At 35.3% G+C, this 120,613-nt stretch overlaps 1 protein-coding gene across 1 annotated transcript; it reads left to right on the top strand.

The window, feature by feature from the left end:
* Nucleotides 1-62,140: 62,140 nt before the first annotated feature.
* On the top strand, nucleotides 62,141-120,088 carry wg (Wnt family member 1 wingless). Its single transcript, XM_076495594.1, has 4 exons — nucleotides 62,141-62,542; nucleotides 85,961-86,235; nucleotides 116,578-116,843; nucleotides 118,668-120,088. The coding sequence occupies exons 1-4, from the start codon at nucleotides 62,424-62,426 to the stop codon at nucleotides 119,160-119,162; spliced, it is 1,155 nt and encodes a 384-aa protein (XP_076351709.1). The 5' UTR covers nucleotides 62,141-62,423; the 3' UTR covers nucleotides 119,163-120,088.
* Nucleotides 120,089-120,613: the final 525 nt, after the last annotated feature.

Genomic DNA, 120,613 nt, shown 5'->3' with positions numbered 1-120,613 from the left:
ATTTGCACTAGTAAGAGAGAAGCAGCACATCTATACAGGCAGGTTATCGATCTTATTTGCACTAGTAAGAGAGAAGCAGCACATCTATACAGGCAGGTTATCGATCTTATTTGCACTAGTAAGAGAGAAGCAGCACATCTATACAGGCAGGTTATCGATCTTATTTGCACTAGTAAGAGAGAAGCAGCACATCTATACAGGCAGGTTATCGATCTTATTTGCACTAGTAAGAGAGAAGCAGCACATCTATACAGGCAGGTTATCGATCTTATTTGCACTAGTAAGAGAGAAGCAGCACATCTATACAGGCAGGTTATCGATCTTATTTGCACTAGTAAGAGAGAAGCAGCACATCTATACAGGCAGGTTATCGATCTTATTTGCACTAGTAAGAGAGAAGCAGCACATCTATACAGGCAGGTTATCGATCTTATTTGCACTAGTAAGAGAGAAGCAGCACATCTATACAGGCAGGTTATCGATCTTATTTGCACTAGTAAGAGAGAAGCAGCACATCTATACAGGCAGGTTATCGATCTTATTTGCACTAGTAAGAGAGAAGCAGCACATCTATACAGGCAGGTTATCGATCTTATTTGCACTAGTAAGAGAGAAGCAGCACATCTATACAGGCAGGTTATCGATCTTATTTGCACTGCACATCTATACAGGCAGGTTATCGATCTTATTTGCACTAGTAAGAGAGAAGCAGCACATCTATACAGGCAGGTTATCGATCTTATTTGCACTAGTAAGAGAGAAGCAGCACATCTATACAGGCAGGTTATCGATCTTATTTGCACTAGTAAGAGAGAAGCAGCACATCTATACAGGCAGGTTATCGATCTTATTTGCACTATGTAGAAAGAAGCAGCACATCTATACAGGCAGGTTATCGATCTTATTTGCACTAGTAAGAGAGAAGCAGCACATCTATACAGGCAGATTATCGATCTTATTTGCACTAGTAGAGAGAAGCAGCACATCTATACAGGCAGGTTATCGATCTTATTTGCACTAGTAAGAGAGAAGCAGCACATCTATACAGGCAGGTTATCGATCTTATTTGCACTAGCACATCTATACAGGCAGGTTAGAAGCAGCACATCTATACAGGCAGGTTATCGATCTTATTTGCACTAGTAAGAGAAGAGAAGCAGCACATCTATACAGGCAGGTTATCGATCTTATTTGCACTAGTAAGAGAGAAGCAGCACATCTATACAGGCAGGTTATCGATCTTATTTGCACTAGTAAGAGAGAAGCAGCACATCTATACAGGCAGGTTATCGATCTTATTTGCACTAGTAAGAGAGAAGCAGCACATCTATACAGGCAGGTTATCGATCTTATTTGCACTAGTAAGAGAGAAGCAGCACATCTATACAGGCAGGTTATCGATCTTATTTGCACTAGTAGGTTAGAGAGAAGCAGCACATCTATACAGGCAGGTTATCGATCTTATTTGCACTAGTAAGAGAGAAGCAGCACATCTATACAGGCAGGTTATCGATCTTATTTGCACTAGTAAGAGAGAAGCAGCACATCTATACAGGCAGGTTATCGATCTTATTTGCACTAGTCGATCTTATTTGCACTAGAGAAGCAGCACATCTATACAGGCAGGTTATCGATCTTATTTGCACTAGTAAGAGAGAAGCAGCACATCTATACAGGCAGGTTATCGATCTTATTTGCACTAGTAAGAGAGAAGCAGCACATCTATACAGGCAGGTTATCGATCTTATTTGCACTAGTAAGAGAGAAGCAGCAGATCTATACAGGCAGGTTATCGATCTTATTTGCACTAGTTAGAGAGAAGCAGCACATCTATACAGGCAGGTTATCTATCTTATTTGCACTAGTACAGGCAGGTTAAGAGAGAAGCAGCACATCTATACAGGCAGGTTATCGATCTTATTTGCACTAGTAAGAGAGAAGCAGCACATCTATACAGGCAGGTTATCGATCTTATTTGCACTAGTAAGAGAGAAGCAGCACATCTATACAGGCAGGTTATCGATCTTATTTGCACTAGTAAGAGAGAAGCAGCACATCTATACAGGCAGGTTATCGATCTTATTTGCACTAGTAAGAGAGAAGCAGCACATCTATACAGGCAGGTTATCGATCTTATTTGCACTAGTAAGAGAGAAGCAGCACATCTATACAGGCAGGTTATCGATCTTATTTGCACTAGTAAGAGAGAAGCAGCACATCTATACAGGCAGGTTATCGATCTTATTTGCACTAGTAAGAGAGAAGCAGCACATCTATACAGGCAGGTTATCGATCTTATTTGCACTAGTAAGAGAGAAGCAGCACATCTATACAGGCAGGTTATCGATCTTATTTGCACTAGTAAGAGAGAAGCAGCACATCTATACAGGCAGGTTATCGATCTTATTTGCATTAGTAAGAGAGAAGCAGCACATCTATACAGGCAGGTTATCGATCTTATTTGCACTAGTAAGAGAGAAGCAGCACATCTATACAGGCAGGTTATCGATCTTATTTGCACTAGTAAGAGAGAAGCAGCACATCTATACAGGCAGGTTATCGATCTTATTTGCACTAGTAAAGAGAAGCAGCACATCTATACAGGCAGGTTATCGATCTTATTTGCACTAGTAAGAGAGAAGCAGCACATCTATACAGGCAGGTTATCGATCTTATTTGCACTAGTAAGAGAGAAGCAGCACATCTATACAGGCAGGTTATCGATCTTATTTGCACTAGTAAGAGAGAAGCAGCACATCTATACAGGCAGGTTATCGATCTTATTTGCACTAGTAAGAGAGAAGCAGCACATCTATACAGGCAGGTTATCGATCTTATTTGCACTAGTAAGAGAGAAGCAGCACATCTATACAGGCAGGTTATCGATCTTATTTGCACTAGTAAGAGAGAAGCAGCACATCTATACAGGCAGGTTATCGATCTTATTTGCACTAGTAAGAGAGAAGCAGCACATCTATACAGGCAGGTTATCGATCTTATTTGCACTAGTAAGAGAGAAGCAGCACATCTATACAGGCAGGTTATCGATCTTATTTGCACTAGTAAGAGAGAAGCAGCACATCTATACAGGCAGGTTATCGATCTTATTTGCACTAGTAAGAGAGAAGCAGCACATCTATACAGGCAGGTTATCGATCAGTAAGAGAGAAGCAGCACATCTATACAGGCAGATTATCGATCTTATTTGCACTAGTAAGAGAGAAGCAGCACATCTATACAGGCAGCACATTATCGATCTTATTTTTGCACATCTATACAGGCAGGTTATCGATCTTAGTAGAGAGAAGCAGCACATCTATACAGGCAGGTTATCGATCTTATTTGCACTAGTAAGAGAGAAGCAGCACATCTATACAGGCAGGTTATCGATCTTATTTGCACTAGTAAGAGAGAAGCAGCACATCTATACAGGCAGGTTATCGATCTTATTTGCACTAGTAGAGAGAAGCAGCACATCTATACAGGCAGGTTATCGATCTTATTTGCACTAGTAAGAGAGAAGTATACAGGCAGTTATCGAAGCAGCACATCTATACAGGCAGGTTATCGATCTTATTTGCACTACGAAGAGAGAAGCAGCACATCTATACAGGCAGATTATCGATCTTATTTGCACTAGTAAGAGAGAAGCAGCACATCTATACAGGCAGGTTATCGATCTTATTTGCACTAGTAAGAGAGAAGCAGCACATCTATACAGGCAGGTTATCGATCTTATTTGCACTAGTAAGAGAGAAGCAGCACATCTATACAGGCAGGTTATCGATCTTATTTGCACTAGTAGAGAGAAGCAGCACATCTATACAGGCAGGTTATCGATCTTATTTGCACTAGTAAGAGAGAAGCAGCACATCTATACAGGCAGGTTATCGATCTTATTTGCACTAGTAAGAGAGAAGCAGCACATCTATACAGGCAGGTTATCGATCTTATTTGCACTAGTAAGAGAGAAGCAGCACATCTATACAGGCAGGTTATCGATCTTATTTGCACTAGTAAGAGAGAAGCAGCACATCTATACAGGCAGGTTATCGATCTTATTTGCACTAGTAAGAGAGAAGCAGCACATCTATACAGGCAGGTTATCGATCTTATTTGCACTAGTAAGAGAAGAGCACATCTATACAGCAGTTATCATCTATTTACAGAGAAGCAGCACATTATCGATATTATTTGCACTAGTAAAAGAGAAGCAGCACATCTATACAGGCAGGTTATCGATCTTATTTGCACTAGTAAGAGAGAAGCAGCACATCTATACAGGCAGGTTATCGATCTTATTTGCACTAGTAAGAGAGAAGCAGCACATCTATACAGGCAGATTATCGATCTTATTTGCACTAGTAGAGAGAAGCAGCACATCTATACAGGCAGGTTATCGATCTTATTTGCACTAGTAAGAGAGAAGCAGCACATCTATACAGGCAGGTTATCGATCTTATTTGCACTAGTAAGAGAGAAGCAGCACATCTATACAGGCAGGTTATCGATCTTATTTGCACTAGTAAGAGAGAAGCAGAGAGAAGCAGCACATCTATACAGGCAGGTTATCGATCTTATTTGCACTAGTAAGAGAGAAGCAGCACATCTATACAGGCAGGTTATCGATCTTATTTGCACTAGTAAGAGAGAAGCAGCACATCTATACAGGCAGGTTATCGATCTTATTTGCACTAGTAAGAGAGAAGCAGCACATCTATACAGGCAGGTTATCGATCTTATTTGCACTAGTAAGAGAGAAGCAGCACATCTATACAGGCAGGTTATCGATCTTATTTGCACTAGTAAGAGAGAAGCAGCACATCTATACAGGCAGGTTATCGATCTTATTTGCACTAGTGAGAGAGAAGCAGCACATCTATACAGGCAGGTTATCGATCTTATTTGCACTAGTAAGAGAGAAGCAGCACATCTATACAGGCAGGTTATCGATCTTATTTGCACTAGTAAGAGAGAAGCAGCACATCTATACAGGCAGGTTATCGATCTTATTTGCACTAGTAAGAGAGAAGCAGCACATCTATACAGGCAGGTTATCGATCTTATTTGCACTAGTAAGAGAGAAGCAGCACATCTATACAGGCAGGTTATCGATCTTATTTGCACTAGTAAGAGAGAAGCAGCACATCTATACAGGCAGGTTATCGATCTTATTTGCACTAGTAAGAGAGAAGCAGCACATCTATACAGGCAGGTTATCGATCTTATTTGCACTAAGAGAGAAGCAGCACATCTATACAGATCTTATTTGCACTAGTAAGAGAGAAGCAGCACATCTATACAGGCAGGTTATCGATCTTATTTGCACTAGTAAGAGAGAAGCAGCACATCTATACAGGCAGGTTATCGATCTTATTTGCACTAGTAAGAGAGAAGCAGCACATCTATACAGGCAGGTTATCGATCTTATTTGCACTAGTAAGAGAGAAGCAGCACATCTATACAGGCAGGTTATCGATCTTATTTGCACTAGTAAGAGAGAAGCAGCACATCTATACAGGCAGGTTATCGATCTTATTTGCACTAGTAAGAGAGAAGCAGCACATCTATACAGGCAGGTTATCGATCTTATTTGCACTAGTAAGAGAGAAGCAGCACATCTATACAGGCAGGTTATCGATCTTATTTGCACTAGTAAGAGAGAAGCAGCACATCTATACAGGCAGGTTATCGATCTTATTTGCACTAGTAAGAGAGAAGCAGCACATCTATACAGGCAGGTTATCGATCTTATTTGCACTAGTAAGAGAGAAGCAGCACATCTATACAGGCAGGTTATCGATCTTATTTGCACTAGTAAGAGAGAAGCAGCACATCTATACAGGCAGGTTATCGATCTTATTTGCACTAGCAGGTTAGAGAGAAGCAGCACATCTATACAGGCAGGTTATCGATCTTATTTGCACTAGTAAGAGAGAAGCAGCACATCTATACAGGCAGGTTATCGATCTTATTTGCACTAGTAAGAGAGAAGCAGCACATCTATACAGGCAGGTTATCGATCTTATTTGCACTAGTAAGAGAGAAGCAGCACATCTATACAGGCAGGTTATCGATCTTATTTGCACTAGTAAGAGAGAAGCAGCACATCTATACAGGCAGGTTATCGATCTTATTTGCACATCTATACAGGCAGGTTATCGATCTTATTTGCACTAGTAAGAGAGAAGCAGCACATCTATACAGGCAGGTTATCGATCTTATTTGCACTAGTCGATCTTAGCACTAGGAAGAAGCAGCACATCTATACAGGCAGGTTATCGATCTTATTTGCACTAGTAAGAGAGAAGCAGCACATCTATACAGGCAGGTTATCGATCTTATTTGCACTAGTAAGAGAGAAGCAGCACATCTATACAGGCAGGTTATCGATCTTATTTGCACTAGTAAGAGAGAAGCAGCACATCTATACAGGCAGGTTATCGATCTTATTTGCACTACAGGCAGTTATCGATCTTATTTGCACTAGTTAGAGACAAGCAGCACATCTATACAGGCAGATTATCGATCTTATTTGCACTAGTAAGAGAGAAGCAGCACATCTATACAGGCAGGTTATCGATCTTATTTGCACTAGTAAGAGAGAAGCAGCACATCTATACAGGCAGGTTATCGATCTTATTTGCACTAGTAAGAGAGAAGCAGCACATCTATACAGGCAGGTTATCGATCTTATTTGCACTAGTAAGAGAGAAGCAGCACATCTATACAGGCAGGTTATCGATCTTATTTGCACTAGTAAGAGAGAAGCAGCACATCTATACAGGCAGGTTATCGATCTTATTTGCACTAGTAAGAGAGAAGCAGCACATCTATACAGGCAGGTTATCGATCTTATTTGCACTAGTAAGAGAGAAGCAGCACATCTATACAGGCAGTTTATCGATCTTATTTGCACTAGATACAGAGAAGCAGCACATCTATACAGGCAGGTTATCGATCTTATTTGCACTAGTAAGAGAGAAGCAGCACATCTATACAGGCAGGTTATCGATCTTATTTGCACTAGTAAGAGAGAAGCAGCACATCTATACAGGCAGGTTATCGATCTTATTTGCACTAGTAAGAGAGAAGCAGCACATCTATACAGGCAGGTTATCGATCTTATTTGCACTAGTAAGAGAGAAGCAGCACATCTATACAGGCAGGTTATCGATCTTATTTGCACTAGTAAGAGAGAAGCAGCACATCTATACAGGCAGGTTATCGATCTTATTTGCACTAGTAAGAGAGAAGCAGCACATCTATACAGGCAGGTTATCGATCTTATTTGCACTAGTAAGAGAGAAGCAGCACATCTATACAGGCAGGTTATCGATCTTATTTGCACTAGTAAGAGAGAAGCAGCACATCTATACAGGCAGGTTATCGATCTTATTTGCACTAGTAAGAGAGAAGCAGCACATCTATACAGGCAGGTTATCGATCTTATTTGCACTAGTAAGAGAGAAGCAGCACATCTATACAGGCAGGTTATCGATCTTATTTGCACTAGTAAGAGAGAAGCAGCACATCTATACAGGCAGGTTATCGATCTTATTTGCACTAGTAAGAGAGAAGCAGCACATCTATACAGGCAGGTTATCGATCTAGTAAGAGAGAAGCAGCACATCTATTTATCGATCTTATTTGCACTAGTAAGAGAGAAGCAGCACATCTATACAGGCAGGTTATCGATCTTATTTGCACTAGTAAGAGAGAAGCAGCACATCTATACAGGCAGGTTATTATCGATCTTATTTGCACTAGTAAGTAAGAGAGAAGCAGCACATCTATACAGGCAGGTTATCGATCTTATTTGACTAGTAAGAGAGAAGCAGCACATCTATACAGGCAGGTTATCGATCTTATTTGCACTAGTAAGAGAGAAGCAGCACATCTATACAGGCAGGTTATCGATCTTATTTGCACTAGTAAGAGAGAAGCAGCACATCTATACAGGCAGGTTATCGATCTTATTTGCACTAGTAAGAGAGAAGCAGCACATCTATACAGGCAGGTTATCGATCTTATTTGCACTAGTAAGAGAGAAGCAGCACATCTATACAGGCAGGTTATCGATCTTATTTGCACTAGTAAGAGAGAAGCAGCACATCTATACAGGCAGGTTATCGATCTTATTTGCACTAGTAAGAGAGAAGCAGCACATCTATACAGGCAGGTTATCGATCTTATTTGCACTAGTAAGAGAGAAGCAGCACATCTATACAGGCAGGTTATCGATCTTATTTGCACTAGTAAGAGAGAAGCAGCACATCTATACAGGCAGGTTATCGATCTTATTTGCACTAGTAAGAGAGAAGCAGCACATCTATACAGGCAGGTTATCGATCTTATTTGCACTAGTAAGAGAGAAGCAGCACATCTATACAGGCAGGTTATCGATCTTATTTGTACTAGTGAGAGAGAAGCAGCACATCTATACAGGCAGGTTATCGATCTTATTTGCACTAGTAGAGAGAAGCAGCACATCTATACAGGCAGCACATCTATACAGGCAGGTTATCGATCTTATTTGCACTAGTAAGAGAGAAGCAGCACATCTATACAGGCAGGTTATCGATCTTATTTGCACTAGTAAGAGAGAAGCAGCACATCTATACAGGCAGGTTATCGATCTTATTTGCACTAGTAAGAGAGAAGCAGCACATCTATACAGGCAGGTTATCGATCTTATTTGCACTAGTAAGAGAGAAGCAGCACATCTATACAGGCAGGTTATCGATCTTATTTGCACTAGTAAGAGAGAAGCAGCACATCTATACAGGCAGGTTATCGATCTTATTTGCACTAGTAAGAGAGAAGCAGCACATCTATACAGGCAGGTTATCGATCTTATTTGCACTAGTAAGAGAGAAGCAGCACATCTATACAGGCAGGTTATCGATCTTATTTGCACTAGTAAGAGAGAAGCAGCACATCTATACAGGCAGGTTATCGATCTTATTTGCACTAGTAAGAGAGAAGCAGCACATCTATACAGGCAGGTTATCGATCTTATTTGCACTAGTAAGAGAGAAGCAGCACATCTATACAGGCAGGTTATCGATCTTATTTGCACTAGTAAGAGAGAAGCAGCACATCTATACAGGCAGGTTATCGATCTTATTTGCACTAGTAAGAGAGAAGCAGCACATCTATACAGGCAGGTTATCGATCTTATTTGCACTAGTAAGAGAGAAGCAGCACATCTATACAGGCAGGTTATCGATCTTATTTGCACTAGTAAGAGAGAAGCAGCACATCTATACAGGCAGGTTATCGATCTTATTTGCACTAGTAAGAGAGAAGCAGCACATCTATACAGGCAGGTTATCGATCTTATTTGCACTAGTAAGAGAGAAGCAGCACATCTATACAGGCAGGTTATCGATCTTATTTGCACTAGTAAGAGAGAAGCAGCACATCTATACAGGCAGGTTATCGATCTTATTTGCACTAGTAAGAGAGAAGCAGCACATCTATACAGGCAGGTTATCGATCTTATTTGCACTAGTAAGAGAGAAGCAGCACATCTATACAGGCAGGTTATCGATCTTATTTGCACTAGTAAGAGAGAAGCAGCACATCTATACAGGCAGGTTATCGATCTTATTTGCACTAGTCGATCTTAGAGAGAAGCAGCACATCTATACAGGCAGGTTATCGATCTTATTTGCAGGCTAGTGCACTAGTAAGAGAGAAGCAGCACATCTATACAGGCAGGTTATCGATCTTATTTGCACTAGTAAGAGAGAAGCAGCACATCTATACAGGCAGGTTATCGATCTTATTTGCACTAGTAAGAGAGAAGCAGCACATCTATACAGGCAGGTTATCGATCTTATTTGCACTTATCTATACAGGCAGGTTATCGATCTTATTTGCACTAGAGAGAAGCAGCACATCTATACAGGCAGGTTATCGATCTTATTTGCACTAGTAAGAGAGAAGCAGCACATCTATACAGGCAGGTTATCGATCTTATTTGCACTAGTAAGAGAGAAGCAGCACATCTATACAGGCAGGTTATCGATCTTATTTGCACTAGTAAGAGAGAAGCAGCACATCTATACAGGCAGGTTATCGATCTTATTTGCACTAGTAAGAGAGAAGCAGCACATCTATACAGGCAGGTTATCGATCTTATTTGCACTAGTAAGAGAGAAGCAGCACATCTATACAGGCAGGTTATCGATCTTATTTGCACTAGTAAGAGAGAAGCAGCACATCTATACAGGCAGGTTATCGATCTTATTTGCACTAGTAAGAGAGAAGCAGCACATCTATACAGGCAGGTTATCGATCTTATTTGCACTAGTAAGAGAGAAGCAGAGAAGCAGCACATCTATACAGGTAGGTTATCGATCTTATTTGCACTAGTAAGAGAGAAGCAGCACATCTATACAGGCAGGTTATCGATCTTATTTGCACTAGTAAGAGAGAAGCAGCACATCTATACAGGCAGGTTATCGATCTTATTTGCACTAGTAAGAGAGAAGCAGCACATCTATACAGGCAGGTTATCGATCTTATTTGCACTAGTAAGAGAGAAGCAGCACATCTATACAGGCAGGTTATCGATCTTATTTGCACTAGTAAGAGAGAAGCAGCACATCTATACAGGCAGGTTATCGATCTTATTTGCACTAGTAAGAGAGAAGCAGCACATCTATACAGGCAGGTTATCGATCTTATTTGCACTAGTAAGAGAGAAGCAGCACATCTATACAGGCAGGTTATCGATCTTATTTGCACTAGTAAGAGAGAAGCAGCACATCTATACAGGCAGGTTATCGATCTTATTTGCACTAGTAAGAGAGAAGCAGCACATCTATACAGGCAGGTTATCGATCTTATTTGCACTAGTAAGAGAGAAGCAGCACATCTATACAGGCAGGTTATCGATCTTATTTGCACTAGTAAGAGAGAAGCAGCACATCTATACAGGCAGGTTATCGATCTTATTTGCACTAGTAAGAGAGAAGCAGCACATCTATACAGGCAGGTTATCGATCTTATTTGCACTAGTAAGAGAGAAGCAGCACATCTATACAGGCAGGTTATCGATCTTATTTGCACTAGTAAGAGAGAAGCAGCACATCTATACAGGCAGGTTATCGATCTTATTTGCACTAGTGAGAGAGAAGCAGCACATCTATACAGGCAGGTTATCGATCTTATTTGCACTAGTGAGAGAGAAGCAGCACATCTATACAGGCAGGTTATCGATCTTATTTGCACTAATAAGAGAGAAGCAGCACATCAATACAGGCAGGTTATCGATCTTATTTGCACTAGTAAGAGAGAAGCAGCACATCTATACAGGCAGGTTATCGATCTTATTTGCACTAGTAAGAGAGAAGCAGCACATCTATACAGGCAGTTTATCTATCTTATTTTTAAGAGAGAAGCAGCATCTATACAGGCAGTTATCGATCTTATTTGCACTAGAGAGAGAAGCACATCTATACAGGCAGTTATCGATCTTATTTATCGATCTTATTTGATCACTAGTAAGAGAGAAGCAGCACATCTATACAGGCAGGTTATCGATCTTATTTGCACTAGTAAGAGAGAAGCAGCACATCTATACAGGCAGGTTATCGATCTTATTTGCACTAGTAAGAGAGAAGCAGCACATCTATACAGGCAGGTTATCGATCTTATTTGCACTAGTAAGAGAGAAGCAGCACATCTATACAGGCAGGTTATCGATCTTATTTGCACTAGTAAGAGAGAAGCAGCACATCTATACAGGCAGATTATCGATCTTATTTGCACTATTAGAGAGAAGCAGCACATCTATACAGGCAGGTTATCGATCTTATTTGCACTAGTAAGAGAGAAGCAGCACATCTATACAGGCAGGTTATCGATCTTATTTGCACTAGTAAGAGAGAAGCAGCACATCTATACAGGCAGGTTATCGATCTTATTTGCACTAGTAAGAGAGAAGCAGCACATCTATACAGGCAGGTTATCGATCTTATTTGCACTAGTAAGAGAGAAGCAGCACATCTATACAGGCAGGTTATCGATCTTATTTTTGCATCTACAGGCAGGTTATCGATCTTAGAGAGAAGCAGCACATCTATACAGGCAGGTTATCGATCTTATTTGCACTAGTAAGAGAGAAGCAGCACATCTATACAGGCAGGTTATCGATCTTATTTGCACTAGTAAGAGAGAAGCAGCACATCTATACAGGCAGGTTATCGATCTTATTTGCACTAGTAAGAGAGAAGCAGCACATCTATACAGGCAGGTTATCGATCTTATTTGCACTAGTAAGAGAGAAGCAGCACATCTATACAGGCAGGTTATCGATCTTATTTGCACTAGTAAGAGAGAAGCAGCACATCTATACAGGCAGGTTATCGATCTTATTTGCACTAGTAAGAGAGAAGCAGCACATCTATACAGGCAGGTTATCGATCTTATTTGCACTAGTAAGAGAGAAGCAGCACATCTATACAGGCAGGTTATCGATCTTATTTGCACTAGTAAGAGAGAAGCAGCACATCTATACAGGCAGGTTATCGATCTTATTTGCACTAGTAAGAGAGAAGCAGCACATCTATACAGGCAGGTTATCGATCTTATTTGCACTAGTAAGAGAGAAGCAGCACATCTATACAGGCAGGTTATCGATCTTATTTATCTATACAGGCAGGTTAGATCTTATTTGCACTATGTAGAGAAAAGCAGCACATCTATACAGGCAGGTTATCGATCTTATTTGCACTAGTAAGAGAGAAGCAGCACATCTATACAGGCAGGTTATCGATCTTATTTGCACTAGTAAGAGAGAAGCAGCACATCTATACAGGCAGGTTATCGATCTTATTTGCACTAGTAGAGAGAAGCAGCACATCTATACAGGCAGGTTATCGATCTTATTTGTACTAGTGAGAGAGAAGCAGCACATCTATACAGGCAGGTTATCGATCTTATTTGCACTAGTAAGAGAGAAGCAGCACATCTATACAGGCAGGTTATCGATCTTATTTGCACTAGTAAGAGAGAAGCAGCACATCTATACAGGCAGGTTATCGATCTTATTTGCACTAGTAAGAGAGAAGCAGCACATCTATACAGGCAGGTTAGATCTTATTTGCACTAGAGAAGCAGCACATCTATACAGGCAGCACATCTATACAGGCAGGTTATCGATCTTATTTGCACTAGTAAGAGAGAAGCAGCACATCTATACAGGCAGGTTATCGATCTTATTTGCACTAGTAAGAGAGAAGCAGCACATCTATACAGGCAGGTTATCGATCTTATTTGCACTTGTAAGAGACGAGCAGCGCATCTATACAGGCAGGTTATCGATCTTATTTGACTAGTAAGAGAGAAGCAGCACATCTATACAGGCAGGTTATCGATCTTATTTGCACTAGTAAGAGAGAAGCAGCACATCTATACAGGCAGCAAATTATCGATCTTATTTGCACTAGTAAGAGAGAAGCAGCACATCTATACAGGCAGGTTATCGATCTTATTTGCACTAGTAAGAGAGAAGCAGCACATCTATACAGGCAGGTTATCGATCTTATTTGCAGTAGTAAGAGAGAAGCAGCACATCTATACAGGCAGATTATCGATCTTATTTGCACTAGTAAGAGAGAAGCAGCACATCTATACAGGCAGGTTATCGATCTTATTTGCACTAGTAAGAGAGAAGCAGCACATCTATACAGGCAGGTTATCGATCTTATTTGCACTAGTAAGAGAGAAGCAGCACATCTATACAGGCAGGTTATCGATCTTATTTGCACTAGTAAGAGAGAAGCAGCACATCTATACAGGCAGACAGTTATCGATCTTATTTGCACTAGTAAGAGAGAAGCAGCACATCTATACAGGCAGGTTATCGATCTTATTTGCACTAGTAAGAGAGAAGCAGCACATCTATACAGGCAGGTTATCGATCTTATTTGCACTAGTAAGAGAGAAGCAGCACATCTATACAGGCAGGTTATCGATCTTATTTGCACTAGTACAGGCAGGTTATCGAGAGAAGCAGCACATCTATACAGGCAGATTATCGATCTTATTTGCACTAGTAAGAGAGAAGCAGCACATCTATACAGGCAGGTTATCGATCTTATTTGCACTAGTAAGAGAGAAGCAGCACATCTATACAGGCAGGTTATCGATCTTATTTGCACTAGTAAGAGAGAAGCAGCACATCTATACAGGCAGGTTATCGATCTTATTTGCACTAGTAAGAGAGAAGCAGCACATCTATACAGGCAGGTTATCGATCTTATTTGCACTAGTAAGAGAGAAGCAGCACATCTATACAGGCAGGTTATCGATCTTATTTGCACTAGTAAGAGAGAAGCAGCACATCTATACAGGCAGGTTATCGATCTTATTTGCACTAGTAAGAGAGAAGCAGCACATCTATACAGGCAGGTTATCGATCTTATTTGCACTAGTAAGAGAGAAGCAGCACATCTATACAGGCAGGTTATCGATCTTATTTTTGCACTAGTAGAGAGAAGCAGCACATCTATACAGGCAGGTTATCGATCTTATTTGCACTAGTAAGAGAGAAGCAGCACATCTATACAGGCAGGTTATCGATCTTATTTGCACTAGTAAGAGAGAAGCAGCACATCTATACAGGCAGGTTATCGATCTTATTTGCACTAGTAAGAGAGAAGCAGCACATCTATACAGGCAGGTTATCGATCTTATTTGCACTAGTAAGAGAGAAGCAGCACATCTATACAGGCAGGTTATCGATCTTATTTGCACTAGTAAGAGAGAAGCAGCACATCTATACAGGCAGGTTATCGATCTTATTTGCACTAGTAAGAGAGAAGCAGCACATCTATACAGGCAGGTTATCGATCTTATTTGCACTAGTAAGAGAGAAGCAGCACATCTATACAGGCAGGTTATCGATCTTATTTGCACTAGTAAGAGAGAAGCAGCACATCTATACAGGCAGGTTATCGATCTTATTTGCACTAGTAAGAGAGAAGCAGCACATCTATACAGGCAGGTTATCGATCTTATTTGCACTAGTAAGAGAGAAGCAGCACATCTATACAGGCAGGTTATCGATCTTATTTGCACTAGTAAGAGAGAAGCAGCACATCTATACAGGCAGGTTATCGATCTTATTTGCACTAGTAAGAGAGAAGCAGCACATCTATACAGGCAGGTTATCGATCTTATTTGCACTAGTAAGAGAGAAGCAGCACATCTATACAGGCAGGTTATCGATCTTATTTGCACTAGTAAGAGAGAAGCAGCACATCTATACAGGCAGGTTATCGATCTTATTTGCACTAGTAAGAGAGAAGCAGCACATCTATACAGGCAGGTTATCGATCTTATTTGCACTAGTAAGAGAGAAGCAGCACATCTATACAGGCAGATTATCGATCTTATTTGCACTATGTAGAGAGAAGCAGCACATCTATACAGGCAGGTTATCGATCTTATTTGCACTAGTAAGAGAGAAGCAGCACATCTATACAGGCAGGTTATCGATCTTATTTGCACTAGTAAGAGAGAAGCAGCACATCTATACAGGCAGGTTATCGATCTTATTTGCACTAGTAAGAGAGAAGCAGCACATCTATAGAGGCGAGTTATCGATCTTATTTGCACTTGTAAGAGAGAAGCAGCACATCTATACAGGCAGGTTATCGATCTTATTTGCACTAGTAAGAGAGAAGCAGCACATCTATACAGGCAGGTTATCGATCTTATTTGCACTAGTAAGAGAGAAGCAGCACATCTATACAGGCAGGTTATCGATCTTATTTGCACTAGTAAGCAGCACATCTATACAGGCAGGTTATCGATCTTATTTGCACTAGTAAGAGAGAAGCAGCACATCTATACAGGCAGGTTATCGATCTTATTTGCACTAGTAAGAGAGAAGCAGCACATCTATACAGGCAGGTTATCGATCTTATTTGCACTAGTAAGAGAGAAGCAGCACATCTATACAAGCAGTTACATCTTATACAGGCAGAAGTTATCGATCTTATTTGCACTAGTAAGAGAGAAGCAGCACATCTATACAGGCAGGTTATCGATCTTATTTGCACTAGTAAGAGAGAAGCAGCACATCTATACAGGCAGGTTATCGATCTTATTTGCACTAGTAAGAGAGAAGCAGCACATCTATACAGGCAGGTTATCGATCTTATTTGCACTAGTAAGAGAGAAAGCAGCACATCTATACAGGCAGGTTATCGATCTTATTTGCACTAGTAAGAGAGAAGCAGCACATCTATACAGGCAGGTTATCGATCTTATTTGCACTAGTAAGAGAGAAGCAGCACATCTATACAGGCAGGTTATCGATCTTATTTGCACTAGTAAGAGAGAAGCAGCACATCTATACAGGCAGGTTATCGATCTTATTTGCACTAGTAAGAGAGAAGCAGCACATCTATACAGGCAGGTTATCGATCTTATTTGCACTAGTAAGAGAGAAGCAGCACATCTATACAGGCAGGTTATCGATCTTATTTGCACTAGTAAGAGAGAAGCAGCACATCTATACAGGCAGGTTATCGATCTTATTTGCACTAGTAAGAGAGAAGCAGCACATCTATACAGGCAGGTTATCGATCTTATTTGCACTAGTAAGAGAGAAGCAGCACATCTATACAGGCAGGTTATCGATCTTATTTGCACTAGTAAGAGAGAAGCAGCACATCTATACAGGCAGGTTATCGATCTTATTTGCACTAGTAAGAGAGAAGCAGCACATCTATACAGGCAGGTTATCGATCTTATTTGCACTATGTAGAGAGAAGCAGCACATCTATACAGGCAGGTTATCGATCTTATTTGCACTAGTAAGAGAGAAGCAGCACATCTATACAGGCAGGTTATCGATCTTATTTGCACTAGTAAGAGAGAAGCAGCACATCTATACAGGCAGGTTATCGATCTTATTTGCACTAGTAAGAGAGAAGCAGCACATCTATACAGGCAGGTTATCGATCTTATTTGCACTAGTAAGAGAGAAGCAGCACATCTATACAGGCAGGTTATCGATCTTATTTGCACTAGTAAGAGAGAAGCAGCACATCTATACAGGCAGGTTATCGATCTTATTTGCACTAGAGAGAAGCAGCACATCTATACAGTACAGCAGTTATCGATCTTATTTGCACTAGTAAGAGAGAAGCACATCTATACAGGCAGGTTATCGATCTTATTTGCACTAGTAGAGAGAAGCAGCACATCTATACAGGCAGGTTATCGATCTTATTTGCACTAGTAAGAGAGAAGCAGCACATCTATACAGGCAGGTTATCGATCTTATTTGCACTAGTAAGAGAGAAGCAGCACATCTATACAGGCAGGTTATCGATCTTATTTGCACTAGTAAGAGAGAAGCAGCACATCTATACAGGCAGGTTATCGATCTTATTTGCACTAGTAAGAGAGAAGCAGCACATCTATACAGGCAGGTTATCGATCTTATTTGCACTAGTAAGAGAGAAGCAGCACATCTATACAGGCAGGTTATCGATCTTATTTGCACTAGTAAGAGAGAAGCAGCACATCTATACAGGCAGGTTATCGATCTTATTTGCACTAGTTAGAGAGAAGCAGCACATCTATACAGGCAGGTTATCGATCTTATTTGCACTAGTCGATCTTATTTGCACTAGAGAAGCAGCACATCTATACAGGCAGGTTATCGATCTTATTTGCACTAGTAAGAGAGAAGCAGCACATCTATACAGGCAGGTTATCGATCTTATTTGCACTAGTAAGAGAGAAGCAGCACATCTATACAGGCAGGTTATCGATCTTATTTGCACTAGTAAGAGAGAAGCAGCACATCTATACAGGCAGGTTATCGATCTTATTTGCACTAGTAAGAGAGAAGCAGCACATCTATACAGGCAGGTTATCGATCTTATTTGCACTAGTAAGAGAGAAGCAGCACATCTATACAGGCAGGTTATCGATCTTATTTGCACTAGTAAGAGAGAAGCAGCACATCTATACAGGCAGGTTATCGATCTTATTTGCACTAGTAAGAGAGAAGCAGCACATCTATACAGGCAGGTTATCGATCTTATTTGCACTAGTAAGAGAGAAGCAGCACATCTATACAGGCAGGTTATCGATCTTATTTGCACTAGTAAGAGAGAAGCAGCACATCTATACAGGCAGGTTATCGATCTTATTTGCACTAGTAAGAGAGAAGCAGCACATCTATACAGGCAGGTTATCGATCTTATTTGCACTAGTAAGAGAGAAGCAGCACATCTATACAGGCAGGTTATCGATCTTATTTGCACTAGTAAGAGAGAAGCAGCACATCTATACAGGCAGATTATCGATCTTATTTGCACTATGTAGAGAGAAGCAGCACATCTATACAGGCAGGTTATCGATCTTATTTGCACTAGTAAGAGAGAAGCAGCACATCTATACAGGCAGGTTATCGATCTTATTTGCACTAGTAAGAGAGAAGCAGCACATCTATACAGGCAGGTTATCGATCTTATTTGCACTAGTAAGAGAGAAGCAGCACATCTATACAGGCAGGTTATCGATCTTATTTGCACTAGTAAGAGAGAAGCAGCACATCTATACAGGCAGGTTATCGATCTTATTTGCACTAGTTAGAGAGAAGCAGCACATCTATACAGGCAGGTTATCGATCTTATTTGCACTAGTAAGAGAGAAGCAGCACATCTATACAGGCAGGTTATCGATCTTATTTGCACTAGTAAGAGAGAAGCAGCACATCTATACAGGCAGGTTATCGATCTTATTTGCACTAGTAAGAGAGAAGCAGCACATCTATACAGGCAGGTTATCGATCTTATTTGCACTAGTAAGAGAGAAGCAGCACATCTATACAGGCAGATTATCGATCTTATTTGCACTATGTAGAGAGAAGCAGCACATCTATACAGGCAGGTTATCGATCTTATTTGCACTAGTAAGAGAGAAGCAGCACATCTATACAGGCAGGTTATCGATCTTATTTGCACTAGTAAGAGAGAAGCAGCACATCTATACAGGCAGGTTATCGATCTTATTTGCACTAGTAAGAGAGAAGCAGCACATCTATACAGGCAGGTTATCGATCTTATTTGCACTAGTAAGAGAGAAGCAGCACATCTATACAGGCAGGTTATCGATCTTATTTGCACTAGTAAGAGAGAAGCAGCACATCTATACAGGCAGGTTATCGATCTTATTTGCACTAGTAAGAGAGAAGCAGCACATCTATACAGGCAGGTTATCGATCTTATTTGCACTAGTAAGAGAGAAGCAGCACATCTATACAGGCAGGTTATCGATCTTATTTGCACTAGTAAGAGAGAAGCAGCACATCTATACAGGCAGGTTATCGATCTTATTTGCACTAGTAAGAGAGAAGCAGCACATCTATACAGGCAGGTTATCGATCTTATTTGCACTAGTAGAGAAGCAGAGAGAAGCAGCACATCTATACAGGCAGGTTATCGATCTTATTTGCACTAGTAAGAGAGAAGCAGCACATCTATACAGGCAGGTTATCGATCTTATTTGCACTAGTAAGAGAGAAGCAGCACATCTATACAGGCAGGTTATCGATCTTATTTGCACTAGTAAGAGAGAAGCAGCACATCTATACAGGCAGGTTATCGATCTTATTATACAGGCAGGTTATCGATCTTATTTGCACTAGTAAAGAGAAGCAGCACATCTATACAGGCAGGTTATCGATCTTATTTGCACTAGTAAGAGAGAAGCAGCACATCTATACAGGCAGGTTATCGATCTTATTTGCACTAGTAAGAGAGAAGCAGCACATCTATACAGGCAGGTTATCGATCTTATTTGCACTAGTATTTGCACTAGAGAGAAGCAGCACATCTATACAGGCAGGTTATCGATCTTATTTGCACTAGTAAGAGAGAAGCAGCACATCTATACAGGCAGGTTATCGATCTTATTTGCACTAGTAAGAGAGAAGCAGCACATCTATACAGGCAGGTTATCGATCTTATTTGCACTAGTAAGAGAGAAGCAGCACATCTATACAGGCAGGTTATCGATCTTATTTGCACTAGTAAGAGAGAAGCAGCACATCTATACAGGCAGGTTATCGATCTTATTTGCACTAGTAAGAGAGAAGCAGCACATCTATACAGGCAGGTTATCGATCTTATTTGCACTAGTAAGAGAGAAGCAGCACATCTATACAGGCAGGTTATCGATCTTATTTGCACTAGTAAGAGAGAAGCAGCACATCTATACAGGCAGGTTATCGATCTTATTTGCACTAGTAAGAGAGAAGCAGCACATCTATACAGGCAGGTTATCGATCTTATTTGCACTAGTAAGAGAGAAGGAGCACATCTATACAGGCAGGTTAAGAGAGAAGCAGCACATCTATACAGGCAGGTTATCGATCTTATTTGCACTAGTAAGAGAGAAGCAGCACATCTATACAGGCAGGTTATCGATCTTATTTGCACTAGTAAGAGAGAAGCAGCACATCTATACAGGCAGGTTATCGATCTTATTTGCACTAGTAAGAGAGAAGCAGCACATCTATACAGGCAGGTTATCGATCTTATTTGCACTAGTAAGAGAGAAGCAGCACATCTATACAGGCAGGTTATCGATCTTATTTGCACTAGTAAGAGAGAAGCAGCACATCTATACAGGCAGGTTATCGATCTTATTTGCACTAGATCTTATTTGCACTAAGAGAGAAGCAGCACATCTATACAGGCAGATTATCGATCTTATTTGCACTAGTAAGAGAGAAGCAGCACATCTATACAGGCAGGTTATCGATCTTATTTGCACTAGTGAGAGAGAAGCAGCACATCTATACAGGCAGGTTATCGATCTTATTTGCACTAGTAAGAGAGAAGCAGCACATCTATACAGGCAGGTTATCGATCTTATTTGCACTAGTAAGAGAGAAGCAGCACATCTATACAGGCAGGTTATCGATCTTATTTGCACTAGTAAGAGAGAAGCAGCACATCTATACAGGCAGGTTATCGATCTTATTTGCACTAGTAAGAGAGAAGCAGCACATCTATACAGGCAGGTTATCGATCTTATTTGCACTAGTAAGAGAGAAGCAGCACATCTATACAGGCAGGTTATCGATCTTATTTGCACTAGTAAGAGAGAAGCAGCACATCTATACAGGCAGGTTATCGATCTTATTTGCACTAGTAAGAGAGAAGCAGCACATCTATACAGGCAGGTTATCGATCTTATTTGCACTAGTAAGAGAGAAGCAGCACATCTATACAGGCAGGTTATCGATCTTATTTGCACTAGTAAGAGAGAAGCAGCACATCTATACAGGCAGGTTATCGATCTTATTTGCACTAGTAAGAGAGAAGCAGCACATCTATACAGGCAGGTTATCGATCTTATTTGCACTAGTAAGAGAGAAGCAGCACATCTATACAGGCAGGTTATCGATCTTATTTGCACTAGTAAGAGAGAAGCAGCACATCTATACAGGCAGGTTATCGATCTTATTTGCACTAGTAAGAGAGAAGCAGCACATCTATACAGGCAGGTTATCGATCTTATTTGCACTAGTAAGAGAGAAGCAGCACATCTATACAGGCAGGTTATCGATCTTATTTGCACTAGTAAGAGAGAAGCAGCACATCTATACAGGCAGGTTATCGATCTTATTTGCACTAGTAAGAGAGAAGCAGCACATCTATACAGGCAGGTTATCGATCTTATTTGCACTAGTAAGAGAGAAGCAGCACATCTATACAGGCAGGTTATCGATCTTATTTGCACTAGTTATCGATCTTAGCAAGAGAGAAGCAGCACATCTATACAGGCAGATTATCGATCTTATTTGCACTAGTAAGAGAGAAGCAGCACATCTATACAGGCAGGTTATCGATCTTATTTGCACTAGTAAGAGAGAAGCAGCACATCTATACAGGCAGGTTATCGATCTTATTTGCACTAGTAAGAGAGAAGCAGCACATCTATACAGGCAGGTTATCGATCTTATTTGCACTAGTAAGAGAGAAGCAGCACATCTATACAGGCAGGTTATCGATCTTATTTGCACTAGTAAGAGAGAAGCAGCACATCTATACAGGCAGGTTATCGATCTTATTTGCACTAGTAAGAGAGAAGCAGCACATCTATACAGGCAGGTTATCGATCTTATTTGCACTAGTAAGAGAGAAGCAGCACATCTATACAGGCAGGTTATCGATCTTATTTGCACTAGTAAGAGAGAAGCAGCACATCTATACAGGCAGGTTATCGATCTTATTTGCACTAGTAAGAGAGAAGCAGCACATCTATACAGGCAGGTTATCGATCTTATTTGCACTAGTAAGAGAGAAGCAGCACATCTATACAGGCAGGTTATCGATCTTATTTGCACTAGTAAGAGAGAAGCAGCACATCTATACAGGCAGGTTATCGATCTTATTTGCACTAGTAAGAGAGAAGCAGCACATCTATACAGGCAGGTTATCGATCTTATTTGCACTAGTAAGAGAGAAGCAGCATATCTATACAGGCAGGTTATCGATCTTATTTGCACTAGTAGAGAGAGAAAGCAGCACATCTATACAGGCAGGTTATCGATCTTATTTGCACTAGTTTGCACTAGTAAGAGAGAAGCAGCACATCTATACAGGCAGGTTATCGATCTTATTTGCACTAGTAAGAGAGAAGCAGCACATCTATACAGTCAGGTTATCGATCTTATTTGCAGCACATCTATACAGGCAGGTTATCGATCTTATTTGCACTAGTAAGAGAGAAGCAGCACATCTATACAGGCAGGTTATCGATCTTATTTGCACTAGTAAGAGAGAAGCAGCACATCTATACAGGCAGGTTATCGATCTTATTTGCACTAGTAAGAGAGAAGCAGCACATCTATACAGGCAGGTTATCGATCTTATTTGCACTAGTAAGAGAGAAGCAGCACATCTATACAGGCAGGTTATCGATCTTATTTGCACTAGTAAGAGAGAAGCAGCACATCTATACAGGCAGGTTATCGATCTTATTTGCACTAGTAAGAGAGAAGCAGCACATCTATACAGGCAGGTTATCGATCTTATTTGCACTAGTAAGAGAGAAGCAGCACATCTATACAGGCAGGTTATCGATCTTATTTGCACTAGTAAGAGAGAAGCAGCACATCTATACAGGCAGGTTATCGATCTTATTTGCACTAGTTAGAGAGAAGCAGCACATCTATACAGGCAGGTTATCGATCTTATTTGCACTAGTAAGAGAGAAGCAGCACATCTATACAGGCAGGTTATCGATCTTATTTGCACTAGTAAGAGAGAAGCAGCACATCTATACAGGCAGGTTATCGATCTTATTTGCACTAGTAAGAGAGAAGCAGCACATCTATACAGGCAGGTTATCGATCTTATTTGCACTAGTAAGAGAGAAGCAGCACATCTATACAGGCAGGTTATCGATCTTATTTGCACTAGTAAGAGAGAAGCAGCACATCTATACAGGCAGGTTATCGATCTTATTTGCACTAGTAAGAGAGAAGCAGCACATCTATACAGGCAGGTTATCGATCTTATTTGCACTAGTAAGAGAGAAGCAGCACATCTATACAGGCAGGTTATCGATCTTATTTGCACTAGTAAGAGAGAAGCAGCACATCTATACAGGCAGGTTATCGATCTTATTTGCACTAGTAAGAGAGAAGCAGCACATCTATACAGGCAGGTTATCGATCTTATTTGCACTAGTAAGAGAGAAGCAGCACATCTATACAGGCAGGTTATCGATCTTATTTGCACTAGTAAGAGAGAAGCAGCACATCTATACAGGCAGGTTATCGATCTTATTTGCACTAGTAAGAGAGAAGCAGCACATCTATACAGGCAGGTTATCGATCTTATTTGCACTAGTAAGAGAGAAGCAGCACATCTATACAGGCAGGTTATCGATCTTATTTGCACTAGTAAGAGAGAAGCAGCACATCTATACAGGCAGGTTATCGATCTTATTTGCACTAGTAAGAGAGAAGCAGCACATCTATACAGGCAGGTTATCGATCTTATTTGCACTAGTAAGAGAGAAGCAGCACATCTATACAGGCAGGTTATCGATCTTATTTGCACTAGTAAGAGAGAAGCAGCACATCTATACAGGCAGGTTATCGATCTTATTTGCACTAGTAAGAGAGAAGCAGCACATCTATACAGGCAGGTTATCGATCTTATTTGCACTAGTAAGAGAGAAGCAGCACATCTATACAGGCAGGTTATCGATCTTATTTGCACCAGTAAGAGAGAAATAGCACATCTATACAGGCAGATTATCGATATTATTTGCACTATGTAGAGAAAAGCAGCACATCTATACAGGCAGGTTATCGATCTTATTTGCACTAGTAAGAGAGAAGCAGCACATCTATACAGGCAGGTTATCGATCTTATTTGCACTAGTAAGAGAGAAGCAGCACATCTATACAGGCAGGTAATCGATCTTATTTGCACTAGTAGGAGAGAAGCAGCACATCTATACAGGCAGGTTATCGATCTTATTTGCACTAGTAAGAGAGAAGCAGCACATCTATACAGGCAGGTTATCGATCTTATTTGCACTAGTAAGAGAGAAGCAGCACATCTATACAGGCAGGTTATCGATCTTATTTGCACTAGTAAGAGAGAAGCAGCACATCTATACAGGCAGGTTATCGATCTTATTTGCACTAGTAAGAGAGAAGCAGCACATCTATAGAGGCAGGTTATCGATCTTATTGGCAGTAGTAAGAGACAAGCAGCACATCTATACAGACAGATTATAGATCTTATTTGCACTAGTTAAAGACAAGTAGCACATCTACACATACAGGTTATCGATCTTATTTGCACTAGTAAGAGAGAAGCAGCACATCTATACAGGCAGGTTATCGATCTTATTTGCACAGGTTATCGATCTTATTTGCACTAGTAAGAGAAGCAGCACATCTATACAGGCAGGTTATCGATCTTATTTGCACTAGTAAGAGAGAAGCAGCACATCTATACAGGCAGGTTATCGATCTTATTTGCACTAGTAAGAGAGAAGCAGCACATCTATACAGGCAGGTTATCGATCTTATTTGCACTAGTAAGAGAGAAGCAGCACATCTATACAGGCAGGTTATCGATCTTATTTGCACTAGTAAGAGAGAAGCAGCACATCTATACAGGCAGGTTATCGATCTTATTTGCACTAGTAAGAGAAGCAGCACATCTATACAGGCAGGTTATCGATCTTATTTGCACTAGTAAGAGAGAAGCAGCACATCTATACAGGCAGGTTATCGATCTTATTTGCACTAGTAAGAGAGAAGCAGCACATCTATACAGGCAGGTTATCGATCTTATTTGCACTAGTAAGAGAGAAGCAGCACATCTATACAGGCAGGTTATCGATCTTATTTGCAATAGTAAGAGAGATAGATGCAGCACATCTATACAGGCAGGTTATCGATCTTATTTGCATTAGTAAGAGAGAAGCAGCACATCTATACAGGCAGGTTATCGATCTTATTTGCACTAGTAAGAGAGAAGCAGCACATCTATACAGGCAGGTTATCGATCTTATTTGCACTAGTAAGAGAGAAGCAGCACATCTATACAGGCAGGTTATCGATCTTATTTGCACTAGTAAGAGAGAAGCAGCACATCTATACAGGCAGGTTATCGATCTTATTTGCACTAGTAAGAGAGAAGCAGCACATCTATACAGGCAGGTTATCGATCTTATTTGCACTAGTAAGAGAGAAGCAGCACATCTATACAGGCAGGTTATCGATCTTATTTGCACTAGTAAGAGAGAAGCAGCACATCTATACAGGCAGGTTATCGATCTTATTTGCACTAGTAAGAGAGAAGCAGCACATCTATACAGGCAGGTTATCGATCTTATTTGCACTAGTAAGAGAGAAGCAGCACATCTATACAGGCAGGTTATCGATCTTATTTGCACTAGTAAGAGAAGCAGCACATCTATACAGGCAGGTTATCGATCTTATTTGCACTAGTAAGAGAGAAGCAGCACATCTATACAGGCAGGTTATCGATCTTATTTGCACTAGTAGAGAGAAGCAGCACATCTATACAGGCAGGTTATCGATCTTATTTGCACTAGTAAGAGAGAAGCAGCACATCTATACAGGCAGGTTATCGATCTTATTTGCACTAGTAAGAGAGAAGCAGCACATCTATACAGGCAGGTTATCGATCTTATTTGCACTAGTAAGAGAGAAGCAGCACATCTATACAGGCAGGTTATCGATCTTATTTGCACTAGTAAGAGAGAAGCAGCACATCTATACAGGCAGGTTATCGATCTTATTTGCACTAGTAAGAGAGAAGCAGCACATCTATACAGGCAGGTTATCGATCTTATTTGCACTAGTAAGAGAGAAGCAGCACATCTATACAGGCAGGTTATCGATCTTATTTGCACTAGTAAGAGAGAAGCAGCACATCTATACAGGCAGGTTATCGATCTTATTTGCACTAGTTAGAGAGAAGCAGCACATCTATACAGGCAGGTTATCGATCTTATTTGCACTAGTAAGAGAGAGCAGCACATCTATACAGCAGCACATCTATACAGGCAGGTTATCGATCTTATTTGCACTAGTAAGAGAGAAGCAGCACATCTATACAGGCAGGTTATCGATCTTATTTGCACTAGTAAGAGAGAAGCAGCACATCTATACAGGCAGGTTATCGATCTTATTTGCACTAGTAAGAGAGAAGCAGCACATCTATACAGGCAGGTTATCGATCTTATTTGCACTAGTAAGAGAGAAGCAGCACATCTATACAGGCAGGTTATCGATCTTATTTGCACTAGTAAGAGAGAAGCAGCACATCTATACAGGCAGGTTATCGATCTTATTTGCACTAGTGAGAGAGAAGCAGCACATCTATACAGGCAGGTTATCGATCTTATTTGCACTAGTAAGAGAGAAGCAGCACATCTATACAGGCAGGTTATCGATCTTATTTGCACTAGTAAGAGAGAAGCAGCACATCTATACAGGCAGGTTATCGATCTTATTTGCACTAGTAAGAGAGAAGCAGCACATCTATACAGGCAGGTTATCGATCTTATTTGCACTAGTAAGAGAGAAGCAGCACATCTATACAGGCAGGTTATCGATCTTATTTGCACTAGTAAGAGAGAAGCAGCACATCTATACAGGCAGGTTATCGATCTTATTTGCACTAGTAAGAGAGAAGCAGCACATCTATACAGGCAGGTTATCGATCTTATTTGCACTAGTAAGAGAGAAGCAGCACATCTATACAGGCAGGTTATCGATCTTATTTGCACTAGTAAGAGAGAAGCAGCACATCTATACAGGCAGGTTATCGATCTTATTTGCACTAGTAAGAGAGAAGCAGCACATCTATACAGGCAGGTTATCGATCTTATTTGCACTAGTAAGAGAGAAGCAGCACATCTATACAGGCAGGTTATCGATCTTATTTGCACTAGTAAGAGAGAAGCAGCACATCTATACAGGCAGGTTATCGATCTTATTTGCACTAGTAAGAGAGAAGCAGCACATCTATACAGGCAGGTTATCGATCTTATTTGCACTAGTAAGAGAGAAGCAGCACATCTATACAGGCAGGTTATCGATCTTATTTGCACTAGTAAGAGAGAAGCAGCACATCTATACAGGCAGGTTATCGATCTTATTTGCACTAGTAGAGAGAAGCAGCACATCTATACAGGCAGGTTATCGATCTTATTTGCACTAGTAAGAGAGAAGCAGCACATCTATACAGGCAGGTTATCGATCTTATTTGCACTAGTAAGAGAGAAGCAGCACATCTATACAGGCAGGTTATCGATCTTATTTGCACTAGTAAGAGAGAAGCAGCACATCTATACAGGCAGGTTATCGATCTTATTTGCACTAGTAAGAGAGAAGCAGCACATCTATACAGGCAGGTTATCGATCTTATTTGCACTAGTAAGAGAGAAGCAGCACATCTATACAGGCAGGTTATCGATCTTATTTGCACTAGTAAGAGAGAAGCAGCACATCTATACAGGCAGGTTATCGATCTTATTTGCACTATGTAGAGAGAAGCAGCACATCTATACAGGCAGGTTATCGATCTTATTTGCACTAGTAAGAGAGAAGCAGCACATCTATACAGGCAGGTTATCGATCTTATTTGCACTAGTAAGAGAGAAGCAGCACATCTATACAGGCAGGTTATCGATCTTATTTGCACTAGTTACAGAGAAGCAGCACATCTATACAGGCAGGTTATCGATCTTATTTGCACTAGTAAGAGAGAAGCAGCACATCTATACAGGCAGGTTATCGATCTTATTTGCACTAGTAGAGAGAGCAAGCAGCACATCTATACTATAGCAGTTATTATCGATCTTATTTGCACTAGTAAGAGAGAAGCAGCACATCTATACAGGCAGGTTATCGATCTTATTTGCACTAGTAAGAGAGAAGCAGCACATCTATACAGGCAGGTTATCGATCTTATTTGCACTAGTAAGAGAGAAGCAGCACATCTATACAGGCAGGTTATCGATCTTATTTGCACTAGTAAGAGAGAAGCAGCACATCTATACAGGCAGGTTATCGATCTTATTTGCACTAGTAAGAGAGAAGCAGCACATCTATACAGGCAGGTTATCGATCTTATTTGCACTAGTAAGAGAGAAGCAGCACATCTATACAGGCAGGTTATCGATCTTATTTGCACTAGTGAGAGAGAAGCAGCACATCTATACAGGCAGGTTATCGATCTTATTTGCACTAGTAAGAGAGAAGCAGCACATCTATACAGGCAGGTTATCGATCTTATTTGCACTAGTAAGAGAGAAGCAGCACATCTATACAGGCAGGTTATCGATCTTATTTGCACTAGTAAGAGAGAAGCAGCACATCTATACAGGCAGGTTATCGATCTTATTTTGCACTAGTAAGAGAGAAGCAGCACATCTATACAGGCAGGTTATCGATCTTATTTGCACTAGTAAGAGAGAAGCAGCACATCTATACAGGCAGGTTATCGATCTTATTTGCACTAGTAAGAGAGAAGCAGCACATCTATACAGGCAGGTTATCGATCTTATTTGCACTAGTAAGAGAGAAGCAGCACATCTATACAGGCAGGTTATCGATCTTATTTGCACTAGTAAGAGAGAAGCAGCACATCTATACAGGCAGGTTATCGATCTTATTTGCACTAGTAAGAGAGAAGCAGCACATCTATACAGGCAGGTTATCGATCTTATTTGCACTAGTAAGAGAGAAGAAGCACATCTATACAGGCAGGTTATCGATCTTATTTGCACTAGTAAGAGAGAAGCAGCACATCTATACAGGCAGGTTATCGATCTTATTTGCACTAGTAAGAGAGAAGCAGCACATCTATACAGGCAGGTTATCGATCTTATTTGCACTAGTAAGAGAAGCAGCACATCTATACAGGCAGGTTATCGATCTTATTTGCACTAGTAAGAGAGAAGCAGCACATCTATACAGGCAGGTTATCGATCTTATTTGCACTAGTAAGAGAGAAGCAGCACATCTATACAGGCAGGTTATCGATCTTATTTGCACTAGTAAGAGAGAAGCAGCACATCTATACAGGCAGGTTATCGCAGGTTATCGATCTTATTTGCACTATGTAGAGAGAAGCAGCACATCTATACAGGCAGGTTATCGATCTTATTTGCACTAGTAAGAGAGAAGCAGCACATCTATACAGGCAGGTTATCGATCTTATTTGCACTAGTAAGAGAGAAGCAGCACATCTATACAGGCAGGTTATCGATCTTATTTGCACTAGTAAGAGAGAAGCAGCACATCTATACAGGCAGGTTATCGATCTTATTTGCACTAGTAAGAGAGAAGCAGCACATCTATACAGGCAGGTTATCGATCTTATTTGCACTAGTAAGAGAGAAGCAGCACATCTATACAGGCAGGTTATCGATCTTATTTGCACTAGTAAGAGAGAAGCAGCACATCTATACAGGCAGGTTATCGATCTTATTTGCACTAGTAAGAGAGAAGAGCACATCTATAAGGCAGTTATCGATCTTATTTGCACTAGTAAGAGAGAAGCAGCACATCTATACAGGGAAATTATCGATCTTATTTGCACTAGTAAGAGAGAAGCAGCACATCTATACAGGCAGGTTATCGATCTTATTTGCACTAGTAAGAGAGAAGCAGCACATCTATACAGGCAGGTTATCGATCTTATTTGCACTAGTAAGAGAGAAGCAGCACATCTATACAGGCAGGTTATCGATCTTATTTGCACTAGTAAGAGAGAAGCAGCACATCTATACAGGCAGGTTATCGATCTTATTTGCACTAGTAAGAGAGAAGCAGCACATCTATACAGGCAGGTTATCGATCTTATTTGCACTAGTATTTGCACTAGTAAGAGAGAAGCAGCATATCTATACAGGCAGGTTATCGATCTTATTTGCACTAGTAAGAGAGAAGCAGCACATCTATACAGGCAGGTTATCGATCTTATTTGCACTAGTAAGAGAGAAGCAGCACATCTATACAGGCAGGTTATCGATCTTATTTGCACTAGTAAGAGAGAAGCAGCACATCTATACAGGCAGGTTATCGATCTTATTTGCACTAGTAAGAGAGAAGCAGCACATCTATACAGGCAGGTTATCGATCTTATTTGCACTAGTAAGAGAGAAGCAGCACATCTATACAGGCAGGTTATCGATCTTATTTGCACTAGTAAGAGAGAAGCAGCACATCTATACAGGCAGGTTATCGATCTTATTTGCACTAGTAAGAGAGAAGCAGCACATCTATACAGGCAGGTTATCGATCTTATTTGCACTAGTAAGAGAGAAGCAGGCATCATCTATACAGGCAGGTTATCGATCTTATTTGCACTAGTAAGAGAGAAGCAGCACATCTATACAGGCAGGTTATCGATCTTATTTGCACTAGTAAGAGAGAAGCAGCACATCTATACAGGCAGGTTATCGATCTTATTTGCACTAGTAAGAGAGAAGCAGCACATCTATACAGGCAGGTTATCGATCTTATTTGCACTAGTAAGAGAGAAGCAGCACATCTATACAGGCAGGTTATCGATCTTATTTGCACTAGTAAGAGAGAAGCAGCACATCTATACAGGCAGGTTATCGATCTTATTTGCACTAGTAAGAGAGAAGCAGCACATCTATACAGGCAGGGATCTTATCTTTGCACTAGTAAGAGAGAAGCAGCACATCTATTATTATCGATCTTATTTGCACTAGTAGAGAAAGCACATCTATACAGAGAAGCAGCACATCTATACAGGCAGGTTATCGATCTTATTTGCACTAGTAAGAGAGAAGCAGCACATCTATACAGGCAGGTTATCGATCTTATTTGCACTAGTAAGAGAAAAGCAGCACATCTATACAGGCAGGTTATCGATCTTATTTGCACTAGTAAGAGAGAAGCAGCACATCTATACAGGCAGGTTATCGATCTTATTTAGCAGTTATCGATCTTATTTGTACTATGTAGAGAGAAGCAGCACATCTATACAGGCAGGTTATCGATCTTATTTGCACTAGTAGAGAGAAGCAGCACATCTATACAGGCAGGTTATCGATCTTATTTGCACTAGTAAGAGAGAAGCAGCACATCTATACAGGCAGGTTATCGATCTTATTTGCACTAGTAAGAGAGAAGCAGCACATCTATACAGGCAGGTTATCGATCTTATTTGCACTAGTAAGAGAGAAGCAGCACATCTATACAGGCAGGTTATCGATCTTATTTGCACTAGTAAGAGAGAAGCAGCACATCTATACAGGCAGGTTATCGATCTTATTTGCACTAGTAAGAGAGAAGCAGCACATCTATACAGGCAGGTTATCGATCTTATTTGCACTAGTAAGAGAGAAGCAGCACATCTATACAGGCAGGTTATCGATCTTATTTGCACTAGTAAGAGAGAAGCTGCATTGTCACTTAGTAGCACAACTACCATCTGTTTGTTCACAGGCCAACTATGATGTTTATGTTTAATGCTCAATATTCATGTTCATTTGTTAAAAAAAGTTTTTTTTAATTTTCAGATGACTTCGTTGATATAACAACACAATAGTTTAATTAAGAAAGTTTATGACATTGTGTTCTGTCCAAAAGCAAAATAAAACTATTCAAGCAGTGTTTCAGCTTAACTTGCGTTACATTTATTTATTAAGCCTAATGCTTAAACCAGACTTCAAATAAGTCTGCTACTCTTACTAACTCTATACAATCGTAGTTTAAAAAGTTTTACATGGTGAAGATATGTAAATTAACAATAATATTTTTGTATTTTAATACTTGGATTACTTACTTGGTCTTAAAACATGAAAAGATAAACGTTTATTATTACCAAATATATTTTGTCATTTGTAAAGTCGAAAGAGTTAAAAATTTGTTTGGGAATGTCAGCACTGTATTTTCTACTTCCTGACCTAGAATAGAGTGAAATGCTCCAGGTACATTTTTATTACAGTGCACATGCAGTTTTCTTCACGATAATATTTCGTTTTTCTGCTTAGTGTTTGTAATGATTAAAGATTTACTTGAAGACTGACGAAATGCGTAGATGCATTTTAGAGGTACAGACAAATTCGTTTTAGATCATTTGTATAATTTTCGTTAATCATTCAAGAATGGCTTCCTGTCATTTTTGACGGGCTTTGATACTAACGTTATACACGTTGTATAAGTTCATAGAAAACATAAACCAGTTCTAACCTGATCAGGCGAGCAACAGATAGACAGGAAGAAAGATCGATCCATAGATAGAATATTTTATGTAGGCGTGTCTACATACACTCTTATCTTAACTTTGAATATAACGGTGTCTGATATATGAGTGCTTTATTTCTAAATCGTAGGAACCGGATCTACACAGTTAAAGTCCATTACTAATGTGGTCACGTCTAAACTACAAAAACAAAAAAAAATATATATCAGAATTAAACTGAATTAGGATAAACTGTGTCGTTTAAAGCAGCAATAACCATTTAATGTTAATAGGTCTTAAATCCCAGTGCATTACGCTAATCATTAGTATGATAATTTAACTTGTCTATCAGAACGTGCAGTATAATAATAACAGTTCTGTCACCTTCTTCAAGTAATTCCCACTCTTATTTAAAAATGGATGCATTCATTATTATTTTTTAGAATATTTATGAGTACTTTCCAATTACACGACGTAACAAAGTCAAACTCTGGTCACTTGTTAGTTATAATTTGAATGGTATTAATTATCATTAACCTGAATAGGTCAATGATAAGAACAGAGAGGAGTTTTATCATTTTTGTCACCTCAGTATAATGTTGTTTTTTCCTAGTGCGTAGGTGTACCAAAATGCTGTATACTGGAATCAAGCTCCTGATTTTAGTATTGTAAATCCTTAATCTTATCATTGGCTCACCAGTGAACCGTCTTTATGAGATTTTTCTTTTGACGAAATACTCTTCTTAGAAAGATTGTTCGTATAAGATGTACAGATGTAGAGCTTAGCACACCAAAAATGTCTCTCAGTAGCTCAGCAGTAATTTTGAAGGCTTGTAACTCTAAAAATTGAGTTTCGATACTCATAAAGAGCACGGCAAGAATAGCCCACTGTTTAGCTTCGTACCTAACAAACAAACAAAACAATAATAAATTTTGGTTAAAAAAACACACACACACAAAATGTAATTTTGGTTAATAAACTTAGGCAAAAGAACGACCTTTGCTCTTCAGATAATAATTATAAAATAAAATTAAGCTTCATCCAACGTTTCGTCGTTGCGGCTTCACCAGGGATCGTATTACAAAACATTTTTGGTGTGCGAATACGCTTTAGCCTCTTAAAAAACTTATAGTTTTCTATTGCTTGAAACTTTCTCAACATGCTTTTAACAATATATAGAACATTAATGTTGTTTCACAACTGTATTATAGTATCGTTATGGTACTAACTACATTTCTATAGTATCATTTCATGTAAGTAATTTTAAAAAGTAACCTGTATGCTTTGTCAAAATTTACACGTATTGCTATTCACTACAGTAATTATTTATTGTTGATGATTACTGAAATAAGATTATTAAATGCCCTTGGCGTAACACCAACATTCTTATGCTTATATAATAACCAATATAAAAATGATATTTATTCATATAGAAATGTTTGGATATCAAACTTAAATTTCTCATAGCGTGCAGAAAACTGTTCCTAGTGAAATGGTGCTAAACTAACAGCGAAAATAATAAATTATCAAGAGTTCAACCAGTGGACTAGTATATATATATTGTTTTAAAAACCTATCATTACTCGGACCCAAACGTTAACTGAATACATTGTCTAACAGCCTCCGAGAGTTTAAGTCCACAGAAACATTGTACGTGTAATGAAAAAGTGGTTGTTCTTATGCCTGAAGGTAAAACGATATATCAGCTAGGTAATAGCCATTGTTAATCACGTGATTATAAAACAACCTTTTCTTTAGCGAGCAAGAATGTGTTCGAAACATTTATCTGGCTTTTCTTGGTTAATTAGAATCCAGCATTTTATCTTATCGGTGGATGTCCCCGTTTCTTTGGAGCAGTGTAGATTTTCCGAAACTTATTTTACACGCTCATATGTGACTTCTTTCAACAAATGTATGTTTGAAATTGACCACTATAATGGATAAGATATACATACAAAATTGATATAGAGGTGGAAGGCTATGATGTGTAGTTTAAGTCGACCATATTCGAAAACCAAACCAGACTCAGCGAATGCTCGTGGTATATATTTAAAGTTTATTTTTGTTTTAGGATTTCATATGAAATAAAATATTTTGTTTTGGCACACTTAAACATTAACATGTGTATTCGAAATTTCTTAGTAGAATACTTTATGAGAAATCTATTAACTGAATTTGGAGAATATATGTGCTGGGGTTAGACAAATAAAACAGAAACTCACACGCTGGAAGTGACTTGCTTAACAACGCGTGATTCCACCTGGTGGCACTTCAAGTCTTTATGATATATATGCTAGAAACTTCCTAAAAGGTATTCTGAGGAACTAGGTTCTTTCAGAGAGAAAGCAATTTGCCATAAACTACAGTGGTGTTATTCATTCCTCATAATATTCCAACCATGTTACACTTACTTCATGAGAACTATAAGATAATTGCGATGCTGAAATAATCTTTGATATTATTGAATAGTTAGCAGATAGCAGATGCAAAATTATCAATTAATTAATTACTTTATTTTAGAGGAACGACAGATAGATAGAGTAAAACAATGAAGATAAGAACTTAAGTCCGAAACCACACCAGATAGAGCAGGATAACTTGCTTAATTCGGATGATAATAACCAATATAAAAATGATATTTATTCATATAGAAATGTTTGGATATCAAACTTAAATTTCTCATAGCGTACAGAAAACTGTTCCTAGTGAAATGGTGCTAACCTAACAGCGAAAATAATAAATTATCAAGAGTTCAACCAGTTGACTAGTATATATATATTGTTTTAAAAACCTATCATTAATCGGATGATAGTAATGCTCCTACAAGAGCTTCATTGTAGGATTACAATGAAGATAAGAACTTAAGTCCGAAACCATACAAGATAGAGCAGGATAACTTGCTTAATTCGGATGATAAAGTCAGATGGTGGGTTTTTTTATTTGGTATTTGATTGTATATAGTTCCGTAAAAAATTATTGAATGACAAACTTAGAGCCCAGACTCGTCCAAGTCAACTAACCCTCCCCACTAATGTAGCTACGGCTCTGTTTTGTAATTTGCTTACAAATTACACCATAAAATGATACCTGGATCTACGGGTAAAAACTGTCTCTTGATGGTGAAGGATTACTTCATTTATGTTTTCTATTTGTTTTACTGTAAGTACGATTTTTATCTAAATCTACAGCACACGTACTTTAACTGATGATATGACGCGCATGTTTATTTCTAGCAGGAATATTTATTGAACTATGCGATACATGAATAATTCATTATTATAAATCTTTTATGAGCTTTTCAATCGACACATGATATAAGAGTTAAGACATACATTCCCAAAAATCTTAAGACGTATTCATGCTATAAAGCACTCAACTTGAATTTTTGTGTTTAACATACAACGCATCATATTTAATAGTTTGGAGCATTTAATAACATAAAAGGATAAAAGTACTCGAAGAAACGTTTCCTTAAAAAATGTTCAGAAAAGTGCTTGCTAAAAAACATCAGCATTTAATATATAGAATTTTGTGAACATATAAATTTTCGAAATGCTTGCTTACATTCCTGAGTGTTGAAGTATAATGTAGTTCTATAATCATTGAAAGATTTACCTGTATATAAATGTGACAGGATCTGTAATGTAACTTATTTATATTGCACCGATTTTCACTTACCAAAGTACAAAAACACGGTATAAATAAGTGAAACTCGGTGTGTGCACTATTTTTCTTTGAAAACCTAACAAATTCATTTTAAGTTTGAATGTGATCGTTAAAATAAAATTACTCATAAAAACCGTAATTACTAAGACAGCAACAATTAACAGTTTTAACTTTTAAAATCCAGAAATAACCAGAAGGTTCAGCCGTGTTGGTCATTTTTATCTTTTAACTCGAAAAATAATCTTTCTCTTTTTTTTGTAACAATTTATATGGATGATAGTAGTTCTCTACTAGTAAGTTGGAAGGGCTTCTAGTTCGTTGAAATCCTCGTTCAAAACCTCAAAAGAAAACGATGTCGTTCACCATAGAATACGCCATGTCTTAAGATCAGGCTTACGGGATCGATTCTTACAGCTATTGACACGCATGGAGTCGTAGCTAATCGCTTATGAGTAAGAAATTCCCAAGGGCTTGACACGCCTGCACGAACTCTACTGCTGTGTTTGAAAATGGACATTTTCTTTTACCAAGCAACGTGGTTTTTATCAATTTGGTTACTCCCAGCCTTTTGTTACCCCTATTGAGTCGGCTAAAAGGTGTACAGTATCCAGTGAACCGTTTGTGCCGGATGAAGTTGTAATCTACCAGTTGACCACCAAGTTTGACTGCTACCTCGAGGCAGATTTAGTTGTAGTCTGAATTAGCTTATTGTCAGCAGTTTCCACGCAAACGGAGCTGTAAAGTAACCTAGAAACTCCGTGAAACAAAATGTTCTTGTAGGCTTAAAACGTTCATTTATTTTCAAACTATCTAATTTAATGTTTGAAACTCATCAACGTATAACTTAATCACAGTTCATTCTACTAGTAGTATGTGATGCTTTGAATCTTAATAAATATGCTAATAATTTTAGCTTACTTCAAGAAGGGTTCTTAAAAGAAACACCCTCCGCTAGTACAGTGGTAAGTTTACGGACTTACAACGCTAAAATCAGGGGTTTGATTCCCGTCGGTGAGCTCAGCAGATAGCTCGATGTGGTTTTGCTGAAAGAAAAACACACACTAACACACTTAAAAGAAACGCATTTTATCTTTTATTCTTTTTGTAGGATACCCCTTACATTTAACTACTGTAACAATTATGTTTTACCACCAATATATTAACAATGATAAAAAAATACGTTTTTTCTTAAGTTGAAGAAAGAATAAAATCGTACATTGCACTTTCACTTTCCAGTTCCTACGACTGAAACGAGAAGACCCCGCGTTGTATCTTAATCGGGTATTAAGGCACCAATCTGACCAATTATTCTGTGACACGGGAAACACGCACTACAGCTTACACGTTGCATTGAAATATGAAGATCAACTTAAACTAAACAATAGTTTTCATTTATTAGACATTAGAAACAATACTCTTGTGCCGTAGCTCGAAATGAAAATCATTGCATATTGGTGGACTTGTAAAAAGCTGATAAAGTTATGATACCAGACCGACATAAAATTTTGAGCTATAACTTGATCAGAAGCACTGAAAGAAGAAATAAAACAGTCGTGTCCATGGAATCACTCACTGACAGACACACATACATGTGAAATGTGGTAGTAGTAGTACTACTACTAAAAACAAGAATATTCTAGTTCTTGTTCTTGTTGTTTTTATTCATCAAGTATAACTCGACATAATTTAATTGCCTAGTGTCTATTTTATGAACTAAGCAATTTATCAATCATGGTTACACTTAAAGGCAAGATAATATCTTAATAATAAAAACTGTCATGTTTTACCTCGCGTTATTTTCTTCGAGAGAAAACATCAATAAACTTCATTACGAAAATATCATCATCATATATTATCAAGAAAACCAACTTTTCCCAGAAAACGTAGTTCATAAGGATTCAGCATAACACAGTTTTAACTGACATATTTGTATGTTATTTTATACTGATAGTATTCTTTACAATCACGGAGTAGTTATTAAGTAAACGTCCGACTAGTAACAGAGAAAGTAGCATATGATTCTGGTAAGTGGTTTTAAGTATTTGCTAGTCAACGCACACATGCACACCTGCTTTGTATTAAAAAAGGTGTTTTGGGTATAATTTTTTCGAGACAGATCAACGCTTTATTCAGACAGTTTCTGTAAACTTGATGTAGAATCATGCTTTGTCACGTGTCAGAAGTTATAAGGCGACAAATTATTCGACTGTCCAGAGATGGTACGAAGCAAACGGACATGTCAGAACAATGTACTGTATCCAGGATCATGAAACGTCATTGGACTAGAGAAAACGTTGTTCCAGGAAAGTTAACTATTAGACCCCAAAAATACAACTGCCCGAAATTATCGTGATTTGATCAGGTTATCACGTCAAGGTCGAAAGAAGTCTTGAAACAGTTTACTACAGTAATGGCATGGGCATATTCATTTCAGAATGTACAGAAGAATAATGAATAGGAAATTGACCAAACAAAGTTATTTTGCTAGAAGGGTTGTTTGCAGACAGATATTAACCAAAATTTACCGCTGCCACTTTGCTATTTTGGCAATACAGCATGCCCGCTTTAAGAAACTGGAAACACTTCAGATGAGTCCTTTTTCCACTTTATTAAAGCTGGAGAAGATGAGGGAAGACTGTCTTTCCCACAGGAGAAGGTGCGGTACATGTTTGGTAGATATTCATTATGGAAGGACAACTGCTCTTGATATTATCCGAGAAAAGTCAATGGTGCTTTCTATAGACATCACATGATCTTATGCAAGAGGAAAGTTTGGCAATAAGTTTGTGTTCAAGGATGGCAATACCACTGTTCACAGCGTACGCATTTTAAACGATTATCTCCACCAGGAAGATATTACATGGTTATCGTGGTCGGAAAATTATCCAGATTGTAATTCCATTGAAAACTTTTGGATGGAACTGAGCCAGAAAATTGCTAATCACGACTTTAAACAAGGTACTGTAACTAAGGTGCAGCGCTTTCCAGTAGAAGTTGGATGAAATCACGGTGGACTACATCAGTAACCTCATCAACAGCATGCCACGTCGCTTTGTGGAGGTTAGATAGAGTACGAGGAGAGAGAACCAAGTATTGAATGTTTAATTCGAACTGATATAAGATTGCGGAAGCTATTTATAATAGCTTGATGCTATATGTTGTCCTCAGCTATGTCTCGGTAAAGTTTTGCTGTGATAGGTAAAACGCCGAATAATACATGTACCTAAAAGTGCCTGATAAAACAGTTTGCTGTTCTATTAGTTATATCATTATACAAATTACACACGTAAATGTTTAGTGTAAGAGGCATTTCTTAGTTTAACAGCATTAACTGTGTTGATATTCCATCTTAATGATAAAAATCTTATTTGTTGTAAAATATGGTGTATTAATTTTTAAAGAAGAGCATTAGCCCGAACAAAGAGATGACATTTAACATTGCGTTTCCTTACCTTTGAATAAATGGTGCATAACACTTGCATCTTTTCAAAATTTTCTGCGAAGTTATTGATAATTTTGACTAAAATTTGTTCTCTAGTTACACTTTTTGCGAAACACTCCTTATAGCATTTTAAACATGTTTGTTATCATACAGAAATATTCCTTTTATATTACACCTTTAAACTAAAATAAATTAGAAACATACGAGAAATATTACTTAGCACAATTAGCTATTCCTCTAAGAAATTATGGTCTCAGGAATAATTCTCGCTCTCCAGTGGCACAGCGGTATACCTGTAGAATTATAACGCTATAAAACGTGGTTCGATACCCGTGATAGACATAGCACAGATAGTCTATTATGTAGCTTTGTACAAACAATGAAATGAATTATTCTCCTGCAAATTTCTATGTTTGTGATGCATTCTCATTTCTATGATATTAACACACTAAGAAAATTATTCAAATCTAGGTCTTAATTTCCTCGTTATATCGTTAGATTTTTCACCTGAACGACCAGGCTAGATGCCCTCAGGCTCATCCACAGCTGCCCCTAGTTTTAAACTGGGAAGACAACCAGTCTACAGCACCTACCGTCTTGAAGTCACTACTGTTTAACCGAAAAGCATGATTGCCTATCGTACTTTTAACGCGCCTGCAGTGTGAACCGTGACCGATACACCAACTAACAGATAACGGCCAGACCCTTTATGTATTGGAAAAATGGAGATTTCTTTGGAGTGATTTAGGGTTCAGGAAAAAGTGAATTCGTCTTAATTATATTTTCTTTTCTATTGAATGGATTTTGTCCTCCCAATGCTTGTAATACTTACTTAGAATGAACTTCAGCCATTTCTTCCTGAAGAAAGTTGTAATGAAGTGGATGGAAAATTTATTTAATTCCACTTATTTGACTTATTGTTATTTAAAAAATAAAATAAAAAGGAAAACGTCTATATTTTCTGTTTGTTTTTAAAGCACAAAATTACACAATGGGTTTAGCTATGCTGTGCCTAGAACGATATAGATCTCCGATTTTTAGCGTCACAAGTCACCAGAATCTCGGTGGGGTATTATATCTATAAATGAGAACTCACTTATTTCATGTTTTACTTGCATCAACTACCCAGAGAGAAAAACCTGCAACATGAGAAGTTTTATAATAAATAAACATGTTGTTTTTTTTAATTTAATACAACTTATTAATTTGTTTAATATTTATTTTTTATACACAGCGCGTTTAGCTCAAAGTTTGAGAAATAGATTTTTATAAACGTTCCGACCTGTTTTAGTTATGAGCCATTCGTTATACGGTCAGTTTGCTTATCTGGTCAAACAAATACATTTTTGATTCGTTGTCAAAATGTTTCTGTGTAGAAAATCTCAGAACATCAGTGTAGAGCAGCGTTTCTCAACCACTGATTGGCGAACCCCTAAGGTTTGAAGGCTAATTCTGAGCAATTCGCAAGGACAAGTTTGGTAGTGTCGTCTTTTTCACTTTTCTGGTTCTACAATTCTTACCAATATTTTAATTTCCATGTAATTTATTAAAATATTTACGGAATGAAATTGGATAACACAGCATCTGATGTAACAACACATTTCTCTTCTGTTGAGCCGAACTTTAAAACATTGTGTTCTTCAAAATGAACTCAAAAGTCTTATTAGTTATAGTTAAATAGTTTTAAGTTTTTGTATTATGTTTCAAATATTATAATGCAATTTTACTGAATGAGAAATGATCACAATTTGAGAGATTCGGATTGTAAATGTGTTAGAGAAATTTGTTTATTTTCAGTAGGCCCGGCATGGCCAAGCGTGTTAAGGCATGCGACTCGTAATCAGAGGGTCGCGGGTTCGCATCCCAGTTGCCCCAAACATGTTCGCCCCTTTCAGTCGTGGGGGCGTTATAATGTGATGGTCAATCCCACTATTTGTTGGTAAAAGAGTAGCCCAAGAGTGGGCGACGGCTTGCATAGATAGCTCTCGAGTAGCTTTCTACGAACTTTATAAAACAACAAACAAACATTCTTTCAATGTTTGACAACAATCTTTAAAAATAAACACATTATTGACAGAGGATGTCTTTCTAAAATTACCCCGTGTTGCTTATTTCACATAGTTTGAATGAACCCTGCATTCAAGTACGGAGAACAAAATAGGTGAGATGGCACACAATAGAGTATTTTGAACTGAAGAGTTTTTATTTATTTAACAACTAAATGTTCAAGTGGTATGCAGTTCTTAAACATTGCCAGAACATTGGGTTCTGTAATTGCTTCCTAAGAACACACTCGATGTACATTTTCTAGCAACACCCAAAACAACCTCTTTTCATTTAGTTTCGCTTATAAATTTTATATTACTATATTTTTAATAGTTTATTTTCTTAATCAACGAAAAACAAACATGTTCTATAGTTCTTTGTCTAACCGACGAAAGTTTTAGTATTTGACATTGTAGACTTTTAATTAATTTCAATTAAAAAATAAGAATTTAGACTGCTGGATGAAACATTTTAAATAAGAACTTAAAACATGGAGAAATATATTTTGAATAAAAATTTAGACTATTGGGGGAACATGTTAATTAAGATTAATTTAGACTATTGGAGGAAACATTTTAATTAAGAATTTAGACTATTGGGGGAAACATTTTAATTAAGAATTTAGACTATTGGGGGAAACATTTTAATTAAGGATTTAGACTATTGGTGGAACATTTTAATTAAGAATTTAGACTATTGGGGGAATCATTTTAATTAAGAATTTAGACTATTGGGGGAACATTTCAATTAAGAATTTAAACTATTGGAGGAAACATTTTGATTAAGAATTTAGACCATTGGGGGAAACATTTTAAACAAGAACTTCAACGGTTGGTTGAAACATTTTAAATAAGTATCTGGACTATTTTGCGATACATTTTGAATAAGTATTTAAACTATGAAGTGATACATTTTGGCCATGAATTTAGAATATTGAGGGAAACATTTTAAATAAAAGCTTAGACTTTTGGAGGAAGCATTTTAAATAAGAACTGCGACTGTTGGATGAAACATTTAAATAAGTATTTAGACAATTGAATGATATATTTTGAATAAGAACTTAGAATATTTGAGAAAACATTTTAAATAACAACTTAGAGTGTTGCCGGATACATTTTAAATAAGAACTTAGTCGATTGAGTGAAACATTTTAAATAAATATTTAGACTATTGAGTGATATACTTTGAATAAGTATTTAGGCTATTGATTGACAGATTTTGAATAAGAACTTCGACAATTGGGGTAAATATTTTAAATAAGAACTTAGACTGTTGCATGAAACAGTTCAAATAAATATTTAGACGGTTCGAGAAACATTTTAAATAAGAACTTCGATTGTTAGGGGAAATATTTTGAATAAGAACATCGACTGTGGGGTGAAACATTTCAAATGAATATATAGCCTATTGGTGAAAACATTTAAAATTAGAACTTAGACTATTGGGGCAAAATTTTTGAATAAGAACTTAGACTATTGAATAATATCTTTGAAATAAGTATTTAACCAATTGATTGATATATTTTAACTAACAATTTAAACTATTAAGGAAACATTTTAAATAAGAACTTAGGGTATTGGGTGAAACATTTCAAACAAGTGTTTAGACTGTTGAGTGATCTATTTTGAATAACAATTTAGACTATTAAAGGAACATTTTAAATAAGAACTTAAAGTGTTGGGTGAAACATTTTAAAGAAGTATTTGGACTTTGGGGAGAAATATTTTACATATAGGAACTTAGACTGTTGGGTAAAACTTTTTTAAATAAGTATTTAGAATACTGATTGATATATTTTGAATAATAATAATTGGCTACTGGACGAAACATTTTAAATAAGGACTTGAAGTGCTGGAGAAACATTTTAAATATGAGCTTAGACTGTTGAGTGAAACGTTTTAAATAAGTATTTATCCTATTGGAGAAACATTTTAAATTAGAAATTAAACTGTTGGGTGAAACATTTTAAATAAGAAGTTAGACTCTTAGGTGAAAATTTTAAATAAGGTTTTAAAGTATTGAGGAAACATTTTAAATAAGAACTTACACTATTGGGGGAAATATTTTAAATAAGAACTTAGACTGTTAGGTGAAACATTTTAAATAATTATTTAGCGTATTGAGGGATATTTTTTGAATAAGATTTTAGACAATTTGGGAAACATTTTAATTAAGAACTTAGAGTATTGGGGAAACATTTTAATTAAGAACTTAGAGTATTGGGGAAACATAGTAAACAAGAACTTAGACTGTTTGGGGAATCATTTTAAATTAGCACTTCGACTGTTTGGTGAAACATTTTCAATAAGAATTTAGACAATAAGGGAAAACATTTTAAATAGGAACTTAGACTGTTGGGGAAACATTTTAAATAAGAACCTAGACTCTTGGGTGAAACATTTTGAAAATAATTATTTATACTATTGAGTGATGTGTTTTGAATAAGAAATTATACTATTGGGTGAAACATTTTAAATAAGAACTTTGACTATTAGGGGAAAAATTTGAAATAATAACTTCGACTGATAGGTGAAACATTTTAACTTAGAAATTAGAGTGTTGGATGAAACATTTTAAATAAGTATTTAGACTATTGAGTGATATATGTTAAATAAGAATTCAGACTGTTGTGCAAAATATTTAAATAAGTATTTAGACTATTGGGCAAACATTTTAAATAAGAACTTAGTCTGTTGGGGGAAACATTTTAAATAAGTATTTAAACTATTCAGGGAAACATTTTAAATAAGAATTTAGGCTGTTGGGTGAAACATTTTAAATATGAATTTAGACTAATCGGGGAAACATTTTAAATAAGAACTTAGACTGTTGGCTGATACACTTAAACAAGAATAGTACTTTTATTTTCGTTTATGTAGAAAGCTGTGTTAGACAGCGATTGGTAGTTTTAATTCTTCGGAATCTAAAACATGAGGGAATAAATTACAAATAATGCATAATAGGACGTAAACTGACAAATTTTCATTCTCTCTAAATAGTAAATATATACATATATCTGAAGACTTTTGAGAAATATTATTTTTATATTCTACTGGCACTTTTCCTTCATCGTTGTTTGCTTTATGTGTATATGTTTGTATTATATAAATACAGGAAGTCACACAGGCATATCCGGTGTGTCTATCAAGCAGAATCGAACCCCTAATTTTAATATTTAAATCAGAAGACTTGCCGCTTTAAAGGTTGATAATACATTTGAGATTTCGTGTGCATATGAATTTGATATAATTTGAGATAATAAAATAATAGAATTATTTCTCTCAGAAATTGTTTTTATATGTATAATTGTCTTGCATAGCTGCTCGAAGACCCTAATTTTGAACGCAAAGATTAAAATAAATGCAGCTAATCAGGAACACTCACCAACGAGTCTGAATATTCTTGTTTGAACAAACAGTTGAAGTTGACCATTACTATTATAACGTGTGTACGTATGGCTCCAAAATGCGGAGCATATTTATGAGACAACAGGAAGCGAACAGTAAAACTTCCAATTCATAGTCTGAGAACGTTAACCTCTGAGCTACAGTCGGTCCACACAGAAAAATGGGCAACTGTTTTAATAATACTGCATTTTTGTTATTTTTCTCGTCTTCAGATACGTTATTTTATGCCAAAGAAATGTTTGTTTAAAAAATAACGTTCAACTTGTTTTTTCTGCTAATGGAAATCGAGCTCCATATTTTAATGTTGTAGATCCGTAAGTTTACACCTGACCCACCGAAGAAATGTTTCACATTTATAGACAAACTCGGAAAATATTATCGACAGTCTTTGCAAATAACATATTTTAAACAGTTGGAATTGTGAAACCAAGATTTGTGATTTTTAATTATTAATAACGTTTCTTAAAAGCATACTTAACAGTTATCTCATATAAACCTGAAAAAAAGTAGAAGGTTCTTAATGTTGTGATTTAATTTTGGGTTTTATTTGAATATTTTCTAGAACTTGACGTTATATACCAGTTATAGTTTCAAAGTATTATGCACTACTTAGGCTTTAGTTCAACGCACGGGGAAGACATAGGGCCATTGAGAAATTACCTAGGGATGTCAAAACTAAATGCCTATCATCGTATGTCACTCCACAAGAGGTCCTAAGGAGTATATTTTAGGTCTGGTGACATTCAGTCCAGCACTTCGCCAGTTATAGGCGGACACACACAGAGACTTTAATCAAATAATAGTTTAAATCGTTTTAAAGTTTTTCATCGCTTGTAAACCCGTTTTTCCAGGTTCACCCAAAACAGCCTCGATATTATGTTCGTTTCTAACTAGCAATAAACAGCATACCTACATACAGCTGTACGTTCTCTGGCCTTTGATAAGCAGGATTAGACTAAAACATGCAAACAGAAAGATGAAAATAGTAGTATATAATCTACTATTAGCTAGGTGAAAACATAACATGAAAGAAAAATATTTATTTAATACATGAAATTATACCTATCACACCAACTTGTTGCTTATGTGGTTTTAAAGTGTTCTTTGTATCGTGTTAAACAAAAACACATTTTTCATTACCAGAGTTTAAAAAACGACCTCTAGTAAACTGATCCTTTTATTTATTCTGGTGCGGAACATTTATACCGTTTTCACGAATATGAAAGCTCAAATCGGGAAAGCCTGAATTATGTGAAATCAAGCAAAAATTGGAATAGGTTTAAAACTAGAAAATTGTTGAGCCTATAGTATCTTATACTATATAGCCTGATCAAGCACGATATAACATTTGTTTTCCACAGATAAATTTGCATGTTTATTTTTAATTAGAAGTGCACTTAAATTTATTTTATTTTCTATGTAAAGCAAAATGCTTAAAATACTAAACAAAGAGTACTCTCATCGTCCAATTTTGAGTTCAAAGGCTTCTAATTAAAAACAATTAAAACATTTCAACGATCGGAAAAAATTCACAAGAGTTTCCATGCTTTATTGTCTAATTAATTAAATAAGGGAAAAACTATTTCTAAACGTTCCTTTTTCAACGGTTCAAACAAAAACAAACAACATTTAGGATAATCTATGTTTCTAATTTATTAAAATTCGAACCATTGTTGTTGTTTTGAATTAAGCACAAAGCCACACAATGGGCTATCCGTGCTCTGCCCACCACGGGTATCGAAACCCGGTTTTTAACGTTGTAAGTTCGCAGACATACCGCTGAGATACTGGGGGGCTAAATTCGAACAAACTTAAAATTAAAGATAAAAGTTAAATTGAACTTAAAAACACTTGTATCATGGTTTTTATATTGTAACTTTCTAGTTTAAGGTACTTAATACATGCTTTGGGAAGGAAAAACTGAATTAGTATCATTTGAAATAATCTTACTATATGTGCGTTAATAAAAGTTAAGAAAAACGACCTCTACATTCCAGATAAATATAAAAGAATATATTTTTATTTAAATTTATCTTCGATGATTTAGTATGGTTTCAAATATAGAAATATTTGTTTATTATTATATAACTATTAGATGAAATATCCAAAAAGGTATAATATTTCGCAAATTTTTAGTTTTATAAAAGAAGTAATTGATATTCCATACATATACTGCAACATTCTTTGTTTTATGATGCACATGTTTATATTAAGTTTCTTAATTATTAATCAAAGTCAGCAACACATAATGAAGAATGAACTTTCTATTTTCACTTCTTTGACATTATCTCAATTATACTGATGGAACAAATACTTGCAAATACAACTGGCATAAGCCAGCAGGTTAAATGCAATTTCCAGTTGAATTTAGTGAGAATAAGTTTCATAGGTGTATTTTAACTCACTTTTGAACCGTAATTGATGGTTACCATAAAAGTCAGAGCAAAATAATATAGAACAAGGACACACTGATTGTTTCTCCTAAAGTAAGTGTCTTGGTGGTTGGAAGGATCGTTAATTCCTTCCTTACCGGAAGTTCAGTAAAAATCCTGAGCGAGCAACTTGTAAAATCTTTCACGGGCACTTATAGGTTACATATTAAGTTGAGTAACAACATTTTTCGAAATTAACATCTTTTTATGGATGAATAAATTCAGTAAAATAAAATAATTTTTGAAAGTGTTGAACTTACTGAAAAGAATGTTGTTTGTTTTTAAATTTCGCACAAAGCTACTCGATGGCTATCTGTCCCTAATTTAGCAGTGTAAGACTAGAGGGAAGGCAGCTAGTCATTACCACCCACCGCCAACTCTTGGGCTACTCTTTTACCAACGAATAGTGGGATTGATCGTCACATTATAACGCCCCCACGGCTAAAAGGGCGAGCATGTTTGGCGCGAGGGTAATGCGAACCCGCGACCCTCAGATTACGAGTCGCACGCCTTAACACGCTTGGCCATGCCGGGCCACCATTAAAAGGAAATCGTATGCATTTTCTGGAACCTGGGATTTGAGCGTTATGTTACAAAATCTATAACTTTATTGCCATATTTATCTAAATCCGTATAAAAGAAATGGCAGTTAGATGTGTAAGGATATTTAAATATACACGTATAAACAATCCGTAAAATAGTAAGTATCACTAACTCATTGGGTGGGGTTAATACGGCAGCAACCACAAAACCGGAATGAAAACAATGGGTCAAACAACTATATTACCGTGACCTAATTATGAAGTTTATATAATGCACTTCATACATTGACTTAAAAGACCGCTGAAACGTTGTTATGTTTTAATAATGCTCACGCTACAAAATAATTGAAACAGTATTCCCACGAATCTCCAGTAATTATTCAATAGTTTGTCGATATTTCAAAGTATTGTGGATTTACGGAATTTTATTGAAGCTGTAACTAGATTCCATGCTGCAAAACTTTACCACTGACTCTGCCAGGCTGAATAAAAAGACACAAAAAAAGACCATTTTCAAAGTTATTCATTGAACCCGTTTCAATAATCTACAACATGTAGTAATGCTATTGTTTAAATAACATTCAGTAATACTGTTTTTTTAAATAATTTCTTTGATCAATAAAAATTAAGATCATTCTACCATCTAAACACTGTAATTTACAGAAAACTCATAAAATTATGTCACGCATTATACCATTTTTATTGTATTCAATGACATCAACCTAATTATAGCTACCAGTTTTTTTCGAGATAGAAATAATTGGTGCTCTTGTTGCTATACGAGGGTGAATTTTTTCCTCTTTCTGCCATGTACTGAGCTGATACACTTTAATGTGTCATGTAGTGACGCCAGTAAACACACATAAGCACCCAGTGTATACTGACACACTTAAACTGCAGACTACAAGCTATTCTCCTTCAGTTTTCACAATGATTTTTATAGAGCAAGTTTGTTCTATTTCACCTGAATGTTTTCTTGTTAAAGCGATATACCAAATATATTATCAAGTTTGTTTGGTTTACTTTTGTTTGGGCGCAGAGCTTCGTATTAGACTGTTTCTACTGTAAAAAGCAGTTAATCGATATTCTGATTCAAAATATGCTGTTCTATTGAAGTTTCAGTAATGGAAAGACATGTCCAAGTGTTCGTACTTAAAGTGTCTTTCTAGATAGAATTCAGTCAGTGCAACCATCTTACCCTCCTTTCCTACCACATTTGAATACAATTTACGCTGGTAAGTTCTTTCGCACGTACTTACGAACTCTATTCGGAAACTAGACAACTGGTTTTAACCAGACATCGTAGACTGGTGGATCATAAGTATAAAATACGCCAAGTGAACTGTTTAAAAGCTAAGGTCAAAGGCCATTAACGAGTTGTTGGTGCTTTGATCTTAAACTTTGTAATGATCAACAGATGGCGCCACGCCGAAGAGTTAACAATTCGTCGTCCTATTCGGAATGGTAACAATAAGCATGTGATCCTTCCTTGCATGCATGCACCACACAAAGAAAACCATATATAATTTATATTGCTGAATAGCATACAATTACTACAACATTTTTATTCAGCTAATACGAGCTTCCAAAAATCAAACCATTGATATTTATTACTAGTGAAGTAAACTTGAGATGGAAACGAGCAACATTGTTTAACTAAGTTGGAGAATAAAACAGTCTCAACGTATAACATGACGCTTTTGATACAGTGAAAAATTTTTGTTGTGTTTTCAACTTAGGTGTTGTACAACTCAAATTCAACGAGCATAAGTACCTGAAATATTATGTACAACCGATCTAACCAGATAGATCAAATCTGTATTAAAGCATTTGGTAGAGGTGCTTAGATAAATGTTTCATTTTCTATGGGGAAATTAATTAATTTCGATTTTTTTTCTAATATTTTAAACGATAATTAGATAAGAAAATCCTATGTCTTAGTGGAAATAATAAATTTAAATATTGTTTATATATACATTTTTATTTCACAAAAATGAGACGGTTAATGAATCAGATATGTTTTTTAAATCACCAAACTCCGATCTGAACAGTATTCATCATAAAGTGTTAACAGTACATTATTACATTTCCGATACTGAGGCATTGCTTGTGCAACAAGAGCTGAACAAAGAGCTTAATTAGTTGCAGAGTGTTGCATTTTGAAATTAGAAAACTTTGGATGTGTTATTGAGTGCTACTTTTCAGTTTGAAAAGTCTGAAAAACAACACAAGTTAAGTTTAAAACAAGATAATGATTTTGGACTAATCAAACAAAACGCGAAAGAGTTTCGCTTTGAGTTTACTAACTAATTAAGTTTATTTCATTACAAGTTACAGCTTTTACACCACCTGTTCTAAAACGAAATGTTTATATCGTTAAAACATTCAGTTTTATTATAATTCACATAAATCTGTGCTTATTGAAAATTCAGGCAATTAACAAGGGAAATATTTTATTAGGTAAAACAATAATAACGTACACAGATAGTAAAACAATAATAACGTACACAGATAGTAAAACAATAATAATATATGTTCAAATAATATTTCAAAAGGTTTAGGTGACTGAACTAGTTATTTTAAGATTAATAAGAGCTTTAATTGGGGATTCAATATTAAATTACTTATATTTTAAGGTATGTAGTAATCCCAAAATTTAGCATTACAAGCCTTTAAGCTTAGAAGTAAGAAAGCTGAGCCGTACGAGGGATTTTCAAACGACGATGTGACTTTTTTTATTCTCTTAAACTCTGGGGCACATAATGTCAATATATAAATTAAAAGTATATGTATTAAGGTAATTTAAAAGTAAAAATATAAAGCGAAAGTGGTGCTTAAAGAAACCAGATTATATTGACCCTCATAATATAGGCTACTGGAATACTTTTTAAAATAACATGACACGATTCGAAAACTTTAGCTCGGCACAAAACAATTAAATATGAAAAAAATGTATTTATTGATTTCATTGAAAAACTGATTAACTACTGTAACTAAAATGCTTTAGTTTAGACACGAATTCAACTTACCAACTGATACTTAGAAATACTTTATTGCCACAAAATGACTAATGAAACGTAAAGCAACGCTCATGTGGAGAGTTTGTATGCTTTGGAATTTCGCACAAAGCTACTCGAGGGCTATCTGTGCTAGCCGTCCCTAATTTAGTAGTGTAAGACTAGAGGGAAGGCAGCTAGTCATCACCACCCACCGCCAACTCTTGGGCTACTCTTTTACCAACGAATAGTGGGATTGATCGTGCAATTACAACGCCCCCACGGCTGAAAGGGCGGGCATGTTTGGCGCGACTGGGATGCGAACCCGCGACCCTCAGATTATGAATCGCACGCCTTAACACGCTTGGCCATGCCGGGCCAGTGTGGAGAGAAAAGTCCATGTGATTTTATTGCTAGCTACGATTTGCATCCAGTGATTGAATTGCAGCGACAAAGAAATCATTCAGTTATATCTATTTTGTGAAAATAACCCGTAACTTACAAAGTTTAAACAAATGTATAAAAATGTTAAAATTAAGCATCTTTTATGATATCTGTCAGGGGCTCTTCTGGTCCATTTAGTATCAAGACCCTCTATTGTCGATTTACTAATCAAGGAAAATTATTTTTGTTTATTATCTGTTGTCCCTCCTGCGACTTACTGTCAGGGGTTCATTTTGCTCATTCACTAGATTTAATATCATAGAACATAAACGTTTGTTTTTTTTGTTGGTTTTTCTTTTAAATCAAGCACAAAGCTATACAATGGGCTAATTGTGCTCTGCTCACCATGGGTATCGAAACCAGGTTTCCAGCGTTGTAAGTCCGTAGATATACCGCTGTGCCACTGGGGAGCAGAACATGAACCAGTCATGTGAGTAATTGCGGCTACGTCACTGGTTTTATTTTATTTTCGTGTTTTAAATACGATTGCTAGGATTCTATCACTCAGTGTATAACGGCCAATATGACGATAATAAGCGGCTCTTCTTATGATACTTATGGCAAAATCTTATGATAATAGGAACCCTTTTCTGCTTGTCATTAAAGAGGCCCTTGACCCTCATTATATATATCCGACCCTGTTTTAACTCATTTTTTCATCGCCTTTTACTACAGAGGGTCATAAAAAATAATGGGAAGTTTTTACTAAATTGAAATTTTCTTTCAACAAGGTAAATTTTTTAGATAGATTTTTGGCGTTTTCTCTATTCACAAAATTTTTAAGGCCCTTCATGGCCAGGTGAGTTAAGGCGTTCGACTCATAATCTGAGGGTCGCGGGTTCGAATCCTGGTCGCACCAAACATGTTCGCCCTTTCAGCTGTGGGGGCGTTATAAAGTGACGGTCAATCCCACTATTCTTTGGTAAAAGAGTAGCCCAAGAGTTGGCGGTGGGTGGTGATGAGTAGCTGCCTTCCCTCTAGTCTTACACTGCTAAATTAGGGATGGCTAGCGCAGATAGCCCTCGTGTAGCTTTGCGCGAAACTCAAAAACAAACAAACAAAATGTTTAATGCTGGAAAAAATTAGATACAACTGTATCCAACGTACCACACCCCTTCTGACGGCCCTGAAATTTTAAGAATATACTGCGGACAATTTTTCTTCAAAACTGAAATATTTTTGAATGTGAGAATATAGAATTCATTTGTGTAGGTTGTTCATTTATTATGTTATTTTTTGTTTTTTATTTACCTTTTTAATTCTTTTTTTTCGAACAACATTTTAAACGTTTGACTGGAGATTCCTCATTTTAATTCTGATAGTGCAAAAACAGCGAAGGCGCAATCAGTTTGATTTTTATCACAAGAGCTGTGAATTTTGGAGCTGATAAGATGGGTTAGCATCCATGTAATATTTTAAGTTGTGGATGCATTATAATTGTGATAGTAAACACCTTACAGTAAATGGTAAGAGATAGGTTACTGCTGCCTTCTCTCTAGTAAATGTTTCAAAATTAATAACGGAGCCAAGTAACCTTAACACCTTTGCCATAAATATACATACTCATGTATATAGAGTACATATTATAATCCTACATTATAGTTTGAACCCTGGGATATTTTCAATTGGTGCAGCGTTTTTCGTTAAATTTATTTTTGTTTCGGCTTGTTTTTTAAGTTATAACAAACTGATATATAAAATACAAATAAAAAATACAGTTTGCATAAATTATTAGTCTTGAATTAAAATTAATACTTTAGGGTTTCGTTAGAGTTTTAAACTATGACAGTAAGCTTACTTGCATTGAGAAACGGAGTTACGAGTTGACCCACCTTAATATTAAAACTGTTTCTTAGTTCTTAGTACATGATCGTTGGTTTTTGTTATACAGGCAACCAAGGACAATATTTCACAAAATAGGATTCAAGTTAAATTTATATAATTGATTATAATGTTTACAGGAATTGAATTCTCTCCCGAAGTGAAATGAACAAATATCTCTCTTGATGATGGTTCAAAGGTCATTTGGGAGCTTAGAACACTGAAAGATGAGAGTCGATTTTGAAGATGGACTCAGAGCTTCGCATCAAACAAAATCATCTATTTTCATAAAAACAAATATTCATTTGTCTGTCACAGTGTTAGCTATTTAGTTAAAGTCGCTACTGATAGTTTTGAAGGGGAAATTATTCAGTAAAATAAGATAGTAGACTGTTAAAATTATGTTATTAATTGGTGACCGTCGATAGCTAAGTAAAATTCTATAATTTATTCGATATAGGTTGAACAAAATTTCTTTCTTACCACTAACGTAATATGACTGCATTATTTTCATTTATTATCTATAAGCTCTGAATTTAAAGCAAGCGTTAAAGTAGTAGTACTAAATTTTTTGTTATTAATTTCAACCAGTAAATAATTTAGAATTTCTGAAAGCGAAGTTATTCATTCTTATATTTACTCAGAACGTTATGTATCATTGAGCGTAGTATTTACACGATATGTCTGCGGACTCACAACTCTAGAAACCTGATTTGGATATACGCGGTGGACAGAGGACAGACAGCCCATCACGAAGCTTACTCTAAAAATTATGGGCAACCATGACGAATTAAAAAAAAAGTCTATACACTGTTGATAAATGATTTACATTTCACTGCATATTTTCTGTGTTACATCCAGTTTTAAGAACACAGCAAACACTTATTTTAAAAGTGATACTAGATTATGTACAGAACGTTCTAATGATTTTTGGTACAATAAAAAAAAGTCTTAGCTTACATTGTGACACTGACTATTGTGTACAATAAAGTGATTCCAGTATAAAATGTAATATCAAAACGTAAAGGATTCGTGTTAAATGCATGTACAATACAAGACAAAGTGATTATTGAAGTGATGGTTACTAAGTGATGTAACCTATACTGTAGCACTTGGTTGTTATACAGCACTGGAAATTATCTAAGAAAGGTATTGAAATTTCATCAGTATAATGGAAAACTGATCATCTTACATAATGACATTTATTGTTGTGTAGCAAGTGTATTATTCTGGAGACCTTAACTTATACTGTGTATTATTTTGGAGACCTTAACTTATACTGTGTATTATTTTGGAGACCTTAACTTATACTGAAGGTAAGTGATTACAAAAAATTATAATTTTGAATATCATGCCGTACCATCGAAGAATGTGTATATCTCAAAGATAGAACATTTATCTGATGTTCTGATACATTCTTTACTTTATACTTGACACTAGCCAAAAGTTTAGAGCGTATTCAGCGGCGTATGTTCAAACGTCGGACATTTGGATCCACATTCAACTCTTTAAAATAAATCTGAATTATAAAGCTACTTTTAAAGAATATTTTCACATCAGCTATGTAACATGAAATTCGGCCCGGCATGGCCAGGTGTTTTAAGGCGTTTGACTCGTAATCTGAGAGTCGCGGGTTCAAACCCCTGTCGCACCAAACATGCTCGCCCTTTCAGCTATGGAGGCGTCATAATGTGCTGTCAATCACATTATTCTTTGGTAAAAGAGTAGCTCAAGAGTTGGCGGTGGGTTGTGATGACTAGCTGCCTTCCCTCTAGTCTGCACTACTTAATTAGGGACGACTAGCGCAGATAGCCCTCGTGTAGCTTTGCGCAAAATTCAAAAAACAAACAAACAAACAAACAACATGAAATTCCTGCAGTTTTTGCTAGGAAAAAACGAAAGCGTAGTTCAACATAATAAAGTATCAAGTCACTGTCCAAGTCCTTAGCGGGTAGTTCACATGATTATGATATTCCTTTCTGTGACATATACATTTAAAAACGTCTGTATATTTAATTTTCTTTAATATGATCTAGCGCCCTCATTAAAAGTACTAACAAAAGTTTTAGACTAAGTTTACAGAGAAATATAAATGATCGTTGCTTTTCAACTGTGTTCTTCAAGTATCTATACGATCATGAACTAGGTTGGTTTTTGCAATAGTTACCAATTTTTTATAAAAACACTAGTATACCCTGCCATTAGCTTGCTGGGCTTCTCTTGTTGATTTTGGTTGAGGCTTTTTGAAATTGTCTTTGCTTATAATTACCGACTGGCACCAATATATATTCTCCGTTGTTTATTAGCCTAACTTTATTCTAGTTCTAGTAAAAGAGTAACACAAGAGTTGGCGGTGGGTGGTGATGACTAGCTGCCTTCCCTTTACTCTTACACTGCTAAATTCGGAACGGCTAGCACAGATAGCCCTCTAGTAGCTTCGTGCGAAATGAAAAAAAAACAAACAAAACAAAAAACAAAACTATTTAAATTGGTCTTACACACATTATCTATCAGTTTCATCAGATAAATAGGTCCAAATCCTTCTCAGCTATACCCTTTAAAACTCCTCAGTTAATATGTAGTGCTGAAGATACAGTAAAGTCGGAACTGAAGACAAAAATTGATCAGAACAAGAAAAATATCGAGTAAAAAGGAAAAGTTGATAACATTGATCGGCCAATAGTTTCTCACCTGAAATTCAGTCACTTACGCGCACACCCCGACATGTTTATTACCAGAATAAATGTTTCTAAAGAAAACAGTAATTAAATTCAGGTTAAAAACAACTAATCTTGCTAAGGTTAAATCATCAATTATACTAATTTGCTGAATTTACAAAACCTACTCCCAGGTACAATTGTGCCCTCAAAGCAGTAGAGCAACGAATATATAAGATAACTAATGATTTGCTAATATAATAAAAAAACAACAATATTCTCTATATGTAGTATGATTTTGAAATTACAGACTTTTGATTCATACTTTTCACAAATATCTAGAAACTTTATATACATCTAAATATATTTGTCTTATGAGCTACAGCGCTGTTGATTTATGGGGTGCAGTGGCATAGAACAAAACTGTGCTCCTGAGTGAAATACGGATAAAATATTACATCTATTCTGCTACTCTGCATGTCATGTAGTAACACTTCTGCAAAATTTGATTTCTTTTCAAATTCAGCTTTTTGTATTAAAACTGTCGAATATTGCTTAAATCATATATTACATATTTTGTTTATTTCACCAATGGTCAAATTTAAAATATAACTTGTGACTTAGAGCCTTGATGTATTCTCTGATTTGAAGCATCCCATGCTACGGACTGTTTTCCCTATTCAAGGCTCGTCAGCATAGGTTGTGCCAGCAAATCAAAGGGATACAGCTGAGCTTCTTATAATAATAATGGTGAGTTAAAAAGTACTTAAAAATCACATACATACTTAACATATACTTTCAAATACGCTTATTTCATCAAAACATTTTATTGAAAAGAATTACTGTTGCTTTTGACCGTTGATAGTTTTATCTTAGTAAGTTAAGATTAACATTTTAAAAATGTTCCTTTCACTCTACGTCAATATCATTCATTGTGAGCATGTATAAGCAAAGAATTCATTTAAATTACAAGACAAGAAAATTAAAATCACAGATAAGCATTAGATTATTTGCTTTTCTATTCCGTATTTTCAAAATGCAATGAAAGTTTCCTCTTATATAATATAGTGTGTAACTGAACGAAGTATTAATTACATAATTTTGTAACTTTTCTTGAAAGATAAACAGACACATAAGGAGACTGATTGACATAAAGTGTTAATTATTAAATGTTAGTTTTTATAATTGTGATACTTTTACTGGTTTCTTTTATTTTTATTTACTGGAGTAATCAATATTTTTTATCAGCAGAATTAAATGTTTGTTGTTAATGGAGATTATTACCTTTAGATTGGTTTGTTCTTGGCTGTTGGTTAAAAGTTATAGGTACATTAGAAAAGTCAAAAGTGTAAACTCCATAGGTAGAAGGTTTATTTTATCATAAAATAAACCATAGAATATAATATAAATCTCATTAGATGTTAGCTTATGTTGGCCTACTAAAGTGACATATTTTCCGGTATTGATAGGATTTACCCCTAGGCTATTTGAGCTACAAGTGGTTAAAACCCTTCCGTTAACAGTGGATGAAGACATCACTACAAACCTAACTAGCCTTACTTTTCGCCATAAATCTCACTGCATGTAGACCTTAACCAACGTGACGTGCATTTCAATTGACTAGTGTTGCGTATATAACTGCTCCAGTGACTGCTGTGAAATATCATTGAATATTCCGGGACCTGAGCAGGTTAGGCCTACCGCATCGTTCTATATAAACGAACTTCAATTCTTGGCATAGAGACATGGTTACTCTCCTCTAATGTGAACTCAGACTCGGTTTGTCCAGTTTTTTTTTTTTTTTATCAATAAACCGAACAGAGAACGATCGACAAGACGAAGCGTATTTCATCTTACAGATGTAAGGCAAATAACGCTGTGGTGGGGAATTCTTGTATGTTTCTTAGATGCTGAAAGAAAAGTTTCGTGTTTGGATTAACTTGTCTGAAGGTCTCTTGTAAATCTTCCAACCCATAAACAAATTTTTTGTGACTTTTTATTTGAACAAAGCATTCTGTATATAATGCACAGAAATTGTTAATATATATATATCGTAAATGTATGGATGATAATTTATGGAAGTGCTAGCATTGTTGAAAGTGTTACACTCTATTTAATTTGTTTTCTATTAGAAGTTATTGTAACTGACCAAATGGAAGATAATCAAATTAAGGATATAGTTTATAATTTATAAGTACAGTTCGTTATCTAATTATTTTTCGCTTTCAATGCAGCAACGGTCAGTTTCGAAGTTAACAGCGTTTAATGCTAAATTACGTAAATTATAGTCAAATCAACTAAGTTATGTTGATATAATAAATAGTGCATTACCTATTCAAAGATACTATCAATAAGTCAAAAAAAATGGACAAAGGCTGTTCTCATTGTGTTGGAACACCTGCTTGTTAAAAGCTTTTATTTTTGTTAGCATTCGAACAGACGACAAAGAGATTAGGGCATTGTACTGGGCATGACAAAACCGAAAACTCGTTTTCTTGAGTGTTCAGTTTATTTGTATACTTGATTTTGATATAACTTTGAGACAATATGTTTTAAAATATTCAATATTCACCTGCTCTAATAACTAGTAAAAAACTGAAGGGGTGTGGAAACAAATTCACGTATGTATGTTCAAATATACATCTTATATATGTACTCTTTATTACAGTTAGCATTACTTTATGTATGTACTCTTTATTACAGTTAGCATTACTTTATGTATGTACTCTTTATTACAGTTAGCATTACTTTATGTATGTACTCTTTATTACAGTTAGCATTACTTTATGTATGTACTCTTTATTACAGTTAGCATTACTTTATGTATGTACTCTTTATTACAGTTAGCATTACTTTATGTATGTACTCTTTATTACAGTTAGCATTACTTTATGTATGTACTCTTTATTACAGTTAGCATTACTTTACAAAAAACAACAACTTAGAATCACAATATGAGGTGTAACAAAAATAATTAGTTCCTCAAAAATTATACATGCACGTTTCCAGACGCAATAATTATTGAGCAGTCCTTAAGGGAAGTCAGTTGAAAATTCTCCTCTTGTGGTTTCGGATCCTTTGCTCTTACCAAATATTTTTTTCATTGTATTTGTCTTTCTTATCTCAGGCAACATGAGAATTTTTCAGACTGGTAATAACTAAAATTACAGATTATGATAAGATGTTATAGCATCAAAAATAAAGCAATAGGTTTTGCTTCTTATGTTTCAAACCTCTTAATTTTACTTTCAAGATTTGTTTCGATGGAAATTTAGGGTAACTAGGAGGAGATGAGTGGCACCTAGAAATGGCTATTCTCAGCAGTCACCCACTATCTCAAATAGATACATGTATTAAGCACGTTTTTGTTTTCAAACCTTATACTACAACCTATGATTACTTCGTTTGGTTTCGTGAACATTACGTTGATTATAATATTTGTTATTAATATTAATGTTCTTCAACTTTTAGTGTAACGTAATATATGCACGAAATTCATTAAATACCAAAAATACATATAAACATTTATACTCCAAAACTAATAATTATTAGTTTCACAAATTATCACCATTTTGCTTTTTAAAAATACCCTAAACAGTTATCAACATAATTCAGAATGTATCATCAATCAATTGGTGCAGTGTTTTATTATTATTGTAATTAAAGCACGTTGTTCTAGTAAGTAAAAAGCTAGAATGATACATACACTAAAGTTATATTAAGACATTTCTGGTTTAAATGCACTTTATCTTTCTGCCATTCCCTTTATGTTTTTCTAATCGATATATTTTAATTAAAAGCCAAACTCACTAAAAACAGACCTTTCATTTTTGAAGAGATCTGGTTTTCAAAACGAAACAGCATAATTTCATTCCAGGATAAACGACTGTTGGTATAATATATATTTTCTCTGATCTCAAGATTTCCAATTTCTATGTTATTCCTTTTACATTTCGCTATTCCCATAAGTTATGTTGCAATTGTGTAAGAACAAATTTGAGTCCTATATGAGTCTTTTGATTTCTGTTTAACATAACCTATTTAAATTTCTGTAACCAAGATTTCATACACACCATAAACATATAATTACTTTCTGTTTATATGCATTTATTCTTGTTATGCCCTTTAGCTTATTCAATCACTACAGTAAACTTTAATCTATAAATGTACTTCGTAATTCCATTACATTAAACATTTCTTTTAACCACAGGCCAGAACTTCTCAATTTTCCAAATTGTTGAAACAGCCAAATTTGCATGTTTGACAGACCTTTTGATTTTCAAAATTCGCGAACCTGTAACACCTTATCCTATTCTCTCTCTTGATTGTTCTCATTCCCTGGAACCACAAATCTACATCTAGCTCTTTTCAATATTGCGAAGATAAAATTTCTTTAAGCTCTTTAACCAATCACTCTGAGTTTCTTGTTTTCTTTACTCAGTCACTAGTACTGTTTATTTCAAAGTAAAAAGGTTGTGACAAACGTGGAAATAAAAACACTTTTAGACTTTGTTTTAGCGATTTTATTTTCTTTAGACACAAAAGCAAATATAAAACGTTTCATATGTGTATCAGGAAAAGGATGTGAACTGCTAACTAACATCCGGTTTAGCTTGTGTGGAATTCTACAATGACTTCAACCATCATTCCACCCTAAGTAAACAGAAGGTAAAGCTCTTTGTTTATATCTTTGCATAAATTCTTCGTTTCTCTAATATCTTGTTTCCTGGGATACTAGAAAACGTAGATAGCAAATAATATTTATGCAATACGTGTTTGTTCCAATGACATTTCCTCGCCCATTGATTAAATATGTAACACCTACCTTCACCATGTCATTGTTGGTCGAATGTCTTATGTACCTAGCTGAGTTTTAGCACGTGACTGAATAACTTGAAACCTAGACAACGATTGTTCTCATTTTCTACTATATCTCTTTTTGTTTCACTTAAAGGCTGTATTAATTTTCAGAAGTGTGCACGTTGTTAATATGGAGTACGGTTTGTCTTTCCTGTCACAGCAAAGTTAGTTCAAACTTTTGAACTATGGCAGTTACCACACTGGTTAACAATAACCCTTAGGGTACTTGGTTCTACAGAACAAGTTATTGGTTAAATGTATGGTTTAAGGTTTAGCAGCATGGTTTTCTATTCGAGATAAAACATTGATCATTTTTTCTTTAATATCTTAGATGCTTTTAAATATCATTTGTGTTGTATGTTTAATTAAAATTTCTCTTTTGTTTCGGCCTATTAGTTACATTGAACATTGACTATTATCTTCTACCCCTTTCTTACATCTTGTCTGTATCCTAGTAAAATATAAACCACTTTTCTAAACTGCATGAAGAAGCGTTATATTTCGTTTAATTTTCCCTATCATTTCATTCCTGTGGATAGCCCGTGATGCAGAACGCGGGGGCGCGATTCGCTCGAGGCTCCGGTCACAATGGGCGGATCGGGTGCCTTTTATTGGCTTCGAATTCGTGAAGAAACTGTGACCGTGAGAGCCACGCAGTGGGGCATGCCGCTGTTCTGCCACTGCCGGTGGGACGGGAAGCTTTTGTTTTCTGCTTGTTTCATTGGTGTGAGCCGCGAGAAGTAGCGCTCATTCTGTGTCGGCCCGCTACGTCCAGGGCTAAAGGGAGGACACCCAAGTGTTGTCACGTGCATTCCCATTGCTCATAAGCAGTGTAGGGTCCAAAAACGTAGGCTAGTAGAGTACTTATAATAATAGGAGGTAGCAAACACCACAATGTAAAAGCGAGCCCTATCATTTCAGGGGCTGCGGTTTCTATGTCACTAAGGTGCGCGCTGCTTGTCACGTGTATAAATGGTTGCTTACTGCTGTCGCGTTTTCATTTGTTCCCTGGGTAACTGGTGGCGCTGGTGTTCAAGCCTATCGTCTCACTACAAATCTAAACTATTAGTTGAACTAACTTGCTTTGCGTACTCAGTTACCTCATTCTCATGGAACTGGTAGAGAAACTGAGGTATATTGTTTAAAAGCAACCACTAGGAAGTCGATCACCCCCCTAAGGTATCTTCCCTTTCATGTCCACGTGCTGGCCACCATCAGTGGATGGCCGATCGCCTAGCAAACTTGACATCTTGCTCCAGCTACTCTTGGCACCGAGAGAGAGAGAATAGCTTGCAGTCAAACCGCCCTTGAAGTGCGATAATAGAGGAAATGAGGTGGACGCTTTTAGTGTTGTTGGTACTTATGACTTTGCTCTTAATACCGGCTGAAGTAGCCGGGAAACGCAGCCGTAGACGCGGTCGAGGACGTGGACGGGGTTCCCGTTGGTGGTAAGTATGTTACGAACTAGTTTCTCAATGAATAGAACAATAAAGATGATATATGGAAAGTCTACTTTCTCGCTTATTATTATTTTGTTGTTAACAGTCTATGAAATCGTAGTTGCATATAATGAGTATAATATGGTGATATTTTTCATAGATTTATTATTACCTTTTATTAGAATTTATTATTCTTTCTGTCGTATTGACATTACAGGCGGTTGTCTTACAGATGTTATGTAATAAGTTAGATATAATCTTAAACACATCGAAACCTACACATGCAATCTATTCCTTGTTTTAGTTTCCGTGTATTTGTTTAGCTTTTTATAAACAATATTCCAATAATTCTCGCCCGTTATTACAACAACATTTATTTTTTCTTTTTCTTGTCATTAAAATCAACGTCAAGTAAATAAGTATATAATTTGTTAAAAAGTCACATTTAGAGGAATATAATTTAATCTTTACGAATTCATAAAAATGTTTGATGACCTCTAATAATAGAAGCTAAAAGAAAACAAAGTGTTTCCTGAGTTGTGGACCATTCTAGAAATTGACACCGAAATTGATTAAGCTTAATAGACAGTGCTAATTTTGTACATATGGTTGTAAAAAAAAAATTCTTAAGTGCTCACCTATATCGAGAAAAAAAATTCTATGAATTAATACATTACACAGTTATTGCGGTAAGAAAAACAAATCACATGCTTAAGGTAAAAGGTAACCCTGCAGAGCTGCTGTTACCCTTCCGTCGTCTTAAAATAAATTTCAAGAAAGCCGTCGTACAAGCACTAGTAACGTTTCGTAAATATCCTACATATATATTCAAATACGTGAGACAACCACGTTTCAAACTTTAACTTAGTATCCTAGTATCAGGCGAGTTTTGAATACTAAGTCGCTTAACATTGACGTATTGTTTTATGTATTTGAATACGAACATCATATTTTTTCTTGCTTCATCATCGATTTTGATATTAGACTTACTATTAATTGTAAGCACTAAAAAAGGTGTGTGTTATAATTCTGAACGTTTGTGAATCGCTTAGTTAAATGCCATCAGAAGGATTCTAGAGGTATAACACTTATTATAAATATTAACTAAAGAAAACAGTTAAATGATTAGAAACATTATTTGTTTTGCAGCAAAAAGAAAATTTAGAAGCTTCGGAAGTTTAAAGATTTGTAAATACGAAGGTAAATACGGAACACTTAATGTGACTTCTTCTCGAACGGATGGTGTGATTCAACAAAAATAAAAAACTTGAGTGTTTCATTGCACTGTTGTAATATGTTTTACAGGTTTATCCTAAAGGAAGAAAAAATATAAATTTACACTGCATTTTCTATTGTGTTAAACTTTTAGTTGTCACTTTACCTTAAGAAACAGAGGAAGAAGATTCAGGTAGAATTGTTGTAATACTCCCTAATATCGTTTCTCAGAACAAGTGATCCTTCTCAAGGCTGTACATTAAATGTAACACTCTAACAGAAAAGTTAATCCTTCAGTGTAACACTCTAATAGTGGTAGACAGAAAAGTTAATCCTTCAGTGTAACGCTATAATACTGGTAGACATTCTCTAATATAGGTAGACAGAACAACTGATCATTCTCAGTAACCACACATTCAGTATAACACTCTAATAACGGTAGATAGAGCAGCCCATCCTTAAGACCTGCACATTCAGTGTGACTCTAATATTTGAAGAGAGAACAGTTGATTCTCCTCAAGAACTGTCTATTCAGTGTTACGTTGTAATATCGGTAAACAGAACAGGTGATCATTCTTAAGAACTGTACATTTATGTAACACTAATATCGGTAGACAGAACACCTGATCCTTCTAAACAACTGTATTTTCAGTGTAACATTATAATATTGGTACACAAAACAGTTATCCTTCTGAGGACAAAACAGTTGATCCTTCTAAACAACTGTACATTCAGTGTAACACTCTAATATTAGTACACAAAACAGTTATCCTTCTGAGGACAAAACAGTTGATCCTTCTAAACAACTGTACATTCAGTGTAACACTCTAATATTAGTACACAAAACAGTTATCCTTCTGAGGACAAAACAGTTGATCCTTCTAAACAACTGTACATTCAGTGTAACACTCTAATATTAGTACACAAAACAGTTATCCTTCTGAGGACAAAACAGTTGATCCTTCTAAACAACTGTACATTCAATGTAACACTAATATCGTGTAGAAAGAACTCTTCTGTAAACAGAACAGTTAATAGTTCTCAAGAATTGCACATTCAGTGTAACACTCTAATATTGGTATACATAACATTTAATATTTCTCAATAACTGCCCATTGAGTGTAACACTCTAATATTTGTAGACAGAAAATTTAATGTTTTTCAAGAACTGTACATTCAGCCTACCGCTATAATATCGGAAGATAAAATAATTGAACCTTCTCAAGAATTGCACACCTTATCTTATACTCTAATATTGGTAGACAGAACAGTTAATCCTCAAAAATTGTGCATTCAGTCTAACACTCTAATATCGGTAAACAGAACAGTTGATCCTTAAGAAAAATTCTATATTATGTGTCATAACCTAACATCGGTAAAAAGAACAGTTGATCCCTGTCAATAAATTGCACATTCAGTACAATACCGGTAAACAGAACAGGTGATCTTTCTGAAGAACTGCACATTCAGTGTAACACACTAATGTCGGTAGAAAGAAAAGTTGATTTTTTCAAGAATTGCACATTCAGTGAAATACTCTAATATTCGAAAAAAGAGAAGTTGATTGTTCTCAAGAACTGTACATTCAGTGTAACACACTAATGTCGGTAGAAAGAAAAGTTGATTGTTCTCAAGAACTGTACATTCAGTGTAAAAGTCTAATATTGGTAGACAGAACGGTTGATCGTTTACCAGAATTGTACTTTCATTGTAACACTTTCTCGAGAACTGAAATTCAGTGTAACATTCTGATATTAGTAGATAGAACAGTTGTTCCTTCTCAAAAACTACACTTTCAATGTAACACTCTAATATCGATTGACAGAAGAGTTGATCTTTTTCAAGAACTGTACATAGAGGGTAATACTTTAATATTGGCAGAAGGAACAGTTAATTTTCCTCATATTGCACATTCAGTGAAATACTCTAATATTGGAAAACAGAAAAAGTATTGTTCTCACAAACTGTACATTCATTGTAACACTCTAATTTTGGAAGACAGACCAGCTGATCCTCTCAAAAACTGCACATTGAATGTAACACTCTTATATCTGTAGACAGAATAGTTAATCTTTATCAAGAACTGTACATTCCGTGTAACACTCTTATATCGGTTGAAATAACAAATGAATCTTCTGAAGAACTAAACATTCAGGGTAACACTCTAATACTGGTACACAACACAGTTATCCTACTGTGGACAGAACAGTTGATTCTTCTCTAGAACTGCACATTCCGTGTAACACTCTAACATCGGTAGATAGAACAGTTGATCCTTTTAAAATCTGTACATTCAGTCTTACACTATAATATCTGTAGACAGAACAGGTCATCCTTCCCAAGAACTATACATGCAGTGGAAAACTATAATATCGGTAAACAGAAGGGTTAATCGTGACAAGAAATGTACATTCTGTGTAACACTCTGAAATCGGTTGATAGAACAGTTAATGCTTTTCAAGAACTGCACATTCAGTTTAATACTCGTATAACGTTAGACAAAACAGTTGAATCTTCTAAGAAAAACTGAACATTCAATGTAACACTGATATCGATGAACAGAACAGTTACCCTTCTCTAGACAGAGCTGTTCATCGTTCTCAAGAGCTGCATATTCAGTGTAACATTTTATTATCAGGAGACAGAAGAATTAATCTTTCTCAAGAACTGTACATTCAGTGTAACACTCATATTTATAGACATTCTCTAATATCGATAGATATAACAGTTGATCGTTCTCTCAGTATCAGTGTAACACATTAATATCGGTGAACAGAGCAGTTAAACCTTCTCAAGAACCTCACCTTTAGTGTAACAGTAATATCGGTAAATAGAAGAAACAAGTCCTTTCTTTATTGACCCAAGTTCACCTTGTTATTGGTGTATTGAAATACACCTGCGCATATGTGTATATATTTGATTTTGTTTTAGTTTAAGTTACTTAATTGAATTAGTATTAATGTTCTCAAAATAAATAAAATAAATATGTATATATACTTTCTATTATCTATGTGATAATCAAGTGTAAGTGAGGCTTTGCACTGAAATGATGTCTGCGCTGAATATCTTTGCTCTTATTTATGAAGCAGTGCTTATTTGATATATATATATACAGAAGCCGTGTAATGAAGAGTCGCTAGGTCGTGATTTACAAGCTGCTATTGACTTGTAAAAGAATTGTGACTGAAAAATGTTTTGTGAATCTGTCTCAATAGATCTTAGTTGAGTTGAATAATTTGGAACAAGGTCTGATTCAACAGCTGTTTTAGAGACCGGTCGTCCTGTACAGCTGTGTACTACAAATTATGTTTTTCGATTAGAATATCTAAGTTTCATCATGTGTGTATAATACTGATTTAGAGGGTATATCATGGAGATACATATTTCAAATAGCTATCATGAGTTTCTTTAGGTATGTACTATTTCAATATACTGATTAGTACAAAAACTAAGAAATTATTATTTACCCACTGAAATATAAATTAAGGTAAATGATGCAACGTAACTACGCATGACAAGTGATGATTATTAACCTCTTCGCTTGTGGGACGGCGTTAGATCTACGGATTTACAACGCTAAAATCCGGAGTTCGATTCCATATGATGGACACTGCAAACGGCTCAAAGTGGCTTTGCTCTTAAACAAGCAAACTGAAGCTTATTTAGCAAACTAATTAAGAAAGAGGCCAGTGACATCAGGCAGTAGAATGAATTTTGCATATTTTATAAGTTTATTTAAGTTATTTCTCCTCACAATAAATAATAGATGACATGGCTTTGGTGAAATATTGAGAGGTTCAATAATGTAGAATGAAATAGAAGAATTTTAAACAGATACTATAGAATTTAGAGAGAGTTTTAGAACTTAACTGCACTACCGACTTTTATAAACCTGTGTCGTATGTTAATTTGTCATTTGTATGAGAACGTACTGTTAAACGAAGTTAATCATTTTGACGTAAAATATATATGGAACAGTTATAATATGCAGTGCGTATTGTAACGAGTATTTATAATGGTATATTAATACCAGACTTCTGTAAATAACAATGTACGTATGTATTCGAGCACATGAGATGTCTCTCAGCAAGAAAACTACTTTCTGGTGACATTTATTCATGTAATGTGGCTCAACATGTTAAGCGAAGTATTCCAAAGAAAGTATGTTTTGACTCAACTTGTTGCCCCTGGTGTAACTACATGAATCTTTCTTACTACATAACATGTATCTTGTCAGTTATTGAGCTCTTACTCGTCTGTTGGAAAAAGTGTATCAAGATCTGGAAAATATTGGTCCTGGTAAGATGAAAACTGAAACCAAAACTATTGACAACCGATGAGAGGTTCGATAGGGCTGCGGTCTTTTTGTTTCTGTGTCGGAACCAGTCTCAGTATGCATAATTCTTTAATAAATCTGATATACGTGATTTTCGGAAAAATTTGACGTGAGTTAAACAAACAACATTTTAATGAATCGGAATGTCAGATTGATAAGTAAAGAAATTTTTAACAAATGAAGCTTATTTCGAAGTATAAAGTCCTTATTACTTGCGGGCTCGGCATGGCCAGGTGGTTAAGGGCGCTCGACTCGTAATCCGAGAGTCGTGAGTTAGAATCCAAGTCACGTCAAACATGCTCGACCTTTCAGCCATAAAGGCATTACTATGTGACGGTCAATCTCACCATTCGTTGGTAAAAAATAGCCCGAGATTTGGCGATGGATAGTGATGACTAGCTTCCTTCCCTCTAGTTTTACACTGCTAAATTAGGGACGACTAGAGCAGATAGCTCTTGTGTAGTTTTACGCGAAATTAAAAAAAAAACAAACAAACAATTATTACTTGCAAACAAATTGTCATAATCGTTCCATATAATGATTTTGAGCTACTATGTCCACGTGACATTTCTTACATCAGCTGCTATGTGTCGAGTCTATATACTAATTTTTATTTAAATGTGTTCCTAAGGTACGATGTCTTATAATGTAATGGTGAATAGAAAGCTCCAAGAACCACTGTTTTGTCCATGTGTGTATTACGTAAAATATGTATACGTTTTGATTAATCTTATCATTATAAACATTTTTCATGACCTTTCTTGCAAGATACATCTTTAGAATTTGCTGTACAGGAATGGTTAGCTGTATTTTCATTGTTTAAAAATTATTTCGCTGTAGTAAAAGATAACAAATTTAACTTTTAAGAAATGATGTCACAAATACATTATGATATTTCTTAGCTATATTAACATGCGTAAACAATAAGAACAATTGCATTTTACTGGTTACTATTTATGGTTTTAAGGACTGCGAAGTTGATATTTCTTTAAAATATTATCCTAGTGTAAAACGGCTGTAATTACATATAGTCTTCACCGTCACTACTGTACAGCTGTCTCTCTTACATGTAAAAAATTCTAGGCATAGCATTTTCAACATGTCTTGATTATTTTATATATTTAAACGCATTGTTGTCGGACTCTGCTTGGCCAGTTAGTTAGGTAGGACGCTTGACTCGTAATCTGAGGGTCACGTGTTCGAATCCCCGTCATACTAAACATACTCTTTCAGCCATGTTGGTGTTATAATGTAACTATCAATCCCTATTCGTAAGTAAAAGAGTTGCCCGAGAGTTAGTGACGGGTGGTGATGACTAACTGCTTGCTTTAATAGGGACGCCTAACGTAGCATTGCGCGATGTTTGTTTGAATAATTTTGAATTTCGCACAAAGCTACTCGAGAGCTATCTGTGCTAGCCGTCCCTAATTTAGCAGTGTAAGACTAGAGGGAAGGCAGCTAGTCATCACCACCCACCGCCAACTCTTGGGCTACTCTTTTACCAACGAATAGTGGGATTGACCGTCACGTTATAACGCTTCCACGGCTGAAAGGGCGGGCATGTTTGGTGCGATCGGGATTCGAACCCGCGACCCTCCAATTACGAGTCGCACGCCTTAACACGCTTGGCCATGCCGGGCAAAGCGTTGCGAGAAATTCGACAGACACATAGTCGTCTTCATTGTTCTTTTGTGATTTAATATTTGTATCTTTTCCTGAGATATTTTGATCTCTATTTTTAAGTCCACCGTAATCTTAGTATTCATTTGCACCAAAGTGTTTTAAGTCCTTTTAAAAAATGAGATGATGAACAAATTACATATAATTAAAAGTAGGTGGATTAGTGAAGCAGTCCTTTTAATTTTTATCCCTGTAGTAAATTTACCGTGTTCAGGTTAGTACAAAGTAAGATTTTTTTTGTAACTTTTTGTTCATGAATTGCGATGCGCCCACGATGGCACAGCGATATGTCTGCAGAGTTACACCGCTACAAACCGGGTTTTAATACCCGTGGTGGGCAGAGAACAAATAGCCCATTGTGTAGCTTTGTGCTTAAGTACAAAAAAAATTGCGGTGTAGTGATAATTCACTTGTAATTTGCTAGAAGTAGCCTATTAAAAATTAGGATTCATTCTGCTACGTGACATGTTAATTTTTCAACCAGCCACGATAATTTGGTGCAAACATACAAAAACAAAGTTGTAAAACTGTAACAAAACTATACTAGTGTATGTAGTTTGTTTGTTCCCACTTGCAACATTGTTCTTGAAGTTGGATGTGAAATGTCTAATTCTCATGTATGCTGATTTTACATGTATAAATAAGTGTGGCGGGTCCCGAATCGTGAATGAAGCCGAGATCTTTCCGCTTCTAATGGTCTGTGAAATAACGTTAGTTATGTTGTTACAAAACAATTTTAATAAAACGATAAGAAAGAAGTGATAAACAGACACGCGCTAAGAAAATAATAGATTTGATTGGATAACTTTCTCTGTGGTTTAAATAATGATAAGGGAGAAGTGTACGGATGGTTACTTAGAAAAATAAGCGGAACCAACAAATTTGAAATTACTGTTCCGCAAGGGCAGTGGTGCAGAGAATAACAAGATGGAGGGCATAACAAGATGGAGCAATCAGTTTTATACTTCACAAGACCATCGATAGGTGGCTTCTGATATTGCTTTATTTTGAATGCCTGATGAAAAAAAGCACTGTAAAAAAATGTAAATATAAAAACTTATGTCCCTATATTATACTATACTACCTAAAATGGTCTTTATTATTTTATTTTTATGTTACTGCAGATGGCTTCCCTTTTGATGTCCCTATGAAAATAATCGGGTACTACATGCGTTGTCCGACTTCATAAAAATATTTAACGGTTATATAGTGTTTCTATTGGTATTTTGCGTGGCAAATTTCTTACTTTGAATTCCGTATAATCTCATAATGTTATGCGTTCGATAGACCGTTACTACTGATGTTCAGACAACTTCCTTTAACCCTTAGACAATCTGTACTTAACATACCAGTGATAACTTATGAAATACATATATTTCTTGTAGGCGATCTCCGATATACACTTAATTTGCCAGCGACACTAAATCAAATACACTTACTGCTTGTAGCCAATTTGCAGTGAACATGTCAGCGACACACTATCAAACACATGCACTTCTTGCAGCAAATCTGCATTGAACGTGCCAACGACACATTTTCAAATGCACCTACTGCTTGCAGCCAAACTACACTGAGCGTTCCAGCTACACATCAAATACACTTAGTGTTTGTAGCCAATCTGCCCTTAACATATCAGCGATGCATTATCAAATACATGTGCTGGTTATAGCCAATCTGCACTGAACGTGCCAGCAACACATTAAGGAATGCCCGTAGCTGTGATGAGTAACAGACAAATCTCAACTTATGCAACTCACAATACCAATGTTAGATGTCTTCGTCGAAAAGAAAGTCTGTCAATCCAGATAAATTACTTTTTTTTCGTTTACCTAGACAAGTAATGTGTTTCCCATTAGGAGCATGTCGTTCTAAACTGTAGGCTAAAAGTGAGTTAAAGCGTAACCCGGTCACCACTCCCCGTTTCACATAGGTAGACCCTCGTAAATTAAAGCTTTCCTACGGCAGTCGTTCGACTAAGCAGGCTAGGTGGTCTTATGAATATTCAGAACGGTCCAACTCAAGGATGCAGGACATGTAACCTGGGGCGTTTGGCACCATTATACTCCCTCCCTAATCGGGATCACGTGACACAGTTTTAGAGCATGGCGATTAGACGTGTCAGTAGGCAAGGTGACAACGTCTTAATATCTGTTGTACAAAACTATCAGTAAACAGTTTGATTATGTATTAATAGCACAGCCTATCAGAAACTACATGATCTTATCGCTAAGTTTCTATTCTTATTGGACTATGTCAGCAACCGGATGTAATCATCGTATTTTTTGTGACATACGTGACTTTCATTATAAAGAGTGAAGAGATTTTGTTCCACTGAAACTACTAAGCATTACAACGTTAGTGATCAGGATGCGTAAACATTTTTCAGTATATTAATAGTTAATTTAAAAATTAATGATATCAGTAAATCTCATCGATTTAGTTTGTTTGTTTGTTTGTTTTTGAATTTCGCACAAAGCTACTCGAGGGCTATCTGTGCTAGCCGTCCCTAATTTAGCAGTGTAAGACTAGAGGGAAGGCAGCTAGTCATCACCACTCTTGGGCTACTATTTTACCAACGAATAGTGGGATTGACCGTCACATTATAACGCCCCCACGGCTAGGAGGGCGAGCATGTTTGGCGCGACGCGGGCGCGAACCCGCGACCCTCGGATTACGAGTCGCACGCCTTACGCGCTAGACCATGCCGGGCCAATCGATTAAGTAAAATACCTCCAAACTTCGTTACACGTTTTATTTATCGAATGAAAAAATACGCAACTTCCATATCTGCTCAATAACTATCAAAACCGCCCCGGCATGGCCAGGTGGTTTAGACACTCAACTCGTAATCTGAAGGTCGTGGGTTCGAATCCCCGCCACACCAAACATGCCCGCCCTTTCAACCGTGAGGATGTTATAATGAGACGGCCAATCCTACTATTCGTTGATAAGAGTAGTCTAAGAGTTGGCGGTGGGTGGTGAACACTAGCTGCCTTCCCTCTAATCTTACACTGCTAAATTAGGGACGGCTAGCGCAGATAGCCCTCGAGTAGCTTTGCGCGAAATTCAAAACAAACCAAAGCAAGCTATCAAAACAATCTGCCACTAGACTGTAATAAAAGCTCTGAATATGTCTTCCTTGAAAGTGACAACCCAATAACGTGTTTTCACTCAACATTTCTGTAAGAAAAATAAAAGACAATTATCAGCCATATGAGACAGCACAAAATTATCTAGTACAAAATTACCTCTAATATAAAACAATAGAAAAACATTCTAGTACAAAAATTACCTTTAATGTAAAAATAACCAACAATACAAATATTATATAATACAAAATTTTCCCTAATATACAACAGTCCAAAGCTATCGCTGATGTAATAGAAACACTACACAGTATAAGATTACCTCTTGTATAAAATAACACAAGCATCGTCTGGTACAAAATTATCAATATTTGAGAACAATACTAATACCATTTAGCGTAAAATTACCTATAATACGAAACGTTGCAAACATTGTCTAGTACAAAATTACCTGTAAAATAAAACAATAAAGGCACTACATATTATTTCTGTAATAAAGCAGTGGAAATACTGTCTGATATTTTTAAAAATCGGAGATAAAAATTGTAGAGAGTGTTATAAATAGCCTCAAGACTTAAAGAAGGTCAACGCAATAATTGACTGGAACAGATGTTTCTTAATTTTCACAATAGACAAATGTCTACAACGTGGCCTTGGTGCCACCATATACAATCAGTTTTAAAAATTACATTCTATTGTTGAAGCCAGTCACTCGATCTATCTGACGGATATTCGCAGGTGAACATTACATAGTGTCACTCGTCCTAAGTGTTTTTCTCTACCACTGAACACACGCCCATTGACTGTTATGAATGTATGTGGATATATAATTTAACATCGGGTAGTCGACGTTTCTGAAGCCCATAGTTCGTAAATGTGACGTCCATATTTTTTCCACCATAATAAAATAATTAAACAGTTTAAGTACAAATCCGAACTGTATTCATTGTTATTGTTTTTCCTGGTTACTGACTGGTATGAGAGTTTATCCGTTTCATACAAATAATGGATTCGGTAAAATGTACTTATCCTCAAAATCATATGGTGCAGCAATACGTATTGCTGATACGCTTCAAAACCGTACAATGAACAGTTACGTGTTAGTTGCTTTAATTACAACAACTTTTAGCTGCTTATTTAAAACTCTTTATATTATATATTATATGCGGTATTCACACCAATGTAACTTTAACAGATGGCTATTTAGGGAACGCTTATGGTTGTGTAAATCACAGTGAGCACATTGGTTACTTTTATTAAATCCGAAAAGATCTTTAATGCATATTATTTGATACGAAATAATTGCCAAAGTTTTAGTTAAATGTGTACTTTTATATAAACTTATTATAAGCTTATTATGATGCTTAGATAAAGCATCAGAATCAGGCCGCAGAATTTCACACAAACTTTATATATTTATATATTTACTTTATATATAAATAAACATACTTTATATTTATATATATATATATTTATTTATATAAAGTAAATATATAAATGTATAAAGTTTGTGTGAAATTCTGCGGCCTGATTCTGATGCTTTATATAACAAGGTTTTGCGTCTCGCGATTTAAACTCAGAACGCCATCTGATTTAGAACAGTTTTTACAATTTTCGCGCTAAGATACAATGGATAACTGGATCTTCGCATTGCTGTCCCTAATTTCTAGTCAATAGCACCTATTTTAACTCTTTGGCTGCTTTTGTTTGACTGAATATTGGTATCTGGCCTTCATTCTTACAGCACGCCCGTAGTTTCAATGTGGGAAGCACATTTTTTGTGCAAGAGGGTTTCGAATCAGGAACCATTATTTAATTATAAGCATACTACACTTATTAACACCGGCTGTTTTGCTTCATGATACTCACTATAAACGCTTTGCTTGTTTTGATGCTTCACGTAAAGCTACACAGTTGGCTGTCTATCAGAACACAATCTGATGACTAGCTAGCTAGTAAACAGCACTCAACAACTGATTATTGCGCAACTTTTATCTGACTGAACCGTGGGATATGACTGTCATTCTGCTTACGGCTTCAAAATGTTTTGTTTTTGACCAAAATCTGACAGAAAAATGTTTTAAATATGAATTGGTATATAATGAAATAACGTATGTTATGTTTAAAAAGCGTTTTATTTTAATATTTTCAGAAATGTAACGTATAAACACCTGTAGAACAGAAGTACTAAAACGATTTTTGCTATTTATAAAACTATGATTTCGGTCGATATAAAAGTTTCTGTATGTCTCTTTTTTTTTTCTGTACACAGCGCAAGTTGTTTTATGAAATACTGCCGACTGGAATTTCATTTCGTATAATTAAAGACATGTAAGCTAGAATGTTGAAACCGTAGCATGTGAAATACGGAAAAAAAATGTTATTAGACCACAGAAGTAAAATTACCAAGTAATACTTGAAAATCGCGTGGAATAAATGATTAAATAAGGTTTTCCAATATGGTTTAATTTTGCTTGTAGAGGGTAAATATGATTTTTAAACATTTCTCCAAAGAAGCCTATTCGAACATTTTACCCGTGTTGTTTCTACAGCGTTGTTTGGGACAGCGGTAAGTCTTCGGATTTACAACACTAAAATTAGAAGTTCGATTCCTCTCGGTGGATACAGCAGATAGCCCAATGTGGCTTTGCTATAAAAAACACACCCAAGTTCTGCATGTTTATTTTTCTATTTCATACATCCATAGGTTGGATGTGTTTTTCCTAAATCCCTTTAATAGTGAATGTAATCGATACCATAATTGTAAAGCTACATCGTTTGAAATAAGTCGAGAGCTACAATTTGTAGGTGTGATAGTTAATAAACTGATCAAAGTATTACTTTGCTAACACTGTTTAAACTGACTTTATTAACAATACGATAATGGAAGTAAAGTAACCAGAAACCACTAACATGTCATCAATAAATCACCTTCAGCTTTACAATATGCTAGACAAATAATTCCACAAATGTTTAATTTTATCACATACATATATTTTATAATTTAGTTGCTTCCAGTGTCTTATCGGTAACCTATAGCTCAGTCCTTGCATCAATCCACTGAATATCTTTGTGCTTAACACAACATTGTTTAACTTTAATAAAAAAGTAAAAAAATATATTGTTTTAAGATTAGTCTTCCAATATTATTCTTCTGTGATACCTTATAACAGTAATATTAAAAATTTCAGGTGAAAAATATAAGTAGGTTAACTTTTGAAAATGAGATCTTGTTATGCTAATCTATACTTAGTATGGCTATAATATTATAGGAGGAATAAATAATATGAAAACACTGTGTATTTCAGTTACAATTATAGGCCTAATAGTTGTGGTAAAAATCACTTTACCAATATCACTTCTTTTAGTTTGTACATTTCTAATTTCAAAACACCTCCATTGTTAAAAACATCCTGGGCTATAATTGTATATTTACCTTAAACAAATCTTATAGCTATATCCACCAGAACATATTGTTTTGCAGTTTTCTGCCATTTAGCATTCCAAAACGTTAGGTGCATCACATCATTGATGAATACCGAACTTTCCCTGCATGAAATTTGTCATTTCTTACCGTATTTTTACCATCTGTTACTTACGGTAAAGGTACTATTTAGAACGAGAGCGCCTTATAAAGAAAATCTGTTATATTCATATAGGAGTTTGTTTGGTTTTTCAATAAAAGACATCGCTAAACAACCTACTTAATTATATTTACTTAATTATATTATGGGTATTAAAACTTTTAATTAAAATGAAGTAGAGAACATCATTTCAGCCTGCTGAGGTCAGAGGTCATCTTTAGGTTAACAAAGAGAATTTGTATCGTCATCATGAATGTAAATAATTAGCTTTCAAGATATAATTAGGTAATACTACTTTCAACTAATTTTTATTATAGATATCTGTAGCATCAGGGAACATAATAGATGTGTTCAATATGTGAACTATTGTATGTAAAAGCCACAACTTAGAGTTGTGGTATGTTTTAGTTTAATACTAAAGTGATAACAGAAGCCTATTTAACTGATGTTAGATCTTTTTCACTTATTCTATTGTTGAAAAGTTTTATATAGTGTTTAAATAATACTATAAAAGCTGTCCAGTAATTTCATCATCGGTTTTTCGGTTATATAAAAGGCGCAAACATGGTTCAGTATTTGTATATTCAGAGGCGTATAGTCTCACGTTATAATTGAAATATGATTTTGCTAATGCAATGTTATGACAGATACGCGTGTTGTCTAGTCGTTAGCTTTGATTCTGAGGGTCCTTCGTTCGAGTTCTGCTGCTGCTAAAATTGGCATCCGCAGTTTGGAACTGTGGATGCGCTATCAGAATGCTCCACTACTCGACCAGATAGAAGTTGCTCAATAGTTGGCGACTCTCGTCTATTGGTTTGAAATTAGGCATTAGTATGCGCGGATGGATAGTGCTTTGGGTAGCTTTGTGCAAAAATGCTATGAAAGCCAAAATTCAAGGAACGCAGAACTTATACACTTAGGGTAGGGACATCAGTGCACATAACACATAGTCAAGGTATACACAAGAGCTTTGCTGTTCAGTAGGGATATCGGCTTGCGTAACCCAGTTAAGGCATACATAAAAGTCATGCTTTTGGGAAATGGATATCGGTATACACAGACGAATGTATTTCCAAGTTTTGTAAGTATTTCGTACACGTCTGTTTAAAGAACTTGTAAAATTTGTTTATACAGGTTAATTAGTAATATTTTCATCCAAAAGTTCATAAAAATTTAGAACTCTCAGAATGGGAATATGGCAGAAAACACACGTTTACAGTTTTTATGGAACACCACGCTGATATCAGTGTGGTCTGAAGCGTGGTCAGCTGATAGCGTGACATTTCAGTAAAGTCCATAATAGCTTCTTAGGGCCAGAAAAGTAAGAAAATTATCAGTCTTGCTATAACGTTACAAAGTATCAATCAACAGACTTCAAGCTGTGTATTGAATAGTACAGAACAAATTAAATTATTATTTCGTTTGAGATTGGGCAGCAACTTTAAAATACCGGCGGGTAATTTGATCTGCGATTTAATGTTGGTCGTATTTTGACTAGTTGGATCGGGAGTTAATGTCCTGTATCAGTAATTTGAAGGTGATTCATCTGAAGGTCATTCATTCCCAGATTGAGGTTTGAGAGAAAAGGAACATTTTCTCATCTCGAGGCCAGTCAATAATTTACAAACTATAGTCTAATGTGAGTACTCTCAACAATTTTATTTTATATGCTGTGTAATGTGATTGATTTATATGAGTTGTTCTAATGAGAAACATCTCTAGTCTCCAAAACATTCATAAAACCAATTCCCTGTTTTAGTCTATCGAGTCAAAGGGTACTCGTTACTTCATACTACACCGTTTATTAAATCTTGAAAAACATTAGGACATAGCAATAGATATATCAAGTTCAACCTACATGGGTCAAACCACTCTGGAGTTTTGTTACTTTCTGAAAAGACACTGGATACGTTACATTAATGTATTGATTAACGATGATAAATATTCCTTTCCCCAACTAATATTTAATTGTAAAGCTACTAAATTTTGCATGATGTGGTAATTACATCATCAACTAATATTAATAGAGTGTTTAATATACGTGTTTGGACAGAGCCAAATATATTGAAGGATGTACTAATACATTTTAACATTTTAGAGTTAAAGGATATAGAAGGTTTCGTTTTATTTACGTACTCACTGTGGTTCAGCGGTGAGTTTACGGAGTTCCAACTCCAAGCTCTGGGACTCGATTCTCAGCAGCAGATGGAGCATAAATTTCTAGTTTACCAAAAGATGTGAGACATAAGTTTGGAAGCAATAGGTTCCATGTTTATCTTAACCGTGGAAGAAAAGTAGAAGACAGTACCTGAGCATGGAAGAAACTGAGGTTACATACTAATGGCCAAAAGTAATAGTAGAATTGTTTTTGTTTTCAATATATGCTTCTTGGTATTGTGCATAAATTTGAACTTAGATACAAGTATCTTAAGTGATGTAAGCATAATTTTAGCAATTGTAAAAAGTAATGAGTGTTGATGTAAACACTATGAATCACGTGCACATTATTGGATGTTGGTATGATGCAGAGGTAGCATTAGTACAAACCCATCTATATGTTGCGTGAATATTACCATCTTAGAAACAAGCGCCTTATCTTTCAGAATTGTAGTTTAAAATTATGCGTAAAAAGCACAAAAATGTCAAGTGTGGCTAGTGTGCTCAGACTGTGAATCCAAAAATATATAATTTTTGCTAAAACACGCTCCTCAGTGTTATGAGAATGACGGTAAAATTTGGTCAGTTATGAGTGGCCAAGAGTTGTGCAGTGAGCACTGTTGATAAGCTGCCTTCCTTACAATCTATCAATTCAAAATTAGGCCTACTAAGCATCCACCTTTCTGTATTTTTTCAAGGAAAACAAACAAACAATCAAAGCACGCAAGAGTTATACTATTGCGTGTAGTGTTATCGGTGCACACATCAAAATTATGGTATAAAAGTGTTGTCCGTTAACAAAAGATATCAGTGCATATAGCACAATCAATGAAAACGAGTATTATACAGGGCAAGGGAGGGATATCGGTACACAGGAATTCATGATGTTTGCTTTATGCCATACATGTCTATTGTCAGAAAGTATCAAACTTGTTTATAGAGGTTGATTACAAAATTTTTCATCCATGGAGTTCTTAAACATTTTGAATGTTCAGAGCATTAGTATGGCTGGGTAACAATAAATGTATAACTCTTTATAGCTTAGGAGAAAACATTAACTTTTCGCTTTGACCAAGATTGGATAGCAAAGCTCAAATATTGATTGCTACTTCAACACAAACGTCTTCACCTATTTGATTTGCGATTTTTATTTAATGCTAGATTTTCAGAATCTCTTGTAAACAAGTTAGCACAAAAATACGTAAAGAGAAAGCTGGTAACAGTTCTTAAGTATAGAATTCATGATAAAAAATTACAACAGCTTTAACTCTTTTTTTTTTTCCATTGCTTCTGATCTAGCACAACACTTTACTAACTACTGTTAAAACATCTAAAACTTACGGTCCTGAGAAATGTGTAAAATATGAATCTATTGTTAAGTCTTACCTCCATTATGAAACTCAAGAAATCGTTGTATACTCTCTCAGTAATATTTTGTTTGTGATACAAAGCTTTGTAAAGAATAGACTTGAGAAAAAAATAAGCAAATAAAACTTCAGAGAAGAAAGAACAAACCTTTTTTATCATATATGTATATTTATATTATTAACCTTATGACTTAAAAAAAACAACTCATAACGAAGAAACAATAATATTTTAAGCGGTGATATTGGATACAGTTGTAAAAACGTGACAGGCGAGCAAATGTAAAAGTACTGATAATAAAATATTGAAATATTCCCTCAATATTTGAAACTACTGACAGAAATGCAGAGTTTTACTTTGGCGATACTAAACGCGAATCTTGTTTCATAGCTCAACATTGACATCTTATAAATAAAGCTAATGTATGTGGGGTTGAATAATTGTTTAGACATTAGCGACACATTTATTAATGACCGCGATTTTATAAGCTGCTAAACAGGATGTTTATAAGTTTGTGACACGTTGTTATCGTTAATAAGATATTGCTTTAAAATGGACGAGAAGATTCAAATAATTAAACGAAAGTTTCACACGTACGTTAAGTTGGTTTTGTACGTTTTTATACAAACTTGTGGATAAGGTAGTTGTTGTACGAGGTCCGACATGGCCGGGTGGGTTAAGGCGTTCGAATCGTAATCTGAGAGTCGGGGGTACGAATCCGCGTCACACCAAAAATGCTCGCCCTTTCAGCCGTGGGGGCGTTATAATGTTACGGTCAATCCCATTATTCGTTGGTAAAAGAGTAGCCCAAGAGTTGTCGGTGGGTGGTGATTACTGGCTGCCTTCCTTTTAGTCTTACACTGCTAAATTATGGACGGTTGGCGCAGATAGCCCTTGAGTAGCTTTGCGCGAAATTCAAGAAACAAAAACAACAATAATAAACAATGGGAGACTTTCCGTCTAAAGTTTATTATTACAATATTTTAAATGGACAATTGAAATACGCATCGTGACGTTCATTTTTGATAAATGGAAAGGCAAAGAAGTATTATTACCTTTTTTTCACAGATATGGTTTGGTTACTTTGATTTTATTCGGATCAGAATATGCGAATGTGTAATGATGCTCACTGATTCTGCTGTAGAAGTTATGTGACACAAACGTTTCCCAATCATATTTCTTTGGTTAAACAGCAATCATATCGACAGTTGAAGATGACCGTTTTTTATACGTTTACCAAGTGTACTCGATTCCAATAAATTCGCTCAAGTTGGTAATGTGTTATAAGCATTGATATGTTTATGTTGTTACCATTAGGCATATGTTAAGGAAAAAAAAAAAACATTACTTATTTATACAACAATAGAGAACGATTTATATTAAATTTCCCACAAGATTTCACAGTAGTTGTTCTGATCTAGTTCAGTTTATGTACGTTAACTATTCAGATTTTCCTTAAAAATAAAGTTATTATTCTCTATTTACACCTTTTATTTATAAGTTTATTCAGCTAAAATATATACATCAATCAAAATTCAGCTTCTACAGTTTAATATTTTTCTACGTTTCTACACACTGGGTTGTTTTAGTTCCACGTACTAACAAATACATGTTTGTTTTGTTTTTGAATTTCGCGCAAAGCTACTCGAGTGCTATCTGGGCTAGCCGTCCCTAATTTAGCAGTGTAAGAGTAGAGGGATGGTAGCTAATCATCACCACCACCGCCAACTCTTAGACTACTCTTTTACCAATGAATAGTGGGATTGACCGTCACATTATAACGCTCCCACAGCTGAAAGGGCGAGCATCTTTGGTGTGAGGCGGATTCGAACCCGCATTCCTTAGATTATGAGTCGAACGCCTTAATCCACCTGGCCATGCCGGGCCACCTAGTAGTAGCTAATACATGTTTGATTTGTTAAACTGTTACCTTTTAAGCAGCAAAGTTTGAAGTTGTTCTGGTAATATCTTTCTGCGTTAGAGGTGTTTCTTTTGTCTCTTGTACATAATACGGATTACAATAATCCTAATAAGAGCAACTATGGCAAAGTCTCAGTTATATTTTAAATTATTTTGTAATAAATATAAAAACCTATCTATACAAATTTGAAAATAGTGATTTAAACAGTATTAGAGTATGCACAATAAAAATTTCTAAAATTTATCGTAGGGAAAATAATTTGGAATTACTTGTTGAATATTTTGTGTCTTGTATAGGTAGTTTAATGTAGTAGTTGTATCACCTTCCCTATATAACACCTGCTACTGTGTGGATCGCTTTAGAAGAAATGAATATCCAGGTATTAGTTAGCATAGAATAGAGAAGGATGGAAGCTATACTTATAATATTGGTCAGGATTTGTATAGTAATACCTTAACATCTTGGTATTTATGTCCAGATATCATACTAAAGCCTGAATACTAACTACAAAGACTATGTTACTGTCTCCCTCATTAACGTAATGTATTATATTATTTCTTGCTGCGTTTCATTTTCTATTATATTCCTGTGAACAATATTCCCACATCTGGCTGCAAACAGTAAAAGATGGAGACGATGTGAGCTAGAGAGCCAACATCTGCTCTTTTTTTTTCCTTCTTAATATTAACATGTAAAACCGGCAAAGTTCAGGATAAACTGGATAGGCGGAGTACCTTCCACATAATCTGGATCTTACTTCCGCCAGTACCTCTTAAAACATTACCTTACGGTGGGTGTCCCGATGTTGGGTGCTTGTATTGTGGTTGCAATTTTGTCTTCCTCTGTTCCACGAACTTACGTTAAATTACGTATATGTATTTGTTATATATACACTCAGTGGTCTTTATTTGTGGCTGCAAATCAAAATACAAAGCAAGTAGATACGGTCAAGAGGTTCAGTTGTTGTTCGACCAAACATTAAAACGGGGAAGATGAGTGATCTAAGCGATTCTGACCGTGGAGTGATTGTTGATGCAAAACGTGTTGGTTACAGCACATCAGAAACTGCTGACTTCCTAGGATTTTCACGCACTACAGTCTCTAGAATTTACGGAGAATGATGAAAAAAACATCAAATGAGTAGCTGTTCTGTAAGCGAAAACATCTTGTTAACGAGAGGGGAGAGAAGAATGGCCAGACTGACTGAAGCTGACAGAAAGACCACAAATACTCAAATAACCACTCTTTACAACAGTGATGTACAGAAGGTCATCTCTAAAGAATCGAACTATGAAGCTTTGAGCTACAGCAGCAGAAGACCACACTGAATTCCACTCCTGTCAGCTAATAACAAAAAAAATGCAGTTACAGTGGACACAGGATCACCAAAATTGGACGATTGGAAATTGGAAAAAATGTGACCTGATCTGACGAATCTTGATTTCTTCTGCCAAATGCAAGTGGTATGGTCAGAATTTGGTGTAAACATCGTGGATCCATGGATCCATCCTGCCTTGTGTCAACGGTGCAGGCTGCTGCTGGTGGTGTAATGGTGTGGGATATGTTCTCTTGGCACATATTACGCCCCTTAACACCAACTGAGCATCATATGAATGCCGCAGCATATCTGAGCATTGTTGACGACCATGTGGATCCCTTTATGGCCACAGTCTACCAGTTTTCCAATGGCTACTTCCAACAGGATAATGAGCCATGTTACAAAGCACTCATCATCTCAAGTTGGTTCCACGAACGTGGCAATGACTTCAGTGTACTCCAATGGCCTGCACACTCCGCATATCTCAATCCAATAGAGCACCTTTGGGATGAGGTGAAACGGAAAGTTCGCAGCAATGAGCGTGTGGCCAACAAATCTGCAAGGTCTGCGTGATGCTATCGAATCAACATTGACCAAAATTCCTTAGGAATGTTTCCAGCATCTTGTTGAATCTATGCCGCGAATAATTCAAGCTGTTCTGGTGGCAAAAAGGAATCCTACCCAGTACTTGATTGGTGTACCTAATAAAGTGGCCAGTGAGTGTATATTATATTATATATATATAATATAAATATATTTGTTATATCTATTATAAACACCTATTTGTCTTTTATGTTTCCTTGTTTTGAATTTCGCACAAAGCTACACGAGGGCTATCTACGCTAGCCTTCCCTAATTTAACAGCGTAAGATTAAAGACAGTTAGTCATCACCAGCCACCGCCAGCTTTTACCAACGAATAGTGGGATTGACCGTCACTTTATAACGCTCCCATGACTGAAAGGACGAGCATGTTTTGGTGCGACAGGGATTCGAATCCGCGACCCTCGGATTAGGAGTCGAACGCCTTAACCTCTTGGCCATGTCTTTTATGAAGATTTCAATAATCCAAATGACAAGTACATGTCAGAGATGAAGTTTTTCTCTTATAGTTTACAATATAGGGTAACTACAATACTCCAGATATTAACACATACATATTACAGGTGTTACTTTACCTTTTCTGTTATGTATGAAAACAAAGTTTCTGGAAGAGAAGGACAATCGTTTCAACAGTTTGCTAGTTATAAGTGGATTCACTCTCACACAAACATTCTTCAGTGCGCTAGATAGATGTTCAAGTTGTTAGGTTTTACGATGTTTAAATACGGTAGTTTCAGTAGTGAATAAAACAGTTCAAAAGAATTGTTTCAATTTTGAATCTAATAGTCCCAGTAATAAATAAAATGATTCATAAATATTGCTTTTAGATTTAAAAACAGTAGTCCCAGTAATAAAACACTTTGTAAGTGATTTCACTTTTAATTACTATAATTCCAATAACACAAATGTTTGTAATTATTGAATTGCGCTTTTCGTACAACTGTCCTTGTAATAAGTAGAATAGTTTACAAATATTGCTTTCTATATCAAATAGAATTGTGCCAATAATAAGAAAAACCGTTTTTAAGTATTGTTTGTAGTTTTGATTACAGTTGTTTCAATAATAAGTAGGACATTTTATAATTATTTACTTGACTTTTAAAATCAATAATCTCAATAATAATAAAATAGTTTCTCAGTATATCGTAAGTACTGCTTTGAGTACTAAATAGAACAGTTCCAGTAATAAGTAAAACTGGTTTTAAGTGTTTTTTTTCACTTTCAAATGCAATAGTAATAAGTAAAATAGTTTATAAGTACTTTTCTCAGTTTTAAACAAAACAGTTCCAGTAATAAATAATACAGTTTCTAATTATTGTTTTGAGTCTTAAATGCAACAGTCCCAGTAATAAGTAAAATAGTTAGGAAGTATTGTTTTCAGATTTAAATACAACGGTTTCAACAATAAGTAAAAGTGTTTTCTACTTATTGTTCTTACTTTTAAATACTAACGTCCTAGTAGTATGTAGTACAGTGTGTAAGTATTGTTTTCAGAACTAAGAATAAAGATAATTGGTGAACTAATGGTGCTTGTTCCATGTTTGTTTCACAGTGAACACCACAATATTAAAAGTTACAGCAAATACAGCTTCCAACTGTTTCTCTTTTTAATTTTTTTCATGAGTGTTGGATATAATAATGTAAATAATAATATGGATATTTATATATTTATGTATATATTAGAAAAGTTTATTTCTTTTTATGTTCAGTATATAGAGCGTACTATGGCAGTCCTAACACTATCAAAAACATACTCTTCTTTTTATACAGTGTTATAATAGTCCATGTTATAATTGACATATATAAAATAGTATGTTCTTTTATAAGCTTTATGAAATATATAAGTTATTAAATGAGTAATACAGATTATGTTTGTTGACTGTGGTATAAGACATGAAAGATATATACAGATTAAACTGTATTGATACTAACATAATTTAAAGAATTTTATTCTCTTCTCCCGCAGTTTTTATCAGAGCGAGAGAAATCTTACTTATTTTTGTGATGTTATTAATAATATAGTTCCAAACTTTGTTAAGACGCTTGTGGTTATATCTTGTCCTCTTTGTTTTCTTTATAGTTTTAGTCAGATAAGTTTACACTTAAAAATACAATTTCATTAAATGTTAAAAATGTTTTTAATGTATAGTTGTTGAATTATAGGGGCATCGCTCACGTTGGGGAACCTAGCAACTTGGTTTTAGACTCCCGCCATAGTAATTCCATTAAAGACAGTGCCTATCCGGGAATTAATGTACCTCTGCGTCGAAAGCAGCGTCGATTGGTACGAGCTAATCCTGGCTCGCTCTTAGCCATAGCAAAAGGAATGAAAATGGCCATTGCAGAATGCAAATACCAGTTTAAAGATAGACGATGGAATTGTCCCACCTCAGACTATGCAAGAGGAAAGTCTACATTTGGAAAAATTGTTCATAGAGGTACGTTGTAACTAGTTTATGTTTATATGTCTGAAATTCATATTAAGTTGAAACGTAAAGGTGGCACATACACCTGCCCGGGGGTAGAGACTTGCATTGTTTTTGGAATATTTAATTTATTTACGAAAATAATTCAGTATACATATGAAAATCTGAAAAAAAAACTAAACTTTTTTCTGTTGCAACTAATTATAAGATCCATTGAAATGTAATATAAAGTGACTAGTTTTGGGAAACGTGGGATTAAACCTATAACACGGCTTAAGGAACTTAATACCTTTCTTCAAAATTATCTAAGTTATTGAAACATAAACATGAATGAGTTATTTTATAATTTTAAAATATGCAATGAAACTTTAATTTCCAGAATTAAGACTTTTCCATATATCATAGTATAGCTTTACTACCCATAAACAGTAAGCATTTTGAGAAATATCTAAACTAGTTGACATAATGTTGTTAAAATGAATTAATATTAATTTCTGTTTTGTTATGCTTTACAGAAAATCATATTTCAATTGCAATTTTAACAATTATTATTGTATTTCAAACATTTTTTGCACGAGAAGAAAGTCTAGTCTTTTTTTCCCCTCAGATTTATATTTTCATTGCGACATTTTCGTAAGTTAATGAAGTATTTAAACAAGTTGTAAGTAACCTTCCTTACGTCTTAATATCGTTCTAATCTCTCTCTGAGAGAAGACGAAAGTATGAAATTAGAAGTATTAAAGCGGTAAGATATTAAAAGTAATGTATCTGGACAACATTAACGAAATTAGCAGATATTAGAAAGAACAGTATAATCAATTTTGAAACTGGATTATTACCAAATGGGTTAGCATCATACATGTTTGTGACATATTTTGTAGTTTGGAATAATATGCTTGTAGAAATAAGTAGTTATGAAGGTATCATATTTGGTATTGCTAGTAAGTTAGTTTATGACATGACAAGATCTAAAGATCTGATAGAAGAATTTTCAAATTTTCCAAAACTGGTGTCAGACTAAACAAGCGTCTTACTAGTTATGAAGCCGAGGATGAAACGATAACACTACGTAATTTTTTTTTTTTTTTACTTTATCTCGTTCCTGGACAGAAAGTGTTATTTCTCAATTACTTAAGCCTAAAGTAAATAAAAAAGACCTATTTTTCTCTTCAAACTTTTCTTTCGTGACCTGGGAGCGTATAACGAAAACATGATGGAAGACTATATTTGGGGGCTGATACGTGAAAGTGATCGACATAACAGTCGCAAATATCGATAAACTACTCACTTCTAAACATTTTTGTACAACTTTAGTATAAATACATGTAAATCTTGATTCATATGTTTTTTATTCAGACCTCATGTAAATTAAAATGTGCAAATTGGCCCGTTTTTACATAGAAAATAGGTTAATTTCTAAATTTCATTATCCAGGTCACAAAAGCAAAGTTTGAAGGGAATAATGGCCATTTTAGAACTTTTACAATATAAGCAATTAATAAATAACACATACTATCCAGAAACAAAAGTTCTGTTACATAGTGTAATAGTTAATGCACAAAAAGAATCTTCATTATTATTTGTTTACATTGCAGCGGACAGTGTTTAATTGGGACGTTTGACGAACTTCTCCGTTGTATGTCATCTTGTTTTATCCCAACAAAGTTACTTGAAGATAGAACACAATGAACTAGTAAAATGAATGTAGCTATAGTAACACGTAACATCCAGCTAAGTCAGATATTGACGGAACTGATTTGACGTTAAACTACAAAGTCCAACTGCAGATCTCTGAGACACATTTAGCACTCTAGGAATGCTGTGCTTTATTTACAAAACTGATTAAGAAAAGTAAATCCCCGCTATGTGTACACTGCTCTCACAGCAATACTTACAGTTCCATTGACTGGTGTATCTACTGATAGGAGTTTTTTAAAGTCCAAGTTAAATAAAACCTACGTGCGGTTGTCTATGATTTAAAATAATCTAACAATGATGTCGTGGCTTTTTATGTAGGAATATGTAACACCAATATCATTATAATAGTATTGTTACTTTTTATTGTTGTACAGATAGAGACACATAAGTTTTTAGGCCTCTTTTTTCGTCTAATTCCATATAAAAATGTACCCAGGTTTTATCTAGCGTCTACGAAACTAGTTCTAGACGTTTCATTTGAAATATAGTTTTTGTCAAAGATTTGCTTCTTTGTTGATTTTGATACACCAGTTCAGCGTAATATTTTACACGTGTTCTCTAATAACAGATATTTTTAAATCTTTCTTTCGATTTAAAAACGGTATATGAAATAAGTAAGAAAACGGATTATTGATCCACTGCCTGATGAATACGTTACTCTGTAGTCTTTATTTTTTCTTTAGTGAAATAGTTTAATGAACACCTGGTATAGGAATAAAATAAACCGTTAATGTAAATTCTGCACTTTCCATAACTCTGATTAATTGGTAACATATAGTAAAATGTTACAATGTAAGGTTTACTGTTCATCTAAGTTCTAGTGCATACTTTTATAGGTTATTTCTCCTTTACCGTTTCTATAAGATCAGGTGTACAATGAGCAGAGTATATGTTGTTATACGTTTTGATAGATTTGGTAACATTCCAATTTTTGTTGTTGACTTCATTGATTTGCTGTATTTTGAAGGTATCAATAGCCTAACAAATATGTTGACCATTTATTAAGGCATTTTATCATGTAACACGTAATAGTACTTATCAGATGACAATAAAGATTCACCAAGACAAACATCCCCTTAACTTGTAATTTTTGTTCTCTTTCATTAACCACATCAGGTTCCCTATAACTTGTAATTTTTGATTAAAAAAATGAGTGATTCCAATTCTTTGTAATTCCTCTGTAATTTATAATTCACTACAAAGAAAACCCAGTCATTCACTAATGTCAATTTGCATTTTCAAAATAGCATCATTTTAGGTATGTTTGAGCATGCCCTTAAAGTTAGACAGATATAAATATTATAGAAATTTGTATGTTAATTTGTTATAAAGAGCATGAAAAAAGAGAAATTACTAAATATCTAGAATATCTTCTTTACACGTGGGTGGCTTTTCAGACGCGACATGTTTGATTAATAGGGAAGAGATGAACCTGGACTGACAACTTGATTATTGTATCTGTTTCATGGGCGAACCTCGTGCAGTAGGCAAGATTTGATCATTACTAAGTCGTCTACCTGTCCTCCCTTTGGGTGGTCTATTAGAAGGTAGCAGTCCCCTCTTCTCGCTTTAAAACTAATGTAGAATGTGGGTCGATGCGGTATGCATGGGATATATAAATACACCACATTGATACCTCTATTAAAACATGTCTGCCAACTACAGTAAACAACATGACCCGAAGCAGTAATGGTGTTACCAAGCCATTTCTACTAAGGAAACAGGCTTACATTATGACCTTCTATATGTATAGGTACATTTTTCAAAACATGTCGACCAGCTATACATAAACTGAAGTTACTATTTATAAAGACACTACAATCAAATCATATATATCAGAGTGATGTGTACAAACATTTTAAAAAATCTGGTTATTGTTGATTACATAAAGTTATTAACAGATGTTTACAAGGAAATCAAAAGAACAACACGAACTGTTTGTTTTGTTTTGAATTTCGCGCAAAGCTATTCAAGGGCTATTTAGCAGTGTACGACTAGAGGGAAGGCAGCTAGTCATCACCGCCCACCGCCAACTCTTAGGCTACTCTTTTACCAACGAATAGTGGGATTGACCGTTACATTATAACGCCCCACGACTGAAAGGGCGAACATGTTTGGTGCGACGGGGATTCGACTCCGTGACCCTTGGATTATGAGTCGAACGCCTTAACCCACCTGACCATGCCGGGCCAACACGAACTGTGTCTGCCAAAAACATTAAACAGAACCATGAATTATTTATTAAAGTGAACAACTTAATGGTAGTGTATTAAGTTAGTTTTCATTGGTATGTAAAAGTATTAAATATAAATTAATTACATAGAAACATTTAAAGGTGAATAAAATAAGAATTATCTTCGACGATCTAACCATTTATCAAGAACACTATATTTTATGTGTACGAACTGATCAGGACGAATTATCTCATGTTTTACATTATTTGTACTGGATAACGTTTACAGCTGCGTGCAAGGTAAGAATATGTTAGCTTTTTCTTTTAAGCAAATCTACATAATGAGCTATCTGCACTCTGTACGGCAGGGAACCGAATCCCGTATTTTAGCTTTGTTAGTCTGTAAACTTTTCTCTGACATACCGTAGTACAGGTTACGATAGTAAATAAAACATAAAGTATATCTTCAGCTAATATATCACTCATATTAAACAGGTTTGAAAAGTGTTTTTTTTTAAGTTATTATTAAAGCAAGTTTAGCTGTGTAACGATAAACGATTGATACAAGTCAGTGTTTTATGTAGACATAGCTCTGATAGGATCAGGGTTTAGGTTATGTTTAGTGTGAATGTTACGGTCTATTATTTTCTCTACACATAGGATTAGGATTTAGGTTGTGTTTAATAGGCGTAGTTAGATATTTCATTTCCTCTTTACTGTAGCTAGAGAGAGGATGAGAACTTAAATCGTGTTTATTGTGAATAACCAATATTTTTTATTGTTTGACCTATATACTCAGATGAGATTAGGGTTTAATGTCAAGGAAAGATTACATTATGATTACACATTAAGGTTTCCGAAATTGTTCCCTATTTTCAAGAGACTTGTTGATGTATTTGTGGCTGTTTAGGAAATTGATATTACTGATTTATCTCCTCTTTTAGTGCTTAATGATGGGAATAGTAAGACTAAGAGACACAGATACACTTATAGGTGAAGTCATGAAGTCATCTTCAGCTAAAACAGCTTTAGTTTCCTAACAGGGTAGATAGTCTTTGGACTGAGTTGTCTTCGGATATAGTAGATGCAAGGAGCTTAAGAGAAGGCTTGATAAATATTTTAATAGAATCTGACTTTGAGTCTTTCTATTTTAGATTTTAGTGTACAGAACCCTAGATGGATGAATGGGTCTTTTGTTGTCCAAATTTAGATCTATATACTCAGGATAAATTCTAATAAATAAAAGCAAGTCAAAACAAAAATAAAAAACGCTATCACAAATGAAAAGGTTCCCCATAATACAGGTTATAGATAGCCTTAGCAGCTGTTCTGAAAACTCAAAATACAAATATAAGAAATATTTTGACAAAGTATTTCTGTTTTACTTAGTTATATATAATATTTGGGTCTAGACTTAGGTTTCAGTTTTTTTTTTTTTAATGAGATTCATACTTTCTAACCTTTGGATGAGAAGAAAAGGCAGTTAAACGAAAACTGTATCCATGTAGCAAATTGCTATGGGGTCCGTAAGCATGCTTTTGAGGAAAGTTTTTAAAATAAGCATAGTGAAATCATGATTTCTCAAATTATGGGCCACAGAATTAATAACCAACTGCAAAAAAAAAAAAAGGTTTAAATTGTTACTCGAACGAACTATGTACATTTTTGTACCATTAAAACGAATATTATGTAGTGGTTGTCAACTTTATTAGGATCTGTAACTAATTATGGGTTAGGTAACATTTATAAATAATAGACACCATCGGACATGGTGTAGAATCCACAAAGTGCTGGAAGGTATCCTGATTGCCTTTCTTTTCATATTTACTCACTTGTACTGTATGCAATCCATGGAGCAAGATAGCTATAGAATATTGTTGGAAAATCTTTATTTAATGTTCATCCCACAGGTGCTCAATTTGATTAAGATCTAGAGATTGTAGTAGCCGCATGAGATGCCTCAAGGTTTCGCCATATTCCTCAAACAATGCTTGCTCAAACTGGGTGTAGTGGATGCGAATATCATTCGCCTTGGTAGTAGCTGTCTTCATTTGGATGTATTAACTTCGAAATGATACTGGTGTAAGCTTTGGCATTTACTGTACCTTTTCAAAGGCCAATGCGCCCAAGCTATGCTGGGAAAACATGTCTTAAACTAGGACTCCACCACCAAAGCACGGACAGGTGGGAGCACAGAAGTGTAATTCGAATGGTTTTTTTCAAATATCCCTTCTCCCATATGTGAAAAAAAAAGTGTGACTCGTCAGACTGGATCACTTTTAAATATGTTGGAGCAGCCTTTCAAAGAAACTGTGTAAGTAATTGTGACAATTTCTAATTGTGTATCCACTATCAAATTACTTTCAAAAGCTGCAGTATCTTTGCCTTTCTCCAAATTTGTTAGACTAACCGCATATGTACTGGTCCTAGTAACGTAATGGTATCATCTGCAGCCGAGTTCATGTCCAAGTCTGAAAGTGTACCCAGGTTCTAATAAAATGGCCAGCCAGTGAATATATAAAAAGGTTGATAGAGTGGTATGGTTATCTTTGAAAAGAAGTAGGCGGTTGAAATGTCGTAAAATCAGTAGGTTTTGAAAGGGTGGTAAGTATTATTGATATATTGGATTTAATTTGCATATAATTAAAAATTAAAGCTATTTTTAAGGAAACTTATTCGTTTATTAATTTCGTTGTTCTCCTGTTTATACAATATTAAGATTTGCTAATTTACGGTTTAAATAACGTAAAATTAAGGGTTAGACTATTCTTTGGTCCATTATCTCCGTTTTACCTAAAGGTGTACATAAAATTAAGACTTAGATATATTTAGGGTGCAGATATCAGTTTTTTTATTTGAACTTCATCTAGGTTAATATAAGCTTAAGGTTTATATTTTTTCGGGGTTTTGCTATTAAATGAATCGTTCTGTTCTTTCTTTTAATTTTAAAATCGACAAAATTAGGGTTTAAGTTATGCTTAAGGTTAATATATCTAGATCTACATAATATTTTTGGTTAAGATGCGGTATTAGGTCACATTTAGGACGAGTTGATCTATATATTATTTTAGTTTTATCTTTGCAAGTTCCAGAATTTTTGTTCAATGTTTCTCATTAATTTCGGTGTAGATAAGATAAGAATTTAGAATAGACTCAAGCCTTGCAAGGCCTTATTTATATTTAACATACGTAGGTTTGTTTATTTGCTTGTTTTTACCTGAGCCTACAGAGGGTTAGGATTTTTCGTTACTCAGATAAAATCAGTTGATTAACAGTAACTCGACATGCTTAGTTGACTCAGATTCGGTCAACTGTTCCAATGGTGGGTCTTATAACCCATCCTTTATTCATATTTTTATTTCTGAATCTATTGGCTAAAGATGTGATCATCTGACTCACTGTTAATGATGATATTACTGAGAAATAGTATGAAAGAACAAATGGAAACGTTTTTAAAAACACGTGGTTGTAAATAGTATTTTTAGCCACAGCAAAATGACTCTGTGTTTTATTTGTTGTTGTTCTTTTCTTTTTTCAAATACAAACTTTTAGCTCAGCTCTTTCATCTCTTAATTTATTTGAAACCTAACTACAGTTTTGGTCTCAGCAGGTCAAACCCTTTCAACTGATGTAATTAACCACACCCAAGGTCTCAACTTAATTTACTCTAATTTTTGCCTAAAATAATTTCAGTTTAAAGGTAGGCTATTAGAGGTTCTGATAAGTAATAAAGCTGAATTGGGTACACGCCGTCCCGTGCTTGATATTACTGATGAACAAATGTGTAGTTAAAAAAGAGACAAAAAAAAAAAAGGTCTCATAGACTAATTTGCTCAAATCCTGCCTAAACTAATTTTAGGTGACGTGCATATTAAAGTTTTCATGTTGTTTACTCTACACTGCGCCTTTGGGTGTTTTTATCTATCACCTGAAAGCATACAGATACAATTAATTGCTTCGAATATATACAAATTACTCGAGCAGCATAAAAACGGGTGTCAAATGAAGAAAATTTGTAATACAGAATACGCTAAGAAAGGGACAAAATACATAATTAGAACTTTCTTTGGCAATGGTTTGTTTGTTTTGGAATTTCGCACAAAGCTAATCGAGAGCTATCTGTGCTAGCCGTCCCTAAATTAGCAGTGTAAGACTAGAGGGAAGGCAGCTAGTCATCACCACCCACCGCCAACTCTTGGGCTACTTCTTTTACCAAGGAATAGTGGGATTGATCGTCACGTTATAACGCTCCCACGGTTGAAAGGGCGAGAATGTTTGGCGCGAGCGGGGTGCGAACCCGCGACCCTCAGATTACAAGTCGCACGCCTTAACACGCTTAACCATGCTGGGCCCTTTGGCAGTGGATACTTTAAACACTTCATAATTAAAACAATCTAAACTATTTGTTTGTTGTTGAACGCAAAATTGCACAATGAATTATTTGTGTTGTGCTTACCACTGAATCAGACCTCAGAAAATAAAGAAAACAAAGACCAAGAATAAAGCAGAAAGACAAGTACAGACATAAAGTCATAATCCTTTCAAGCCCGCCATGCCCAGGTGGGTTAAGGTGTTCGACTCGTAATCTGAGGTTGACGGGTTTAATCCCACTATTCGTTGGTAAAAGAGTAGCCCAAGAGTTGGCGGTGGGTGATGATGAATAACTGCCTTCCCTCTAGTCTTACACTGCTAAATTAGGGAAGACTAACGCAGATAGCCCTTATGTAGCTTTGCGCGAAATTTAGAAAACAAAACAAATAAACATAATCCTTTTTGCTAAAGGTCTCTCAAGGAGATACAAGCAGCAACGTGTTTCTATACTTTTTAGACGATCCCTATTTACCTGCTTCAAATTAATAATTTTTACTAATCACGTTTCTTAAGTCCCCCCCCCTCATTTATATAGAGTAAATTTTAAGCTACATACGAAGACATGCATTCAGTTGAATGTTGATGTTTTTTAATAGCTTACTGCTGCATTGACCTTTTTTGTCACCCAACAGCCACACTGGATATACTGGTATGCAATTACAACAAACAGAATGTAAAGTTCTTCTTAAAGGCCCATCTTGAAGACAAAGATATTTAATGGCCGGTTTCCATCAGCGACATAATGTTACGTAACAAGAGACAAGCAGCAACAAAGAAATCTTATTAGAGTAGAATAATAATTTTTTCTAGCATAATACAATACATATCAATGTTAAGAGATTCAGTAACACGTTTAGCTTGTTACGTCTACATGATTTGTGAATTCTTCGACAGCTTGTTGTACTGAAGCATTTACTATAATATGTTATAATGAGACAAATAATGCATGGAAAATAGACAACAGCGACACGTACACTTAGTGTAGGTCGTCAGTTATAAACAACGTATACAACTGCTACTTAAACTACTATTTAAAAACAGTAATAGATATATGAAATAGAACTATATGTAGTGATAATAAATACTGAATGTGCACTCACGATTTCCGCTCGGTATAAGAAATGCCACCGTCGTCTGATAGGGAAATCTACTACAGTAATCAATTACTGTTGAAAAACAAGCTGAAATATAGTCGCAGAAATTCGAGTAGAGACAGCAAACCTGAGTAACGATGAACAATAGCAAAGTTGGTAACCTTTCATGTGAAAGTTTCTAGTTAATGTTCTACAAAATGCACGAGTCGTAGTTTCTTAGTAATGTGCATTGTAAGGAAACAACGAGTGTTTGATAGAGGAAAATGACGAACTTCAAAATATTTCATCATATCAAAATTAAAGAGATTGAATTAAGTTTAAAAGTATACATTTATTTGTTTTTTTTTTATTTCGTGCAAAGCTACACGAGGGGTATCTGCATTAGCGGTCCCTAATTTAGAAGTGTAAGACAAGAGGGAAGGCAACTAACTAGTCATCACTACCCACTACCAACTTTTGGGCTATAAATAGTGGGATTGACCGTCACATATAACATCCCAACGGCTTGAAAGGACAAGAACATTTGGTGTGAAGGAGATTCGAACTAGCGACCTTCAGATTATAGGTCGAGCGCCCGAACCAAATAATCATGCCAAGCATTTAAAAGTATATCCTCAGTTTTTTTTACAAACTTCCTTTGCGAACACACGTTGCAATAGATATCACTGGCAACAAGTTTATAGTGGGATCATAACGGAGATTTGCAGCTTGAGCAAAGTATCAGCAGTGTATCTTCAGTCATAGTTACTCACATTTTTTGCGATCCTTATTTATGGTATAGATTTTAAACTTTTAATTTTTAATTAAACAACCTTTTGAAGTAAAACAAAGACACGTATAACCGCTTTAAACAAAGTACTTATTTAGTGTTTGTTTTGGAATTTCGCACAAAGCTACTCGAGGGCTATCTGTGCTAGCCGTCCCTAATTTTGCAGTGTAAGACTAGAGGGAAGGCAGCTAGTCATCACCACCCACCGCCAACTCTTGGGCTACTCTTCTACCAACGAATAGTAGGATTGACCGTAACATTATAACGCCCCCACGGCTGAAAAGGCGAGCATGTTTGGCGCGACGCGGGCGCGAACCCGCGACCCTCAGATTACGAATCGCACGTCTTACGCGCTGGGCCATGCCAGGCCACTTATTTAGTGAGACAGGCGGCTTTACACCTGATGTTTCGTGTAAACACGCGTTTAACACACATCGAATACAAAAAAAGCAGCCACTCATAACAATAACACATCCATAACATACTTATAACCACGTAAATCAATTTTCAATCATGAAAAATAATAAACTTATAAATAGGTCATGAGCATTTGTAATATTTCATATTGAATATCTGTCTAGGTTTTGATGCAAAGTACTCAGCCAATTTTGCTGTAGGCTTTTAAAATAATAATTATATGAAGAAATAGGCTTTTTAAGGTGGATTTTTTCATCGAATGTTGTGTTAGAGTTTTGAGCAAAATGCTATGCAATCTTTACTATGAACCATCATCGTGACTTGTGGTAAAATAGTTTTTAGGTTGGATATATATCCTTATCTCTCATCTATGTTCTTTTACTGCTTTTCTTGGTACAGCAGGAGCACACCAATAGTTTAAGCATGGTATTTTCGTGTTTCAATCCATTTTGGTTTATTTTGTATACCGTGTGCCACAATATCAATGGGTCACTCCATCTAGTGTAAAGATATTAAAACACAATACAAATTAACTACAAATATGATGCTCTTTTTTTAATTTCGAGCAAATGTACATAAGGACTAACTGTGCTAGCGTTCTCAATTTAGCAATTTAAGACAAGAGAGAAAGCAGCTAGTTAGCACCGCCTACCGCCAACTCTTGGGTTATTTGTTTTACCAATGAATAATGGAATTGACCCTAGCATTATAACACGCCAAAAGGGCAAGCATGTTTAGTGTGACAGGGATTCGAACCCGCTCTCCTTGTATTACCAATCAAGCGCCCTAATTGCGTAGTCATGCCGAGCTCGACTTGAGATACCCTCAAATAAGTAAAAAAAAAAAAAAGCCGACTTGTTCAGAATAGCAAAGTTACACCAATAGAATGCTTTTAACTTTTCAATATATATCGTTGTAGTATAGGAAAACATATTAAAAGTAAATTTTACAATCTTTCCCTCATGAATGAGAGCCTATTACAATAAAATATTTTAGAATTCACAGATGAATGTATTAGAAGAATCTTTATCATCTAATTTTGAAATAGTAATATTGAAAAGTACATCTTGTCACAAAGACCAAAAAGGAAACGACATGCCATTAACAAAATGTTTATATTAAACGACATGCTATTAACAAAATGTTTATATTTCGTTGGTTATGTGAGTAGTTAATTCAACAGTTGTTAACTTATTTTTAATGTGTTTCATTTGACAGCTTTCAGTTATTTCTCTTCAAACTAATTAAAGAACAAGACTAGTACCAGCCACAAGTTATTTTGGTGATGCTTTTAGCAATATTTTCATGAAACTTCTTGTGACATCATAATATCAGTTATTGTATGAATGCGAACTGTTTTTTCTTCTTCGCGCTTGATGTTCGCGTCGATTATCAACATTCTTCTACCATACAACGTTACTATCACTATGTACAATTAACAACGATGGAAAATTATAACAGCCAGGCGGAAAAAAAAAAAAAACCTCTCGAAGAGTTAAAACGACGTGAGATATTTATGTAGCTGTGTACTGTTCCTACAGCTTGGATAGGACAACTATTTGTAATGTTGTAAGATTTCAAACTTAGATGTGCTACAAGCGTGCCCGAGCTGTTTATGCGGCTAAGTTGTCTCTTGAGTACCGTTGTGATAAAATTCGTAAATTTTATTTTGATAAACTCTGATGCTTATCGCTATGCCACCGACGTTTATACGTCTTCCCGTGTAATCGCTGTATGACAGAAAGCTTTATTATCAATAACCTAAAACTCGATTATTAGAAAAAGTGATTTAAATATTTTCGTCGTAGATCACAATTACGAAGAACTTGGCCTGGCCTGGTGGTCGACTTGCAGCGATTCCAGACATACATTATTATCTACTGGTTGATGTAGATTACACCATCTGATCAATATGACATACACAAATATGGATAATTGTAATATACTCAGACGTATTTTATGTAATGAAAGTGCATATAGAATATTCAGTTTTATTTCATTTTCCGACATTTATTTAAGCTTGAAGTATTATTATTGTTTTGCTGATTCTAATCCAGTTTGTGTTTATGATATGTTCAGTTACAAATATAGTTTACAGAAAAACAAGCAAGTTATCTAAAAGTCAGGTTTGAAGGTTTTTCTCGGGATCAATGAGCGTTCAGATTGTGTGGTTTGTTTTGAATTTCGCGCAAAGCTACACGAGGGCTATCTGCGCTAGCCGTCTCTAATTTAGCAGTGTAAGACTAGAGGGAAGGCAGCTAATCATGACCACCCACCGCCAACTCTTGGGCTACTCTTTTACCAACGAATAGTGGGATTTACCGTCACGTTATAACGCCCCCACGGCTGAAAGGGCGGGCATGTTTGGTGCGATCGGGATTCGAACCCGCGACCCTCCAATTACGAGTCGAACGCCTTAACACGCTTGGCCATGCCGGGCCTACCTTAAAAAGAACTGCTGGTTTCACCTTTCTAGAAATCTTGTTTTTATTTATGTTATACTAAAATAAAATTGTAATTAGCAAAATATTTGTAGATCGAATATAAAAGTGTTGTAAATTTCCAGATTAGACAACTTATTTTAAGGCTTATTCTTGCCTGCCACTGTTTAAGCCTCACGGCTAAGAGAGCGAGCATGTTTGGTGTGAAGTGATTCGAACCCGCAACCCCCAGACAACGAGTCGAGTGCTTGATCTACCTGGCCATGCCGGTCCGAGCATTCAGAAATACAATGATGATGTTGTTAGTAAAGAAACGATCATAAAACAGTGACGGTGAGATTAAACTTTAACAGTGCAGTAAACTTGAACAATGGTTGAAATTACTTGTTAAAGCTTGCTTTGTACCGAGCATATAGGTAAAAAAATACGATTTTCTAGTAAAAACGTGCGAACTTGATTTTAAATAGAACCTCGGATTTTAGTGTTGTGCGACTCCTAAAATTACCGTTGATTCATCGAGGGACCCAGTCTTAAATGGTTTGAAAACCTGAAAACACACGTATTACAATAACTTGTGTACCGTGTGCATAATTTAGATCAGTAATTCAGATTTTATTTAAATTATGTTACTACAATAATGAATGGAATGTTCTTATTTCTTAGTACAGTTTTTTGCTAGTCAGAATATTACTTCTTTTGTGTTTGTTGTTAATTGCTACATAATTTTATGAATTATTATTATTTTTTTAGTTAGTTAGTTATCACCATTAGATTCCATCTAGGAACATAGGGCCGCAATCGCTTGCGGATTCTTCAACAAGTATTTAAGTGAGTAGGTTGTTAGCCCACTGCACCGAGCCGTCCCTAATTTAGCAGTGTAAGACTAGAGGGAAGGCCGCTAGTCATCACCACCCACCGCCAACTCTTGGGCTACTCTTTTACCACCGAATAGTGGGATTGACCGTCACATTATAACGCCCCCACGGCTGGGAGGGCGAGCATGTTTTGGCGCGACGCGGGCGCGAACCCTCGACCCTTGGATTACGAGTCGCACGCCTCACGCGCTTGGCCATGCCAGGCCTATTATTTATTTAATTTGTTGTTATTGCATACGCTTATATTATGATAGCAAAACACATAACTAACGTACTTAAGCTAAATGTACTATATTAAAACGACTTTGGAGCCTCACTAATTCGTGGAAAGCCATGAAATTATTGACATAAGGTCATGTTATTTCTGATGACCGTAAATTTTTAGAAGCCGTGGTGGGCAGAGCAAAACTAGCCCTTTGTAACTTTGCGCTTAACTATCAACAAATAAATATCTTTTACCTAGCTCTAAAACGTGTATACCTTCATAAAAAGATTTCTTAAAGTTGTCACGAATACTAAAGTTGTTGAATATTAAAAATAACTGTAAGTTTAATAGAACGAGCATAGACCTCTGTATATTATAATTAACTAAATTCTATCTACAATTTCATATTGTTGTTTTTTAACAGAAAAGCAATTCTCTAAGAAAGTGAATTTACTCTTATAGTATTAGCTGGTAAAATACATCGTTCTGCACTAGTACCCCCAACATGTACATTATCTGCTGACAGCCATTCGGATATTTGGTGCGAATACTTTTTTTTTCAAGTGTTGTTAGCGTTTTATAGAATGAACACTAACGAATCTTGAAAGTTCATAGTTGCAAAAAAATTTTGTACTGATGACTTTCTAGTTTAACTTCTGGCACATCACAAAAGAATGGAGATTTTAATCAAGAAGAACCCTTAGGGTGTGTATTTGTAAAATTATTCTGACATCTCATGAGTAAAGTAGAAATTATTGGTAGCATAGAACTTAATTGAGTCGTATTCACAACCAGATAATACTCGATAAGCCCAAATATCCTGGTCGAAATACGGAAAGATTAAATGTAAAAGGTTGAAATCACAAAGAATTAAATAGAGTATTAAACTATATCCGTCAGAGGGCTAAACCTATAACACAGCGATTTGAAAGCGACTTTGATGACGGATATAGAGAATAATAATATGTTTCGGTAACGAAATCTTATTCAATGCTGTAAATATATACTCGATATATTTTCAGCTCATCCATTACAATAAAACACCTAAAAACAATGTCCACCTTATAAATCTTAAAACCAGGTAATAGAACCTAGAAAACTAATCGATATATTAAATTATTATTTGAGATGCTGTAACTGATCTGGATTCTTCACAATGAGGGTCGCAGGTTCGAATCACCGTCACCCCAAACATGCTCGCCCTTTCAGTCGTGAGGTTATAATGTGACGGTCAACCCCACTATTCGTTGGTCAAAGAGTAGCCCAAGAATTGGCGGTGGGTGGTGATGATTAGCTGCCTTTCCTCTAGTCTTACACTGCTAAATTAGGGACTGCTGGTGCAGATAACCCTTGTGTAGCTTTCCTCGAAATTCAAAACAAAGGAAACCAAACTTTTATTTTCCCAAAATATACTGGTTTGAGAGTACACATTGTGATGTATGGTTTATTAATATTTATTATCTTGTTATTTTAAATTTCACCTCTACAGCGATAAGAAACGATCTGGATAGACACTTTGTGTTAAAGTACCCACCCGGGTATTATTGTAACAAAGTGTATTGTAATACTGAGGTAAGGAATGGAGGAGCTTGTCTGGAAGCGTTTTGTTACTTAAAACATTTCTCACCAATGTGTTAAAATAGCATTTCAAAACTGAACCAAAACTAATCAGTTTGTCTGGTCTTCCAGAAAGCAAAAGTTGCATTTCGTTTTCCTGAAATAGCACGAGGATGCTTTTAGGCGCTAAAGCAACGTTCTTTCTCCTGCACGTGCTGGGTATTGTCAGCTCAATAAAGAAGCCGTTCTTTTAACTTTTAGACCCCGCGCCAAACCAGTGTTTACTATTTGGTAATTATTCGCGTCAGACGATCATCGCATTCTAAAAAAAAACATGAAAAATCATTATGATTGATTGTCAAGAAATACATCTGTTACCTCAGGGATCTATTCTGAATTTTACCGTTATAAATCTTCACTCCCCCGCAAGCATCATTGAAAACACCGTTTTCCTTTCTCGATCCTTTTGGTATTACAAAGCTTATATTTATGTCTTGGTCAATGAGTCTTTATATTAAAATTGGTCAAACTGGTTTATAATATTTTTAACTCCCTTAATTTGCAACCTGTGATTAACTTACTTCAACAGGGTGTTTCAATAGAGCACAGCTTTTAATACGAGACAAGATAAATCTGAAATTTGTCTCGCCGTGAATACAGTGATGAATGTAAACTATTTGAGTAAGCAACACAGTTTAGTATAAAACCGCCATTACTTTATTTCATCTAACAATTGTAAAAACATCACTAAAGGATGATCAGTAGATACTTCTCAGTAGACAGTTATTTATTTGACCGCTGCTATTGTCAGAACTGTAGTACTTTGTTTACGTGTATGTTGTAGCCAGTAAAAATATAAAGCTAGAATTTATATGGATGCAAAAATAATATTTGCAGTATAAATTTCTAAAACAACTCGAAAATAACTGCTCACTTCGCGTGCGCGTCACATGCGACCGATAGCCGGAAATATTTTCATAAACATGGCGATAGTTATTTCATTATTTATTGCTTATTTATTGGGGAATAAAAATGTCTACTAGAAGCCTAAATTTCTGCAATAACTATTGTTAACTTAAAGACCTAAAATGCCTAATGTAAACAGAAACCAGCTACAATATACGTTGCTCTTTCAAAATGACCAAAAATTGATTTGGGGAGGTATGCTATCTTAAAACGACCGTAACGCTACAAACCAGAGCACTAAGGAATAGTTGTTGATAATAAAGGTTCCACTTACAGAAGTGCTGCATTTTCATCATGGTTTAGGTTTCTGATGCTCGCATTCACAATGTTTATGAAACAGGTGAAAAGATTAATTTTGTGATTACATAAAATACTTACTTACTAAAAATAAAAGGGTTTGTTTGCCTAGTTTTTCAATGGTTTTAGTTACGCGGCAAACGTTTCTGTCTTCTCTTGGAGTTTTACTATAGTAAGTGCCAGAGACATATTTATTAAAACATTGCTAAGATTGATAAATATATCCCTCTAATTGATTTCCATAGGATATCACTATAATCTTAACCACGTGGACGAAACTGATACAATGATAACCAATCTGATAAACCATAAAGTTAAAATTGAAAAGTATATCATATCAGTTTTAAAAAGTACATTAGCTCCAATACTTTAAATAAATGATGCGCGCTAATCGTGAATAAACAACTTGGAAGTATAAAACAATCACAACTAATATTATACATTATAAAGCACTTTCGTTTCCCAGGAATTTTACGTCTATTTAAATGGAACACTTTGGTTGTGATCGCCGGAAATGTGATTGATGCTTGACTTATTTGGGGACTGATTGAAAGATGTTAAGAGCTCAGATGGTAAAGAACTGCGTATAAAGAAGAAATAAGCTTCAATAAGTATTGATTACATGCTATTGTTTTCACATCGGTAAGTTTGAAATATGGGATTTTTAACGTACCTGACAAACTAAAACTTGGAGTTTTAACAAAATACAGCTCTTGAGTTTTAAATAAAAAATGATTTTATTCTGTTAATATTAAATATATAATGTAATATGTATTAAAAATATTTGTGCATATTTACCATCATAACAAACATTTTGGGATACCTACAAAGCTTGTATGTAAGCTATGTTGAACGTTTCACTAAATGATATTTAAGATTTAGTACACTGAACAATGTTTTCCATTAGACTGATTTCTGGGAAGTACACGGTTTCTGTTTATATCATTTATTTAATAATTAATATTATAAATTAATATAGTTTTCATTTTTGATAAAAGGCAAGTCGTATTTTGTTTCGGACATAACTGAAAGGTATGTAATTAAGAGTTACTTTTCCCAATTTTGTATTGGTGTATTGAGAGGTAAATCAGTTAGAAAACCACTAGCAACTCTTGGGCTATTCTAAGTAAATAAAAAAATCATAGAAGTTAATTTTTAAGTAGTTGAAATAGTTTGAATATAAGCAAGTTTTAGAAAAGAAATAAATGTTATTCGGTCTTACAAGTCAGAAAATAGTAAGTAAATAATTCATGTAATATGCCATTTTTACATATTTTATATTCATGAATTTAATTTGGAAGGTTAATAATTTATAGATCAACGATCAAACGTAACTGTTTTCTCTGAAGCGTAACAACCAAAACATAAGCATTTATTAACATTTTCGTTATGATGACAACGAGACAATCATTAAATGTGTGGCTAATAATGATGACAGTAAAAACTAAGTCACCCTAGCGGTGTGGCCTGACAGATTTAATCGTTCTACGTGATTCTTTCAAGAAAGTGTGCTCATGTTAGTTTAGTTTGGTTTTGGAATTTTGCGCAAAGCTACTCGAGGGCTATCTGCGCTAGCCGTCCCTAATTTATCAGTGTAAGACTAGAGGGAAAGCAGCTAGTCATCACCACTTACCGTCAGCTCTTTGGCTACTCTTTTACCAACGAATAATGGGATTTACCGTCATATTATAACGCCCTCACGGCTGAAAGGGCGGGAATGTTTGGTGCATCGGGGATTCAAACCCGCGACCCTCGGATTACGATTCGAACACCTCAACCCACCTGGTCATGCAGGGCCAACATGTTAGTTTAAACATGTATATACATCGTCACCACATTATATTTTTTTGTTTTTCCGGAGGGTTTCAGGTACACTAAGGTACTTTCTTTCTGGCTGTATTTATATTTTCAGACATACCTTGCATGTTTCCCGTCAATCTTAGCATACTCCAGGGCAGACCTAGCTCATAACACATAGTAGTTTGTGAAGTTGACAATGTAATAGGCAGATGGCTGACTACACTACTTACTCTCCGCGAGATTACCACACACCGCCGCCAGCTACAAAAACGCCAGTGCTGTTGTAACCGAACAGTATAATATCTCTATCTTGTTTTTAAAGAGCAAGCAGCTAGTTAGCCCTCACATGGTGTATCGTGCTCAGATGATGTTGTTTGAGCTACAGCTTTAATAAAGGTCACACGGCGATTTTAACAATGGATCCTTTGTTTGTTTGTTAGTGCTGAAATTGTGCTAACCTTTGGAATCGCTTCTCTCTCTTTGAACATTGTAGAATCCCTTTAGTAAATTTGTAGTCCTCTGTTGGAATGACTAGCCATTACCTAAAACTACTACACAAGAGCAAATATTTTGAACGAACGTGAAATATTCTTGGTAATTGTTGACATTTTGATCTTTTGAAAGATAAACAAATTACCAAAGTTTATATTATAGGTAAAGCGAGACAATTGGATCAAGAGCCTGCACGTGTTCAGTAGACATGAAACTCTGACTGTTCCATATATTTTACCTTCATTATTCTGCATCATTTTGTCTTCTTTTGAGTATTCTAACCAACAGGTGTTAACTTTGTATTAGGTGTTTGATTAGTACAAGAAATTAAGTAAAACGATTATTAATGTTTAACATTTTCTTGTAAATAATTCAAACTGATTCAATAGAAACACTTTATTTTCATATGCTTTCATTTAAATTAATATTAACTTCCGATCACAGCAAGTTTCACACTGAAGTCGTCGCTTGAACATTAAATATCTTTGTTACTAGTTATTACTACAAAGTGATTAAAAATCTTAGGAAATAAAAGTAAAGATGATAGCAGTAGTAAAAACTTGCGTGAAGATGATGCTCTAGTGAAAACTTGCGTGAAGATGATGTTCTAGTGAAAACTTGAGTGAAGATGATGTTCTAGTGAAAACTTGCGTGAAGATGATGTTCCAGTGAAAACTGGCGTGAAGATGATGTTCCAGTGAAAACTGGCGTGAAGATGATGTTCCAGTGAAAACTTGCGTGAAGATGATGTTCTAGTGGAAACTTGCGTGAAGATGATGTTCTAGTTAAAACTTGCGTGAAGATGATGTTCTAGTGGAAACTTGCGTGAAGATGATGTTCTAGTGAAAGCTGACTTGAAGGTGATAGTGTAGTGAAAACTGACTTGAAGATGACAGTGTAGCGAAAACTGACTTGAAGGTGATAACGTAGTGAAAACTGACTTGAAGGTGATAGTGTAATGGAAACTGGTGTGAAGATGATAGTTTAATGAAAACTGGCGTGAAGATGCTTCCTTTTTGCGCTATTCTTCGCTCACTTCGTGTTGCCAGACAGTGTGACCAAACATCTACCACAGCAAAATGAAGTGACGTGATGACACTCCAAACTAGTTTTATTTTACCACTTTACTTGTTGTGGTTAAGGAAAATTTTTATTAATTCAACAATGAAAATGTTGTTAGGACCAACTTACAGACAAAAATACGTGATCAACATTAAACATGTTTGATTTTTTTTGTTTTCATCCACTACACTATGTCTACTAAATCCATTTATCCAGTGCAAACAACTTTTGAGGACATTAATTAGCGAACATCAGATGTGCAAACGTGTTCAAAGAACTTTATGGTCGCTTATAGAAAATGGAAACACTTCTATTATTAATTAAAAAAAGCAGTTTAATAAGTAAAATTACTTTATTATGTAGTCATTTATAATATTAGTTAAAACTTTCGTTAACAATCAATAACCATTCTAATATTAATTAAAACTTTTGTTAACAATCAATAACCATTCTAATATTAGTTAAAACTTTCGTTAACAATCAATAACCATTCTAATATTAGTTAAAACTTTCGTTAACAATCAATAACCATTCTAATATTAGTTAAAACTTTTGTTAACAATCAATAACCATTCTAATATTAGTTAAAACTTTTGTTAACAATCAATAATCATTCTAATATTAGTTAAAACTTTTGTTAACAATCAGTAACCATTCTAATATTAGTTAAAACTTTTGTTAACAATCAATAACCATTCTAATATTAGTTAAAACGCAGTTAACAAGTAGAATATGTCATAGTAAAATAAGAGGCGCATTCGCTACAAATGTTTAAAATTGTGAAGTTAACATTGTAAAATACGAAGTTTATTTAGTGTTTTTAGTTTCTCACGCTGGTGTTTTACACTAAGTAAAAGAAGTATTGCGAGATTAAAGTATTATTACTATTCTAATGTGTTGATTAATTATAGACGTTATAAAAGCTGAGATTATGACGGATTTAAACTTATAAATGCAGCTAACACAAGACTAACATGTCAGTTATGAGAATGAAGTGTTTATCGCTCCACCTTTCATGCCACTTTTAAGGAAAGTACGTTAGCGTCTTTCTTTAATAGTTTTTGGACACAATTCCAGGATTTTTTCAGCTATTAAGCGCAAAGTAACTGTGTAGATAGAATGATGAATTAGTTTATGTTTTTCTGCAGAGTTTAAGGTAACGAACAAAGTTCAATATGTGAAATATGCTAGGTAAAAGTGTTATTATTATTTTTAACAATGGCAAATTTTTTAATTCAAAAGTTTCTTGTAGAAGTCTTGGACAAAGCATTTAATAAGTAGTTGTTGTTGTTTTTGAATTAAGCACAAAGCTACACAATGGGCTATCTGTGATCTGCCCACCACGGATATCGAAACCCGGATTTTAGCGTTGTAAATCCGCAGACATACCGCTGAGCAACTGGGAGGCAATTAATAAGTAAAGTAAACTCAATCAACCTGCAATATTGAATATAAACACCAGATAGTGTCCTGTAGCCAAAATAAGCAATGTGAAACGATTTATCGTATGCTTGTTTAGAATTAAGCACAAAGCTACACAATGAACTATCAGCGATATCTCCACCACAGGTATCGATACACAGTTTCTACGGTTGTGAGTCCGCAGACATACTGCTATGCCACTGGGGGGGCCTTTATCGTTTCATCACCTCTGGTTTGACACATAATTACATATAAGATCTACTGCGTAAAGACATGTTGTATTCACTAAATGTCTTCGTTAATAATTACGGTCATGTCTCTTAGTAAAATATCAAATTGAAAATAAGAAGCATTTTCATTTTGTTAACATGTCTTTTTGCGGTCACTGTAATCCTGGTGCCCAGTGTTGTCCAAGGTTCCAGTGTCGTGGGAACCAGCCCCAGGGTGTAGTGTAACCTTCTCACGACAAGATTCCGCACGTGCATGAGACAGAAACTTGACTGTAACTGAGCGTGTAAATGACAACCAGAACTTGATCAAGTCACCTGGTACAGCAGTAGTGATAGCACCATTGGGTTTTAATCTTGTGAAAAGAATGATGTATTGTTTGCTGACTGGAGATTTAACGATCATTCTAAATTTCACAAAATAAAATGAGACAGCAAAACATTTGACGTCATTCGCTGTAAAAACGCTTTGAACATGAATGCTTTTTTTTTTTTTTTCTCAGGACAACTTTTGAACGCAAACAAGAATAACAACCAGCGAATGCACAGAATCACATAGTATTATGAATAAAATTAAGATAAAAGTTAAATAAAAGGAAACTGTAATAAACAAAAGACATAACCGGATTGAAGACATACACCTGTGGTACTTATTTTAGAGATAAGAAAGAAAAAAAAAAGAGCAAAACGTCAGAAATTCCATTTCGGCAACTGAGGATAGACGTAAACTGAACTACCCCTGAGGTTACATACAAAAATATTTTATATAGTATTTTTTGAAGCTTAATGTATGTTTACTTCGTTTTTATTTTTATTAAAGACATTCCATCTTGTTAGCTTGGGACATGTGTAAATAGCTTTGAGGCTCCCAATGACAAGCACACTTCTATAGTTTCAAATAACAATTATTATATTGTTAGCTAATATAGAGACAGAAGTAAGTCTCACTTTTTTTGTCGACTGGCTGCTCCAGGTTTTACAGTTAGGCAGTGATTACGCTAGTAATGTTTCTGTCAGGTAGAAAAAAGAAAATAGAAATCCACTACCTGAAACGATATTTATTCGAGCTAACTAGTTACGTAGAACCATTAATTTTGTATATACTGTTGCATTTCAGCTAAATGTAAAAAACAGCACACACTAAAAAACAAAATATTTATTTTGCTTACCTATCACCTTCAATATTTCTGTAGCAGCTTAAACTTTATATTCAATACTTTAACGTTGTTTACGTAGTGACAACTTTCGATATCAGTGTGTTAATCTATCAAATAAATATTGGGCATAAGTTCATTTAAGAGCGGTAGATAATTTCTTTTTTAGATCATAAATATTCGACAATAAGATCGTTATGTGACCGTGAACCCTGGAGGCATTACCTGGAGAGTTAAATAATGAATGTTGACGTAAGATATTTATAATTACTTACTTGTTAACGAAAATAATTTGCTTCCAAAACGAGAAAATTCAGTTATTAATGTTTCAAGCTCAAATAATATAAATTTTGAAAATGCAAGATATTTCCGTTACTTAGAGTAACGCTTAGTTGTTTGTGAGCCGAACTTTGGACTGAGACACCCAAAGTTCGAAAGGCGATGGCACTCAACACAATCTATTTTTTATATGAAGACAAGTTATTCTAGTGATAGCCAATCTCATTATATAATATCCCCTAGTGACCGTTTAACACATAACATTCCACTCACATTAACTATTTCAATTCTCGTTCAGGTAATTTCCCATTACAGTTATTAAAATATATTTATAATTTTAATCATTAAATTCGGGGGATGAAACAAGTATGTGAGACTCTCCAGCTTTTGAAGTGGGTTTTGTTTCCGAACTATGCAAGAGGAATTCTTGAATTTAATTCAAATGAAGTAATCTACATAAGCCTAAAAATATCTTTTTAAGTAGTTAAGCAAAATAACTATATAGTGATGTCATCACATTATTTACACATCGTGTTTGATTGACGAGAGGTTTATTTAACCAAGAGTTGATTGTATACTCAGTATGTTGTTTTGTTATCTGATAATAAAATGAATTAAAATTCTGTAACTTATCATGTGTACTACATATATCGGACATTTTGCACAAATAATCTGTTTAAGAATGTTAATGTAAGATATTCATAGACTCTTAACATTAAGAGTTCCCATAACATTTTACTAATATTAAACAGTGTGATTAACCACAACAATACATTTACAAAATGCCATCTGCATTTTGGGGACGTGGGTGCGTTATAGGAGTGACAGTCAAAGTTTTCTATTCAGTGAAAGTCAGCTAAAGGGCTCGCGGTGGGTGCTTTAGACTAGTTGCCTTTAATCTAGTTTATCGCTTGCAAATTAGTTGCGGATTGTCGTCCTTTGTGTAGTATTTGCATAAAGATAGGAAAGAAATCAAACATTTTCTAAGACATTTGGTGCAGCCGCATCCCAATAAAACTTTCCGGATAATTTCATTTTTGGCCTAATAAAATCTAGTTATTGCGAATAAAGATAAAACAAAAGGGAAATGCATTACAAAATTTTATTTTATAAGTCACGCAAAGTATGTATAAATACGGATATTTTGTCAGAAAGTCATATTTACTGCAATGTGCAACACTTATAGTGTTTTTATGTCATAAATTAACTTTTGTTGAAAAGATACAAATCTGTTTTATTATATTGTTTGTGTAATATTTTTTTCACTTTATTACATTAATAACTACTAAATGTTTCACTGTGTACTGCATTCGAAAACGTATTTATTTTGTATTTTAGTGTAAAGTTGTAAATCCTTACATGAACAAGAGAGTACAAAACAAGCTTTCCATAAAAAACAAGTGAATATATAACTAAGTGCAAAACCATGTGTTTTATATTTATAACAACACATACATTGTGATGATTACAAGATAAGTAGAAAATAAACACTGCAAATAAAATGTACTGTACTTTATTAGAATTCAATTACACCATTAACCTTCTTTTAATTAGGTTTACACAGAAATTAAAAGGCAAACTTTAAAATGTTTATCTCACTTATATATATATGATCGTACTTTAAAATACCCAAAAAAATCTATACGTAATGTACATACATTTTCTTTATATATTTCTTTAAACACAAATTCTACCCACGTTCTCTACATCGTGTATTTTCGTAATGGGTTATATATACACTTTGAACAGGCAACCGTTTACCTTTTGATATGTATTTACGGGAAAAAATATAATATATGTACCACGTATTTGCTTTCCATGGCTGTTTAGGCCGATCTATTATATACATATTGTATGTTTTTTCATGTTTTATGTACGCAGAATGATTATTTACAACATTTATAATTTTTAAATGTTTACTTACATGAACATATAGAAACAATATTTCTTTTACAACATTTAGTATGTACATATATTTGTACATATAATTAAACAATTTGGAGATGCTGTTAAGAACAAACGGAGTCTAATTCTACAGTACTTCAGTTTCGTGTTTGTGTTACTGTAATGTGCAGCAGAGAAATATATCCCTATTTTCAGTTGAATGAAAACAATAAAAGGTTAACAAATGTTTTAAACAGGCTACAATATTTCGATATAGTGATAACCTCCTTATTTCCTCTGTATCATGAAGACGTGAAAATTTTCACAGAAAAGGCAAACTTCCGACAATTTAACAGAAATCAATACCTTGTGAAACTGAAAGCTGAAACACCCTTGTAGCACATCGGTGTTTAGTTAGTAGGTAGTAGCCATTACTTCATATAGCGTGCGATTTTTCTCGTACTAGTGACGTTAACATAATACAATGGCCGTGCAAACAACACATTTTTATGGCTATAGACTTCAATAAATCTGCAAACCTTTCAGCATTCTTATCTACACTTCGGGGCTTCTTTACCTTAGCTACTTAATTCTTTTGTAGAATAAAACAACATTTATTATATCGCAAAGTGTGAATTCAAAAAAAGAAATATAATCTTAAAATAATATGATGTTAAAATGTCCAAAACACTATTTTACATTCAAATTCTTACTTACAGAAGAAGCAGAAAATTAAAGTATAGTTACTGTTTCTTTGAGAAAGTCATTATTTGAATAATCTATAGCCAATAGGTCGTCTGCAAACATCCGTTATCTAGAAAATCTACACTTGATTGGTCCCCAGAAAATTATCATAACATGTATCGAAATTAACCCCTATCATTGTGTTCTCGAGCCTACCAGTAGTCACAGCCCGTCGTCTGTTTATAATGTTTATTCATAGAAGAAGTGACTGGTAATAGAAATTGAAAATTTTCATTTTGCTGTACTTTTCTGATTCATGAAGATAGAGGTAGTTATTTATTTTCACCAAAGGATGCACTTTTCGGCCTTAAATTACCCACTTGGTCTTCTGTTTTGCAAGGAAAGTGATAATAAATTAACGTTTTGCTAGACTTAGTAAGGTAAAATTATTATTGTCTTTGATGGTTTACTAGTGAATCTTAGTTTTAAATATCATACATGTGTCATTTTGTTGTCTTCCTTATCTGTCGTGAAAAGGTGGGAAAATACTAGAAACTTACAATTAAGAATATATATAATTTGCGGGATTTACTAGAATCCACAGACCTTATTTATTTTTTCTGTGCCAACTCACAATTATCTGGTCCTGGTTGACTTTCTCGCTTTTCATAAAAGTTCAAAGAATGCAAAATATTTGTGCATGCGTTAACACGCAAAATTCCATTAAAAGACTACACGTTTCTTTAATTTACCTCAAGTCAGAATAAGTAACAACAATTCTTCTTAAATAATTAGGCTGTCTTTCGAAGATTAACCTGTTTCACTGATTGCATGCACGTGATTACATGTTTATGTTCTTTTCTTGCTACGATGCATATACTTTATGTAAAATAAAAAAAACACAAAATCCTGTTATTTTTTTCTCTAATGACATTTTGGTTCTTTAGTTTGCCGTATTAAAACTTGTGGTAAAGCATATAAGCAACAATTAAAAGTATTATATAAACAGTTACAACTTAACTGGCGAGAGAGCTGGTGTTCTATCACAAAAGCCAAAGAAACTAACTACACTCTTTGTAAATAAGTAAATAGCTTATTTAACTTCTTTAAGTATACATCTGCTTTCAGGTTAGAACATGGTCAAAACACTAGAGTTTTTGTGCGTTTTTTTTCAATGTAAAGAAACTAATAAGCAGGTGAGTAAAGTGATGTATTTTCTTGTGAAGAGGCTAACCATTAGGTGAGTAATGTACGTTCTTATGAAGAGGCTAACCATTAGGTGAGTAATGTACGTTCTTCTGAAGTGGTTAACCATTAGGTGAGTAATGTACGTTCTTATGAAGTGGTTAACCATTAGGTAAGTAATGTACGTTCTTATGAAGTGACTAACCATTAGGTAAGTAGAATAATGTATATTGTTGTGAAGTGTTTGACCATTAGGTGGGTAATGTACATTCTTATGAAGAGACTAACCATTAGGTAAGTAATGTACGTTCTTATGAAGAGACTAACCATTAGGTAAGTAGAGTAATGTATATTATTGTGAAGTGTTTTGTCATTAGGTGAGCAATGTACGTTCTTATGAAGTGGCTAGCTTTTGGGGAAGTAGAGTAATGCAGGTTCTTGTGAAGTAGCTAATCGTTGGGTAAGTAGACTGATGTACGTTCATGTAAAGTGGCTACCGTTAGGTGAGTAGACTGATGTTCGTTCATGTAAAGTGGCTACCATTAGGTAAGTAGACAGATGTACGTTCATGTAAAGTGGCTACCGTTAGGTGAGTAGACTGATGTTCGTTCATGTAAAGTGGCTACCGTTAGGTGAGTAGACTGATGTTCGTTCATGTAAAGTGGCTACCGTTAGGTAAGTAGACTGATGTACAATTCCTTAATTCTGTATAAGTTTAGAACTTCATCATCTTTGGTGTTTCGGTGGAGATAATGAAGTCCTACAGCAACACGGAACATGCGTAGTTACGCAGTCGAGGGTTACATATTCCATGAGCATCTGGTGTCTGGGTTGGGTTTTTACCAACAATCTTATCTCTCTATACTCTAGATTAAAGTCATAAACTTACCATATTCGAGTTGTTTATTCCAAACATGCGTCACTTTATGCAACTATTAGTGCTAGGGTCTTCAACGCAGTTGTCTGATAGCCCTATCGCGGGTGTAAATGGTTTAGACCTCGTTTCTGACCTCGGTACCATTTACGAAAAGGGTGTATAAGTGTTTTTGCTGATACTACACATATTACACTGCAAGAAACTGACAGGAACCCAAACAAGACTTGACGTATGACAGGTACTTTTCACAGTTTTAGGAAATTTTTTTTTCTACGATCGCAGGTCACAGTCGAACATTTGCTTTTTATTTTTGGCATTAAATCTTCTTCCTTCAAAAGGAATGTGATCGTTAAAGGTAAACACGTTTGGAGAATTCAAGTTAACGTTATATACTCGAGAATAACACAGTAAACTGAAATCGAACAAGATCATACTATCAACATAATCTTATTTATATGTAGACATATACATAGAATAAATGATTGCAAGTTATAAAAATAAGTCGTTACGTAGTACATGTTGGAATAAATAATAAACTTTGTATTTATTTGAGCTTCTGATATGCCATTGTGACAAATAAAAAACTATAATTAACCACTACTTCTAATTGCTGAAAGCAATATTTTATTGATTCAGGTATAATAACTATTTATTTGTTCTATACCTCTGGTTGTATGTGTGTTTATGGAGATGTAGTGTATTAAATTAAAATTTGAAGGCTAGTATGTAATGTAAATAAATGTTTGAACATTAGAGTGGTAACGACCAGTAAAACAAATACACGTTGTTTATACAATTTAAAGTTCTTCCAGATAGTTGAACTTTTCTTAAAAAGGACCAGTAGAATAGTATGTGCCTGTTTATTTCGATTTTTAAGTTATTATTGAATATAATCTTTCATTTTTTACACTATTGGATTATCTTTAAGACACTGATCTCACAAGAAAGTAATTTTAACTATTCAACAGTTTATTTAAAATTACGTTTTCCTATTCGATCATTTATACAACTTACAACAGTTTAATGTTCTCTCTATTGTAATACCGATGTAACTCATAGGATCTTAACGTTTTACTCTAACACCAGTGTAGCTTGCGAGACTTTAACGTAGTCTCTACTGTAATACCAATGTAACTTAATGTCCTCCCTGATTTGTTAACTGTAATAAGTTAATATAAATAAACAAGAAACTTATGGAACTGATAAACATGTACAAGTTACCATTAGCTACAAGGAACCAATATAAATATATGTAATTATCCAGTCAACCACGGATATCACTGATAATTATTTAGATTAATATAATTGTGAGTGCACGCCACTCTTAAGGAAAAATAGTTTCATATTCAGAGTAAAATTAAAAACATCAGTCAGTAGCGTTTCTTAATAATCCATACTTCATAATACTAGTGAGAGCTCAATTTAAAATGCATACAGTTTGAAGAAGCAACGTCTTGTGAAAAGTTAATGTTCATATGATTTTATGGTATTCATAACTATCTCAGTCACTGGGTTTTCTTAAATTTTCAAGTATCGCTTCAATGTCTTCTATTATTCACATATTTACATAGGCAGGAAGTGTGTAAGCCATTATATTTATTCTATGTTCACATTGGTAAAGATTTGAGTCCTCTACCTGTAAACGATTTGTTTGTTTGTTTTGAATTTCGCACAAAGCTACTCGAGGGCTATCTGTGCTAGCCGTCCCTAATTTAGCAGTGTAAGACTAGAGGGAAGGCAGCTAGTCATCACCACCCACCGCCAACTCTTGGGCTACTCTTTTACCAACGAATAGTGGGATTGACCGTAACATTATAACGACCCCACGGCTGAAAGGGCGAGCATGTTTGGCGCGACGTGGATGCGAACCCGCGACCCTCAGATTACGAGTCGCACGCCTTAACACGCTTGGCCATGCCCGGCCATACCTGTAAACGAGAAATATTTATTGGATTTATGCTCAAATCAAACATTTGTTTTTCTTGAGTGTAACTTAGATCATTCGTTATTTTAGTAATATTTTACCGACTGACTTAAAATATATAACTAGTTCTAGTGCTATAATTGCTAACACCTTCCACAGTTTAATATTTTATAGTTTTAAAGGTTGTTCGACAAGACGATAATAATTGTTGAACACCATATAGAAAAACAAATTCAACGGTAAAATATGTTTTAGGTTTGACGTTTCTCACTAGTTCAGGTAATGTTTCTATTTTATTTTCTGTGTTTATTACTTAATTAACGTGTTTCGAAAAAAATTAGATTTTTAAGTTTTGAGTAACATGTCTTTTTAATGTTACGTAGCATTGACAAGATAATCGTGAGGACAGACAAGATTAAATCAAACTGCTATAAATTAAACAAACAAATCATGCCTAAAGTGGATAAATACATATCTTTGAATGTTTTCTGTTCCATTTAGGGTGTCGTGAATCGGCTTTTGTCTATGCCATCACAAGTGCTGGAGTAGCACATGCAGTTTCACGAGCATGTAGCGAAGGAATCATCGAAACTTGTACTTGTGACTATCGGAATCGTGGGCCTAGCGGCTTGGATTGGCAATGGGGTGGATGCAGCGACAACATCGAATTTGGATATAAATTTGCTCGAAGGTTTGTAGATTCTGCCGAGAGAGGACGCGACCTCCGATTTATTATGAATTTGCACAACAATGAAGCAGGAAGAGTGGTAAGTTTAATCCGTAATATTTTCCATTGTGCAAACAGAGTGTGTTGTAACAAGAAAAATAACAAGTAGATTAAGTGTTATTAGATAATTTACCTAATTGAATCTTTTCCTCTTACAACTCTTTTTCTTTATTGAAATACCATTAACACTCTGTAGCTAAATTAAAATGCATTGTATTATAAGCACTAAACAAATGTATTCTATGCAGATAAGTTGATAAGACAAAGGTAAAGAAAGAAAGTCGGATCATGTACACTACTTAAAACTATTGGAGACAGGTCAGCAGTTTTAATATTATAGTTAGAACAAAGCCAAAACACCGTTACAAAAAGGAGAATTACCTTTCACTTTGTTTAAAACTGAGTCACTTCTCACATTGTTTAAAGGATAGTCACTTCTTACATTAAAACAGAATCACTTCTCACTTTGTTTACAAAAAAACAGGAACCTGATGGACGACACTTGTATGATTTTAAAATTTAACTATTAATTATTCACTGGTCTTGTACAATTCTGTCTCAGTTGTCACTTTGAAGTGAATTATAGATGTTGGATGCCTCACTTATAAGAGTCTCCGTACAATTGTCGGCCAGTTAAAGCAAACCAAGAACCTTTGGTTGCAGAATTTAGAACTGTCTTTATACCAGTATTACAGTTCTTAGATAACAAAGATCATGGTCCACGACACAAACAAATGAACACTATCGGCGATACTGTATCGTAGCATTCGTTGGATATAAGATTGAACATTGAATCAGGTATTTGTAGTTGGCATTAGGTGTCATTTCAGTTTGCAGCTTGTTAGAAACATATTTCACAAGGCCATCATGTATACCAGACGTCCAGTGTATTCTACTAATAAAAAGGCACAAAATAGTTCACCTGCAGAGGTCCGGAGAGCAAGTCCACGTGGACTAACAAAAGATGACAAGTATTTTCTTTTCCAGATAAGTCGCGCTTTGTTTTGCAGCCATATATTCTTGTGAAGAGAACCTGGAATTTCATATGTCTGTAAGAGAAAGTATGATACAAATGTTATTTAATGTCGTCTTGATTAATTAACTGAATTGCTGATACAGTTCTTGAAGAACAAACTAGCCAAAAGAAATGACTTTAATCCTATAGATCACTAAAGAGATTTTTCTAGGAGACGCTGCACTTTCCCCCAAATGACCAAAATGCTAAAACTACCGTGAAAGTATGTCCTTCAAGTGAGAAACCGAAAGTGACTTAAATATTATCAATATTCTGATTTTAAGCATGCATGCATCATCGGTGCAATGGTGCCTTTGCTGATTATCATAACCGCTATAGAATTGTCACGAATTGTAAAGATGTAACACGAGATCTAGCGGACGATATTTATGAATACTAACTGACCGAGCAGTCTCTTGTGTGACAAGTTACATGAACAGTAATCATTTACTCGATTTGTTTAGAAATTAGCTGACTGATAATTTTTAATCTTGCTTTACTATAACATCAAACATCACAATACGGTCATTCGTTGATTGTTCTACGTAGTACGTGTGTATGTGTATATATATATTGTTATAAACTTCATGTTCGATTGATTTAAATTTTTATTTTAACAGCAAGTTTTTAATTCACAACTTTTCGAATCTATTCTACAATCAACAAAGTATTCATATTTTAATCCTTTAGCTAACGTGACTTTCTATCATACTTTCTACATTTATTAATGCATACAAGTTTTTTTAACAACTTCAATATGCCATAACTTTATAAAATTTAATATCAATGCTATTTTTGGTGATAATAAATTATTTAATACCATACAAACAACATGTATTCCCTTTTCAGCACGTTTCCAGCGAAATGCGACGCGAGTGCAAATGTCACGGAATGTCTGGTAGTTGCACAGTGAAGACTTGCTGGATGAGGCTTCCGTCTTTTCGGGACGTTGGAAACAACCTAAAGGATCGATTTGATGGCGCCTCTCGTGTGATGGTTAGTAACCATGGTAACTTTGAGCATTTAAGACGTCGCAAGTACCGTTTTCAGTTGAAGCCCTACAATCCTAACCATAAACCTCCGACCCGGAAGGATTTGGTATATTTTGAAAAATCTCCAGACTTTTGCACGCCCAATCCAAAACTTGGAGTTCCAGGAACTATAGGTAGACAATGTAATGATTCTTCAATTGGCGTAGATGGATGTGATTTGATGTGTTGTGGGCGTGGTTACAAAACGGAAGTCAGGGAAGAGTCTGAACGTTGTAGTTGCACATTTCATTGGTGTTGCCAAGTTAAATGTCGAATTTGTCGGATTAAGAGAACAGTGCATACTTGCTTATAAATCTTCGTATTTTTAAATATCCAAGCAAAGTAACACAACAATATAAAAGCTTGTGCAAAGGTTGTGTATTTTGTTGAAGTAAGAATATTTAGTATTATAATAGATGGCTAGAAACTTCAAACTTGGTAAGGCTCTGAAGAGAGCTCTCTGACGAGTGAGTTAACACTGCAGGATCAGTGTCATTTTGGACACGAAGTCGTATATCAAAAAACAAAAGAGAGAATGGTATTCTGAATAAGTACCTAAATATGTGATATACCTTCATAGATATTCTAGTGTATCAAATAAAAATCAAACTTCGGTTGTTTTTTTTATTTAGAAGCAGTATAATATGCTATAATGTTATAAATTTGTTTCTGACAACGTTACCCATATGAATTTAATATCAGAAATAAGGCCAAATAACATCCAATCAAACTGGATTAATACGTTATCTATGATGACAATAATGTTCTGTTCACAACGTCACAAAATAGAACCTCCATTTTTTTCATTACTCATACCTTATTAAACAAGAATAAACATAGCTTGCTTTTATGTGATGAGTAATAAGTCACAAGTGTAAAACCAATTAAGATGAAGTTCACCTAAAGAAGGGTATCTTGATATCATGTTTTATATATATTCCTATTGGTTCACATATAGCATTCTAATCAAAAACTGACATAATTATGTGAAGTGTATATACCATAGTATATAGACACATTTGTTCTTCACTTGCTAAGTATTGAATTTAATGTATTATGAAGAAAAGCAACAAAGTTATATCATTATCTGCGGTGTTCTAAATGTTTAGTTAATAGAAAAACAAGTAAAATATTTCAAAACAAAAGTCCTTATCTTCACTCAAGTGATTGAAATAGTACATAAGGAATTAAAATGTATAGTTTTATTATATATGTGTTAATTAAAATGGAAATACAGTGTAACAACACTTTATGCTTTCGATTTCATACATGTCATGGTTTTAAAGAATGTACACATATATGAAATGGAAATTTCAGCTGATTTCTAAAAAAAAAAAAAAAAAACTACCTTATCTTCAAATCCAGTAATTTAATGGACGACTTATTTTTGTTGCCAAACCATCCTTAATGCAGGTTATTTGACTTTGTTTACTACAATTGAAGAAACTAGATTACTATTATCTTCTCAATTCTAATGTACACGTTTTAATAGTTATTTGCGATAAACTTCGTGTGAATAGCAGTATTCAAACACAAAGATAAATTAGTCACGAAAATAATTGTTAAGGATATATGTATCTTACTTACTTGACTGATAGGATTCAAAGTGTAATTTGGATTTTAAAATGACGTGTAGACAATTGTTTGAGCTGTCTTTAGCGGTCAATGAATCTCTAACATTCTGATATTTTAGTTACAAGTAGAAGTATATAAAAGACAAGAAAGCATTAAAAGCAGGTTTTGATAGATAAGGAGTCCCACATG

This window comes from Tachypleus tridentatus, chromosome 3 (genome assembly GCF_004210375.1).
Source record: "Tachypleus tridentatus isolate NWPU-2018 chromosome 3, ASM421037v1, whole genome shotgun sequence".
Lineage (NCBI taxonomy): Eukaryota > Metazoa > Arthropoda > Merostomata > Xiphosura > Limulidae > Tachypleus > Tachypleus tridentatus.
This window is presented reverse-complemented; position numbering and strand designations above follow the sequence as displayed.

Excerpts from the sequence above, each read along its gene's own strand:
- wg (XM_076495594.1), top strand. The coding sequence starts at position 62,424 with ATGAGGTGGACGCTTTTAGTGTTGTTGGTACTTATGACTTTGCTCTTA. Across the intron at positions 62,543-85,960 it reads GGACGGGGTTCCCGTTGGTG|GGGCATCGCTCACGTTGGGG; the intron begins GTAAGTATGTTA and ends GTTGAATTATAG. Across the intron at positions 86,236-116,577 it reads TGGAAAAATTGTTCATAGAG|GGTGTCGTGAATCGGCTTTT; the intron begins GTACGTTGTAAC and ends TGTTCCATTTAG.